Raw genomic sequence first — 114,351 nt, forward strand, 5'->3', positions numbered from 1 at the left:
AGTAGCTGCGCGAGAGAGATGCGCAGCTCGAGCTATGCGATGTATCGATAGTAGGGGAGCGGTGAGAGCGACGCGGTGAGAGAGGCGCTCACGCGTCCTGCCGCGCCTGCACATAGCTACACCACTCGCGACGGCTCATAGCAGGCATCCTTCCATATAAAAAACATATCTTAGTTGAATCCGTTTCCACCAGTGCTAAGCTATGTGCACCAATGAGTATGATTGGTGGATATCAAACGCATCCGTAGCAACGTAGCATAGCACATCTCTGGTGGAAAAGCAGCCTTATACTCATCCACCGCTGTCCGTCCGTCTGTCGGTACGAACGTACGTACGTAACGGTACTACGTAGGGTTGAAATTTTTACAGAATGTGTATTTCTATTGCCGCTATAACAAATATAATAGTAAAAATTACTTCCCACGCGCCATTTTAACTTTATGTGTCAAACAATTTCATGTCAAAAGTACGATTTTAGTCCTTATTTTAAAGGCGAAGCATCAATCATTATTATAATCGCAATTGTTGTTATTGGCTATGGTATTCTTCTTGCAACAATGATTGTAGCCAATAGTGAGCGAACGTCAACCAATCAGTGGTGATTGCGCTCGTGACATTGTATAGTGCGTTTAATCGGATAGTACCTATGGCGTTATGTTGGCTCCCCTGTCTGTCCAAGTCATTGGCACCATATTTGCATAAGACGCAGATTTTGTTTATTTTCATTTGATTTTCCTGAATGAATGAAATGAAAATCAAATGAAGATAAACAAAATCTGAGTCTTCTCATGCCAATATGGTGCCAATGACTTGGACAGACAGGGGAGCCAACATAACGCCATAGGTACTATCCGATGAAACGCACTATAGCTGTCATTCTATCGCAGTCGAGCTGCCGTACTTTTGATATGACAGTTGACTTATGGAGTTAAAATGGCGGGGGAAAATTTCAAAATGGCCGACATGAAAAATTAAAAAAAAAGGTGTCATTAATTATTAAATTAATTAAAAAAAAAATTAACAAAAAAAAGTACAATGATACGGAACCTATCGTGTGCGAGTTCGTCATTGTTGAAAGTTGATCGAACTTGTACCGTTTTTTACAGAAATCACGAACAGACTTAATTTTAGCACCGTCTTAGGCCGTTTTGAGGGCTCCGTACCTCAAAAGGATCCCTAGGATGACTTGTTTATCCATCTGTCTGTCAAAAAAGCTGTTGGGTACTTCCCGTTGACATATAATCATGATTGGTAGTTAGGTCCTATAGCACACTTGAATTTGTGGGTACGTCAAAAAAAAAGATGGCGCAGTCCGTCATTAACTTGCAGTTCTACATAAAAGTGTTAGGTATATCTTGTACAAAGGTACGGAATCCTTCGTGTGCTAGTCCGACTCGCACTTGGTCGGTTTTTTAATATACTTTTATATCCAAGTAACAAATCACTTAGTAAAATACCCGTTACTATATGCTAAGACCTTTCAACAAATTATTTATCAATCATTAATAATAATCATAATCAGCATTAATAAACAAGTAAAAATCAATATAATCATCAAGTTCAAACAAAACAAACTACAAAATACAGTAAAGTGCCACGTAAAAATACCTCTGTTCGACAATGAAGATGCGCACGGGCATAGTGCATACATTTCTTTTTTTTTTTAGTTTAATTTTTATCCCCTTCAGGAAAGGCAAAGGTCGTAGACCATGCAGCCTGGTAAGTCGTAGATTTATTATTCTTATATTGTTATGAAATGTGAAGGCAAAGCTTGTTCGGTAGTTTTCTTTTTTTTTTTAAAGAATACTAGCCATACTAATCATGACTAATACTCCCCTTTCCCCTCCAATTAAGCGTAAAGCTTGTCCCAGGAGTGGGTACGACAATAGTGCAACTTGTGGGGTTTGAACCGCCGACCTTTCGGAATTCAGTCCGCCCCTCAACCGTTGAGCTATCGAGGCTCTAATTTTAAGAACTCACTCGCCATTTTTCAAATTTCAAAAGTACGATTTTAGTTCTTGATCTAAGGCTGAAATCTATAGAGCGCACTTTGACTTTGCTAAAACTTAAGATTGTTAAAACGAGACAGCATTATACCGCTGGCATAAATCTGTCTCTTTTTAACTGAAACTTAAGTCTAAGCAAAGTGCGCTCATTGATTTGAACCTGAGACATGACATGACAGTTGACACACAGCTATAATGGCGAGCAAGATCTCAAAATGTATGCACTACACATGGTTGCAGTATTCTTTCCTACAGCTAGCGAAGTGAAAGATTGACTGACGAACCAATGCGCGGCGGCACAGACCATTGACACAACCCCGTCACTGTACATGCGAACTGAATAAATTACCTACTACTACCGGAACACTGGCCTATCCGCACACGATTCGTGTGTTGATAACGGTAGGGCTGAGGTCTGAGCCAATCGAGCGGGACATAATAGTGTGCACTAATTGTTGACCTTTATCAGACATAAGTCTACATGGTCAACCAGAATTTACATAATTATATTGCGTTCAAACTTAAAATAGGAATGACCTTTCGCCATATTATTGTCTTATTTTCGATTCGATTATCAAAATAATACTTTAATCCAATATTCTTTACAAGTTATTCTGAACCTCAGACAAAGAATTATGTAAACTTGTCAGACGCGTATACCCGAAAGGGAGTATGGATGTCCGAGTTCTTAACACAGGATTTTCCAACAGATTTAGTGGTACTAAGACAGTCAAACAAAACAACAACAATCTTGTGTGACATTAAAATGGCATGTCAGGATGTCTGCTTATGTGACAGCGGGTGTGACAATGTCACTAGAGTGACATGTCAAAGTCAGAGGTGTGTTTACGTGATGACATGTGCAACAATTACACTACAGAGGTATTTCAAGGTGTTTACGTGACGGCAAATGTGACAAATGACATTAGAGCGGCATGTGGACGTCCTTCTCCAATTCCGCTGGTTCTTCTTCTTCTTCCTCGTCAAATTCTTCGTCGTCGTCCACGTTAGCTTCCTGGAAAATAAAATTTCTTATTACTATTCTTTAGCGTTTTTTTTGTTTTTTTTTTTCTCTCGTCTGGCTTTACAAAGATTAGCCAATGTCAAGTTTGTAGTTATTTGTAACAAGTTAGTTAAACTATACAAGTATGGACCCCGTCTGTGCCGGCGCTCGCCGACATACGCACGGCACCCCCTTAGAGCGCTTTCCAGTCAGTTTTAACAAAAAAAAAAACATTCCAAAAAGTCAGAGCACGCCCGCCAGCCAACACCAACACAGACGAAGTCTCTTATTTTTTGTTAACACAGGTTTTATTTTTAAACTAGATGATGCCCGCAACTTCGCCCGCGTGGATTGGTTAGATCCCCTGCAGTATCAGGATTGAGGAGTTGGAATCCAATTTTTTTATGGAACAAGTAACAATATCGCAAAGTTCCCTTAACGATTATAAAAAAATTACGCAAATCGGTTCAGAAATCTCGGAGAGGTAGAAAATCACAACTCCATTTTTCAAAGTCGGTTTTAAAAAGTAGCCTATGTTACTTCTTGGTTAAGCCTGTACTTGTCTGTGAGTCTCGTCAAAATAGATTTAGCCATTCCGAAGATTAGCCCGTTCAAACAGACAGGCACTTCGATTTTATTTATCAGTATAGATTAAACGATAGCCAGCCTAGTTGTGCCCCCCCCCCCCCCCCCCCCACCCCTCAATGATTTGACTAGTAGTCATCATCCCTATTCTAATAAAGGACGAATGTCAAGGTAACGATAGTCGATATCGAGAAAACCATAGTCGCTGTCGACTGTCGAGAACGTAGAAACAATTACCTGATACTGCTGGTACTCGGAGATGAGGTCAGCCATGTTGCTCGCAGCTTCCGTGAACTCCATCTCGTCCATGCCTTCTCCTGTGTACCAGTGGAGGAAAGCCTGGGGACACAATTATATAATCTGAGCTGAGTGATTGATTCTGTGGTCTTACGGTTATAAACCTTTAGGGGCAAAATATCATAGTGTTTTAGCACTTAACACACATAGTGCGCCCTTGTACAGAACCATTCCATATACTATAAAACTAAATAGTATTTCTGAAGACATGTTCATGCATCTTCTTGAACCAGTGTTTTCTGTACAGACTTTTAGTTGTTCTTATGGACACGTTGGTGTACGCTCATCTGTCTCCTAAACATGGAAGTGAATAGTTCAGAGATGTGTTTGAGTAACTCCAGAATATTACTGATGAAAGTGACGAATACATTGTGTCTGTGTGTATGTTAGTGTGTGTGTGTGTGTGTGTGTGTGTGTGTGTGTGTGTGAGAGAGAGAGAGAGAGAGAGTGTATGGGTGTATTTATGTGTGTATGTTTATAAATGTATGTATGTGTGTTTGTGTGTGTATGGTTGTATATGTGTGGCTGTTAGTGAGTGCGTGGGTGTGTACGTGCATACGTGGGTCTGTATATTCGTGCGCGTATGTGCGTGCGGTCGTGTGTGTGGATGTCGTGTGTTATGTGTGGATATCATGTTTGTGTGTGTGTTTGTGAGCGCTCACCCGTCTCCTAAACATGGCAGTGAACTGTTCAGAGATGCGTTTGAATATCTCCTGTATGGCGGTGGTGTTGCCGATGAAGGTGGCGGACATCTTGAGTCCGCGTGGAGGGACGTCGCACACCGCCACTTTGAGGTTATTCGGGATCCATTCTACGAAGTAACTGTGGACAAGAAAATGTATAATTATTGTGATCAATAAACATCGGAATATATGCACTATCAAAATACTAAGTATTTATAATTAGTTTGTCTGGTGGGATATATGTATCTTCTTCTTCTTCTTCTCTCTGGGCTGGTTTCCGCACTTAAACGTTTCCGTCTGTTGTGCGTGCGTTGCCCCTCCCCGCCGAAGTCTTCACTCCAGCCATCCAAGCTCGCTCCAGAAGCCAAGTAGACCGCCCAGGTTGCCGAGGGCTTCATGAAGTGAGGTTGGGGATCCCAGATGGCGTTCTCGATGTTCTGCCACGCTTGCACACTCCAGGAGCACGTGCGTCGGTGTTTCATCGACCTCCATGCAGGCCCTGCACAGAGGACTGTCGGTAACACCTATAACGAAAAGGTGTTTGTTTAGTGGGCTATGCCCTGTTATGAGTCCCACCACCTTCCTAAGTTTACCTTTGTCCAGGCGGAGTAGTTTGTTAGTTTGTCGTATATCTATGTTAGGGAAAGCCTCTTTGGCTTGCCTGCAGTCAGTTGCGTTTGCCCATAGATGAGAATGCTCTTTAAGTGTTAGTTCGTGTAACCAAGTTTTATACTCACTGAAGGGTATGGGTACCATAGGCTCTGGCCCTGTCACCTTCAGCGTCGTAGCCTTGCGTGCTAATGCGTCCGCTGCCTCGTTTCCCTGGTCCCCATCATGTCCTTTGACCCACCGTAGGGTGATGTCATTCGACATGGCGAGTGTTTCCAGAGCCTTGTGGCAGTCTTGTATGAGTTCAGAGGTTGTCGAAAATCTAGCCAAGGCTTTAAGAACAGCTTGGCTATCCGAGTTAATGTTTATCTTAAAATTTGTTACCTGTCGGTTTGCCATTGCTATGGCTGCAGTTGTAATGCCTACACACTCTGCTTGGAAGACAGAGTTGTCCTTACCGAGTGCGTGACTTATTCTCATGTTTAGTTCTTGGCAGTAGGCCCCTGCTCCTGTGCCAGTTTTTGTTTTGGATCCGTCGGTGTACACTTCTATTGCATCTTGTGTTGGCTTCGGATCTATGTTTATCTCTGGATTTATTCTATATGGTTTGTCCAGTATGTATTTTTTCCTGGTTCTATCGCATTTCCACTCCAGGCGTGGTTCTTTTGTTATGCTTTGCACTAGAATTTTAGTGTGCCTTGTGTTCTGTTCTTTCCACAGACCTGAGGTTTTCAGTCTCAAGGCTGCGAGCGTTGCTTCTTCTCTGACTTGTAAGTACAGGGGCGGGATCCCCAGTATAATTTCAAGTGCTGTTGTAGGTGTGGTACTCATGCAGCCTGTAATGGCGAGGCATGCTTGTCGTTGGAATTTCTGTAATTCATGCTGGGCGGTCGTAAGAAGAGTTCTCGGCCACCATATCAAGGCAGCATATGTTAGTGAGCTTCTTACTACCGTTAGGTATAACCATTTCATTATCTTTGGTTTGAGCCCCCATTTTTTCCCCAGCATGCGTTTGCATTGGTTTAGTATCGTAAGCGATTTATTAATTTTATCTTCTGTATGCCTTTTCCAGCTGAGCTTGCTGTCAAGAGTCACACCAAGGTACTTTACCTCAGTGGATAGTCTAAGGCTTGTGTTGAACAAAGTTGGTGGTTTGGTTAGCTCTATTTTCCTTTTGTTTGTGAACAGAATCATCTCTGTTTTCTTTGGATTTACAGTAAGTTCATTTTCATTGCACCATCTTTCGATTAAGCGCAATGCCCGTTGCATGACTTCATATAGTGTATTCTCTAGTTTGCCACTGATTAAGATGGTGAGATCATCAGCATAACCAATGGTGTAAAAACCGCTTGTATTTAGTTTGTTTATCAAGTCGTCAACTACAAGGTTCCACAAGATTGGTGATAGGACACCTCCTTGAGGGCAGCCTCTCGCTACTATACCTTTTGTGACTCCATTGATGTCTAGTTGTATGATTCTTAGTTCTAATAATGCTGTTCTAAAAAATATGTATATGTATACGAGATATTGCCCGCGACTCCGTCCGCGTGGATTTAGATTTTTTTTAAATCCAGTGGGAACTCTTTGCGAGTCTCTATGAGTACCTCTGTACCTTTCATATAAATCGGTTAAACGGATAGACCCTGAAGATTATCCCGTACGAACTCTTTGATTTTCCGGGTTAAAAAGTCTATATCTGTCCCCGGGATGTAAGCTAACTCTGTGCGGATGAGACGTTAAAACGTAGCAGACAGACCGACACACTTTCGCATTTATAATCTAATCGCGAAGCTCGCCCAACTTCATAACATACTTACAGTATACACGTATAGAAACAATATTTTTTTTACTTTGTAGTGGTTTTAGAAGTCGGTTTTTAATTTTTTAGGGTTCCGTACCTCAAAAAGAAAGACGGAACCCTTATAGGACTTTGTTGTCTGTGTCTGTTTGTCCGTCCGTCGTGTCTGTCAAGAAAACCTATAGCATACTTCCCGTTGGCCTAGAATTACGAAATTTGGCAAGTAGGTAGGTCTTATAGCACAAGTAAAGGAATAAATCTAAAAACCGTGAAATTGTGGTTACATCACTAAAAAAAATGTGACCATGAACAAATAATTAGTATTTTCAAAGTAAGATAACTATACCAAGTGGGGTATCATACGAAAGGGCTTTGTCTGTACATTCTAAAACAGATTTTTATTTATTTTTAAGCATAATAGATTTTGATTTATCGTACAAAATGTTGGAAAAAATACCCGAGTACGGAACCCTCGGTGCGCGAGTCTGACTCGCATTTGGCCGGTTTTTTTTTTTGAAAGTCTTAGGGTTTTTACCTGGAGTTCTTATTCTGTATAGCCAGTACTTGGTCGTCCACTTCTCTCATGGACATGCGGCCTCGGAAGATGGTGGCCACGGTCAGGTACCTGCCGTGGCGAGGGTCGCAAGCCGTCATCATGTTACCAGGGTTGAACATCTGTGGGAAACAAAGAGATGTAAATCCATACTCCACACTAATACTAATATACTATATACTAATTATACTCATTTATACTTGTCGGCGGTACCGACTTTTAGCTGTCAACACTTTGCTAACTGAGCATTACGTCATCTCCCCACTGTCGTCGTTGGACTATAAAATCAGACACGCTGTGCGTAGCGAGGCATTATTCGTCCGGTTGTTGCCGAGGACACTTCTCAGTAGGAATAGTCTGTCGTACTGTAGGTTTTAGAGTAGTGGTTACCTAAAGTGGTACTGTTGGTTAAACGAGTTGTTATTGTGGTGGTTAGGTTAGATGGTTGGTTTGGGACCGGTGTAAGGGGTGGAGGAGCCGGTCTAGGTAGGTTAGGTTAGGTTTACCTAGTTACGCTGGTAGTTGTGACATGCAGTAAACGGAAGTATTGTCCTTAACACGTCTGAAGATCGTCTAGTGATCGAAGCAGACCCTAAGGATCTCCGCCCGCCTTCATCAATTCTTAAACACTCCTCGGCTCGATCCGACATACTAATATAATATATTATAAATGCCTGTATAAATGTATGTCTGTCTGTCTGTCTGCTACGTTTTCACGGCTCAACCGCTGTCATAGGCTACTTTTATCCCGGAAAATCAAACAGTTCCCACGGAATCTTTAAAAACCCAAACCACGCGGACGAAGTCGGGGGCATCAGCTAGTAATTTATATAAAGCTAATGTTAATGAAACAACTTGAGCGACCGACATAGCTCAAACGATTAGCAAGCTAAAGTGGCAATGGGCAGGTCATGTCTGTCGCAGAAACGACGGCCGATGGGGCAGACGTGTTCTGGAGTGGACACCGCGTACCGGTAAGCGCAGTGTGGGACGACCTCCTGCCCGCTGGACCGATGACCTGAAGAAGGTGGCGGGGAGCGGGTGGATGAGGAAGGCGGAGGACAGTGTTTGGTGGCGCGCTCTTGGAAAGGCCTATGTCCAGCAGTAGACGCATACAGGCTGATGGAATGGAACAATCTGAAATTTCGTGCACACTAAACCCTAAAATCAGAAAATATCTACAAAAGACTTACTTGACTCATCAGCTCAGACACGTTCTGTGGACGGTAGTTGAAGGAGTTCCTTGCAGTGAGCGGCGCAAACCCTGATAATTATAAAATTAATTATATCACCATCATAATTAGGTGTGTATAAACAATATTTATTTAATTATTTATCCATATTAATATTATAAATATGGTAGTGGGTAGACAGACAGACAGACACATTGACAGGCGTGAAAAGTCACGGCCCAACAGTTTAACAGATTCTGACAAAATTTGGTATAGGGTTAGCTTATATCCCGGGGACGGACATAGGCTACTTTTTATCCCGGAAAATCAATAAGTCCCCACGGGATTCCCAAAAACCCATCCGCTTAACCGTTTTGTATGAAATTTGGTACCAAGGTAGCTTGCGTCCCTGTTACTGACATACGCATTTTAGGAAAATCAAACAGTTCCCACGGGATCTTTAAAAACCTGAATCCACGCGGACGAAGTCGTGGGCATCCTCTAGTACTTAATATAATAAATGCGAAAGTCTGTCTGTCTGTCTGCTACCTTTTCACGGCCCAACAGTTTAACCAATTCTGACGAATTTTGGTACAGGGTTAGCTTATATCCCGGGGACGGACATAGGCTACTTTTTATGTCGGAAAACCAAACAGTTCCCACGGGATCTTTTAAAACCTGAATCCACGCGGACGAAGTCGCGGGCATCCTCTAGTTACTTATAAAATTTACATCTCGCCAAACTGCATAGCAGTTTGTTGGCGAGTTACCGCTCATAAAAGACTTTGCGACGGTGTACAATTATGGCCAGCGGTGGACATATTAAGAGGGCTCTCTCCGTCACTCGTTTCATACAATCGTAGTTCCAATTTCATTTGAATATTAAGCAACTAAAGTCCATGAAATTTTGCAGACATATTCTAGAAACTAATATCTATGTCTGTGGTTTTCCAGATTTCTGTTAAAATATACGGTTTCAAAGTTACGCGGCCTTAAACATTTTCATACAAATCTTTGAGCCCCTGTTATTTTAAAACTAGGTAAATATTTTTAGAAAAATCTAAAACACCACAGACCTCCGTCACTCGTTTCATACAATCGTAGTTCCAATTTCATTTGAATATTAAGCAACCGAAGTCCATGAAATTTTGCAGACATATTCTAGAAACTAATATCTGTGTCTGTGGTGTTTTAGATTTTTCTAAAAATATTTACCTAGTTTTAAAATAACAGGGGCTCAAAGATTTGTATGAAAATGTTTAAGGCCGCGTAACTTTGAAACCGAATATTTTAACGGAAATCTGGAAAACCACAGACATAGATATTAGTTTCTAGAATATGTCTGCAAAATTTCATGGACTTTGGTTGCTTAATATTCAAATGAAATTGGAACTACGATTGTATGAAACGAGTGACGGAGAGAGCCCTGTTAAGATGAGGAAGAAGACTAACCTGGCATGAAGAAGTGGAGCCGTGGGAAGGGCACCATGTTGACAGCAAGCTTGCGCAGGTCCGCGTTCAGTTGTCCCGGGAAACGGAAACATGTGGTCACACCGGACATCGTATGCTGCAAAAATGAAAAAAACTCTTAGGCTGAGTTCTATACAGGATGTTTGGTAATCACACTAATATTATAAAGGACAAAGTTTGTATGTGTGTGTGTGTGTGTGTGTGTGTGTGTGTGTGTGTGTGTGTGTGTGTATGTGTGTGTGTGTGTGTGTGTGTGTGTGTATGTTTGTTACTCCTTCACGCAAAAACTACTGGACGGATTGGGCTGAAGAATGGAGATAGATTATACCCTGGATTAGCACATAGGCTACTTTTTATCCCGGAAAATCAAAGAGTTCCCACGGGAATTTTAAAAAACCTACATCCACGCGAACGAAGTCGCGGGCATCAGCTAGTTAGTATATAATGACGACACGTACCCATGCTACTTTGATCTGATAAACACAATGCTGAAGTACAATGACGAAATAAAATTATAAAAAATTTCATACAAAATTAAAAAAAAAAATATGTCAACGTTTTCATGACCCTAACGTGCCCTAACTCACTGAGATCCTTGGCCATGGCCAACGATCTCAGTGAGTTAGGGCACACGTTAGGGCCATGAAAACTTGGACATAAAAAAAATTAAAATTTTATACTACGTGTTGTCATTATATACTAATTACCAAACACCCTGTATAACGCACTTTGACTTTATTCAGACTTAAGACACTGTTAAAACGAGACAGCGTTATACCGCTGGCATAAATCTGTCTCGTTTTAACTGTAACTAAAGTCTAAGCAACGTCAAAGGCAAAGGTTTTATAATGGGGAGTTCCGTGAGGAGTTGTTTGACCTCATTCCACCCTCCTTTTTCTACAAACACACCGCACGCCACCGCAAGCAATTTCACCCTTACCAACCGAGTGCCTGGTGCACTTCGACCGCCCATTCCAACCACATGCAAAATTTGGAATCAACTCCCTTCTACGGTGTTTCCGTAGATTATAAGTTACAACATGGGGTTATTCAAGGGACGGACCAACAAATTCCTGAAAGGTCGGAAATGCAGAGGCGGTTCTTCTGATACTGCAAATATTCATAGGTGGCGGTAATCACTTAACATCAGGTGATCCGCCCTCTCGTTTTATATTAAAAAAGAATCTTACCGATATCAAATGGTTCAGATCCCCGTAGCTAGGGCTGCTCAAGCGGAGCGTTCTGAAGCAGATGTTGTACAACGCTTCGTTGTCGATACAGAAGGACATGTCGGTGTTCTCCACCAGTTGGTGCACCGAGAGCGTCGCGTTGTAGGGCTCCAAGACCACTTCGCTAACCTGCAACAACAAAATGCCGGTGTGTGAACTTTTCGTTGGAGACAGTTGTGGTTTGTGTGACCTATTGTTTAGCTATTTTTTTTTTAAAGAATATTAGCCATTTTAATTATGACTAACATTCCCCTCCAACTAAGCGTAAAGCTTGTGCTAGGAGTAGGAACGACAATAGTGCAACGGGTGGGGTTTGAACCGCGGACCTTCCGGATTTCGGTCCGCTCCTATAACTGTTGAGCTATTGAGCTTTAAGAGGGGTCTCTCCGTCACTCGCACCATACAAACGTAGTTCGTCTCTCATTGGAATACTAACCAATCATACTCAATGGAATTTTGTAGAAACGTTCCGGGAACTAATATCTATGCCTGTGGTTTTCCAGATTTCCGTTAAAATATTCGGTTTCAAAGTTACACGGTCTTAAAAATTCACATACAAATCTTTGAGCCCCTGTAATTTTAAAATTACATACTTTTAGAAAAATCTAAAACACCACAGGCACAGATATTAGTTTCTAGAATATGTATACAATTGTATGGAGTAAGTGACGGAGAGAGCCCTGTTAATACTGTGTGTCTCCATTAAAAATTAAAATAAAAGAATTAATCTGTCTGCCCGTTTAGGGTTCGCTACCTCAAAAAGAAAAACGGAACCCTTATAGATCACTTCGTTGTCTGTCTGTCTGTCCGTTCGTCGTGTCTGTCAAGAAAACCTAAAGGGTACTTCCCGTTGACCTAGAATCATGAAAGGTAGGTAGGTCTAATAGGACAAGTAACTAAAGGAATAATTCCGAAAACTGTGACACCGTGAATTTGCGGTCACATCATTAAAAAAAAAATGTGTTTCAATTTTCAAAGTAAAATAACTATACCAAGTGGGATATCACATAAAAGGGCATCATAGGCATAAAAATAACTAAAAAAATTTTTACTTATTTTTATGCATAATAGTTTTTGATTTATCGTGCAAAATATTGGAGAAATTACCCGAGTACCCGGAACCCTCGGTGCGCGAATTTGACTAGCACTTGGCCGGTTTTTTCTTTTGAGGTACATACAGAACCCTAAAAAAGATTTCTGCGCAGGTACAACGGCGTAACTAATAAACCTACCTTAGGCGAAGGCACGACACTAAAAGTGCACATGATTCTATCAGGGAACTCCTCTCTGATCTTGCTGAGGAGTAGCGTCCCCAGACCGGAGCCAGTACCTCCTCCCAGGGAGTGAGTCAGTTGGAACCCTGGAATGAGACAATTTATATCACCATCATCCCCAAGCTCACTTCATGAAGCCCTCGGCAACCTGGGCGGTCTACTCGGCTTCTGGAGCGAGCTTGGATGGCTGGAGTGAAGACTTCGGCGGGGAGGTACGATGCACGCACAACAGACGGAAACGTTTACGTGCGGAAACCAGCCCAGAGAGAAGAAAGAAGAAGAAAGAAAGATCACCATCATCATCGTCGACCGATTGACATCTATTGATGGACATATATCTTGTAAGAAAGTTATTTATTACGAGAAAGTTGGTGATAACAGGCCAACTAGACACTGTAACTTAGAAAGATATATTAGCCATGTTATATGACTAATTGACTAATATTCCCCTTTCCTCTCCAACTAAGCGTCAGGCTTGTGCTAGGAGTAGGTACGACAATAGTGCAACGGGCGGGGTTTGAACCGTCGACCTTTCGGTTTTCAGTCCACTCCTTTACCGGTTGAGTTATTGAGGCTCTGATATTAATAGTTATTATTGTATTTTATTCTATATTTTTAAGAAAAATTATTGTGACATTTTTTTATAAAATACAATTTGAATTATTGGATTGACGTTTAATGTATATTATCAAGAATAAATGACTATGACTATGACTATGACTATGACTATGACTAACAGGCTTGCGACTCCCACGCTCCGCCTCAGGAAGGTCCAAAAGTCATTTGTGGGAATGAGTGTAATAATAATAATAAAATTCCACAGTCAATTTTAGGCTTGCCTTTACAAAAGTTTAAAAATCTTTTTTTTTTAATTCATTAAAAGTATGCTCCTGAAAAAAGCATATTATACAATCAAAGATTATGTAAATGATTAAAAAGCATGGATTTGACTCGCTCCAGCAATGCGCGGGGCTGCAATTGTTTGTAAGTATCGCATAGTATGGCATATTATTATTGTAAATTGAACACTTGAAAAGAGCAACCACCGAGTTTCTTGCTGGTTCTTCTCAGTAGGAACGGCATTCCGAATAAGATTATGACTGATTATGACCATTCAAAAGCACTTGTAAAAGTTTATTTGAATAAAAATCTATTCTATTCTATCCCGAATTGAATGATTAAAAATTGGATGGTTTACCTTGGAGACAGTCGCATCCTTCCGATTCCTTCCGGATGACATCTTGAACTGAGTCCACCAGCTCCGCGCCTTCAGTGTAGTGGCCTTTAGCCCAGTTGTTGCCTGAGGGTCATAGGAAATTATTACACACTGAGTTTTGTTAGGGTTCTTGTACAGATCAGATAGGGTTCAAAAGGAAAAAACGGAACCCTTATAGGATCACTTTGCTGTCTGTCTATCTGTTAGCTTAATTTGCTATAATCTGCTAAACCAGGCAAAAGTATATGGTGCAACATGCAGCCTTTTTTTTTTTCTCTCGTCTGGCTTTACAAAGATTAGCCAATGTCAAGTTTATAGTTAATTTGTAACAAGTTAGTTAAACTATACAAGTATGGACCCCGTCTGTGCCGGCGCCCGCCGATATACGCACGGCACCCACTTAGAGCGCTTTCCAGTTTTAACAAAAAAAAAAAACACTCCAAAAAGGCAGAGCACGCCCGCCATTTAACACCAACACAGACGAAGTCCATGCAGCCTTTGCAATGTTTGCAAAGTCTTTGCGCAATTGGGCATTGTAAGGTCTACATCTTCTGAGGATGCTCCAGTGTAAGGGCGAAACGTGAAAAGAAGACATACCCACCCCATACTATAGCAAGAGAAAGAAGACTAACTGACCCATACTATAGAAAGAGAAAGAAGACATACCGGACCCTTACTGTAGAAAGAGAAAGAAGACTAACTGACCCATACTGTAGAAAGAGAAAGAAGACATACCCGACCAATCCTGTAGAAAGAGAAAGAAGACATACCCGACCCTTACTGTAGAAAGATAAAGAACACATACCCGACCCATACTATAGAAAGAGAAACAAGACATACCCAACCCATACTATAGAAAGAGAAAGAAGACATACCGGACCCTTACTGTAGAAAGAGAAAGAAGACATACCCGACCCTTACTGTAGAAAGAGAAAGAAGACTAACTGACCCATACTATTGAAAGAGAAAGAAGACGTACCCCACCCATACTGTAGAAAGAGAAAGAAGACATACCGGCTCCACTCTGGCCAAACACAAAGTTGTCTGGTCTGAACAGTTGTCCATAAGGCCCCGCTCGTACTGAGTCCATGGTCCCAGGCTCCAAGTCCACCAGAACTGCTCGGGGCACATATCGCTCTGTAAAGAAACATCCCACTTGTAATCATCATCAATGGAATCATATGCATTTGCATGTTTGCATATGTCAATGTATAAAATGCTCTATTTTCATAGCATTATAGCATACTAGCCGATGCCCGCGACTTCGCCCGCGTGGATTTAGGTTTTTGAAATCCCGTGGGAACTCTTTGATTTTCCGGGATAAAAAGTAGCCTATGTGCTAATCCAGGATATTATCTATCTCCATTCCAAATTTCAGCCAAATCCGTCCAGTAGTTTTTGCGTGAAGGAGTAACAAACATACACACACACACATACACGCAAACTTTCGTCTTTATATTATTAGTATATATAGTGTGATATTAGTGTGATTTTACTATGAATAACAATATTTTAGTACTTTTTAGGGTTCCGTACCTAAAAAGGAAAAACTAACCCTTATAAGATCACTTTGTTGTCTGTCTGTCTGTCTGTCCGTCTGTCGTGTCTGCCAAGAAAACTTATAGGGTACTTCCCGTTGACCTAGAATCATGAAATTTGCAGATAGATTATCTTATATTCGAATTCAAATACAAAATATTTCTATTCAATTAGACTTTTACAAGTTCTTTTGAATCGTCAAAAGCATCTACCACTGGTTCGGAATGCCTTTCCTACCGAGAAGAACCAGCAAGAAACTCGGCGGTTGCTGTTTTCAAAGATTTGATGTACAATATATAACACTAGCGACCCGCTCCGGCTTCGCACGGGTGGACATTTATGTTTTCTATTTTCCGGGATAAAATATAGCCTATACGGATTCGGAAGAATCCCTCTAAGTAATGGTAAAAGAAATTTTGAAATCGGTCCAGTAGTTTTTGAGCCTATTCAATACAAACATACAAAAATAAAAAAATACAAAGGTTTCCTCTTTATAATATTAGTATAGACAAGTAAATCTCTCCACTATATGGAAGCTGTGATAGCCTAGTGGTTAGAACGTCCGCCTCCTAACCTGAGGTCGGGGGTTCGATCCCGGGCACGCACCACTAACTTTTCAGTTATGTGCGTTTTAAGCAATTAAATATCACTTGCTTTAGCGGTGAAGGAAAACATCGTGAGGAAACCTGCATGCCTGAGAGTTCTCCACGTACTCAAAGGTGTGTGAAGTCTGCCAATCCGCATTGGGCCGGCGTGGCAGACTATGGCCTAAACCCTTCTCATTCTGAGAGGAGACCCGTACTCAGTAGTGGGGCGGCAATGGGTTGATCAGATATATGGAAATGTGGGTTACCTCCAGCGGCCTCATTGTAGTAGACGTTGAGTCTCTCTCTTTGCAACTCACTGACGCCCTTGTAATGGCCGGTCGGGTCTATGCCATGCTCATCTGATATCACCTCCCAGAACTGAAACAAAAATATGACTTATGATGCCCGCAGCTTCGCCCGCGTGGATTGGTCAGATCCCCTGCAGCATCAGGATTAAGGAGTTGGAAACCAGTTTTATGGAACAATGTCGCAAAGTTCCCTTAACGATTAAAAAAAATAATACGCAAATCTAATAATCAAAAATACCCGGATACGGAACCCTCGGTGCGCGAGTCCGACTCACACTTGGCCGTTTTTTTTAGAATAAATCATGTAGGATAGGATTAAATATTAGCATTAGGAAATTAGTAATATCGTTTTTTTAGTATGTAGTGTATATTGTACTAGAGGATGCCCGCGACTTCGTCCGCGTGGATGTAGGTTTTTGAAGATCCCGTGATCCCGTGGGAACTGTTTAGTTTTCCGGGATAAAAGTCGTCTATGTCAATAACATGGACGCAAGCTACCTCGGTACCAAATCATACAAATCGGTTGAGCGGATGGGTCCTTAGGAATTCCGTGGGAACTCTTTGATTTTCCGGGATAAAAAGTCTATGTCCATCCCCAGGATATAAGCTAACTGTACCAAAATTCATCAGAATCGGTTAAACTGTTGGGCCGTGAAAAGGTAGCAGACAGACAGACAGACAGACAGACAGATAGACAGACAGACAGACAGACACACTTTTGCATTTATAATATTAAGTATGGATAAGTAGTATAAGATCAGAGAAGACTATTTATTTATATTATATTGTATCACACTTCACACTAATATTATAAAAGCGAAAGTTCGTGTGTACGTGTGTATGTATGTGTGTGTGTATGTTTGTTACTGCTTCACGCAAAAACTACTAGACGGATTTGGCTGAAATTTGGAATGGAGGTTGTAACGTGTACCTTAGCGGTCCCGTTACATCCTTTATTTAGATCGCATATTTTTTATTAACATAACCTGAAATCTGTTTGTAGACCTTTTTATATGTCATATGTCAGTGTCCCAAACTCCACCATGACGTTTCTAAGGCGTGACGTTTGGGAATGTAATTCAACGATCTGTCAAACCTTCTTTCATATTGGAAAAAAACTAGTAACATTTTTGACAGCTCGTTTACCGAATGAAGTTGGCATCTTTCGGTGGCCATTTTGAAGGTTCACTTTTTCTCCTTACATAGACACGCAAACATTTGCTCGTCAATTATTAATTTTTAAAAACGTGAAAGTTAAACTAAATAAGTATAATACATATTTATGGGCCAGAGGGCTATAGAGTGGTAGGACACGGCGCTTTTAGCGCCGTTGATCCTAGATCGTTGATCCTAGATCTCCGTTGATCCTAGATCGTTGATCCTAGATCGTTGATCCTAGATTGTTATCATTTAACGCCTCATTTGAGCATTTATCATGAGGATTTTCCCGTAAATTTCATTTTGGATCGTACATGTTACGTTTTATATCGGATTCCATCCCGGAATTGGTGTGATGGAATGCAGTTTTCGGCCTGTGGAATTAGTTAGATATTCGACATGTGCCTAGCTTATTCTCTATTTTAACAAATTTTGTGATAATTTGGACTTTATTTTTTTTATAACCTAGTGTGTGGCCATGTGGCCCAGGTACTATAAGTTTGTTTATTTTTGATAATTATATATAAGACATATAAAATTAAGACAAGAACAAAGGGGCGATACCTATTATAAATTGTCATATTTTTTTTTCCTCTTTAATAAATAAAATTTGTATAAAACTTTAGAAATTTAATAAATTAATTTTTAATAATAAATTTTAAATTCTTTGATTTTTATTCACCAATATTTATTTCTTGAGGACATTTGGCGTCCCGGAAAAGAGAGCACGGCTAGGTGGACCGAATCTCTGACTTGCGATTAAAAGTCCAGGCCTCGGCAAGTCTATCTGTGGAGATTTCTATCCAGCTGGCTGGCGCCCGAAGGTTTTCCCTATATCCATTTTATATATATATATTTTGTCAGCTGGAAGTAAAAGTAAGGAATTAATTCTATTGTTTTGTTTTTTTTTTAAATAAATTTTATTTTAAATTTTTCACCTATTGGGTGGTGAAAAATTTTCTTTGTTACAATTGGCGCCCGAACAGGGACTGATTTTTATTTGGGAACCTAGTTGTGTTGATTCTCATAGTATTGGTGAATAAATATTTTAATTGTTCTCGTTCTTGTCTTAATTTGTATTTTTTGTAATATTTTAAGGTGTATTGTATTCTTGTAACTTATTTTTTTTTTATTGTATGCCTAGATACTAAGATGTTTGTCTTAGCATAGCTAATTTAAGTGTGCTCGCCTAGTTAATAAGCGTAGTTTATTTTGAGGTTTTTTATACTACTATTATTTATGTGTTACTAGTGAAAATGCTACTTACCTAAAAAGGCCATTTCTTTGTAAGAAACGGAGCCAAAAACTTGATAGGTGTCGCTGTGGCCAGTTTTCTCTTGAAAATGATAGGTGCACGACGATTGAAAATCTATTTTATTTAATTTATCAATTTTTTTTTAGGCTTTTTCCAAATTTTGTTAGAAGAATCTTCTAGAGAATAGACAGCGTTTGTAGTCCCAGGTCGTGGTCTATTTGTATTCGTTAGGATGTTATTTGGTATGACAAATGCACCGTCGAATTACACAGACTTTCTGATCGTTTGTTTGGACCAGATTTTGATAACGAAGTCCTGTTACCTAGATGATATTATTATTTTAATTTTAAAAGATTTTAAATTCATTCAGCATTTTAGATAAATAAATATCAAAGATTAAAAGATTCTAGACTTGCAAATAACTTAAATAAATTTGAATTTTGCTAAAGAATATAATATTCCAAAAATATTTCATAATATACTCCTCAGAATAACCCAGTTGAACGTTTTAATAACACTATTGAGACTTGTCTAGCATGCTATGTTGAGAACGATCATAGAACGTGGTATAGGTATTTACCCCATGTTCAGGCAGCTATTAATGGCACTATTAATTTAGTTACAGGATACACACCTAATTTTCTTATGTTTGGTAGGGAAGTTTTCCTTGATGGATCCTTACATAAATTTTATTCTATCTCTGACCCTTCAAAGTTAACTATTGGTAGTCGTTCAGATTATTCGGACGCACTTCTTACTTTGAGTAATGTTTTTGATAAAACTGTTAGTAATCTGGCCAAGTCATATAGACGAAATGCCAAATACTACAATGAAGGAAGAAAAAGCATTTCTTATTGTGTTGGAGACACAGTTTGGAGGCGCAACTTTGTGCAATCCAATGCTGCTTCTTTCTTTTCCGCAAAATTAGCCCCTAAATTTGTTAAATGTAAAATAATAAAGAAAATTTCAGATAATGTATATTTATTAAAAGATTTGGAAAAAAATAGTACAGGTAGATACCATATAAAAGATATTCTTAAAATTTGACAAAATTAAAACTTAAAATTAATTTTAACAGGAAAAGAATCTAGCAGAAGCTAACACAATAAGGACTCATTATTATTTTGTGTAGGATTTTTTTTGGCTCCTTTGTCAGTCCTACCGATTTGTAGGTTGCGGCTATGCAGTTGCTCCGCATTACCTCTCTTTTTGTATATATTGTATATTTTTGATTTTATAGTTCTGTTTATAAGAGATCTTTTGGTAGCGGTTATGCAGTTGCTTCGTTTTACCAGGCTCTTGAAGAACTCATTTTTGGTTGCGGTTTTGCCTTTGTTTGCACCGTATTACCTAATTTTGTTGTAAATATGTATAGTTTTCTTTTAAGGGATTACGGTTTAGCACATGCCCCGTATTATCCTCCTGCTTGTTCTGCTATAGTCAGTCAGGTAGTTTTGTAAATATGTACAGATCTTTTGTGGGATCATGGTTGGCACATGCTCCATGTTATCCTCCTGCTTGTGTCTGTTTTATCGGGCAAGTAGATGTATATATTTTTTTTTCTATGTGGGTCTTTAGTACTCATCCTTGGCCTTGTCTCACACATGTGGACATGTTCGCTAGGTCCTTGCTTTAGGCAGGACGATGTTTTAGGTGTTGCTCTTTTGTAGCGCATCTTTATTTTGGATGGTTCGACAATGCGCGGCGAGGGTGCCTGAGTGCTTTGTTCGGTTGCATACCATTCCGAAAACCCCTTAGCTAGGTTAGTTCGTCAATACGCGGCGAGGGTGCCTCAGTGGATTGATCAGTTGCATACTAACTCTAGACTCTTTTTATTTTGGCTTATGTTGTGTTAGGTTGGTTTGCCATTTCACGGCGTTGATGCTTAGTGTCTTGGTCAGTAGTATACCAATCCTAATCACACACTCTTTAGAAAGTTTTCTTCCCTTCTTAGCTAGTTTGGTTTGCCATTTCACAGCGTTGATGCTAGTGTCTTGGACAGTAGTATACCAATACTATGCAATTCTAGTTTAGGAATTTTGTTTTAATGGATTGCTTCTCAATCTGTATTTATTAATGATTATTTGGTTGTTTTGGCTTACATAAATTTAGATATTTAACTTTCCTTTTGTTTGGTAGTTCCCTTTGTTTTGTCTTATAGAATTGTTTAGGGTAAAGAAAAAAAAAAGGTTTTTTTTTCTTTTCTCTAGAAAGGGGAAATTGTAACGTGTACCTTAGCGGTCCCGTTACATCCTTTATTTAGATCGCATATTTTTTATTAACATAACCTGAAATCTGTTTGTAGACCTTTTTATATGTCATATGTCAGTGTCCCAAACTCCACCATGACGTTTCTAAGGCGTGACGTTTGGGAATGTAATTCAACGATCTGTCAAACCTTCTTTCATATTGGAAAAAAACTAGTAACATTTTTGACAGCTCGTTTACCGAATGAAGTTGGCATCTTTCGGTGGCCATTTTGAAGGTTCACTTTTTCTCCTTACATAGACACGCAAACATTTGCTCGTCAATTATTAATTTTTAAAAACGTGAAAGTTAAACTAAATAAGTATAATACATATTTATGGGCCAGAGGGCTATAGAGTGGTAGGACACGGCGCTTTTAGCGCCGTTGATCCTAGATCGATGATCCTAGATCGTTGATCCTAGATTGTTATCATTTAACGCCTCATTTGAGCATTTATCATGAGGATTTTCCCGTAAATTTCATTTTGGATCGTACATGTTACGTTTTATATCGGATTCCATCCCGGAATTGGTGTGATGGAATGCAGTTTTCGGCCTGTGGAATTAGTTAGATATTCGACATGTGCCTAGCTTATTCTCTATTTTAACAAATTTTGTGATAATTTGGACTTTATTTTTTTTATAACCTAGTGTGTGGCCATGTGGCCCAGGTACTATAAGTTTGTTTATTTTTGATAATTATATATAAGACATATAAAATTAAGACAAGAACAAAGGGGCGATACCTATTATAAATTGTCATATTTTTTTTTCCTCTTTAATAAATAAAATTTGTATAAAACTTTAGAAATTTAATAAATTAATTTTTAATAATAAATTTTAAATTCTTTGATTTTTATTCACCAATATTTATTTCTTGAGGACATTTGGCGTCCCGGAAAAGAGAGCACGGCTAGGTGGACCGAATCTCTGACTTGCGATTAAAAGTCCAGGCCTCGGCAAGTCTATCTGTGGAGATTTCTATCCAGCTGGCTGGCGCCCGAAGGTTTTCCCTATATCCATTTTATATATATATATTTTGTCAGCTGGAAGTAAAAGTAAGGAATTAATTCTATTGTTTTGTTTTTTTTTTAAATAAATTTTATTTTAAATTTTTCACCTATTGGGTGGTGAAAAATTTTCTTTGTTACAAGGTAGATATTATTCTGGATTAGCACATAGGCTACTTTTTATCCCGGAAAATCAAAGAGTTCGCACGGGCTTTCGGAAAACCTAAATCCACGCGGACGAAATCGCGGGTATCAGCTAGTACACCTAAAAGTTTACAAAACCACACAAATATACCTATTGAAATACTACAAGGAAAAAACTTATAAATCACCTACCTAAGGTAATAATTCAGCTATTAGCGTGGGAGGATGTGTATGAGATCATAGGCCTAACTGAATTAGTAGTTAGTAGTGTTACTTATTTAGGATATGATGCCAACTTCCTGCCTACACAGTTTATGGCTTATTAGCTTTATTTTTTATGTATGTATGTATGTATGTATGTATGTATGTATGTATGTATGTATGTATATACATACATACATACAAACACAAATGGCAGGTTACAAAAAAGAAAACTTAAAATGTAAGTATAACGAGTGTAAATTAAAATTTTATACCCCCCCCCCCCCCCATAAGTGAAGGTTACAGTAACTAGAAAAGAGCTGATAACTTTCAAACCGATTTTCTTCGATTATAGCTAAAAACACCTTTCAAGCCACCTTTCAAACAAAAAAACTAAATTAAAATCAGGTCATTAGTTTAGGAGCTACAATGCCACAGACAGACACACAGATACACGGATGCACACGTCAAACTTATAACACCCCTCTTTTTGGGTCGGGGTTAAAAAGGTGGTACTATCGCTAAATACCGATCTCTTCAAGACACCCCAAAACAAACATATAGACAGTGAGAGGTGGTGTATATATGTATCTTCTTTTCACTTTACAGCTTTATTGGTTTGGTGGGAGGCTTCGGCCGTGGCTAGTTACGACCCTTCCGCCAAAGTTGTGCCGCCAAGCGATTTAGCGTTTCGGTACAATGCCGTGTAAAAACCAAAAGGGTATGGGTTGTATAAAAAAAACTGCCATATCCCTTCCAGATTAGCCCGCTTCCATCTTAGACTGCATCATCACTTACCACCAGGTGAGATTGCAAGATTGAAAGATGTAGGGCTTGGTTGGCAGTTCCCATGGCAACCAATTGTGGTTAACAATGGTGGTTACTAGATGGGTGATCAATATCAAAAATCTGAAAAGGGCCTTTGCATACAATCTATTGTGATTTGTGAAACAAAAATCGACTAGGTGAAGCTGAATGAAGGGACGACGAAGCCAGTCTTCTGGCATAACCTATTTGAACAAAACAGTCAGTTAGTCGTGTAGAAAAGTAACAAATAACTTGCAGGAGAATCAGAATATTTATTTTTGTGACTAGAGGTACGTACCTACTTTTGTCTTACTTTTTAACCCCTGACCCAAAAAGAGGGATGTTATAAGTTTGACGTATGTATCTGTGTATCTGTCTGTGGCATCGTAGCTCCTAAACTAATGAACAGATTTTAATTTAGTTTTTTTTTGTTTGAAAGGTGGATCAATCGAGTGTTCTTAGCTATAATCCAAGAAAATCAGTTCAGCCGTTTGAAAGTTATCAGCTCTATTCTAGTTACTGTAACCTTCACTTGTCAGGGGGTGCTATAAATTTTTAATTTACACTTGTGTCACATTACGACTCACTTTAAGTGTTAGGACATAGATACCACAGTCCAGTAATGTGTTTGCGCCCTAAAATTGAAAGCTTAACTAATTGAATAATGTAATAACTTTAAAATAGGTATTGTACAATAAAATCATAAAACCGATATATGATAATAAATTAATCATTATGCATTGGCAAATTGTTTATCTTATCCAATTTCCGATAATTTATTGATTACAAGCGAAATTACATAAAACTTCTGAAACCCAACCTACCATATAAAAAAAATTCACCCCACAAACCTAGATGGCATCACATGTATGTTATAACGCGGTAAAACGTATTTTTTTTTTCGAAATTTAAAATTCCGTTATCAAGCTGTACATACTATAAATGGGTCTTTTTTGAATATTTTTCAATAAAACCGAATTAATTAAAATTTAAATGAATAATAAGTTAATAATAAACTATTTTGAGGTTATTAGAACACTCCAATTTCTCTTTTGTTTTTCTTAATTTCTTATTGGAAAAAGTTTTGAATGTAATCCTGAATTAAAACCTAGATTCACCTATTTACCTGTTTTATAAATTAGTAGCACTAAGGTAATTAATAAATTAGAAGTTTAACCTTGGAAAAATACAATTCTTAACCTTACTTGTGAATTAAAATAAAAAATAAAAAAATAAGTATACAAATATGGTAAATTTGATCCTCCTGATGTAATTATTGATATTTTATAGTAAATACATAGAAAAAGTTGTTATTTTATAACCTCACCTTGGTACCAATTTGGTTGCCGCACTGTCCTGCTTGTACGTGGACTATTTCACGCATTTTGAACAATAAATAACAATCCAACGTATCAAAACACTAAAAAACTACAATTTCCAACTTCCAAAACCAAAAATGCACTAGATAATTTGTAAAATTAACTTAACTTCACATTTTTATCGAAACTTTATCGTACTACCAAGTAGCCACTGATAAAACGACGATAATATTACCAAATTCAGAAGAGCACTTATTGGCGTAGAAAGTGTTCTTCCAAGAAGGTCATTTTAAATTGGCTGCGAAGAATTACACGTCCATTTTAATAAGACCCCTCAACCTATACAAATATAATGTTAAAGCGATTCTTATATATGGTGTCTTATTTATTGACAATATTCAATGTAATTAATTCTAGGTGTGGTTATATTTTAACTGTATACAATTTTGAGTTCTATTGGTTTGAAATACGATTTATTGTGGTATATTTGCTTCGGTACTTCGATGGTGTCACAGACCGATGGTGTCATATTTCCAATTATTTGCTCTAATGGGCCGGTCAAGAGTGGGAGTTGAGATTCTTATTGGAATTTGGATGGCTAGGATAGTTTTATAATTCTCATTCTTAATTTCAACTAAATGTTTATTTACTAGGTACGTCTGTCGAAATTATTTTTGGTCCTGGTGGGTCCAAAAAGAAAAACGCAATAATTCTAGCTAGTCTGGCTAACGAAAGTATACTGGAAAAGCGCGGCAAATTCAAAACATTAAAAATAACGTATGACAAGGTATGGCAGCCCCAAAACCCAAAATTAGTACCTACCTCTAAGTCGTAAAGCGTTGGTTTGCTTGAAACCCATTCTGTCTTTCTTTCTAAAGTGTATTACAGGTATTTATTACCTACTCACTAGAAGAATAGGTAGATTAATTATACCTATCTCATAGAATGCTCATGGGGTGAACTGGGGTGAACGGCAATGTGCGACGGCCTTTAGTTCGTTATTACCTATATGTTATTGGTCTGTGGCTATTACATAACCATAGACAAAGAGTATGTAATCATGGTACCTAATCACCATAGAAATCTATGATCGAAGTCACAGACCACGAATTGTAATCACTACCATAGAAAATTTGTTGACTTCGTCTGTGTTGGTGTTAGCTGACGGGCGTGCTCTGTCTTTTTGGAGTGTTTTTTTTTGTTAAAACTGACTGAAAAGCGCTCTAAGGAGGTGCCGTGCGTATGTCAGCGAGCGCCGGCACAGACGGGGTCCACACTTGTATAGTTTAACTAACTTGTTACAAATATAACTACAAACTTGACATTGGCTTATCTTTGTAAAGCCAGACGAGAGAAGAAAAAAAAAACAAATAACTACAAACTTGACATTGGCTAATCTATAAAGCCAGACGAGAGAGCAAAAAAAATAATTGTTACAGTATTGGTAGCATTGAATTTCTGTCATAATTTCTCAAATGTCAAAATTAATACAGGTCAAAAAAAGTCATCGAAAGTTCACAATATTTAAAAATTTAAAATTTTAATGTATGTTGTAACAGCGATTTATCTAAAAGAAATGATAATACGAGACCTGTTCTATACCTGAAAACGTTCAAACCAGTGAAATCGCTCGGAAAACGGTATTAAATATCCATTAGATATATAGAAACATTTCAAGGAGCTAAAGAACAATAAAATGGACTTTTGTTATACAGTGTGCAAGAAATCAAGAATAAGCCAATAAACCATAATTCTGACTAAATGAGACATCAGAATAAGTCAAGAAACCACAATTCTAGCTGTATAAACTAGAAAAATACGATTAACTACAGTTATCATGCCATAATACTCCAAATGCACCATAATTCTGATTACCAATGAACCAGAATGGCCTAAATAACAATAATTCTCACTTCAAATACTCCAAAATGAGATATATAAGCGTAATTTTCATGCTATCAATATGTGCCACAGCATATTTAGGAGATTACATGGTTTTTAAATCCAAATACTCATCGAATCAAGTCTTTCGAGCATTTGCGGACACATCAGTCCATGGTGCCATAGGATTTTGGTCGGCCCTCCTGTTTTTCAGCTGTGGGATCAATGTTACCACTCAAGCATGGCTGTATAATGTTTTGTTCTGCTCTGCGATGTCTTCTCTGATTGAAGTTGACCACTTTATTGTGGCTAAATCATTTAATCTGAAGGTAAATATCCTTTTTAAGGTACTTTGTTGGTCATTCAATCCCAACTCAATGGAGCAATGGATATGTATGATTTTTAGGGGTTAAATCCCCACCAAAAAAAAATAAGGAAAAAAAAAGATTTTTAGGGTTCCATACCTCAATAGGTAAAACGGAACCCTTATAGGATCACTTTGTTGTCTGTCTGTCTGTCTGTCTGTCTGTCCGTCCGTCCGTCTGTCAAGAAACCTCTAGGGTACTTCCCGTTGACTTAGACATCATTTAAACAAAACACCATCATTTAAAAAAATAATATGTTTCAATCTTCAAAGTAAGATAATATATCAAGTGGGGTATCATATGAAAGGGCTTCACTTGTACATTCTAAAACAGATTTTTATTTATTTTTAAGCATAAGTCTTTGATTTATCTTGCAAAATGTCGGAAAAAATACCCGAGTACGGAACCCTAGGTGCGCGAGTTTAACTGGCACTTGGCAGGTTTTTATTTGTTACTAGCTAATGCCCGCGACTTCGTTCGCGTGGATGTAGGTTTTTTAAAAATCCCGTGGGAACTCTTTGATTTTCCGGGATAAAAAGTAGCCTATGTGCTAATCCAGGGTATAATCTATCTCCATTCTAAATTTCAGCCCAATCCATCCAGTAGTTTTTGCGTGAAGGAGTAACAAACATACACACACACACATACATACAAACTTTCGCCTTTATAATATTAGTGTGAAAAATAAATTTTCCATGGTTACAGGATATAGCCAACGTCAATCGAAGAGGAGTCTTTCATAACACATCATTTTGTGTTATTGTGACGGCTATACTAATTATATTGACTCATATAGCCCGCAAGATTAATGTACATCTCTTTACATATATGTTACTGCTAGCATTCACTAGCCATCATATACGCGATGGGAATAGACGGGGTATTTGGCTGTATTCATCTACACACACACAACCTTTAGGAAAGTGTCTATATATGTTTCTTATATGTCTTTTACCCTGTGTATTTGCGTACAGTTTTCACTATACCAAACCTGTGCTTCACCAAAAAGTTGTACAATATGGTATTGTGTGATAATAGGTATCTATTACTAATCTATACTAATAAATAAAATTGGAGTGTCTGTCTGTAATTTCGAAATAACTACCTGATATTAAGGTCATATGGTTATTTGAACGATACTATAACTGAATCACACGTTTTTTAAAATTTTTGTCTGTCTGTCTGTTTGAAAAGGCTAATCTTGGGAACGGCTGAACCGATTTTGACGGGATTTTCACAGACAAGTAGAAAATTGACCAGGGCGTAACATAGGCTACTTTTTTAACCGACTTTCAAAAAGGGAGTTGTGTTTTTCTACCTATGTACACCGAAATCTCCGAGATTTCTGAACCGATTTGCGTCATTTCTTTTTTAATCGATAGAGGAACTTTGCGACATTGTTTCATAAAAAATTTGGAGTCCAACTCCTCAATCCTGATGCTGCAGGGGATCTGACCAATCCACACGGGCGAAGCTGCGGACATCATCTAGTGAAAAATATTGGACTGTTTTTTTACTGGGTGTATGGCTGTGATGTTTTTGGAGAAATTATATTATTACTGTACTCTTTCATTCAGCTTTTGACTGCAATCTCACCTGGTGGTAAGTGATGATGCAGTCTAAGATGGAATCGGGCTAACCTGGAAGGGGTATGGCAGTTTTTATTAAACCCATACCCATTGGGTTTCTACACGGCATCATACCAGAACGCTCAATCGCTTGGCGGCACGGCTTTGCCGGTAGGGTGGTGACTAGCCACGGTCGAAGCCCATCAGACCAGACCAGACCAAAAATTTAACAGTTATAAGATTCCAAACCTCTGCCAGGAATCGAACCTGGGACCTCCCACTAATAATGCCACAGTGCTTACCACTGTACCAGGAAGGTCATCCTCTATGATATGATGTCGGGTCTATGCCTCAGATTTATAGAGCGCACTTTGACTTTGCTCAGACTTAAGACACTGTTAAAACGAGACAGCGTTGTACCGCTGGCATAAATCTGTCTCGTTTCAATCGAAACATAAGTCTAAGCAAAATCAAAGTGCGCTCTATAGATTTCAACCTATGAGTTAGGATGATTCTTGACTATGTACTGAAGAATGTGTACTGTGCGGCAATACGTATCCATAACAGGGCTCTCTCCGTCACTCTTTTCATACAATCGTAGTTCCAATTTCATTTGGATACTAAGCAACCAAAGTCCATGAAATTTTGCAGACATATTCTGGAAACTAATATCTGTGTCTGTGGTGTTTTAGATTTTTCTAAAAATATGTAATTTTAAAATTACAGGGGCTCAAAGATTTGTATGAAATTTTTTAAGACCGCGTAACTTTGAAACCGAATATTTTAACAGAAATCTGGAAAACCACAGACATAGATATTAGTTTCTAGAATATGTCTGCAAAATTTCATGGACTTTGGATGCTTAATATTCAAATGAAATTGGAACTACGATTGTATGAAACGAGTGACGGAGAGAGCCCTCTTAACCATCTACCGTCACACAGTTATGCAATGAGCCTTACTTCTTTTTTTTTTTTAATTTTTTTTTTTTAGATGTTATTTATTTAAATTTTTATCAAACAAAGGTTATTATGATGTTGATGAATTTTTGAATGACAAATTTTAAATAGTGAATGCAATAATTAATAATAATTTGACATGTTTGTTACATTAAATAAATTCAATAAATTTTGCACGCCATGCTAGGCAGAATATGCGATTCCACATAATATTTAAGATCAATGTACTCGTATATTATACCATATTCTAGTAAGTACCATATTCAAATAAACACTTCTTATTCTTATGTTTTCATAGATTCTTTTCCAAATACAACAACATATTTTTATGTAATTTACTGCATTTTATTTGTGCTTTATTTTTCATATACTTAACACAATTAAATAACTAATACAAATACATACGTACTTAGAATAAAAATATTTTTTAAATCTACAACTATAAATTAATATACAGGTAATTTACAAGGTACATATTTACAAAGAGTGGAGACCGCGTTTAAGCAAACGTAGTGTGGGACGCCCTCCAGCACGATGGACCGACGATATAAAGCGGCTGGCGGGAAGTGGCTCGATGAGGAAGGCTGAGGACCGGGTGTGGTGGCGCTCTATAGGGAAGGCCTATGTCCAACAGTGGACGTCCACAGGCTGATGATGATGATGATATTTACAAATAATATAAGCACAGACACACCACCCAAGTGGTCTCAACTCAAAACTACTTTTTGGGGTTAGCCACTTTTTACCAAAAAAGTATTTTCGACAATAATTTAAAAACTTGCTTAACATACTGTTGGAAGCAATGATCTTACAATAATAAAAGGTTGGAAGTACCTTTTTTTTAATCCATTTCAAGTTAGTCCATAACTGTGATCACTGATCACACATGGTGGTAAGTGATGAAGTGTTGTGCCTAAATAAATAAATAAATAAATAAAGCCTTTATTTCCAATCATTTGTTCATTAAATACAATAATTCATATTTTTCAGTAAACACAATTATTATTTTAATTATTTGTTACAATTCATAGTATGACTTAATTACTAATTGTTAAAATAAAGTAGGCAAATAATTTTAATTAATTTTTCTATAAACTATTATTATTTTATATTTTATTATAATGTCAATTCAAAAGATCAAAGATGTTGTGCCTACGAAAAAAAAACCGGCCAAGTGCGAGTCGGACTCGCACACGAAGAGTTCCGTAACATAGTGAACCATAATAGACAGAATTGATATTTTCACAGAATGTGTATTTCTACCGCTGTTATAACAAAAAGTAGGTAATAAAAATTTCAAAATGGGCGTCATAACAAATTAAGGTGTGATAATTTCTTGTATAATGGTATGGAACCTTTTGTGTGCAAGTCAGACTCACACTCTACCCAGCTTCTTTAAGACAGATAAAAAAAAGTTAGACTAGAAAATGGTAATCTATTGCCTAAAACCCTTCTCACTCTTTAGTGAGTCGGCTGTGGATTTTTTTTTTTGACTAGTGATGGGTCCTCATGTGAATAGTCAAACTACATTTATGTTTAAACTTAGCAGGACATAGCTCGCAACAAATATTCTTCTCGTCCGAGTGGGACTTCATATGTGTATTCAACGCAGTCTTCTGTATAAACTTAGCGTGACACAGCTCACAGGAAAAAGGCTTCTCCCCTGAGTGGGTGCGCATATGACTGTTCAACGTACTGTTGTGTGTGAATTTAAATTTCAAAATGGCTGCCATAAAAAATTAAAGTATGATAATTTCTTGTACAATGGTATGGAATCCTTCGTGTGCAAGTCTGACTCACACTACCCGGTTTTATTAAGTCAATTTAAAAAAAATTGACTGGAAAATGGTAGTCTATGGCCAAAAACTCTGAGAGGAGACCCATGCTCTGTAGTGAGTCTGCTATGGATTGAGAAAAAAGTTGACTAGTGATGGGTCCTCATGTGAATAGTCAAACTACATTTATGTTTGAACTTAGCAGGACATAGCTCGCAACAAATGTTCTTCTCGTCCGAGTGGGACTTCATATGTGTATTCAACGCAGTCTTCTGTATGAACTTAGCGTGACACAGCTCACAGGAAAAAGGCTTCTCCCCTGAGTGGGTGCGCATATGACTGTTCAGCGTACTGTTGTGTGTGAATTTAGACGGACATAGACTGCAAGAGTAGAGTTTTTCACCAGTGTGAATTCTCATATGCCGAGTCAAACTATTCCTCTGTTTAAACGTAGCCTCGCACAGATAACAAATGTACGTCTTTTCATCTGTGTGACACTTTATGTGTGTTGACAGATTGCTTTTCCTTGAGAATTTGACATGGCATATGTGGCAGGAAAACGGTTTTTCACCAGTGTGCGCGACTTTGTGGGTAGTTAGATAATACTTTTTGGCGAATTTAGCGTCGCACTGGTCACAGGCGAACGGTTTCTCTCCAGTGTGTGTCCGCATGTGGGCGACCAAAGCGTATTTGTATTTACAGTCTTTGTCGCAAATTTCGCAAATGTGCGGTTCCTTTTTCTTTTTCTTAACGTATCTACCGCATTGGGTCCGCAAACATTCTTTCAGCGATGTTGAGTCTGAAAGGCAAAGTATTTGTTTATTTTTCAACTAGATGATGTCTGCAGCTTCGCCCGCGTGGATTGGTCAGATCCCCTGCAGCATCAGGATTGAGGAGTTGGAATCTTTTTTTTGAACAATGTCGTAAAGTTCCCTTTACGATTAAAAAAAAATTACGCAAATCGGTTCATAAACCTCGGAGATATCAGTGGACATAGGTAGAAAAACACAAATCCTCCATTTTTCTAAGTCAGTTAAAAACCAAATGGGGTATCATATGAAAGGGCTTTACCTGTACATTCTAAAACAGATTTTTATTTATTTTTATGCATAATAGTTTTTGATATCGTGCAAAATGTCGGAAAAAATACCCGAGTACGGAACCCTCAGTGCGCGAGTCTGACTCGCACTTGGTAGGTTTTTTTATGATATAACCACAATTTCACGGTTTTCGGATTTTTTCCTTTACTTGTGCTGTAAGACCTACCTACCTGCCAAATTTCATGATTCTAGGTCAACGGGAAGTACCTACCCTATGTTATCATAGACAGACAGAAAACGAAGTGATCCTTCTTCTTCTCTCTGGGCTGGTTTCCGCACTTAAACGTTTCCATCTGTTGTGCGTGTGAAGTGATCCTATATAAGGGTTCCTTTATTCCTTTTGAGGTACGGAACCAGTGACGGATTAACCCTTAATCAAATTAAGCAATTGCCTAGGGCATCACGTCTGAGGGGCCACCAGAAGAAGCACAAAAAATTCGTCCTTAGGGCATCACGTCTCACTCTCACGTCACCAAAAACTACACCAAAAAAAGTTTCAAGGACTAATTTGAAGATTCGCGCGTTTTAAGTTGACATAGAGTCCGATCTAGAGTCATAACCCCACTCCCGCTTGCTCACTCGCTGCCCGCTTGTGCATTCAATAATTCGAATGCCCCCGAAAGCCGCAAGGCGCATTTCAATAAATAAATAAATTATGCTTTGGTTTTTATTGTTGTCGCACCTAACTACTCCACTTCTAAAGTACATTACATCTCATCATCTTATTTTACAAAAACTAATGTTTTTAGGCGGTAAAGGTTTAAAGACCGATTCTAGTTGACATACGGATAGGGGGGCCCACAGGCATGGATTGCTTAGGGCACCAAGTAGTCTTAATCCGTCACTGTACGGAACCCCAAAAAGCACTCGGCTATAATTTGAAAAAACAAGATAAAGTTGAAAACTAAAACCCGACTGCGATCGTCTTAATAAACGCTGAAATATTAGAGTGAAATTGCTTTTCTGTCGCTTGGTATATTTTACTGTTGTACTTATTTATATTCATGAGCTCAGAATTTCGATTTCCCACTCGATACAATAGCGAAAAAAATTTGGAGACCTACTTTTTTTGACTTAACATCCGTTGGGTCAATTTTTTTCGTATACAATATAGCCCATGTCACCCAGACCTTTACAACGAATCAATTGACATCTCATTCATCAAAATCGACCCAGTACTTAAGACACTACGGTGGAACATACAGAATCTGGATACAAACATACATACATACATAGACTGCTAAAATCATAACCCTTCGTTTTGGCTTTGTCGCAGTCGGGTAAAAACTTACCATGTGAAGAACAGTCTGCAGAAACACTTTCTTTATCCTTCGATTCATTCTGCAACAGGCAATACAGCCACATGAGTAAATTTTTTTTACTAGATGACGCCCGCGACTTCGTCCGCGTGGACTTAGATTGTTTTAAATCCCGTGGGAACTATTTAATTTTCCGGGACGCAAGCTACCTGTGTCAAATCCATCCATACTATTTTATAAATGAGAAAGTGTGTCTGTCTGTCTGTCTACTACGTTTTCACGGCCCAACAGTGTAACCGACTCTGACGAAAGGTACAGGGTTAGCTTATATCCCGGGGACGGACATAGGCTACTTTTTATCATGGAAAATCAAAGAGTTCCGCGGGATTCCTAAAGTCCCATCCACTTAACCGATTTCTATGAAAGGTACCGAAGTAGCTTGCGTCCCTGTAATCGAAATAGGCAACTTTTTATCCCGGAAAATCAAACAGTTCCCACGGTATCTATAATAATATAGCGCAGACGAAGTCGCGGGCATCCTCTAGTTTCGTATAAATCGGTTAAACGTATGGACTTTTAAGAATCGCATGGGAACTCTTTACTTTTCTGGGATAAAAAGTAGCTTATGTCTGTCCCCGGGATGTAAGCCGATTTGGACGATTCAACGAGGGGAAGTGTGTGAGGTTTCATGAGATTTTATACGCAGAATTCTAAAATTCGTTTCGTTCGACTCGTGCGGGTCAGGTAAGTGTGCGTTCACCTTTAGAATCACTTGCTTTATTTTTCCTTCTTTTTTTCTCTCTTGTCTGGCTTTAGAAAGATTAGCCAATGTCAAGTTTGTAGATATTTTACAAGTTAGGGAAACTATATAAGTATGGACTTCGTCTGTGCCGGCGCTCGCCGAGACACGCGCGGCGCCCCTTAGGGCGCTTCCCAGTCAGTCCCACCACCAAAAACACCAGTGAAACACAAAACCCGGCCACTTTTCACAAAAAAAAAAAAAACACTCCAAAAAGGCACAACACACGCGCCAGCAAACGCCAACACAGACGAAGTCCATCACTTGCTTTAACCGTGAAGGAAAACATAATGAGGAAACCTGCATGCCTGAGAGCGCTCCATGTACTCAAAGGTGTGTGAAGTCTGCCAATCCGCATTGGGCCAGCGTGGCAGACTATGGCCTAAACCCTTCTCACTCTGAGAAGAGACCCGTACTCAGTAGTGGCCCGGCAATGGGTTGATTATATCAATTATGTACGGATCCCTAAAAGAGCGAGGCCTGACTCGCACTTGACCGGTTTTTAGGGTTCCTTACCTCAAAAGAAAAAACGGAACCCTTATAGGATCACTTCATTGTCTTTCTGTCTGTCTGTCCGTCGTGTCTGTCAAGAAACCTAGAGGGTACTTCCCGTTGACCTAGACTCATAAAATTTGGCAGGTAGGTAGGTCTTATAGCACAAGTACAGGAATAAATCTGTAAACCGCAAATTTGTGATTACATCATTAAAAAAAAAAATTAAAACATGTTTCAATGTTCAAAGTAAGATAACTATACCAAGTGGGGTATCATATGGAAGAGCTTTACCTGGACATTCTAAAACAGTTTTATTTTTATTTTTATGTATAAAGGTTTTGATTCAATCAATACAACCTCAATAGCTCAACGGTTATAGGAGAAGACTGAATTCCGAAAGGTCAGCGGTTCAAACCCCAGCCGTTGCACTATTGTCGTACCCACTCCTAGCTCAAGCTTTACGCTTCGTTGGAGGGGAAAGGGGAATGTTAGTCATGATGAAAAATGGGTAATATTCTTTTTAAAAAAAAGAAAGAAGAAAGAAGATTTATCGTGCAAAATGTTAGGAAAAATACCCAAGCACTGAACCCTCAGTGCGCAAGTCTGACTTGCACTTGGCCAGTTTTTTAATATACATACTGCAGACAATCACAGCCAAACAAAATCACAGACAAAAAAGCCAGGCAATCATACTCACTTTAGGCTCTGTGACAATATGTCCGGTAGACATATTTTTGTCTATGTCGTGCCCATCATCAGATACTCCTAATTGTCTTTGTAATAGAACAATATTATTAAAGGGTGATTCTGTTTTAATTAGTACTGAATTATTGATTTCTTTCTGTTCGTTCAAATCTTCCAAGTGTTGAATTGAGGTGGAAGGTTTTTGCTCTGGTATAATGAAGTCATTACTATAATCACAGTCCTTTTCAAAGTTTACCTCTAGGTCTTCTGTTATTTCCTCTTTAGGCACTATGAGGTCTTCTATTTCCTCCTTAGGTACTATAAGATCTTCTATGACTTCTTTTTTAGGTACTAGGTTTCCTATTGTTTCCATTTCCATGTCAGGCACTAACAAGTTGTTTATTTTTGCCTCCTTAGGTACTCCAGGATCTTTTATAACTTCTTTCTTAGGTACTAGGAGGTTTTCTGTTATTTCCTCTTTAGGTACTATAAGATCTTCTATGATTTCTTTTTTAAGTACTAGGTTTCCTATTATTTCCATTTCCATGTTAGGCACTAACAAATTGTCTATTTTTTCTTCCTTAGGTACTCCAGGATCTTTTATAACTTCTTTCTTAGGTACTAGGAGGTTATCTGTTATTTCCTCTTTAGGTACTAAAAGGTCTTCTACTTTTTCCTCCTTAGGTACTATGACAGCTTCTGTAATTTCTATTTCCATGTTAGGTTCTAATAGATCCTCTATTATTTCCTCCTAAGGTTTTGTAAAGCCATTAGGAAGTAGCTTCTCAGATATATTTTTTCCATCTTGAAGTGTTTTGTTCAATTTATTACACCCGAGTATTACTCGTGTACTAGTAATGTGTCTAAAATTAGTCGATACTACAGGTAATTTCTTAACCTGGACTCTTTCAAGTAAAGATTTTTATATAAACCTGTGAGGATGATACTGCCATTGTCGCAATTGAAAATGCCATAAGCCTACTTTGTCCTATTAGTTTAAAAAATGCATCGATGAAAAAATGCGAAAAACCAAATGAAATTTGAATTTCGCGGGCAGGCCCGTCTCATGCCCCTTAAGTGGTAACAACAGTTTATAGTACCTATCAAGTATATACCGTTCACATTAGCTAGGTAGTTCGGGGTATTACTGATAAATTATAACATTTCAGGAACGAGACGCCTTTTCGGACTTTGTTTTTATGCTTTTAGGTATTTGATCTTTCGATAATTATAATTTTTATACGTTCAGCGTTTGCAATCACTAATGCTTCTCAATCCATAAAGATAAAAACGCACAAGACTGCAGGCCACTGCAGGCACACTACAGGCAGTCAAGATTTTATGCAATGTATGCAAAGCATTATCAGAAAAATCTTGGAAAATCGAGAAAAACATAATACGATAGGCAAAGAGTATGTAATCCAAGATGTAATCACTACCACAGATAACTTTTTTTTTTTTTTTTTTTTTTCTTCTCGTCTGGCTTTACATAGATTAGCCAATGTCAGGTTTGTATTTATAATTACAAGTTAGGGAAACTATATATTATGTATAAAATAATGAAAAATCGGGATTTGGAATTGGAAAGGAAAAGGATTTTTTAAAAATAATTACATAATATACATATATCTAAACATATACATAAATAATAATATAATATAAGTAACTATACATTAACTATATCTTGATATCATTATGTTCTATGAACAAAGATAAAACTTTGTAAACATTAAATGAATTTGTGTATAACAAACATAATATAGATGTAGGAAATGGAATGTGCAATGATTCGAGATTAGCAAGAAAGTCAGTTCGATCATATAGAGTGCATGCAAAGAAAACATGGTTCAAATCCCCATACTCCCCACAGGAACAGTGAGGATCGGGAACAATTTTCATCCTGTGTAAATGCGCCGGGGTACATACATGACCCAGGCGCATTCTACACAGAATAGAAGTAACAGTTTTTGAGAAAACTAACTGGCTGAACCATGGTTTCCTCGGAATGGACGTCTGAATTTTTCTATAATGTTTACCCACTGAACCATCGTTACTCCATACCCCATCCCACGCTTCATACAAATATACTTTGGATAAATTTATCAAATCAGAACAATAATTGGTGAATGGAACAGTATCTCCAACACGTATCGCCTCATTCGCCAATTGGTCAGCTCTTTCATTTCCGGGAATGCCCACATGGCTTGGAACCCAAGCCAACACAACATCACAATTTTTCTGTGAACACTTATATAAAAGATCTCTAATGCCAAAAACAATTGAAGACTGCTTATGGGATTTGAATGGAAATCTATTGATAGCTTCTAGAGCACTGCAGGAATCAGAGAATATGACTGTTTTTGGTATCTTTAAAATTAAAACATATTCTAAAGCTTTAAGTAAACCATAACATTCACCCGTGTAAACGGAAGCTTCAGGTGGAAGTTTAACTTGTTGTATACCCTTATATTGTGAATGATAGATCCCAATGCCAACGCAACTCTTATCCTCATGTTTAGATGCATCCGTGAACACATAATGCCAGTCAGGCCATTTATCATTGAGAATGTTTATAAATTCCTGTTTTGAGTTAGGGTTATTTTTTAATTTGGATCCTATGTCGAATTTAATTTCCGGGACAGTAATAAGACCCTTGTAGTTGTGTTGGTATAGAGGAAGAATAATACTTCGATGAGTGGGAGCTCCCAAACTTTCATATTTTCTAAGACTGTTTACAAGACATGGAGAATCTCTATTAGTCCAGTAGTTACCGGTATCAACCTGATAAGCAAGTTGACGTATCTTTAAAAACAAAGGATGAGAACTTAGCTGTAATGTACGGAAAAAGTATTTATCACAAAGGAACTGTCTCCTTAGATATAAGGGCGGATCACAACATTCTACCTGAAGACATTTTATTGGAGTTGATTTCATCGCACCCGTAACCAACCTCAAAGCCTTTGCCTGGATTATATCCAGCTTTTTAACTGCAGTTTTATTACCAGGATGTAATAGGAATGTTCCATAGTCTAAAACACTTCTTATTAAAGCATTGTATAGCAGTCTCATTGTAAAAGGATGAGCACCCCACCATACTCCTGTAAGACACCTTAAAATATTCAAATTTTTCTCGCATCTTAATAAAACATATTCCCAATGTGGAATTCCAGTAAGTTTAGAGTCCAATATTACACCTAGAAATTTCGCCTGATCTTTAACTGCTAGCGGAATTCCATTGTAATTAATATGAGGAGATGGTAGATTTCGCTTCCGAGAAAATACTACAACAGAGCTTTTAGATGGTGACAAATCTAGACCATTATTATGTAACCAACATTTTAAGGCATTTAACGCTAAGTTTAACAACTCACTAACATTATCTAAGGATGGCCCAGCAACATACAAAAGCAAATCATCTGCATATTGAAGCACATTTGCATATCTATTTACAGAAATGTCCAAATCGTAAGTATAAATGTTATATAAAATAGGGCTCAAAACAGAACCTTGTGGCAAACCCTTCCACACAGTTCTATAAATAAATTCATCTTCGACCGAATCTAGCGAATACTTTATATATCTTTCGTACAACATATTTACAATAAAATTAATTAATAAGTTAGGAATATTCAGGGCAAGCAATTTATGTTTTAGAATTGAAATATTTACATTATCGTAGGCGGCTTTTATGTCCAGGAAGGCAGCAACCAATGACTCATTTTTAGAGAAGCTTAGTCTTATGTCTGTGGTAAAAATGCTTAAGCTGTCAATAGTACATTTACCTTTCCTAAAACCAAACTGGTTTCTCGATAATAATGTATTATGTTCTAAAAACCATTCCAGCCTGATTTTAATAAGGTGTTCAGCAGTTTTAGCTAATACTGACGATAATGCTATTGGTCTATACGATGTTGGATCTGAACTCGGTTTATTCGGCTTCCGTAATAAGATCAAAGTTTGGGACCGCCAGGATTCAGGGACGATACCCGCCATCATAACGTTGTTGATCAAAGAAAGGTAGTACCTGAGACCAATGTCGTCAAGATTCGATAAGAAGGAATAAGGAATTCCGTCTTCACCTGGTGCAGAGTCTTTAGTCGTTGAAAGTACGCCTTTCAATTCGTTAAGTGTAAATGGCGAATTTAAATCTACATTACAATTATTAGACAATATGGGGGTTAAGGCCATGGGACATTCAGGTACATAAGGAGGACCCAAACGATCCATGACTTGCTCTGCTAGAACTGGAGATATTTTATTCTGTTGGGAATCTTTAAATGCAGATCTAAACCTTCTTATATTTTGCCAAACAATTGATGGTGAAACATTAGGACTTAAGGATTTACAAAACCTGTGCCACCCTTCATATTTTTTTACCCGAAGTAGCTCCTTAGTAGTATTAGCAATTTCTAAGTAACGCTCAAAATTGTCATCAGTCATATTTTGGCAAAATTGCTTCTCTGCTTCTTTTCTTTGCTTAACTGCATTAGTGCATTCTACATCCCACCATGGTGGTGATGGAATAAATTCCATACCACACCTTTTTACAGGAAAAGTTTCATTTGCAGCTTCAATTAATATTGTAGATAATGCTTGTGAGCATTCTAATATGTTAGAGTGACTAATTTCTGGTAAATTATTGATTTTCTTTTCTACAGCTACACTATACAGACTCCATTTAGCGTCTATCAGTTTATGTTTTATGCGTGGCTGTCTTACATGTTTTGGAGGTTTTTCAAAAGGGAAAGTAATGATTAAAGGGTAGTGATCACTACCACCAGTAGATTCAGCGGGAGACCAGATGAGAGATGAAGCAAGATCAGGAGTGCAAATGGACAAATCAGGAGCACTAGGTGTCCGTGCCAACCGAGTGGGAGACCCAGTATTCAAAATGCACAGATTATGGGAGCTTATTAAATCTAACAACTTTTCTCCATAGAAGGTTGATGTGGCACAACCCCATAATTCGTGATGAGAGTTAAAATCCCCTAAACATAAAAATGGTTTCGGTAAAAAATTAAAAATTTCACTAATTTCATTAAATATATCATTATTAGGACGAGAGAAATATACAGATACATAACATATACTATTTACAATAACTGCAATAACAGACAAGTTATCGCTATGTACAGGAAGAGTGATAGGTGTGAATGTCAGAGTATTTTTGATGAGTATAGCCACTCCACCATACCCATCAGGTCTGTCTTCCCTGAGACAAACATACCCCGGCATTTTGAATAAAAATTCCTTTCTCAACCATGTCTCTTGGAGACAGATGAGAAAAGGATCATGTTTATTTATGAGATGTATTAAGTCTTGTTTTCTACTGTTGAGACTCAAGCAATTCCACTGAATCACTCTGGCTCTGTGATCCATTATTATTAGATATTTGATATAAGGCTTCAATTACTGTGGCAACGTGGGACGGTGTAACTATATTCGATTGTGATAATAATTGAATCAATATTTTAATAATGTCTGCCATTTTCATGTTATTTTCAGTACTATTGTTATTAAAATTAAACTTCTGTTTAGGTAAAACAGGATCTCTTATTATTTCTGAGTGGGCAAAGTGGTCATAGCCTTTGCTAAGCTTTGAGGGTAATCTTGGCTTTGCGAAGACTGTTTTTTTATATGAATGAGGCACTGAGTTTGAAGTGGATGGAATGTTGGATTTTTGAGGACCATGTATATCCTGTGGTGGAGAGGATGATACAGGTGTTGAAAACAAAGCTTCAGCATATGACATGTTTGAAACTGGTGGATGCATTTTAATTGCTTCCATATAAGAAATACAACTTTTGCTCATGGTTTCTTTAATTGCTCTTTGTCTGTTATGTTCTAAACATTTTTTATTTATAGCTTGATGCGCTCCCTTGCATAAGCAACACCGGTAATCCTCCTCTTCCACCTGACAAGTATCACCAGAGTGCCCTTGGGTACATTTATAACACTTTGGCACTGACCTGCACTGATTTTTCACGTGGCCAAAACGGCAGCATCGGTAGCACTGCACAGTCGGATAAATATACAATTCAACAGGTAAAGCCGTGTAACACATGTATACCCGGGTAGGTAAAATTTGGCCATCAAAGGTTATTATTACTGTCCCAGTACTAATGAATTGGTTTGTATCATTTACAACGATTTTTCTTTTGATCCGCCTTATTTTAATGATTGGACCACAACCAAGTGGAACACTCATGTTAAGTAATACCTCTTCTTCGGACCAGTCATTAGGTACACCTTTTACTACACCCATGCGTGTGACATTAAAAGTAGGTATAAATGCCCTATATTTTGCGGATTCAAGAATTTTGTTTGTCAAGAAATTATTGGCATCCAAGTAGGAAGAAAAAGCCATACTAATGCGATTCCTTCCTACCCGTTTCAAGCTTCCGTTCACAACACCATTGAATTTATTATGTTTTAAAAAGCGACCAAAAGTTATAGGATGCAGAGTAGTTGAGCTATCACTATTTTCGCATTCTTTTTGTATATGCACTACATATGGGGCACTATCGGATTGTTGGTAATAAGTACGGCCAATTGGCACTCGAGTTGGTAGTGAGGAGGTTCCATTATTATCGGTGGGGTTTGTAGATTCAGTAGGATATGTCGGATTTGGGTTAGCCTTGTTATTATTACTATTATTATTAATTTCAAACTTGCAATCGCAACTGTACTGTTCTTTTCCATCTCTAGTTTTTGTTTTCCTTTTTCGTTTATTACATGTTAAACAAATGCGTGAGAATATTTTCCTTTTAAGAGTTTTGTCGACATTGGACACGACAGATACATCAGTGTCCATTGACGACTCAACCGCTGCTATTAGTATATCCATTTTTGATGTATTATCCAATGATCCCGAAGGATTTGACCCCCCTGGATCGGGGGGCCGGATGTCCATAACGTTGAAATTTAAACTATACTAAATTTTAAAACTTACCTATATATACAGCTATCTACTATGAAAATGTCACTAAAACTACAATATTTACACTATAAAACAACACCAATCCCTTTCCAAATTGTATTAAAAAATTAAAGGAAGAAAATTTCACGTCCGCTTATGTACGCAGTTTCCCGCCCTTTTAGGCTCTCCCACAGATAACTATTAGATCACGTTATGGTACGGTTATAGTTGCCAGACGAGAAAAAAAAAAAAGGTTAGTCGATAATCACGTTTTTTATAAAATTTTACGGCCCTGGATCACTCGATATAACCAATACCTACCTACAAACCACGCAGTGATTACATACCTACTCTTTGTTACAAACCACAGAATAAAAATATACCTTCGGTCATAGATAGGTACCTACCTACTAAGTCTGTGAAATATACCTACATTAGGAAGGCGAAGCTTCATACCATTACATTACCATCTTCATACAGAGAGTTATGGAAAATGCCAGGTTAGTAACCACAGAACAATAAGTCCGAGTCAGACTCGCGCATCGAGGGTTCCGATATTTTGCACCATAAGTCGATAACTGTTATTATTGGTCTGTGCTGTTATGCATAAAAATCTGTTTTAGAATGTTCAGGTAGAACCCTTAATTTTTTTTGTTTTGAATTGAAACCACAAATTCACGATTTTCGAATTTTTTCCTTTACTTGTGCTATAAGACTTATCTAGGTACGTCTGCCAAATTTTATGATTCTAGGCCGACGGAAAGAACCTTACGGGTTTCCTAGGATAGGTAGGAACCCTAAAATTCACGTCGATCCGTTTTTCCATTGCGGCGTAATTGAAGGACAAACCAAAATAATTTCGTATTTATAATGTGGGTAGTGAAAAAACGGTTAACGCTTGGTTAAAGAAACTTATCTACTATGAAATTGAGGACTTGATCGCCGAAGTTAAATCATAGCAAGTTGTTTTTTTTTTTTTGTGTGTTTTCTGTTTACACATCCCTCGTACCTACTATAATTTACATCATACATACAAATAATATCACACACACACACACACACACACACTTGCACACTTCTGCTTTACATTACTATTCTACCTAATTATTATTTTTAAAATCCAAATTTGTATAGTTTAAGTTCTAATCGATGGATCCGAGGGAAGGCTGCGGTGCCCGAAACACAGGTTTCCCTAGTACGGGTGTCAAAGCACTCCATCTGGCAATTGAACATCAATATGTTGAAATAATGTACCTACATTTTGTTGAAATAATGTAACTACATTTTATTAAATAAGTAAATTACTCTAATTTATTTATTTTTCCCATTTTATCCTATTTTTAAACAACAAATAATAAAATAACAAAAACAACAGAAAAAATAACAGAAATACAGAAAAAATAACAGAAACAACAGAAAAAATAACAGAAACACAGAAAAAATAAATAAGTAAATTTATTATTATTATTATTATTACTGTACGTATATATTTTAGTTCAACATCCTTAGCCAGCGTAAACAGTTCCAGCTGGCATACACCTACCACGCGGAAGCTGCGCTGGCGCAGTTCTGTGTCCATCACAATACGCGCAGATATAAGGGTGAGTGCTCATGTGAAGTTGTAGGCCACTTTGAGATAAGCAGCTAAAATCGCATAGCTTACAATGATAGCTTTTCTCACTAGTGTGACGCATCATGTGGTATTTTAGTGTACATGGTTGTGAGCATTCAAAGCCACAGTATTTACGGAAATAAGTCATACTGGCAGTATAAGTTCCCTTGTCTTTTCGTTTACTTGATTGTGTCACTTGATAGTCACAATATTGACAACGACATGGTTTCTTTGCAGTGTGAATCCTCGTGTGTATTTTTAGTTTACCTTTTGTACGAAATTTATGGTCACAATGCTCACAGTGGTAACGTTTCTCTCCAGTGTGAATCCTCATGTGCTTTTTTAGATTACCTTTATGAACACATTTATAATCACAAACCTCACAATGGTAAGGTTTTTCTCCAGTGTGAATCCTCATGTGAACTGTTAGGCCACCACTTCTAAGACATTTATAGTCACAATGCTTACAATGGTAGGGTTTCTCTCCAGTGTGAGTCATCATGTGTAATTTTAGGCGACCTGAATTTGAACATTTATAATCACAATATTTACAGGAATAAGATTGTTCACCAGTGTGAGTCCTCATGTGCAACAGTAATGGAGTTTTTTTTGGCTTTGTACTGCTGTGTTTTGTACGTAAATGTTTTATCAAATGAACTTTATAGTTAGTAGTGTATTCACAATGGCAGCATTCAAATCTTTTTTCAAGAAGCAAATCTTCAAATTCTTGTGACTCGTGTTCGGTTTTTTTGTCATCGACTGGTCGGTGGTTGTCCAAACTTTCCTCAGCTTGAGAAGGTTCCCACTGAAAATAAAAATCTGGTCAAGGTCATTCTGTCGGTGTATGAAACATTGAGCTAGAGCAAACGCCGGACAGACAGACAGACAGACAGATAGACCACAGAGTGACACTAATAGGGTTCTCATTTTACCCTTTGAAAATGGAACTCTAAAAATAGACATCACTAGATACTAGATCATGCCCGTGACTACGTCCACCTGGGTTTTAATTTTTCAACATCCTGAAATTTAAAAAAGTTTAAATCAGTTCTTTTGGAACAGTAACTTATGGGTAACAAAAAAAAATTTTAGGGCTCCATACCTCAAAAGGAAAAACGGAACCCTTATAGGATCATTATGTTGTCTGTCTGTCTGTCGTATCTATCAAGAAACCCTATAGGGTACTTTCCATTGACCTAGAATCATAAAATTTGGCAGGTAAGTAGGTCTTCTAGCAAAAGTAAAAGAAAAAATCTGAAAACCATGAATTTATGGTCACGTCACAAAAAATAAATTAAAGTGTGTCCATCAAAGACTACAGTCCATGAACAAATAAGAATCAGTCATTTCAAAAACCGCAAGTAAAGATTTTCTCAAACATACTTTTTCTGCTGTGAATGCTTTATTCAAAGGTAGAGGTATATCATGGGTAACAACCATGTAAGTTCCTAGGATATTGAGTTCAATCTATACATATAATAAAATTGTAGAAAAGTAGTGTCTGTACAATGGAAATATATAAAAAAAAAGTAGCAGGGGTTGTTATTATATCGATGCCGAACCCGAAATTGTAATTAATTTTTTTTTTGTCTGTTTGTCTGTGTGTTTGTGCACGCTAATATCAGAAACGGCTTATTCGATTTAGATACGGTTTTCACTAATATATTGTAGTAAGCTTCACTTAGCATTTAGTGTTTATTTCATGTTAATCGGTTCATAAATAAAAAAGTTATGTCAATTTAAAGAATCACGGCGCCTCGCGCCTGAGCGTCCGTGGCTATATAAAGCGCGAAAAGTCACTATTCCACGCGAACGAAGTCGCGGGCACAGCTAGTTAATACTATATTCAGTTTAAAAAGTCCTTTGAAATTCGTTTACTTTTGAATGAAACAGTTTTTATTGATTCCTGTAAAATCCAATGTGGTTTTTGAAATGACCAATTCTCCGTCATTCATTCGATAAGTTCGATTTGTATTTTTTACTAGCTGTGCCCGCGACTTCGTTCGCGTGGAATAGTGACTTTTCGCGCTTTATATAGCCACGGACGCTCAGGCGCGAGGCGCCGTGATTCTTTAAATTGACATAACTTTTTTATTTATGAACCGATTGACATGAAATAAACACTAAATCCTAAGTGAAGCTTACTACAATATATTAGTGAAAACCGTATCTAAATCGAATAAGCCGTTTCTGAGATTAGCGTGCACAAACACACAGACAAACAGACAAAAAAAAAATTAATTACAATTTCGGGTTCGGCATCGATATAATAACAACCCCTGCTACTTTTTTTTATATATTTCCATTGTACAGACACCACTTTTCTACAATTTTATTATATGTATAGATTTTGACCTAACATTGTGTTAATAATATATATTATGTGTACAAAATCGCTTTTTAGGGTTCGTATCGCAAAAGGAAACACGGAACCCTTATAGGATCACTTTGTTGTCTGTCTGTCCATCCGTTGTCTGTCAAGAAAACCTATAGGGTACTTCCCGTTGACCTAGAATCATGAAATTTGGCAGGTAGGTAGGTCTTATAGCACAATGATGAGAGAGTGTGACTCATACTTGGCCATTTTTTTATACATTCATACATCCGGATTTTTGATTATCCGAATACTACATTTAGTTCTGTTAATCGAGTCTGTACATCTCATCATCATAGACTATACATATCATAGACTTATAGTGTCATAGACTTTTAAAATCATGGCAAATGAACAAGTGTAAATTAAAAATTTATAACACCCCCCACAAGTTAAGGTCGCAGTAACTAGAAAAGAACTGATAACTTTCAAACAGCTGAACCGATTTTCTTGGATTATAGCTAAGAACACTCTTGATCAAGCCACCTTTCAAACAAAAACAAACTAAATTAAAATCGGTTCATTCGTTTAGGAGCTACGATGCCACAGACAGATACACACGTCAAACTTATAACACTCCTCTTTTTGGATTGGGGGTTAAAAGTCGGGTGAAAAGGTAAATTACTTTAACATGTGTCCTCATATAACATAATGTTAAGGCATCCGTGTTACAAAATGTCGTTTTTGTATCTTCAGATGACTTAAATAATTTTTGCAACTCAGTGATATCTTTACTTAATATCCTTTCTGTTTTAATTGGTTTTACTATGTTGATCATTGGTTGGTCGGAATCTGCAGTGACTAAGTGCTGATGTGTGTTGGATAATTCGTCTTTGGGTACAATAAAGTTCTTGTCATAGACAAGAGAGACCTCGGGCCACTCTGGGTCATCTAACATTTCCTCCTTAAGTTCTATGAGAAAGCCTGTGTCACACATAGATGCAGTGGCTTGTTGCTCCATCTTGAAATGTTTTTATCAACTTATTGCACTAGGCACTAGTCACACTGGCTTGTGGTAGTCTGCAAGAGCAAAAAATAGGTACATATTAATAGAGGTAAAACACTTATATTTACTTTAACGTGGATGCGACGGGTCTGCCCGCGAAATTCAAATTTAATTTAGTATTCCGCAATTTGTAAACTAATACGACAAAGTAGGCTTATGGCACTTTAATTGCGCCAATGGCAGTATCATCCTCACAGGTTTATATAAAAGTCTTTACTTGAAAGGGTCCAGTTTAAGAAATTAGCTATAGTATCGACTAATTTGTGAGTAACTCATGTCAAACTCATTATTTTAGCTAATTTCTTAAACTAAACACTTTCAAGTAAAGATTTTTATATAATCCTGTGAAGATGATACTGCCATTGTCAGAATTATAATGCCATAAGTCTACTTTGAAGTATTAATTTACAAATTGCGAAAGACCAAATCAAATTTGAATTTCACGGGCAGACCAGTCTCATGCCCCCTAATATACTTTTGACTGTTTGCTTATTTAATTACATAATCTATACTATTCTATACTTTCTATACTAATAAATAAAATTGGAGTGTCTGTCTGTAATTTCGAAATAACTACCTTATATTAAGCTCATATGGTTATTTGAACGATACCATAACTGAATCACACGTTTTTAAAATTTTTGTGTCTGTCTGTCTGTCTGTTTGAAAAGGCTAATCTTGGGAACGGCTGAACCGATTTTGACGGGATTTTCACAGACAAGTAGAGAATTGACCAGGGAGTAACATAGGCTACTTTTTTAACCAACTTTCAAAAAGAAAGTTGTGTTTTTCTACCTATGTACACCGAAATGTCCGAGATTTCTGAACCGATTTGCGTCATTTCTTTTTTAATCGATAGAGGAACTTTGCGACATTGTTTCATAAAAAATTTGGAGCCCAACTCCTCAATCCTGATGCTGCAGGGGATCACACCATCAATACTGATGGGATTAAGAAACTGTAGGTTTAGCAAGAAACAGTTAAAATTATTTTGCTATAATCCGCCAACAGAAAAAATCTGTATGGTCAAACATGCAGTTACAAGCTAAGCACCGCTTACCTCCCCAACCAAGCAATAAAGCCAAGTTCCCAAGCAAGCACTGCCACCACCAGTCACATGCACCACCACACAAGACTTTTCCACTACTCTCGACGTACGTTTCGCCCCGACACCAGAGCATCCTCAGGAGATTTTGACTTTACAATGCTGTATTGTCAACTGTAGGTTATAAATTCGGGACGGGCTATTACGGATAGGCTACTTTTGTCCTGGGAAATCAAAAGTTCCCACGGGATTTCAGACCCTAATTCCACGCGGGCGAAGCTGCGGGCATCAGCTAGTTACAAATAAAGCACAATGACTACTCGCCACTCTACGCGTCACCAGAGAGCTGGTGTTGTGGTCTCAGCCTACGAGGTGCTACGACCAGAGGGCAGAGGTACCTACGCACTACGCACTACCCGTACCATAAACTAATATGTATACCCGTACCTACCTACCGTGCAGCACTCACGTCTGACGTCATTAATTACCTGCAGACAGGCTCTTTTTTTTTTTTTTTTTTTTTTCTTATACAGCAGGGGAAATCCTCATGGACACCCACTGGGTAGTGCCGGACTCTTACCGGCTAAAACCCCTGCTGTCTCCTTGTTGGCTGACAGGCTACCTTTTGGTCAGGAAAATCAATTTTCCACTGGATTGCTAAAAGTCACAGACAATCTTTTCAGTACAGGGATAGTTTGAATCTCAGAAACGGGATTTTCCGGGATAAAAAGTACCGAGCCTAGCAAGAAAGCTTGTAGTAGTTCCTATGGGATTTTTAAAAACCGAAACTTACGCATACGAACTACGAAATTACTGGCATCAATCATTGCTAAATAACAATTCAGTAAAGAGACACTGGTCGTCGGTCGAACCTTAGATCACTTATGTTAAACTTGATTCGCTTTATATCCTTTTTTGTACCTAACTACTACATATTATAGGTATTGCATTTGCAAAGCATGCAAAGGTTATGTTACTTATTACTTGGATTCGATCTTTTATTCTTAGGGCTTGTTCAAAGACCAATATATATACTGTTTTTTTTTTCTCTCTCATCTGGCTTTGCAAAGATTAGCCAATGTCAAGTTTGGTGTTAGCTGGCGGGCGTGCTCTGCCTTTTGGAGTATTTTTTTTTTGTTAAAGCTGACTGGAAAACGCTCTAAGGGGGTGCGGTGCGTATGTCAGCGAGCGCCGGCACAGACGGGGTCCATACTTGTATAGTTTTCCTAACTGTAAATAACTACAAACTTGACATTGGCTAATCAGTGTAAAGCCAGACGAGAAAAAAAAAAAAGGTTAGTAAGTGTAAGGTATATAATCTATGGTGTAAGGTCTGTGGTGACAAGCACAGACTACGAATAAGTGACAACTGACAGGCCACTGAGAAATGTGTCAACTGTCAAGTCAATTTTTAAGCACAGCACCAGGGCCGGCTATCCTACGGTATTTCAAATATGCTTAGGTACATTGCAAGTACATGTCTTCTATCTCACATAATTAGTATGGGTAGACATTAAGCTTCTCGCTTCACTACCACAGCTATATTTTACGCACACGTTTGAAATTTTTTATTACTATATGTATTATAGTTATATGGAATGGTCGCATGAGGAGTGTGACCAGCTAAGGGTTTTACCCTAAAGGTGGAAGAAAAACGAGCTTAGATTTTTATAGAAAAAAGTATAATATTTTATTGGATTTAACTTTAAATTTCATGTTGCCAAAATTAAAGGTTTTTAAGAATCATAGAGCAAATTTAAGTAAAATAATATATTTAGGTTTGAAATTACAGTGATATAACATGATAACCATTTTTTGAATAAAGTAATATAAAACAGAGTAGCAGTAACATACAAAATATAAAAATGTTCAATGTCGTTCATTGGATTTCTCATTTCAATAGGTACGATTAAAAATCTGAATTTGGGGGAAATAAAATCAAATGTCGACAACACTGTTGATAAAACAAAAATCAATAAAAATGGCGTAACGTAGAAATCAATAAAATACGAAAACTTTTTAGCCAATTTAAATCACTGTTTCATATGTTTTTCTTAGAAATTCATCGTCTTTTTTTCTTAAATTGAGTATACTTGTTTTGTATACACTCGTATAAAGAATCAGTGAGCGCTAATAACCATAACCGCGATTGAGAAATGTATTTCTTGGTTTGGACTTGCATTTTGCGTTTTCACGAAGATCAAAGGAAAGGTGGCCCACATCTAGCGAATGCCGAAGATGCACCAAACATCTTCTGGGGGTTCTGGGGACTTCTGGGGGTGTTCTTACTGTGAAGGCGATAAGGGCATGTAAAACAACCTCCAAGTGCAAGCTGCTGGAAAAACTACCTCAGGAGAGTGGCTGGACGAGAACGACTGGATGGAAAAGGCTAAAGGGACTCTCATACATGCATGCAGTATGATAACTATATAAGACTGCAATTACGGAGGTGGAAAGCATAGTTTTGTCATCACAGAGTAAGTATTACTAGATGATGCCCGCGACTTTGTTCGCGTGACTTAGATTTTTTAAATCCCATGGGAACTCTTTCATTTTCTGGGATGAAAATTAGTATCCTATGTCTCCTCCAGGATGCAAGCTATTTCAGTGCCAAATAGATGATGCCTGTGACTTCATCCACGTGGAATTAGATTTTTAAGAACTCTTTCATTTCATGGAACAAGAAATAGCCTGCATCCATCTCCGAGATGCAAGCTATCACCACAAAATTTCGTCAAAATTGGTTAAATGGATAGGCTGTGAAAAGTTACAGTTACACTTTCACGTTCATAATATTGGTATGGATTAATTTCAGATGAATTTCTTCATTAAACATGCCAAATCCAAATATATCCATTATACCAAATAAACAGGGATATTCTCACTGATGAGTGGCTAAAAATGTTCATTATGTTGTTCATTGTGAAGTGTGAACTCTTTAATACACTTCAAAGCTTCCTATAAAATAAACACTTTGATACTCATGACTTTGTTTCGGTTTTTCAAAATTCCTATCTATGAGATGGATACTCTTTAATTTTCTAGGATAAAAAGCATGGCTCTTAAAATGCCTATCTGTGTCTCCAGATGCAAGCTGTTTCCCTGTGGGATTTCTCCAAATCTGGTTCTTTTGTTGAGCTAAAAAAGAAAATTTACTCTATTTATGAATGATAATATAATTTACCATTTACTTTATGTTTCTGCCTTAACTTTCCAGAATAAGGAGTTGGTCATCTGAATTGGTGTTTACACTGGGAACACAGTGAAATCCTGCACCTGAGGTGCTGTGTGAGAAGCTACAAAACTGAAAAAGAAACATGTTGGAACTATACCAGGCATTCCTGAACAAATTGAGGCAAGTAAAACAGTGGTTTATTAAATATCATACCATATATCTATACATATAAAAATCACTGACTGACTGACTGACTTACCAATGCACAGCTCAAACTACTTGACGGATGGGGCTGAATTTTGGTATGCAAATAGTCATTACGGTAGACGTAGCTAAGAAGGGATTTTTGAAAATTCAACCCATAAGGGGTTTGAAATTTGTATAGTCCACACGGAAGGTGGAGAACCGTGTTTGGTGGCCCACTCTTGGAAAGGCCTATGCCCAGCAGTGAACGCATACAGGCTGATGGAATTGAATGTCATAGACTAAGGATTAAATACACAAACTTGGCTGATTTCTGTTTTTATACAATGTGCAGACTATATTCATACACCTCATATTAAGAATCTGTACTACTTATTTTACATTCACTATACAAGCTTACACCCGTCATTTTGTCTGTAGAAAAACAATAATGGCTTTATTTAGACTTTATTTAATTTTCCAGTATATGTATATAGTATGGTATCCATCTTCAGGATGCAAGCTATCTTTCTGGTAAACATCTAAATTGGTTTTATTGTTAAGCTATGAAAAAGTGACATGCACAGGTAGCTAATTACAATTTTAGTAAAGATCTCTAACTTTTTGAAAATAAAATATAGCCTATGTCACTCATGAATTGCTCAGCTTTCTACTGGTCTAAGAATTTAAAAAATCGGTTCAGCAGTTTCAGATGTCAGATGCACATGAAGATCTTTTTTATTAACCCCCGACCCAAAAAGAGGGGTGTTATAAGTTTGACGTGTGTATCTGTGTATCTGTGTATCTGTCTGTGGCATCGTAGCGCCTAAACGAATGAACCGAATTTAGTTTTTTTTTGTTTGAAAGGTGGCTTGATCGAGAGTGTTCTTAGCTATAATCTAAAAAAATTGGTTCAGCCGTTTAAGAGTTATCAGCTCTTTTCTAGTTTTCTTGTAGAAAAGAAGGTTACATAACCGTTAGGTTCATAATATTATGTCAATTGACAAATGTCAAGCTGTCAAGATGGATGTTGCCTTGATACATAATTATTTATTTGAAAATGATGTTTTGGAAAACTCTGATACTTTGGATCGTCGGGGGTGTTATAAATTTTTAATTTACACTTGTTTATTTGTTTTTTATAGCAATTCCATAAATACTTTCCTTAAATCTAACATCCATACTAATATTATAATTGCGAAAGTGTGTCTGTCTGTCTGTCTATCTGTCTGTCTGTCTGTCTGTCTGTCTGCTACTTTTTCACGGCCCAACAGTTTAACCGATTCTGACGAAATTTGGTATAGGGTTAGCTTATATCCCGGGGACGGACACAGGCTACTTTTTATCCCGGAAAATCAAAGAGTTCCCACGGGATTCTTAAAAACCTATCCGCTGTACGATTTGTATGAAATTTGGTACTAAGGTAGCTTGCGTCCCTGTAATTGACATAGGCAACTTTTTATCCCGGAAAATCAACCAGTTCCCACGGGATCTTTAAAAACCTAAATCCACGCGGACGAAGTCGCGGGCATCCTCTAGTTTGGAACAAAATACTATGATTGTACATGGTAGTATTATAGATACCCAACTTCCGAATGGAATGGTTGCTTCAATGATTGGTTCCATGATATGGAAAAATGTGTCAAATTTCGCGGAGAATACTTCGAAAAGCAATAAATACATGTTTTAAATAGTAATGTTGTGTCACTTCCTTGATTTCCGAAATTTTCAGTGCCGCCCTCGTAATAGCACTTTTTCTAAAAAAAAGTTTACCAGTCTCCTTCGCAGTGACAATGATGGGTTGAATGTTTATTATTATATTATGAATGGCAAAAAAGTATATCATAATATGTGTGATGTTCCACATCTACTAAAATGTCATTTAAACAATTTCAGAAAAAGGACCTAATCATCGCTAATCGCCGTGCTATTTGCGTGTCAGATCATTGAAAAAATATATGCGGTAGGTGGGATTGGTGGCACTGTAAGGAATACTCGACTAACAGATAGACATTTGAAACCAAATTCTGTCGATAATATGAAGGCAAGTAAAGACATCTTACCATACCAAACTGAAGTTTTACAAACATTTTATGAAGAAACAGGTGGAGCACCCAAAAGTATTTAGCATTGCAACGACTCGTATCAATTTTTAGGGTTCCGTACGTGAAGGGTGCCAATGAGACTCTATTACTAAGCCTCCGCTGTCCGTCCACCTGTCCGTCCGTTTGTCTGTATGTCTGTTTTTCAGCGTGCTAAATAGTGTTATATCTTGTGCGATGGTATGGAACCTTTTGTGTGCGAGTCCAACTCACACTTGACCGATTTTTATTTTGGCTTATTACACATTGCCCCTCCAAGTAGGACAAAGTAGATTGTATAACATTTTAAAGTTCAATTTGTCCCACTAATTATTGGTTTGACCAATTGGTGCATAAAATAGCGGCACCAGTGGCACTATTTTTAAGACCCAGCCCAAAAATTTCTTGAATTATGTCCTTGATATAAGAATAAAGTAAAGGATGCATTTATTTTAATTCATTTAGGTCCTCTATTTTTAGGGTTCCATATCTTCAAAGAAAAAAGGAATCCTTATACTTCGTTTTCTGTCTGTCTATCTGTGTCTCTATCAAGACAAGGGAATCAAAGCTCTTGAGATACTTCCCGTATATAATCCATGACATTTGGTAGCTAGCAATGTCCTAATAGCACAATAATTAATAAAGGGAAAAATCCGAAATCATGAATTTGTGGTTACATCACATATCTAATCAAAGTCAAAGATTATCATGAAATGTTGTGATTTATGTCTCATAATTTTATAACTAACAATTTGCTCGAATTTGTGTAATTCATTGATAATTCATTTTACCTTTCAGGTCAAGCTTGCTGTAAGAGTCTTTAGCAGAGAGGTGGCCCTCACTGTGTCAATGCGGATGAAGACATACATGGACATTTTAACGATTGTACGATACCTGTAAACATCGATGATGGCATTTTCATTACAGAGATAATTTTATTTATAAATAATTTATTCGATAGCTTAAACGGTTGTGGTCATTCTAAAAGTGGTTTTAAGAACGCATTGTCCGGAAAATTGCAACCATTTAGCGTTTTGGAATGATGACGAATTTAGTTAGTCAGGCTTTAGGTATAAAAAATCCGGTCAAGTGCGAGTCGGACTCACCCACGAAGGTTTCCATATCATTATACAAGATATTTTAACCAGTGTGCATTGTGGCACAGTTGCCACAATGCAAGTTAATGGCAACAGCGCCATCTATATCTGATTTAGTAAACTTAATTTTTTTGTGAATTTGTAAACTGATCATGATTTTTATCCACATAAATAGATTTTGAAAATTTTTGTTTCATACATTTTACTAGAATATATTTTGGTTAATGTAGTTTAATGGAAAAGATTTACATTTGTCGAGGGTTTCATACCTCAAAAGGAAAACAGGAACCTATAAAGGATCACTTCGTTGTCTGTCTGTCTGCCCCCCGTGTCTGCCATTTTGGGGGAATCAAAATAGGAATCATGACATTTGGCTGGTGGCAATGTCTTATAGCACAATTGAACGAAAAAATTTGAAAACCGTGAACTTATGGTTACATCACAAAAAAATTAAAGATTTGTGTTCCCAATCAAATAATTAGTTTAACTAAATCACATTCGTCATTAATTTGCACATTTTTATTACACTGGTTTGAGATTTCTTGTACGATCGTGCGGAACCCTTCTGTGCGAATCCGACTCTCACTTGAATGGTATTTTTAGAATCAAGTACAATTATTATTGTTGAAAACATGACTACATCTATACTATCTATACTAATAAATAAAATTGGAGTGTCTGTCTGTAATTTCGAAATAACTACCACATATTAAGGTCATATGGTTATTTGAACGATACCATAACTGAATCACACGTTTTTAAAATTTTTTCTGTCTGTCTGTCTGTTTGAAAAGGCTAATCTTCGGAACGGCTGAACCGATTTTAACGGGATTTTCACATACAAGTAGAGAATTGACCAGGGTGTAACATAGGCTACTTTTTTAACCGACTTTCAAGAAGAGAGTTGTGTTTTTTACCTATGTACACCAAAATCTCCGAGATTTCTGAACCGATTTGCGTCATTTCTTTTTTAATCGATAGAGGAACTGCAACATTATTTCATAAAAAATTTGGATTCCAACTCCAATCCTGATGCTGCAAGGGATCTGACCAATCCACGCGGGCGAAGCTGCGGGCATCAGCTAGTAACTGAATAATAATGACATACTTTTGTGTCATAAGACACAAAAGTATGTCATAAGTATGAGATAAGTCATGTTGTTATGCAAAATTCTTGTTGCATTATCTGGTTTTGTATTGTATTTCCTGACAATGTAAATTTTATTACTTAAATCGGTTGATACTTGACCTCAGTAACTTTAAATGAATGATATCTTTATAAAGACTACGATAATTTGGCATTTGCGTCTTGTATAATTCGTCCAAGACGTTCGATTGTGTTAAACATAAAACGCTGGTCAGAAAACTACAATTATTACACTTATAGCAATTCATTTTATGATATTTAATTGTTATACAGTTTATAATAATCTCTCAAAACAACGTTTTGGAGATGTATCTTGAAATGTAAAGTTTTTATTTTCTAAAAGATAATGATAAAAAAAATAGTATGAATAAATTGCTCTGACTAGTTTTAAGTGTGATTGTGAGATGGTAACAACAAAAAATACCCAGCTGAGTTTGTTGTGGTGCATTGGAACCCTACGAAGGTTTAGTTTAGGTACTTTAAGGGCCGGCGCACATATGGCGGAGCGCAGCGCAGAGCATTTTTCACAGTCAAAGTATTATCGACTTTGTCCTCATTGAAATAATATCTAAATTTAATTGTGCATCCGTGCGGATACTTGCGCAGTCCCGCGCGTGCTCGCGCATTCTATGGTAGAAATTCGCGTAATGTGTCACGCGAATAGAAAACTTCGCGGGCATGCTCTGCGCTGAACTCCGCCGCACTCCGCCATGTGTGCGCCGGCCCTTAAGGGCATGAGACGGGTCTGCCCGCGAAATTCAAATTTAATTTGATTTTTCGCAATTTGTAAACTAATACAACAACCTAGGCTTATGGCATTTTAATTGCTCCAATGGCAGTAGCATTCTCACAGGTTTACATAAAAACCTTTACTTGAAAGGGTTCAGTTTAAGAAATTAGCTCTAGTATGGTCGACTAATTTGTGAGTTATAGTGGATACTAGAGCTAATTTCTTAAACTGGACCCTTTCAAGTGAAGATTTTTAAATAAATAGGTGGGGATGATACTGTTATTGTCGCAAATAGAATGCCATAAGCCTACGTTGTCGTATTAGTTTACAAATTGCGAAAAACCAAATTAAATTTGAATTTCGCGGGCAGACCCGTCGCATCCACCTTAATTTTTAAGCGTGCTAATATTTATCACCATCACGTCATTGAACCAAAAATAGTTAATAAGATTTTGAAATCGTTAATAAATTATTTAAATTATTTTGTTTTATTTTTGTTGACCAAAAAAAGTTGAATAAATCGGTTATTTGCCGAAAATCGGTAAATGAAAACCGAAAAACCGATATTTTTACGATAAAGTGCGACACTATATTTAATTTACGATTCATTACGATTTTCGAGGCCATCCCTAAAATTACTAGGCTGTCATGACGTCATCGTGACGTTTTGCCGCAACCGTTTACATCTATATTATATTGTGGGAAAGAGACGTGTAATGTATAGTGTTAAATTGCCATAAGAGGGTGAAATAGAAAGACCATGATACAAAGAAAGTTTATTATAGATAGATATTGATTTTTTCTATATATATAATCCGATATTATCGGTATGTATAGTACTCGCTACTAATCATAAACAGATCTATGGAACTTCGTCGTCTATCTCCGGATTCGTGGTCTGTGCACAGCACAGGCCAGGCCAGCAGAGCAGGCCAGCTTTAAAGGAGAAAGCGATCAAATATTTCGACTCTCCAGAAGGTTTATACATTCTAGTTATTTAAGGAAATAAGAAAATACTTTAAAATATCAAAAAACCAAAGGAACAAGTCATTTCTCAAAAATCTATCTAATGTGTCATGAATCATGATCTAATCAAACAATAAACACATCAAAATGGCAGAACATCCCAAGGAGTTACTTCATGCTGGTCTCTTAAAGCCTAAGCAGGAAATAGAAGACTCAGTACCCAATGAGGAAGTAACAGAAGACTTAGTACCCAAGGAGGAAATAACGAAAGACATTTTAGTACCCAAGCAAGAAGTGACAGAAAACCTTATAGTACCTAAGCAAGAAATAACACTAGACCTTATAATACCGAAGCAAGAAATAGTAGAACTAGAAGTAACATTTGAGAGAGACTATGTAGAAGATAATGACTACAGTGGACCTGAAATAGATATGGCTACATCTAGTCTACAGTTGGAACAATCGAATGAACAAAAGGAAGTTGATATTTTTATTCCAATTAAAACAGAACTGCCTTTTAGTGATATTGCTCGGTTACAAAGACAACAGGATCAAGAGTACCATATAACAGGCAAAAATGTGTCTTCAGGGCATACCGCCAAAGGGGTTAAAGTGAGTTTATTTTAATTTTATTCTCATACTAGCTGACGCCCGCGACTTCGTCCGCGTGGATTTAGGTTTTTCGAAATTCCGTGGGAACTCTTTGGTTTTCCGGGATAAAAAGTAGCCTTTGTGCTAATCTAGGATATTATCTAACTTCATTCTACAGCCAAATCTGTCCAGTAGTTTTTGCGTGAAGGAGTAACAAACATACACATATATACACATACAAACTTTCGCCTTTATAATATTAGTGTGAAACAAATGCAGCTGTGTGGTATGATTCAGATGAAATATATGTATGTATATGTGTCCCAGTTAAATGGCATAAACCAGGAGATGTTACAACAACTCAATTAGACCATTTCTCTAAACAAATGTAGTGATATCATAGAATACTGACATACATAGTTTAGTGACTAGTGAAACACTTGATTATAAGGTTACTAGCTGATACCCGCGACTTCGTTCGCGTGGATGTAGGTTTTTAAAAATTCCCGTGCGAACTCTTTGATTTTCCGGGATAAAAAATAGCCTATCTGCTAATCCAGGGTATACTCTATCTCCATTCTAAATTTCAGCCCAATCCGTCTAGTAGTTTTTGCGTGAAGGAGTAACAAACATACACACACACACACACACACATACAAACTTTCTCCTTTATAATATTAGTGTGATGTGATATTCCCCAATAGAACCTAAGCGTCCAACCAAACCACAAACAAAAGCAAACTTTAAATTTTGACACCCTTTTTTTTACCTGACTGTGGCAAAGCTAAAAGGAAGGGTTATTAAATAAATAAAAATAAATAAATAAAATCGTTTTATTGCAGGTCAGGGACCCATATAAGCAGTACAAATGCAAAATCATACTTCATACTTCATACCATACTTCATACTAATATTATAAAAGCGAAAGTTTGTATGTGTGTGTGTGTGTGTATGTTTGTTACTCCTTCACGCAAAATTACTGGACGGATTTGGCTGAAATTCAGAATGGAGATAGATAATATCCTGGATTAGGCGGATTAAAATCGGTTCAGTGGTTGGGCCGTGACAACGTAGCAGACAGACAGATAGACAGACAGACAGACAGAAAGACAGACAGACAGACACACTTTCGCATTTATAATATTAGTATGGATTATACTAGATGATGGCCGCGGCTTCGCCAGCGTGGATTGGTCAGATCCCCAGCAGCATCAGGATTAAGGAGTTGGAATCCAAATTTTTTACGGGACAGTGTCGCAAAGCTTCCTTAGGGCTTAAGCCCTAATTCGCACGAGCATTAAAAAAGCGTTGCGTTGACGATACAAAGTGCGCGTTAAAAAAGCGATGCCGTATGACAGATACTTGGGAATGCATTTGTTCTATTTGAACGCTTTTTTGACGGACGTTAAAAAAGCTCTCGTGCGAATGAGGCCTAACGATTAAAAAAAAATAGGCAAATCGGCTCAGAAATCTCGGAGATATCAGTGTACATAGGTAAAAAAACAAAACACCATTTTCAAAGTCGGTTAAAAAGTAGCCTATGTTACTCCTTGGTTAATCCTCTACTTGTCTGTGAAAGTCACATCAAAATAGGTTTAGCCATTGCGAAGATTAGCCGTTCAAACAGACATGATACTTCAATTTTATTTAATAGTAGTAATATGGACATCGCACTTCGCACTAATACTATAAAGGAGAAAGTTTGTATGTGTGTGTGTGTGTGTGTATGTTTGTTACTCTTTCACGCAAAAACTACTGGACGGATTGGGCTGAAATTTAGAATGGAGATAGATTATACCCTGGATTAGCACATAGGCTACTTTTTATCCCGGAAAATCAAAGAGTTCCCACGGGAATTTTAAAAAACTTACATCCACGCGAACAAAGTCGCGGGTAACAGCTAGTAGAGTATAGATTGCATATAATAGTGTAACAGCTGTGTTGTGTTCCAGAAATGGTGTAAAGCTGGAGCCAGGGCTGATGATGACTGCTCTTCACATGGTAAGTGGTGAGTGTAGGTATTGCCAACTGAACATAGCCATGTGCCATGGGTATATACTTTGTGGGGTCCCGTACCCAAATGGTGCCAATGGGACACTATTACTAAGCCCCTGCTGTCCGTCTGTCTGTCTGTCAGTGGCCTATATTCTCGTGAACCGTAATAGGTAGAGAGACGAAATTTTCACAGAATATATGTTTCTATAGCCACTACAACAACAAGTAACAAAAATTTCAAAATAACTGCCATAAAAATTAAAAAAAAAGTGTTACTTCTCATACAAGTCAAAATCGGTCAAGTGTGAGTCAGATACGAAGGGTACGGAACCCTTTGTATCTGATTCGCACTTGACCGATTTTTAGGGTTCCGTACCTCAAAAGAATTGACCCCTTATAGGATCACTTTGTTGTCTATGTGTCTGTTCGTCTGTCAGTCGTGGCTGCCAAGAAATTTCATACGGTACTTCTTGTTGCCCTAGAACCATAGAATTTGGCAGGTAGGTAGGTCTTATAGCACAAGTAAAGAAAAAAAATTAGAAAACCGTGAAATTCTGGTTACATCACAAAAACAAATACATATAGATGGTGCAGTCCGTCATTAACTTGCATGTTCTATATACAGTGGACCCCTGGTAATCCGGTCCCTGTCTAATCCGGCCTTCCCCCTGTAATCCGACATGTCTATTATTATTGAATTTACTAAATTTGACATACATAGTGAAGTATGATTTGTACTTCAGAGTATGTATGACATATAGAATCTTATCATTGGATCTATAATGATTTGTCAGATTACAAGGTACTCTTTTGTAAAAAAAATCCGGACTATAGGGGGTCTTAGGCAGTACTCTATAATCCGGCAAATTCGATAGTTCGACACTGCCCTGCAAAACGTTTGTGGAATTACCGGGGGTCCATTGTAAGTGTTTGGTAGATCTTTTACGATGGTACGGAACCCTTCGTGTCCGAGGCTGACTCGCATTTGACCTGTTTTAATCATTATGATACGCCAGGGAGGTCGTCAAATCAAAAAATATTTTCTTTTTTAGATTCCCATATACCAAAGGAATATAGCCAGACCCAAACAAGTGGAGCTGCCAAAACTAAGGAAACATACACATGCCACATTTGCCAGAAACAATGTAAATACAAAAGTGCATTCGAGTCACACATGAGGATTCACACCGGTGAAAAACCCTTCTCGTGTGAACAATGCGACGCCAAGTTTGCAAAAAAGTTTGACTTAGCTTCTCACATCATGTGTCACACTGGCGAAAGACCATATTCCTGTGACACATGTCACGCTAAATTCGCGAGAAAATATCATCTAACCACTCACGTCATGTCTCACACGGGTGAGAAACCGTTTTTCTGTGACCTATGTCACTCTACGTTTAAACGACAAACTATTTTGAACAGGCACATGAGATCTCATACTCGTGAAAATCTTTTCACCTGTGAAATATGTCACGCCAAGTTCACTGAAAAAAGCACTTTGAACAATCACGTAAGAACTCACACGGGTGAAAAACCTTTCTCTTGTGAAATATGTCACACTAGATTCACACAGCGAAGCACTTTAATTAGCCACGTACGGACTCACACCGGAGAAAAGCCTTATTCCTGTGATTTGTGTCACGCTAAGTTCACACAAAAATGTCATTTGAATAATCATGTGATGAGGAACCACACTAGTGAAAAAACTTACCCTTGCAGCTTTTGTGAAAGGAAATTTACTAGGAAGTGTTATTTGAACAGTCATTTAAGGTCTCACACTGGAGAGAAACCGTATACATGTGAGCTGTGTCAGGAAAAGTTTACAATGAAATGTCATTTAGATAACCATACCTTGAGGAAACACACTGGTGAAAAAACTTGATCCAGTGACATAATTATTATTTATTTATTTATATTTATTAACTAGCTGTGCCCGCGACTTCGTTCGCGTGGAATCAGCGCGCTTTATATAGCCACGGATGCTCAGGCGCGAGGCGTGTAGTATATATAGTCCTATATGTTATTGGTCTGTGGTGTAGTACGTACTCTGTACGTTAAAAATGTTCGCCGTGATTCTTTTAATTGACATAACTTTTTTATTTATGAACCGATTGACATGAAATAAACACTAAATGTTAAGTGAAGCTTTTTTTTTTTTCTTTAAATCTGGCTTTACTCTGATTAGCCAATGTCAAGTTTGTGATATTTTCAAGTTATTGAATTTATACAAGTATGGACTCCGTCTGCGCCGGCGCCCGCCGACATACGCGCGGCGCCCCTTTAGAGCGCTTCCCAGTCAGTTCCACCACCAAAAAACACCAACTAACACAAAAACCAGCCACTCTTAACAAAAAAAAACACTCCAAACAAGCACAGCACGCGCGCCAGCAAGCGCCATCGCAGACGAAGTCCTAAGTGAAGCTTACTACAATATATTAGTGAAAACCGTATCTAAATCGAATAAGCCGTTTCTGATATTAGCGTGCACAAACACACAGACAAACAGACAAAAAAAATTAATTACAATTTTTCCCATTTACAAAAACAAGGGTGATGTACAAGACTGTAACAGCTACCGAGGAATAAAGCTCATGTCACATAGTATGAAGATTTGGGAAAAAGTGATAGAAAGAAGAATGAGAGAGGAGACTGAGGTTACCCAAAACCAGTTCGGGTTTATGCCAGGTCGAGGTACCACAGATGCAATATTCGCACTCCGTCAACTCTGCGAGAAATACAAGAATGCACATAGAAACCTGCACATGGTATTTATCGACCTTGAAAAGGCATATGACAGAGTTCCTCGCGAAGTTTTGTGGTGGGCTATGAAAGTGAAGAGATTGCCTGAGAAGTATGTGAGGCTTGTGAAAGCGATGTATAGACGAGCGAGTACAAGGGTCAGAACAGAAGCTGGCGTTACGGACAAGTTCAATGTGGAAGTAGGCTTGCATCAGGGATCGGCTTTAAGTCCTTATTTGTTTGTCCTGGTAATGGATGCTCTGACGTCAAACATACAGGAACAAGCGCCCTGGTGCATGCTGTTTGCCGACGACATTGTGCTTGTCGGAGAAGATGCGGCCGACGTCCAGAGCAGACTGCGTAGATGGCAAGAGAAATTGGAGAGTGTTGGCCTGAGGATCAGCCGAACGAAGACAGAACATCTGTTCTGTGACTTCGGTGGCCCCTCCAGTTTCTCTGATATCTGTTTGGATGGCGTAACTCTACCTGTCTGCTCCAATTTCCGGTACCTCGGTTCGCTCTTCCAAAGTGACGGTAGCATTGATCGAGACGTGAACAATAGAATGAATGCGGGATGGATGAAATGGCGACAGGTCTCAAGTGTTATATGCGACCCGAAAATGCCCCTTAAACTTAAGGGGAAAATTTACAAAACTGTCGTTAGACCTGTCACATTGTATGGTTCAGAATGTTGGGCGGTAAAAGGAAAGGATGAAAGACGATTACATGCGACCGAAATGCGAATGTTGAGATGGATGTGTGGTGTGACAAGAATGGACATGATAAGGAATGAATATATAAGGGGAAGTTTAAAAGTAGCACCAGTGGTAGACAAATTGAGGAGTAATAGGCTGGCATGGTATGGGCATGTAATGCGGAGGGAAGAGAGTCATATCACTAGAAGAATGTTAAATATGCATGTGGATGGAGAAAAGAGAAGAGGACGACCAAAGAAAAGGTGGATGGATTGCGTGAAAGAGGATATGCGTATAAAAGGGGTAGATGATAAGTTGATGGACGACAGAAGAGAGTGGAAGAGGAAGACATGTTGTGCCGACCCCACGTAGCATGGGATAAGGGCTGGAAGAAGAAGAAGGTTCGGCACCGATATAATAACAACCCCTGCTACTTTTTTTTATATATTTCCATTGTACAGACACCACTTCTACAATTTTATTATAATGTGTAGATGCACCTATTAGAGTGTATGTTTTTGTATACCTACTTACTGCACTCTCCCTCTTACAGTTCTATAAGTTCATAAGTGTGGGTTGCCTAGTTTACAAATTGCGAAAAACCAAATTAAAATTGAATTTCGCGGGCAGGCCGGGCTCATGACCCTTAAGCAATAAAGTATTTAAATAAAATAAATAAATTATTGTAATCTAATGTGGAAGATGTATATAAGTAATTTTTTATTTTACTTAATTTGTCATGATAAAATATACATTTAAATAATTACAATTATGTTTTATTACCTACAGATTCCTTAGTCATACTAACCTGCTGGGCGATTCAGAACACTTCGATAACATAACGAATCGATTCGATTCGGTATCGATCTCGAATCGAACAAATTTTATCGTGCAATTCAGAACGTTCGACAAAAGGATTCGATTCGATTTCGATTACGATACCGTTTTCGATAAGAAACATTGCGATTACTTGTGCATTTATAAAGTATGTTATGTTACCAAAATTTTACTTGTTTTTAAATTCAAGTTAAACATTAAAAAATAACTTTTATTCATCTTGAAGGTAATTTAAGTCATTACTTAAAATGATAGCTTATTAAATTATTGATTTCGAGAGAAAAACATCGAAATGTACTAGTGAAGTTTTATTAAAGCTATCCTCGTAAATCCAACACAAATGTCAAACATCAATTACGTCTGTCAATCAATGGCAAGTTTGGTTTTTTTTATTAACTGGTTTTACGGCTCTGGGTTCTAGCTTTTTTAAGCTCGGTGTTGTGATTTTTGTCCGCTGGTTTTAGGGTTTTGTACCCGAAGGGCACCAACGGGACCCTATTACAAAGACTCCGCTGTCCGTCTGTCTGTCAGCGGGCTGTATCTCGTGAAGAGTAATAGGTAGAGAGTTGAAATTTTCACAAAATGTGTATTTCTTGCCGCTATAACAACAAATAATATTAAATTTCAAATTTTCAAAACTGTTGTTTCTTGTACGATGGTACGAAACTAGGTGAACAAAAAGATATCGAATGCCCTATAGCTTTCCATAAGTAAACATCAAAAATTATCGGACGTTCGACAAATATTATTCGGTTAGGTTGTTGTGAATAGCGTTTGATAGTTGTAATCGAACGATATCTACGTCTGTTCGATTCGGTTTCGGTTTCGACAATTTCACTGTCGATTCGGTTATTCTGAATTGAAAATACATTTTATCGAACGACAACTTGCCGAATCGATCGACAATTATGTTATCGAAGGGTTCTGAATCGGCCTGAACTAGATGAGCTTTTTAAATAATTAAAAATATACTGTTACCTAAAAAAGTGATTTTCTTATCAAATCAAATAAACACTTATAACTAGTAATGCTTTTACCATTTCTTTTGTGGAACGCATTATTATGGAAGAATGCTTTGACATTATTTTACTTGTGATTAATTTTGTATCAATATTATCATAATTAATTAATTTATCTAAAAATAACGTTTACGTAATAGCTATTCTAAAGTTACCCGTCGCCATAGTAAAGATCAGCTCTAGCTAGTGTTTACCACAGAGTATACGCTATATGTTAAAAGGGTTAGAACTCAGAGCCGTACAACCAGTTAATTAATGATAACGTAGTGATTACATACTCTTTGTAATTAAAAAAAAAAAAAACAGAAAAAACCAGCAGCCAGCAGTTGTGAAAACAAGGTGAAAAATGCGAAAAATGGGAAATATTTAACAAAATTTGATAGAAAGATATGAAATCGAAGAAAAGTCTAATTGTGATTATTGCATTAGTGAAATATTTACAGAACAGCCACGTTCGAGTTCGCCGTTGGTCTGAATCGTTGCATTGATTTATTGTGGAATGCAACTGCACCTTACGATTTAGCGTCTTGCACGCTTCATGCATTTTTCTTTCGGCGTTTCACAAATCACATCGGTCTATACATGCATGCTCTGCAAAGAGGGCTGACTCATGTTCGTTATAAATTGTGTATTTGTTTGATTAACGGGAGTATATAATAGAACTCGTGTCATGAGTTGAACGAAAAAAAAAAATCATTTCAAGTCAAGATGGATGAACAACCCAGCAACTCTATACTTTATACTGGCGTCATAGTTCCCAAGGAAGAAAAATTAGAAAGCCTTATTGAACCTAAGAAGGAAATAACGGAAGAATTTTTAATACCTAAGGAGGAAATAATAGAACATGAACCAAACAAGGAAATATTAGGGCCTTTAATACCGAAGGAGGAAACAGCCCCTGTAATACCGAAAAAAGAAACAGAAGTTCTTATAGTTCCGAAGGAGGAAATAATACAAGTGGAGATAACCTTTGAAAATGACAATACTGACTATATTATACCCGAAGAACCATCCACATCTAAGCAACATGTAGAAAATTTGAATAAACAAAATGAAGCCAATTATCTGTTCACAGACGAAACGGAACCACCCTTTATTGATTTTACTATACGCAGACGACTTAGCAATCACGGGCAAATTATATCGGACACCGCTGCCTGTTCAACATATGGTAAGTGTGAAATGTAGTGAACATAAGGGGTCTCCAAGCTTTAGCCTAAGATTGTTCCACTATGCTTGAGTCAAATTGGATAAAAAATGTTTACTAATAAAGCCAAAGCATGTCTGTCTTTCATCTTCGAAATTCTTTTACCCTACTTAGGCCAATCCTACCTTACGGCTCCGAATGGTGGGTTCTAATTAAAAAGGTCAAAACTAGTCTCCACATTTTCGAAAAGAAGGTTTTAAGAGGGATATTCGGTATTCTGGATAATAGTTTTGGTGCATTTGTTACAATCACGAACTGTATGAACTTTTTAAGTCAGAACTGTCAAGAATGCGATGGGCAGGACATGTGCAACACATGGATGGCAACCTATAATATGGGTACCTTCAAGTCAAGAGTGAATAGGCAACTTCTAGGCAAGCATGCTGCATCTTAGGCTGCATCATCACTTGCTAGCAGGTCTGATTGCAGCCAAGCCCTAGTCGATATAATTAAAAAAAAAAAAAAAAGCCTAGAAAAAGTTGTTGGATAGCCAACCAGAGGAAGACCTAGAGGTCGGTGGGTTGATAGAGTGGAGAAGGCCATGATGGTTCTGGGGGTTTGGAGCTGGAAGGAAGCTGCATCTAACCGGCCCCAATGGTGGAGTTTGCTTGACCAAGCCAAGGCTCACACAGGGCTGTAGTGCTTTGATGATGATGATGATAATAGGTGGCCACTGCTGTACCATCCCGGGAAACTATTTCTATAATTACACTTGTAAAACCTGTATCAGCAAATAAATAAGTTGAATTGAATTGAAAGAAGTTATACTATCCTGTATATTACTCTCTCTATTACTCAGTGTGCGGTAACCATATTGTGACACCAACCAATCACAAACATGTTTTCAACAATTGTAAATTAAAAATTTATAACACCCCCGACAAGTGAAGGTCACAGTAACTAGAAAAGAGCTGATAATTTTCAAACGGCTGAACCGATTTTCTTGGATTATAGCTAAGAACACTCTTGATCAAGCCACCTTTCAAACAAAAAATAACTAAATTAAAATCGGTTCATTAGTTTAGGAGCTACGATGCCACAGACAGACAGACAGATACACAGTTACACATGTCAAACTTATGACACCCCTAGGTTGGGGGTTAAAACATTTGAAATACAATTAGAAAAAGTTCTGCTTGTGATTGATTGGTTGCTCAAAATGGTTAGCGTCCACTGAGATTTTTGTCTCTATCATTTGTATGGGATTATGTTAGAGAGAGAGAGAGAGAGAGAGAGAGAGAGAGAGAGAGAGAGAGAGAGAGAGAGAGAGAGAGCTATATAAACTTCCTTCCACAGAATATAGGCAACAATCTTTGACTTTGTTAAATAAAAAATAAAAGTGTATAAGTTAAATATTCTTTATCCAATTTGACCCAGGTGTAGTTCAAAGGGCAAAGATCTATATAACATTTCATAGGGTAGGGTTCCGTACCTCAAAAAAATTATGGTGCTTCCCGTTGACCTATAATCATGAAAGAACATTGGTCACTTTGGACTATGAAAAATCAGAAATTGTTAACCAGATGAGATTATTACCAAAATGTAGTTTTGTTATTGTAACTATTGGATATCATTAGTTTTTTTTAAAAGCTAGGTGAATCATAATAATCGATTTTCAAAGAAATGTTTCGCATATAAATTACCTATTTATCATTTTTTTTTTGATTTCGTATCTATTTAATCTTATTATTATATTTACTGCTAAGATGGCAGAAAGTTATTTCATATATTTAAAAGTGTTCTAAAGCTTCTCAATTCAAAATTAATAATGTAAAAACATTTATATTCAATTACTTAATTCTCTGTGCTGTTAAAAATATATTGAATGCTTTTATTACTTATATACATATAGACAAATAAAACGACATATATTCCATCCAGTTACATTTTATTCGATTTTAATAGTCCAAGCATACTAAGAAAGTGGCCTTTGTTCTTTGGCTGGTGAGGAGATCGTATAGCCCAAGTATAGGAACAAATCCAAAAACCGTCAATTTGTGTTTACATAACAAAAAAAGTAAATGTGTTCACAAAGAATTAATTAGTTTACTAAATCACATATATAGATGGCGCTGTACGTCATTAACTTGCAGTATTAAAAGTATTATAATTATCTTGTATGATGTTACGGAACCCTTTGTGTGCCAGTTAAAGCCATGTCTAAGGCTAAAATTTATAAAGTGCACTTTGACTTTGCTCTGACTTAAGATTGAGTTAAAACGAGACAGATTTATGTGAGAGATATAGCACTGTCTCGTTTTAACTCTGTCTTAAGTCTAAGCAAAGGCAGAGCGCGCTCTATAGATCTCACCCTAAGTGAATCGCCTTAAACAGTACTGTCCATTTCAACGATTTCTATTAACCCTAGTCTTGAAATAGAAAAATTTGAATTATCGTCTAGTATTTAAATAATCTGTCTGTCTGTTACCTTTTATACCGAGAGTGTGTCCTGCAGATATAGACACTTAGGATTCTTTTTATCCTGAGTAATGAGAAAGTGCCCATGGGATTATTAAAACCTAAACACATGTGTAGTGTCCCAGTCATGGACATCATGGATAGTCATGGAAAACACAGGCTTGTTTGTGATTGGTTGGTCACTCACAATGGTTAACTCCCTCTGACTTTTTGTCCTTGTCATTTGTATGGGATTACGTAACAGAGAGAGCTCTATACTGACTTCCCTCCGTGGATAGAGTATAGTGGCAGTTGATAGATAGAGGTCATTCCGTTCCCTTTCTTATTTTGAACACATACTGGATACTGGTGGATACTATATAAGTGTGCAGGTGATTATTTCCTCAATATAATTTTTTGGGTTCTGCACCTCAAAAGGTAAAAAAAAAGGAATCCTTATAGGATCACTTCTGTGGCTGCCAAGAGCCTTTTTCTCAGGAACTTTAGAATTACATGGGCTCAAGGATTTTTAGTGAATTTTTAAGACCGCGTAACTTTGAAACCGAATATTTTAACAGAAATCTGGAAAACCACAGGCATAGATATTAGTTTCTAGAACATGTCTGCAAAATTTTATGGACTTTGGTTGCTTGATATTCAAATTAAATTGGAACTACGTTTGTATGAAGCGAGTGACGGAGAGACCCCTCTTAAGGGGCATGAGACGCGAATTTAAAATTTAATTTGGTTTTTCGCAATTTGTAAACTAATACAACAAAGTAGGCTTATAGCATTCTAATTCCGCCAACGGCAGTATCATCTTCATAGGATTACATAAAAATCTTTACTTGAAAGTGTTCAGTTTAAGAAATTTGTCAAAATAATGAGTTTGACGTGAGTTACTCACAAATTAGTCGATACTCTGACCTCTGACAAGGAAACCTATAGGGTACTTCCCATTGACCTAGAATAATGAGATATGTAGGTACACAAGTAAAGGAAAAAATTCGAATAATAAGGAATAATAAGGTTGGACTTCGTCTGTGTTGGTGTTAGCTGGCAGGCGTGCTCTGCCTTTTTGGAGTGATTTTTTTTATTAAAACTGACTGGAAAGCGCTCTAAAGGGGGTGTCGTGCGTGTGTCGGCGAGCGCCGGCACAGACGGGGTCCATACTTGTATAGTTTCCCTAACTTGTTACAAATAACTACAAACTTTTGACATTGGCTAATCAGTGTAAAGCCAGACGAGAGAAGAAAAAAATAAAAGGTCTGTATTTCATTGGTGTACATTTGATTTTAATCGGCGTTGAGTTGCGTTTTCTCCGCGAACAAATTTTGCCGATACGATCTATAAAAGTTGTACTTTCTGATGTTTAAAAAAAAAAAAATTAAGTAGTTGTATTACTTTAGATTAGTGCATCACACTTCACACTAATATTATAAAGGAGAAAGTTTGTATGTGTGTGTGTGTGTGTGTGTGTGTGTGTGTGTGTGTGTGTGTGTGTGTGTGTGTGTGTGTGTGTGTGTGTGTGTGTGTGTGTGTGTGTGTGTGTGTGTGTGTGTGTGTGTGTGTGTGTGTGTGTGTGTGTGTGTGTGTGTGTATGTTTGTTACTCCTTCACGCAAAAACTACTGGACGGATTGGGCTGAAATTTAGAATGGAGATAGATCATACCCTGGATTAGCACATAGGCTACTTTTTATCCCGGAGAATCAAAGAGTTCCCACGGGAATTTTAAAAAACCTACATCCATGCGAACGAAGTCGCGGGTATCAGCTAGTGTTAGATTATTTTCATACATAAGTGCACCTGTAATGGACTACCATACTGCAATGAATTTGTATACGTACATGTTATAGTCATAATTTTATGGAAGTTGTTGGTGTAGATAAATAGAAAAGAAACAAGATAAAGTTGAAAACTAAAACCCGACTGCGATCGTCTTAATAGACGCTGAAATATTACAGTAAAATTGTTTTTCTGCCGCTTGGCATATTTTAATGTTGGTGTACATTTATATTCTGAGCTCAGAATTTTCTCCTCTTTCATTTGATGCCCCACTCGATACAATAGCAAAAAATATTTTTGGAGACCTCCACTTTATTTGATGTCACATCCGTTAGGTTAACTTTTTTCGTATACAACATAGCCTATGTCACCCGGACCTTTAGAAACAAATCAATTGAAACCTCATTCATCAAAATCGGCCCAGTACTTTAGGCACTACGGTGGAACACATAGAATCTCGATACAAATATACATAGACTGCTAAAACATAACCCTTCCTTTTGGCTTTGCCGCAGTCGGGTAAAAAAAGTGGTAGTACTGTATTAGTGTATCCGCTTGATTTCAGTCATACTTAATCATACTTGAGTCATTTTGTAAAAAAAAATTACGTTTCAGGCTCCCCTTCGCCAACGCTATGGCAGACCCAATGCAGTAAAGCTGCAAAGAAAAAGGAACTCCTCTCTTGCGAAATTTGCGAGAAAAAATGTAAATACAAAAGTGCTTTAGACTCCCACATGCGGACGCACACTGGCGAAAAGCCTTTTTCTTGCAACCAATGCCCGGCTAAATTTTCACAAAAAAATCATTTAACTACACACACAAGGTCTCACACTGGAGAGAAGCCTTTCGCCTGCGAAATATGCCAGGCTAAATTTGCCAAAAAACATCATTTAACTCCACATATGAGGTCTCACACTGGTGAGAAACCTTTTATATGCGACCACTGTCAGGCTAAGTTTTCCAGAAAAAGTACCTTAGGTAATCATATCATGACTCACACTGGAATGAAACCCTATTCTTGCGTCCGTTGTCGAAAGAAGTTCACACAAAAGTGTCATTTAGATTGTCATATGCGGACTCACACTGGTGAAAGACCTTATTGCTGTCAAATGTGTCCTGCTAAATTTTCGAGAAAAGACCTTTTGACTTTTCATGTTAGAACTCACACAAAAAGTGAAGTAAGTAAAAAATAAGTCTTCTTAAAAATAGTTGTTTCTTCGAGATATAGATTATTTATTATTATTATTTTGCCTTGGCGAAGATTTAGAGATAATGGAGTTAGAGTTAAAGACGTTCCCCTGTATTTTCATTTCGTATAGTTACTGTTAATGTAAATGTTAAGATAATCCTTGAAGTGTAAGTAAAAACCTCTGTCATAAAAATCTATACTAATAAATAAATTATAAATATTTTTAAAGGCCCATCTATTAAACTGACTTTGACGAAATTAGGTATAGCGATAGTTTGCATCCCATCCCGGGAAATCGAAGAAATCGGATTTTTAGGGTTCCGTACCTCAAAAAGAAAAAAGTAACCCTTATAGGATCATTTCGTTGCCTGTCCGTTTGTCGTGTACGTCAAGAAAACCTATAGGGTACTTCCCGTTGACCTAGAATCGGGCAGGTAGGTAGGTCTTACAGCCAAAGTAAAGGAAAAAATCTGAAAACCGTGAATTTGTGGTTATTTGAGAAAAAAACTATTAAAATTTGCAGTTGTTAATCTTTGGAGATTGGCCGCCGCGCCGTGGCCGAAATTCGGTTGGCAGGACATTATTATTATCATCACAAGTTTTTGAACAATGATTAATGAGAACATAATCGCCTGCACACACTAATCGTTTCCACTCTTTATAGACCAGCACATGGCCGCCATCACACCTGATGGTAAGTGAGCGATTTTGTTAAATTAGAAATTTTCAACTTTCAGGCCCACCTCCGCCTAAGAAACGTAGGCAGGCTCGACGCGATAGATCTGCTACGAAACAAAAACTTCATTCTTGCCACGTCTGCGGAAAACAATATCAATACAAAAGTGCTTTAGATAGACACATGAGGGTGCACACTGGCGAAAAACCATTTTCCTGCGACCTATGCCCTGCTAAGTTCGCCCAAAAAAACCACGTAGTCTCCCATTTAATCTCTCACACTGGTGAAAAACCGTTCATTTGCCAAACATGTCAGGCTAAATTTGCAACAAAACAGCATTTAATCATTCACACGAGAAATCACACTGGTGAGAAACCCTTCATTTGCGACCAGTGTCAGGCGAAATTTTCACGAAAAACCAATTTGGTCACGCACATGAAGACACACACTGGTGAGAAACTTCAGTCATGTGAGATATGTCAGGCTAAATTCACACAACAAAAAACCCTGACTGCTCATATGAGGATACACATACGTGAGAAACCTTATGATCAGGATAATACACAAAAATGTACTTTAAATACTAACATGAGATATCACACTGGTGAAAATTCTTGTTCTTGCGATCAATGTCAGGCGCAATTTGCTCAAAAATGTTCTCTTAATGCTCTTATGAGGACTCACACTAGCGATTATTCTTGCGAATTTTGTCAAAAGAGTTTCACACAAAAATGTGATTTAGATATTCATACCAAGACTCACACTGGTGAAAAACCGTACAGCTGTGAAATATGCGAGGCCAAATTTTCGAGGAGAGACAAATTTTTCACTCATATGAGGGTACACACTGGTGAAAAACCTTTTGCGTGTAAAATATGTGACGCTAAATTCTGTAGAAAAGACCATTTCACTACTCACATGAAAATTCACAGTGGAGTGAAACCTTTTGCATGCAACACATGTGAAGCAAAATTTTCAAGAAAAGACCATTTCACAACGCATATGAGAACTCATACTGGTGAGAAACCGTTCACTTGTGAAATATGTAATTCAAAATTTTCGAGAAAAGACTATTTCTCCACTCACATGAGGATTCACACTGGTGAAAAGCCATTTTCGTGTGATATTTGTGAAGCTAAATTTTCAAGGAAAGCTTATTTCCACAGTCATATGCGAACTCACAATGGACAAAGACGTTATTCGTGTGAAATGTGTCCGGCTAAATTTTCTAGAAAAGACCTATTAACTTGTCATAATATGAGGACTCACACTGATAAAAAACCTTAATCTTGGAATTGCGTCGTCGCATAATTGAGAGATCCTTCCAAAACATGCGCGAGGACACCCATCAGCCTGTATGCGTCCTCAGCTGGACGTAGGCCTTCCCAAGAGCGCGCCACCAAAACCGGTCCTCCGCCTTTCCACCCGCTCCTCGCCATCTTCAGGTCATCGGTCTAGCGGGCTGGAGGTCGTCCCACACTGCGCTTACCGGTACGCGGTCTCCACTCAGGAACACGTCTGCCCCCATCTGCCGTACTACGACAGACATGACCTGCCCATTGCCACTTCAGCTTGCTAATTCTTTGAGCTATGTCGGTCGCTTTTGTTCTTCTGCGGTTTTGGCTACCTGCCAAATTTCATGATTCTAGATCAACGGGAAGTACCCTATAGGTTTTGATCCCCCAAATTGACAGACACGACAGATAGACGACGAAGCGATCCTATAAGGGTTCCTTTTTCCTTTTGAGGTACGGAACCCTTAAAATTAGCATTAAGGTATTTCTAATGGGATAAGCATTAACTAAAACTCATAGACTCAAGAGAGTTTCAGGATGTCAAGCGGAATCATGTAAAACTAGTCTTTGGTTCAAATAAAGAATTTAAAAAACAAGCTGTGTTTTTATGCGTCAGCAACACAGGCGCCACAGACATTGAGTAATTTTGAAAAAAAAAAAAAAATCAACTTTCAGGCTCGGCAGTGCCAGAGACAGATAGGCAGATCCAGCGCGGTAGCTGCTGTGGAACAAAATCTCCGTTGCCATTTTTGCCAAAGACAATATAAACGAAAAGCTCCATTTTTAAAACACAGAGCTGCACGCTGGTGTAAAACTTTTTGCTTGTGAAATATGTCCGGCTAAATATAAAGTAATGAATTCCTTAAAAAGTCATATAAAAGATATTCACGATGCCAAAAAACGTGTTCGTTGTGCTGCGTGCCAGGCTAGGAAGAAATAGGCAACTTGGAAAGTCATATTAGGATTCACACTAGTGAAAACCCTATGAAAAAACCGGCCAAGTGCGAGTCAGACTCGCGCACTGAGGGTTCCGTACACGGGTAATTTTCCGACATTTTGCACGATAAATCAAAAACCATCATGTATAAAATAAATAAAAATCTGTTTTAGAATATACAGGTAAAGCCCTTTCATATGATAAACAAATGACCCCCTTACTAGATCTCATTCAAACCAATTTTCGGTGGAAGTTTACGTGGTAGTGTACATCATATATTTTTTTTAGTTTTATCATTCTCTTATTTTAGAAGTTACGGGGGGGGGGGGGGGGTACTCTCTTTACCATTTTGGAAGTGTCTCTCGCGCAAACTATTCAGTTTAGAAAAAAATCATATTAGAAACCTCAATATAATTTTTGGAGGTATCTATGGATAGGCCATAGATACCCCAAACGTATGAGTTTGATGAAAAAAAATATTTTGAGTTTCAGTTCTATATATGGGACCCCCAAAATTTATTGTTTTTTTTTTTCTATTTTTGTGTGAAAATCTTAATGCAGTTCACAGAATACATCTACTTACTAAGATTCAGCAGTATAGTTCTTTAATCTTATAGTTTCGGAAAAAAGTGACTGTGACATACGAACGGACAAACAGACATGACGAAAGGGTTCCGGTTTTTGCCGTTTGGCTACGGAACCCTAAAAAGATGCTTTAAATAAACATAGGAGAACTCACAACGGTGAAAGACCGGTGACACATTTCAGAATAAATTTATTGACAGACAAGTTGGAAGAAATATGATTCTTATGATGTATAATAATTTTTAACCCCCGACCCAAAAAGAGGGGTGTTATAAGTTTGACGTGTGTATCTGTGTATCTGTCTGTGGCATCGTAGCTCCTAAACTACTGAACCGATTTTAATTTAGTTTTTTTTGTTTGAAAGGTGGCTTGATCGAGAGTGTTCTTAGCTTTAATCCAAGAAAATCGGTTCAGCGCGATTGAAAGTTATGAGCTCTTTTCTAGTCACTGTAACCTTCACTTGTCGGGGGTGTTATAAATTTTTAATTTACACTTTGTTATAATTATATTTGAAGATGTCTAAATAATTTACAGTGCGACAAGGATCTTGTGGCGCGTGACCGAAATCGGAACTAACGCCGCCATCTTGTGAAGTATCACGCTGTCCTCTTGTACCCATATGGTGTTGCTGAGTAAAAAATGTGAATTTCTCTGTTTATTTTTTTAATATTGGAACCATACCATATAGATAGATAACTTTACGATATATCCTGATAAAAAATACAGCATACATGTGTCTGCATTCTATAGCTATATTTACAAAGTGATCCTATAAGTGTTCCGTTTTTCCTTTTGAGGTACGGAACCTTAAAAAAAACGTTTATTCTCTATTTTCTTCGTGACGTAACCACAAATTCATGGTTTTCGGATTTTTCCCTTTATTTGTGCTATTAGACATATCTACCTGCCAAATTTTATGATTCTACTCATCAACTCATAGGAAATCAACTGAAAGTACCCTATAGGTTTTGATCTACCCGAATTGACAGTCAGACAACGAAGAGATCCTAACTATAAGAGTCCCTTTTTCCGTTTGAGGTACGGAACCCTAAAAATGATCATTTAGCTATTTCTAATGGGGTAAGCAGTGGTTATATACCTCTTTATCATGCAGGCCACGGAAAGTGATCAATTTTGTACAAAAATAAATTTTCAACTTTCAGGCTCCCCGCCAGAGACAGATAGGCAGATTCCAGCTGCTGTGGAACAAAATCTCCGTTGCCATTTTTGCCATAGACAATATAAACGCAAAGCTGCTTTTTTAAAACACATAGAGTTTCACAAACTTTTTTCTTGTGGCCAGTGCCCCACTAAATTTAAAATAAAAAGTTCATTCAACTCTCATGTAAGGGAACACATGGACAAACTTTTTTACTGCAATCTATGCCCGGCTAAATTTACACTAATAGGTAACTTAAAACGTCACATTACAATTGCTCACACTGGTGTAAATCCTTTTTCGTGTTTTAAATGTCCAGCTAAATTTCCATATAAATCTCATTTAGAGGCTCACAAAAGGATACACACTAGCGCAAAACCGTTTCCTTGTGATCTATGCCCGGCTAAATTTAGAACTAATAGTGCCTTAAATAAACATATTACGAAAACTCACAGCGGCGAAAGGCTTGTGACACATTTCAGGATAAATTTACTGACAGACGAGTTGGAGGAAGTATAATCCTTACCCTTCAGGCCCAAAATGTTGAATTCCTAAAATGTTGAATTCTCATAATGTTGAATTTGCAAAGTGTTGAATCCCAAAATGTTGGCCGTTTTATCTATTAATTACGTTTAAGCATATGTGAATTAAAAGCTTACTTTTAAAATTCAACAATTTGGGATTCCACATTTTGGGAATTGAAATTTAACACTTTGCGAATCCAACATTTTGCAAATTCAACATGATAAGAATTCAACATTTTGAGCCTGAAGGATAATTTTTATGATAGTATTTTACTTAAACTTCAAGGTTTAAGGTTTCAAATAATTTTTGAATACATATCGAATATTGTGGAACGCGCAAGATTCGAAAGCGCTTTTGAGCACTAGGCTACGGTTATCAAATGGCTTAAGTCCACATTTTTTGCCACCTTGTTTATTTTTTGAAAACCAATAACAAGTTTTTGGATATCAATAATAGTTTCATTAACTGTATTTAAACAAAAAATACTGAAAAAAAAGATTTATAAATTTGTAATCTGTAACCGAAACAAACGAATTTTTTTTTGGGGTTTCACGGGTTATTGTCTCGGAAAATAAATATTTTATACACCTAAAATATAATGTTCACAATTATTATCTATGGAACCTTAAAAGAGTGAGGGCTGACTCGCACTTGATCGGTTTTTCAATATCGATAGTTTTTCATATATTGAGAAAATAATCGCCTGAGCACACTAATCGTTTCCACTCTGCACTTATAGACCAACGCTTGGCTGCAGTCGCACCTGATGGTAAGTGACTGCAGTGGCGTGAACAGGGTTGAAGCCAGGGTAGGTATTAGGTAGCTATTTATTTACTTGCAGATCAAATGAAAAAACCTGGCCAAGTGCGAGTTGGACTCGCACACTAAGAGTTCCGTACTGTCGTTCAAGTTATACACCTTTATATAGAAATCTGCAAGTTAATAATAGTCTGCGCCATCTACATGTGATTCAGTGAATTAAATTTTTCGTGAACACGTTTTAATTTTTTTGTGTGATGTAACCACAAATTCACGGTTTTCGGATTTTTTCCTTTACTTGTGCTATAAAACCTACCTACCTGCCAAATTTCATGATTCTAGGTCTACGGGAAGTACTCTACGTTTTCTTTAAGTGATCTTATAAGGGTCCCGTTTTTCCTCTTGAGGTACGGAACATTAAGAATGGACATTGGTCTATTTCTAATAGGGTAAGCAGTGCTTTTATGTCTCTATAACATGCGAGCCACGGAAAGTGAGCAATTTTGTAAAAAAAAGAAATTTTCAACTTTCAGGCTCTCTCCCAGTGACAGGTAGGCAGAGCCACCGCGGTAGAGCTGCTAAGCAACAAAGTCTTCACACTTGCCATGTTTGCGCAAAACAATGGAAGTACAAAAGTGCTCTAGCCACGCACATGAGGACTCACACTGGTGAAAAACCATATTCCTGTGAACTATGCCAGGCTAGATTTGTACAGAAATATCACTTGATCAACCACATGAAAACCCACAGTGGCCTGAAACCTTACATTTGCGACATATGCCAAGCCAACTTCGCATCCAAACATCACCTTATTCCTCACATACGAACGCACACAGGTGACAAACCTTTTCCTTGCGACCTTTGCCAAGCTAAATTCACAAGAAAAAGCACTTTAGTTACCCACGTGAGAACCCACACAGGTGAAAAACCGTTTGCCTGTGAGCTATGCCCGGCTAAGTTTACCCAAACAAGCACCTTAGCTTCACATATGAAGATTCACATTCGCGACAATTCTCTAACTTTTAATCCACGTCTAGCTAAATTCGCAAAAAAAAATACTTCAATAAACACTGGTAAAAAACATTTCTCCTGTGGTCTGTGTGAGGCGAAATTTGTGCAAAAGTGTTCCTTAACCACTCACATGAGAACTCACACGGGTGAAAAACCGTTCGCCTGTGAAATTTGTCAGGCGAGGTTCTCCCAAAAATGCACTTTGAATAAGCATAAGAGAATTCACACTGGTGAAAAACCTTATCCTTGCGAGCTTTGTCATAGAAAATTCGCACAAAAGTGTAATTTGAAAATGCATATGAGGACTCACACTGGTGAAAAACCATATTTTTGTGCGATGTGCGACGCTAAATTTACAAGAAAAGAACATGTGATTACACATATGAGGACTCACGCTGGTGAGAAAGCTTAGTTTTGGTAATTTAAACGCATATGGAGGACTCACACGGGTGAAAAACCATATTTATGTGCGACGCTAAAATTACAAGAAAAGAACATGTAATTACACATATGAGGACTCACGCTGGTGAGAAAGCTTAGTTTTGGTAATTTAAACGCATATGAGGACTCACACTTGTGAAAAACCATATTTTTGTGCGATGTGCGACGCTAAAACAAGAAAAGAACATGTAATATGAGAACTCACGCTGGTGAGAAAGCTTAGTTTTGTGACTATAATTCGGTCGCGCTAAGTTTGCACTTCCCCGCTCACATCTCCGCTGTCGTCTTGTCGCGTCAGTACGGTTCGCATGCCGTACCTAAACGTCAGTGTGACGTAATTGACGTGAGGTTTTTTTTTTCTTTAAATCTGGCTTTACTCTGATTAGCCAATGTCAAGTTTGTAGATATTTTCAAGTTATTGAATTTATACAAGTATGGACTCCGTCTGCGCCGGCGCCCGCCGACACACGCGCGGTGCCTCCCTAGAGCGCTTCCCAGTCAGTTCCACCACCAAAAAACACCAACTAACACAAAAACCAGTCACTCTTAACAAAAAAAAACACTCCAGACAAGCACAGCACGCGCGCCAGCAAACGCCATCACAGACGAAGTCCTGACGTGAGGTGCAAACTTAGCTTGAAATTATTGTGGTCTAACCCCCCGTCCACACACTGCCCGTGTGGCATGGGAAGCAGCGAGGAACGGAAGCAGAGACGTAGTGTGGCCGCGTTACTCGCGTGTTCCTCGTTCACGCCCATCGCTCCCTATTTTGCCGGTAAGTATGCAATAGCGCGCACGCTGCCACAGTTTCCACGTCCATCGCGTTGCAAAGACAAGCGACCTTGTGCGGCGTCGCGTCGTCGCGATTAATTGCGCGAGTTGAGCAGTGTGTGGACGTACAGTTAAGAGCCGTGGATGGATAATACTTTATTTTTGACTAGCTGATGCCCGCAGCTTCGCCCGCGTGGATTGGTCAGATCCCCTGCAGCATCAGGATTGAGGAGTTGGACTCCAAATTTTTTATGAAACAATGTCGCAAAGTTCCTCTATCGATTAAAAAAGAAATGACGCAAATCGGTTCAGAAATCTCGGAGATTTCGGTGTACATAGGTTGAAAAACACAACTCCCTTTTTGAAAGTCGGTTAAAAAAGTAGCCTATGTTACTCCCTGGTCAATTCTCTACTTGTCTGTGAAAATCCCGTCAAAATCGGTTCAGCCGTTCCCAAGATTAGCCTTTTCAAACAGACAGACAGACGGACAAAAATTTTAAAAACGTGTGATTCAGTTATAGTATCGTTCAAATAACCTTATGACCTTAATATGCGGTAGTTATTTCGAAATTACAGACAGACACTCCAATTTTATTTATTAGTATAGATTAAAAATAAAGTCAAATGATATCGGTGGCTATAATCTATCCATTCAGTGTTGAATGCTGAATTAGCCAATCACTCCGGTAGTATAACCGATTTATACATACATATATGCAAAAAATTGGCCGAAAAAAGTGAAAATTTTGAACTATGAAACCTCTGTTTTGTTTTGATTTTCAAATTAATTGTAGTAAGTATCTAAAATTATAATTTGTAAATTAAAACCATTTAAGGTACATGAGACGGGTCTGCCCGCGAAATTCAAATTTAATTTGGTTTTTCGCAATTTGTAAACTAATACGACAACGTAGGCTTATGGTTATTTTATTTTCGACAATGGCAGTATCATCCTCAAGGGTTTATATAAAAATCTTTACTTGAAAAGGTCCAGTTAAGAAATAAATTAAAGTATCGACTATTCTCACAAATTACTCGATACTATAGCTAATTTCTTAAACTGAACCCTTTCAAGTAAAGATTTTTATATAAACCTGTGAGGATGATTCTGCCATTGTCGCAATTAAAATGCCATAAGCCTACGTAGTTGTATTAGTTTACAAATTGCGAAAAACGAAATTAAATTTCAATTTCGCGGGCAGACAATGCTCAATGATAAATAAAGGTGGATTTAGAAAGGTGAATTCGGCCATGTGCAAAATGCCTTATGATTGATTAGTTTGTAAGTACAGTGTACTATTTTGTAACATATTAAAGATGATTTCTTTGTAAATAAAGTATTAATTATTGTTTTACTATATTTGTTTTATTTTCTACTAAGTATACCCCATCTTGAATAGAGTATATAGGTTACCCATCCTAACCATGGACTTAAGAGGGGTCTCTCCGTCACCCGCTCCATACAAACGTAGTTCCAATTTCATTTGAATATTAAGCAACCTAAGTCCATGAAATGCAGACATATTCTAGAAACTAATATCTGTGCCTGTGGTGTTTTAGATTTTTCTAAAAATATGTAGTTTTAAAATTACAGGGGTTCAAAGATTTATTATGTGAATTTTTAAGACCGCGTAACTTTGAAACCGAATATTTCTTTACCTTATTAGAACAGAAATCTGGAAAACCATAGGCATAGATATTAGTTTCTAGAATATGTCTGCAAAATTTCATGGACTTTGGGCTACGATTGTATGGAGTAAGTGATGAAGAGAGCCCTGTTAACGTGGAAGCGACGGGTCTGCCCGCGAAATTCAAATTTAATTTGGTTTTTCGCAATTTGTAAACTAATACGACAAAGTAGGCTTATGGCACTTTAATTGCGCCAATGGCAGTATCATCCTCACAGGTTTATATAAAAATCTTTACTTGAAAGGGTTCAGTTTAAGAAATTAATTCTAGTATCAACTATTCTCACAAATTAGTTGATACTAGAATTAATTTCTTAAACTGGACCCTTTCAAGTAAAGATTTTTATATAAACCTGTGAGGATGATACTGCCATTGGCGCAATTAAAATACCATAAGCCTACGTTGTGTTATAAGTTTACAAATTGCGAAAAACCAAATTAAATTTGAATTTCGCGGGCAGGCCCGTCTAGTGCACCTTAAGAACACTGCCTTATAACCGTGAACCAAGCTCTAAGGCCTCCGTTGATGCTACGCCAGGTCCTCTCCTCAAGCCTCTCATTCAAGACCAAGCTTCGGATCTTCAAGGCATGTCTCACGGTTGACGTATGCGGTCCTTGCCTGGTACGTACGCATTGCTCACCGTGCCGGGGCTCCGCCTACAGGTCCAAGAGAATAAGTGCTTGCGCCTAATCGTAGCAGCTTTTATTTTATATTTTTACTAGCCGATGCCCGCGTCTTCGCCCGCGTGGATTTAGGTTTTTCGAAATCCCGTGGGAACTCTTTGATTTTCGGGACAAAAAGTAGCCTATGTGCTAATCCTGGATATTATCTATATCCATTCTAAATTTCAGCCAAATCCCTCCAGTCGTTTTTGCGTGAAATAGTAACGAACATACACACACATACACACAAACTTTCGCCTTTATAATATTAGTATGATTCAGATACATGAGCCCTTGACTGCAATCTCACCAGATGGTAAGTGATGATGCAGTCTAAGATGGAAGCGGGCTAACCTGGAAGGGGTATGGCACTTAGCTCCAAGGTATGGGAGCATCAAATACTTACGTTACAGCAAACTTAGTTACGTCCGTCGTTCCTTTGAACACGTCTGCCTGTCAATTAGAGCCTCAATAGCTCAACGGTTGAGGAGCGGACTGAATTCCGAACGGTCGGCGGTTCAAACCCCACCCGATGCACTATTGTCGTACCCACTCCTAACACAGCTTTGAGCTTAGTTGGAGGGGAAAGGGGAATATTAGTCATGATTAATCTTTTTATTAAAAAAAAATTATCATCCATCCTGTTTAAACGCGAAAGTTTGTAAGTATATAACTATAGAGCCTCAATAGCTCAACCGATCAAGGAGCGGACTGAAAACCGAAAGGTTGACGGTTCAAACCTCCGCCCGTTGCACTATTGTCGTACCTACTCCTAGCACAAGCCTGACGCTTAGTTGGAGAGGAAAGGCGAATATTAGTCATTTAAAATGGCTAATATTCTTTATAAAAAAAATAAAAAAAAATGGATGTTTGTTACTCTTTCACGCAAAAACTACTGGACGGATTTAGCTGAAATTAGGATTGTGATAGATTATAACCTGGATTAACACATAAGCTACTTTTTATCCCGGAAAATCAGTTCTCACGGGATTTTTAAAAACCTACATACTTACATATCAGCTAGTAGGTACTAATATAAAAGCGAAAGTGTCTGTCTGCCTGTTAGCTTTTCACGGCCCAACCGTTTGACCGATTTTGATGAAATTTGGTACAGCGTTAGCTTACATCCTGGGAAAGGACATATATGCTACTTTTTATCCAGGAAAGTCAAAGAGTTCCCACGGGAACTCTTTGACTCTTTCACGGGAAGATGTTTTACCGATTTATATCGGCACAGAGGTAGCTTGCATCCCGGAAACTGAGAAAAACAACTTTCGATCCCGGAAAATCAGAATTATTACGGGATTTTAAATAAACTATAACTTGAACAGGGATCAACTGGGGAAACAGGAAAATAAAAGCATGAGAATTCCAGAGAAAACACTTTATCCCACCAAAAACATTTCATGTAAAAAGGTATGTAAAAAGGTAGCCAAGACTCACAAGTTCATAATGTTTTCACTGTTAAAAAGTTATGAGATCTCTAATAGAGCCAAGCCCCTAGCTGAGCTTAGATTTGTGCTGGCCATGGGACCTATCCCAAGATTAAAGTAATATAGCTCTCAAATGTTCTTGACTGTATCACATTTATAACAATCAATAACAAATCACTCTACTTACAAGCTCTGATTCTACAAACCCTACATCTTGGTAAAAAAAAGACGGCTTGGACACACACCCTTCCGTCAGGGGAAACGGAGAGGTTATGTGGAGCTTGCACCCACTAAAGCCTGTGTTTGTTCCTCAACGGACTGGCGGTTGCGCGGGTATCACTAAGGTAGTATTCACCGCACTCCCGCCAGGTCTTGACCCGCCGCCAAGCGGACGGGTCCCGTCGCTAGGCTGGTACCAGCTGCTATCAGCTCCGTCTCAGAAGCGCACCCGGAACACGGCGCGCTACCTCCTGACACAAGTCATGTTTTAAAACAAGTGTAAATTAAAAATTTATAACACCCCCGACAAGTGAAGGTTACAGTAACTAGAAAAGACCGAAAAGACCTGATAACTTTCTAACGGCTGAACTGATTTTCTTGGACTATTCCGCGCCTACTATCTAAAGTATCTGAGTTTTCCAAAACATCATTTTCAAATAAATAATTATGTATTTAGGCAACATCCATCTTGACAGCTTGACATTTGTCAATTGACATAATATTATGAACCTAACGGAAATCTAACCTTCTTTTCTACAAGAAAACTAGAAAAGAGCTGATAACTCTTAAACGGCTGAACCAATTTTTTTGGATTATAGCTAAGAACACTTTCGATCAAGCCACCTTTCAAACAAAAAAAAGTAAATTAAAATCGGTTCATTTGTTTAGGCGCTACGATGCCACAGACAGATACACAGATACACAGACACACAGATACACACGTCAAACTTATAACACCCCTCTTTTTGGGTCGGGGGTTAATAAAGCCCTGTTGTCAAGTTTGAAAATAACTCATCATAAGTCATGTTTGAGAATAAAACCCTGACATAAGTCATGTTCGAGAATAACACACTGATATTAGTCACAAGATCAAGTTTTTTCACCGCTGTGACACTTCAAAGTGTGTTTATTCAAATGATATTTCTCTACAAATTTAGCGTTACATATATAACAGGAATGTGGCTTTTCACCAGTGTGAGACCGCATTACATGGGTGGTCAAATCATATTTCTTTCCAAATTTAGCCTCACACTGATCACAGGAAAACGGTCTTTCACCAGTGTGTGTCCTCAAATGACTGTTCAAATTACCTTTTTGAGTAAATTTCGCGTCGCAGATGTCGCAAGAATAAGGTTTTTCACCAGTGTGAGATCTCATGTGCCTGGTTAGAATATTCCTTCGTTTAAACGTTGCTTGACATCGGCCACAAGTAAACGGTTTTTCACTAGTGTGAGTCTTTATGTGGCTGTGTAAAGAACTTTTTTGTCTGAATTTAGCTTGACACACATCACAGGCATACGGTTTTTCACCAGTGTGTGTCCTTCTATGATTATTCAAAGTGCTCCTTTGAGTAAATTTAGTCTGGCATATTTCACAGGTGTAAAGGTTTTCACGAGTGTGTATCCTAGTGTGACTGATTAAAGTGCTTTGTTGGGTGAATTTTGCGTGACATATTTCACAGGAATATGGTTTTTCACCAGTGTGAGTCCTTGTGTGATTGTTCAAAGTGCTTTTTTCTGTGAATTTCGCTTGACATATGTCACAGGTGTAAAAACTATCGCGGGTGTGGGATTTCATGTGCCTAGTTAACGTGTTTTTGTGTTTGAATGATGCAGGACATTGATTGCAAATAAACGGTTTCTCTCCAGTGTGAGTCTTCATGTGTAGATCCAAAAAGCTTTTGTATTTAAATTGTTTTTCGCAAATATGACAAGTGTGTGGCCCCTTTTTCTTAGCAGCTCCACCTCTTTGGGGTCTACATTTCTTTGCCAATGGAGAATCTGAAAGAAAAAAAAAATTAAATTTTTCATAAACTCACTAAAGTTAGGTGCTTATCTAATAATCTTTGGGGTTCCGTTCCCGAAGCATGCCAAAGGGCCTTTATTACTATGCCTCCACTGTCCGGCCGTCTGTCTGTCTATCTGTCAAAGATTAAGTATCTCAAGAACCATATTAGGTTAGAGTTGAAATTATCAATATTATCGGCGCCATGTCAATAAAAAAAAACCAGCCAAGTGCTAGTCAGACTCGCGCACTGAGGTTTCCATACTCGGGTATTTTTCCAACATTTTGCACGATAAATCAATAACTATTATACATAAAAATAAGCAAATGGACCCACTGTTCACAATACAACACAATATAGTTATAAAAAAAATTATTGATACTTTTTTAAGATTTTTTTTTTCTTACCATAAAGCTCCATTATATAATGGTAGCTTTATTCTTCTACGATCTAGCCTATGGGCTAATAAGTAATTTTATTCTAGCTTAAACTTCTACTTATGAATTTTTTTAAGATTGACTAATAATATATTAATAGGACATAATTAGTTAGGAATTTCCATAACATTTTTTAATTTTTATTTTTATATATGTGACATTTTATTTATATGTAATTACTTTGCAGCGCCCTGACGGGGCTTCATGTTGTGATATTAGAATTGTTTTTTTTTTTCTATTATCATGTAAAACATGAATGCAAATAAATCTATACTAGAATAAATAAAATTGGAGTGTCTGTCTGTAATTTCGAAATAACTATCGCATATTAAGGTCGTATGGTTATTTGAACGGTACTATAACTGATTCACACGTTTTTAAAATTTTTGTCTGTCTGTCTGTCTGTTTGTTTGAAAAAGCTAATCTTCGGAACGGCTGAACCGATTTTGACGGGATTTTCATGGACAAGTAGAGAATTGACCAGGCAGTAACATAGGCTGCTTTTTTAACCGACTTTCAAAAAGGAAGTTGTGTTTTTCTACCTATGTACACCGAAATCTTCGAGATTTCTGAACCGATTTGCGTCATTTCTTTTTTAATCGATAGAAGAACTTTGCGACATTGTTTCATAAAAAATTTGGATTCCAACTCCTCAATCCTGATGCTGCAGGGGATCTGACCAATCCACGCGGGCGAAGCTGCGGGCATCAGCTAGTAAAGAATACAATCAGCACTCACTGTGTGTTGAAGAGCCTGCAGCACTGCAGGGCTCAGCGCTACACCCCCTCTGCAACACATAATACAATTGTTACACCATCACAACTATTGTACACTAGCTGACGCCCGCGACTTCGTCCGCGTGGATTTAGGTTTTTTGACATCCCGTGGGAACTCTTTGGTTTTCCAGGATAAAAAGTAGCCTATGTGCTAATCCAGGATATTATCTATCTCCGTTCCGAATTTCAGCCAAATCCGTCTAGTAGTTTTTGCGTGAAGGAGTAACAAACATACACACACACACACACAAACTTTCACCTTTATAATATTAGTGTGATAGTGTGATACAGAAGTTTAAAAAATTAATTAAAAGTGTGCTCCTGGCAAAAGCTTATTGTACAATCGAAGATTATCTAAATAAAAAAAAGCATGGATTGGACTCGCTCCAGCAATGCGCGGGGCTGCAATTGCTTGTATAGTATGGCATATTATTGTAAATTGAACAACTGAAAAGAGCAACCGCCGAGTTTCTTGCTGGTTCTTCTCGGTAGGAACGGCATTTCGAACCAGTGTTAAATTATTTTGACAGTTCAAAAGTTTTTTTGAATAAAAATATATTCTGTTTAATTATATTTAAAGTCCATTACATAACAATCGATTGCGATTGTTAAGCAACGTTGATCCAAGTCGGTGACTGGATGGGTGACCAACTTTGGAGGTCTGAATGGTACCTCGGAGAGCAAATTAAACCATTGGTCCCGGTTATTATCAGATGTTAGTGATAATATCCGGGACCAACCATTGCCGGCTCAGTACTGAGCCTTCTCTCTGAATGAGAAGGTAGTCCACCATGCTGGCCATGTGCAGATTAGCAGAATTCATACACCCTTGAGAACATTATGGAGAACTCTGAGGTATGCAAGTTATGGAACGTTCTGGCATAAGTTTTCCCTTCCACCTATAATATGGGTACCTTCAAGTCAAGAGTGAATAGGCAACTTCTAGGCAAGCGCGCTCCATCTTAGACTGCATCATCACATTCTAGCAGGTCTGGTTGCTGTCAAGCGCTAGTCTATATAATTAAAAAAAAAAAAGAAAAAAAAGTTGAATATTAGATATGGATTAGAGAATTTGTAGTTGACATATTAGATTATTGACTTAACAAATTTATTTTTATTGTGTAATTTAATTAGTGTAATTGGACTGAAATGTCTGTTCTATTTAATTAAATAAATAAATAAATGGAGAATCTCAAAATTTACTCACTTTAATCTCTATGGAGGTAAGTCCTGTACACATATTTTGGTCTGTTATATTGTGTCCATCATCAGACACTTGTAGTTCTTTTTGTAGTTGCGCAATATCGTTGAAAGGCTCTGTTTTATAAGGCACTACCATATTCACTTCATTTTGTTCATTCAATTGTACCAAATGTGAACAAGATGGCTCGTCTTTAGGTAGAATATAGTCATTGCTGTCTTTATCAAAGGTTATTTCTAACTCCTCTCCTATTTCCTGCTTAGGTACTATGACATCTACTATTTCTTCCTTAAGCACTATTTCTTTCTTAAATACTAAAAAATCTTCTATAACTTCTTCCTTGGGTACTATGATTTCTACTTCCTGCTTGGGTTTTAAGAGACCAGTATGAAGTAAATACTCCTTGGGATTATCTGCCATCTTGAAGTGTTTCGCTCAAACCCACTGTGCTAGACACAAGTTTTACTAGCTTTAAAGGAAATTCTGGTTGGTCAAATAAATATACAGAAAATGAGATAAGGTTTTATGTAGTTTAATGGTGGAATATTGCTCAAATGCAAGTTGCAACTATGCAGTATTAAACACTGACCAAGCAAATGCAAATTCACTAAATTATAAAGGAAGTTTATTATTCATACATACATACGTAGCAAAATAAAAACCAGACTAGAAAAAAAATTCAATTCAATTCCCGGACATGAAAAAAATCTTTTGAGATTTTCTTCGTTATTTGTTTCGCATATATTTTTTTAACCCATTTTTAACTTTTAATTTGTAAAAAAAACGATTTTGACAGTTTAGACATTATTTTTCTCAGACGCAGACCATGCGCAGACCAAAGAGCATGTTTTTTTTTTTAATTTATTTTACGGCCCTCCAAAGAGTTTTTAATCACTAACAGAGCAAACAGAGCCACAGAATAAAATATACTCAGGGGAGAATAGAGTATGTCAATTTTTTCTAACTGGGTTTACGACTCTGGATTCTAGCCTTTTTTGATCTAGTTAATGTACTATCACTACTTAGCATCTCATAAATGTACCAATACATAATTGATACCAACCACCAGTGGATGATGGTTTGGTTCGTTTGGTTGATGTATCCACCTTGGATTTGGATGAACTAAATTGGATTTTAGTCTATGGTCTACACGGTAGTGTGGGGTTGGACAATTTGTTAACTTGGTGACTACATTTCGAAACATGGCATCTAATCTTTTATTTCAAAAAAATCGGCAATGCGTTTTCAGTTATAAGTTTAAGTGAGGAAGAAAATCAAAGAGAAGGCACCATCAAGCACCATCGCGGTCGACGGGATGCAAGTGGCGCAGCCGAACGGCCAACAGCCCGCCTAGGGTAATAATATTCTGTGGCCAACAGGCGTCCACATGATCGTATATAACTCAACTCAATGACATCTATTTGCCCTTGGTAGCAAATACTTGGCAGCTTGGTAGGGTTGCACTAACTTGGCAGCTTGGTATGGATGCACTCACGACCAAGATGGTTAAAGGTCGATCAGTAGACCAACAAACGTCTTGTAGGTTCTCAAGACTAGTATATTAGTTATCTGTGGTACATACAGAGCATTGAATATACGGGATACCCGGGATACCTACTTTGGACTTCGTCTATGATGGCGTTTGCTGGCGCGCGTGCTGTGCTTGTTTGGAGTGTTTTTTTTGTTAAGAGTGGCTGGTTTTTGTGTTAGTTGGTGCTTTTTGGTGGTGGAACTGACTGGGAAGCGCTCTAGGTAGGCGCCGCGCGTGTGTCGGCGGGCGCCGGCGCAGACGGAATCCATACTTGTATAAATTCAATAACTTGAAAATATCTACACACACTTGACATTGGCTAATCAGTGTAAAGCCAGATTTAAAGAAAAAAAAAAAGATACCTACTTGTAGGGTTCAAGGGTTTTTTTTTTGAGAATGAGTCAATGAACCAGTTCCTACTAGCATTTTCCTACTAACAATTTGTAGAATACATATCCTACGTTACTTATAACGCTGAAAACCAATAGGCCTAGTAAACAGAATTTTTGTATATCAAAATTATCAAAATAACATCGGAAATAACGTCCATCATATTGGGGGAAAAGCAATAAAAAACCAGAAAAATCGATGAACAAAAACATAACACGAACATAAGTTATGTTCATATTAGGTTTTTGTTCATGGTACTGGTAAAACATTGTAGTTAGTATTTGAAGTCGCCGCCATACCAAAAAGGATTTAAGTAATAAAACCGACCAAGTGCGAGTCAGACTCGCATACCGAGGGTCCCGCACCTACTCGGGCAATCTTCCGACATTTGCACGATAAATCAAAAACCATAATGCATAAAAATAAATAAAAATCTGTGTAAAGCTCTTTCATATGATACCCCCCACTAACCACTTGGTATAGTTATCTTACTTTACCTATTTGATCATGCACACATTTAATAATTTTTTTGTGATGTAACCACAAATTCACGGTTTTCGGATTTTTTCCTTTACTTGTGCTATTTTTTTTTTATTCACTATAGGTAAGCGCTTGACCACAATCACACCTGATGGAAAGTGATGATGTGGTCTAAGATGGGACGCGTTTACCTAGAAGGTGCCTATTCAGTCTTGTTTTAAAGATACCCGGATTGTAATTGGTAGGAAACACAGATCGCGGAAGAGTAGGTATTCCAAACCTTAGCCATGCGTATGAGGAATGAAGACGCAAAACGTTTCGTGCGTGTAGATGGAATGTCAACGACATAAAGATGGAAACTCGCCCGACGTCTTGCGGTTCGGTGGTAAAATGGTGAAGGGGGTTATAAGACCTACCTAACTGCCAAATTTCATGATTCTAAGTCCACGGGACGTACCCTATAGGTTTTCTTGACAGACAGCAAAGGAATCCTGTGTGCCGACACGCGTGGCGTAGTACAGCATAGTACAATGTTGCAGGACAGCGCAGTTGAGGCAGACACAGGCCGCGCCGCTGCTAAGTGAGACAGACTCCTTCTAGTTAGTACAAAGAATTAGATGTCAGACTATGCCACTTCGGCAACATTTCGCAGTGAGCAGTATTATTATGAGTTACTCATGTCAAACTCATTATTGTGACTAACTTCTTAAACTGAATACTTTCATGTAATTTTTTTTATGTAACCCTGTGAAGATGATACTGCCATTAGCGGAAATAGAATGCCATAAGCCTACTTTGTCGTATTAATTTACAAATTGCGAAAAACCAAATTAAATTTGAATTTCGCGGACAGACCCGTGTCATGCACCTCAAGTTACACAAAATCTCTAGTAAACATATAAAACGATGACTTTATTCAGTCAGTTCAGCTGAAAATAATAAGGGGAGAAATTAAAAATGGACACTTTTAGAAGAGTTTGATGATTCATAAGCTTTATTTAAGGCAGACTGTTGGGACAAGTTTCATTCATTCTATAGTAGGTACTTGACATCATGGGACAAAATGAGACAATTTCATCCTAATTTGATCCATAGCAGTACATTTCACTTCACATTTGCTTTTCTTTGATGTCATAATAATGTTATTCGAATTATTGTCATGGTTCCATCAGGATTTTTTAGGGTTTAAACATAGATTGGAACTGGATGACAATGCAACATTATTTAACTTTGATGTGTCTCTGTTTGCTATTTTGTTTATTACAAATTTCGAAATCAATTGTAAACTCACTTAATCGCCAGTGTGCGTCCTCATGTGATACTTAAGAGCACCTGAAGTGGCACATTTATAGTCACAATGCTTACAGTTATAAGGTTTCTCTGCACTGTGAGTTCTTATGTGTCTTTTTTGATCACTTGTGGTCGAACATTTATAGTCACAATGGTAACAATCAAAAGGTTTCTCTCCCATGTGAGTCCTCATGTGAACCTCAAGAGCACTTATGGTCAAACATTTATAGTCACAATGCTTACAGTTATGAGGTTTCTCTCCAGTGTGAGTTTTCATGTGGTTTTTTAGGGTACCTGACTGTGAACATTTATACTCACAATGCTTACAATTATAAGGTTTCTCTCCTGTGTGAGTCATCATGTGAACCTTAAGAGAACTTATGGTCGAACATTTATAGTCACAATGCTTACAGTTATGAGGTTTCTCTCCAGTGTGAATCTTCATGTGATACTTAAGAGTACCTGGGGTGGCATATTTATAGTCACAATGCTTACAGTTATAAGGTTTCTCTCCCGTGTGAGTCCTCATGTGAACCTTAAGACCACTTGTGGTTGAACACTTATAGTCACAATGCTTACAATTATAAGGTTTCTCTCCAGTGTGAGTTCTTATGTGAACCTTAAGAGCGTATGTGGTTGAACATTTATAGTCACAATGCTTACAGTTATGAGGTTTCTCTCCCGTGTGAGTTCTCATGTGAACCTTAAGAGCACTTGTGGTTGAAGACTTATAGTCACAATGCTTACAGTTATGAGGTTTCTCTCCAGTGTGAGTTCTTATGTGGATTTTCAGATCACATGACCGTGAAAATTTATTGTCACAATGCTTACAGTTATGAGGTTTCTCTCCAGTGTGAGTCCTCATGTGAACCTTAAGAGCACTTATGGTCGTACATTTATAGTCACAATGCTTACAGTCATGAGGTTTCTCTCCAGTGTGAGTTTTCATGTGTTTTTTTAGGGTACCTAACTGTGAACTTTTGTAGTCACAATGCTTACAATTATAAGGTTTCTCTCCTGTGTGAGTCCTCATGTGATAATTAAGCGCACCCTTGGTCGAACATTTATAGTCACAATGCTTACAGTTATGAGGTTTCTCTCCAGTGTGAGTCCTCAGGTGAACCTTAAGAGCACTTATGGTCGAACATTTATAGTCACAATGCTTACAGTTATGAGGTTTCTCACCAGTGTGAATTTTCATGTGGTTTTTTAGGGTACCTGACTGTGAACTTTTGTAGTCACAATGATTACATTTATGAGGTTTCTCTCCCGTGTGAGTCCTCATATGCAACACTAATGAATATTTTGTGGCACATTTATATTTGCAAACTTTGCATGAATGTGGTTTTGTACTACTGTGTCTTGTATGTAAATGTTTTATCAAGTGAACTTTATAGTTAGTAGTGTACTGACAATGGTTACATTCAAATCGGTTTTTGAGACGCAAATCTAGATTCATTTTGGTGGTTTTTGAACAGTTAGGACTCATCCCAGTATCTTGTGAAGTGTGGTTGTTAGAGGAAGTAACTGTTTGCTTGTCATTGACTGGATGGCTGCTGTCCAAACTTGCTATCACTTGAGAAGGCTCCTGCTGAAAATAAAATATACACAATGTTACTCATTGTCATCATCATCATTGTCAACCGATAAACATCCACTGCTGGGCATAGGTCTCTTGTAGGGACTTCTAGCTCCAGTCTTGTGCCTCCTGACTTCCGACTCTGGCAATGCTCACTTCTTGATGTAACATCAAAAACTACCAACAATACATGTTTTGATTTTTTGTTCAACAGTTTATGATATGTTGATTTTAAATAGATAATTGATAAACTATGTAATACTAAATGATGCCCGCGACTCCGTCCGCGTGGATTTAGGTTTTTAAAAATCTAGTGGGAACTCTTTGCTTTTCCGGGATAAAAAGTCGCTGAAGTCATTTTCCGTGGCGTAAGCTACCTCTGTGCCAAATTTCATATAAATCGGTTAAACGGATAGACCCTTAAGAATCCTATAGGAACTCTTTGATTTTCCGGGATGAAAAGTAGCCTATGTCCGTCCCCGGGATGTAAGCTACAGAGTTAGCTTACATCGCGGGGATGGTCCAAATTTCGTCAGAATCGGCTTAACTGTTGGGCCGTCAAAAGGTAGCAGATAGACAGACAGACATACTTTCGCATTTATAATATTAGTATGGATTCTTTAGGGCTTTGGAAGTCAGTTCACTTTATGTCAAACTGAGTGTGGTTAGTGTTATCATATGAACATCATGAGCCACCCATCGCCGGCTCACTACAGAGCACAGGTCTACTCTCAGAGTGAAAAGAGTTTTTGCCATAGTCTACCACACAGATTGGCAGACTTCACACACCATTCAGGACATTACGAAGAACTCACAGGTATGCAGGTTTCCTCACTATATAGAACTTCACCATTAAATCAAGTGATATTTCACTATTTAAAATGCACATAGAAAAGATCTGAAAAGTTAGAACTGCATGCCTGGGATCGAACCCCCGACCTCCAATTAGGAGATTGTCCTAAACACTAGGGCTAGGCTATCACAGCATTGTCATTTCGAATTTATATTTCTAAGTGGTTACTCAGAGTGTTAAGGTTCTTGTATTTTACCCATTGTCAATTAATAAGTTGAATTGCACATAACTCCGAAAGCTTAGAGACTTGGGTCCTATTTTATAAAACCTAACAGAATCTAAAAAATATAGTAAGACACACAAGAAGGGTCCAGTATCATTGTACAAGAATGAATATCACTTTAAATTTTCATTGTGGTCAGTTTGACAGACAGACAGCAGAGGGTCCCACTGGTACTTTTTGGGTACAAAACCCTAAAAATGATGTAATATGTCTGATATTCATGACAATTTTTAAGTTTTATTATTTTAAAAAGCTTATGATTCCTTACTATAAAATATTATAACTGGGATGGAACAAAAACTTCCAGCATGGGAGGCCAGTCTTCAACCATTAGGCTATTACTGCTCATAAACAAAAGAAAAGACAACTCACTTTAACTTGTATCCTCATATCTAGTGAATTTACATTGGGGTCGCAAAACGTTGTTTTTGTATCTCCCGATGATTTAAGTACTTTTTGTAACTCAGCAATTTCTTTACTCAATACTGTTTCTATTTTAATGGGCTTTAACATGCTGAAGATTTGAAGGTCTGAATCTGCAGGGTCAGAGTGTAGACTAGTGTTGGATAACTCGTCTTTGGGTACAATCAAGTCCTGGACATCATCAAGAATAATCTCTGGGTCATCCAACATTTCCTCCTTAGGTTCAATGAGGTAGTCTGCATCACATTTAGATGCAGTGGCTTGTTGCTCCATCTTGAAGTGTTTTGATTAACTTATTGCACTAAAAACAAGTTGCTTTTGATTGTGGTAGTTCTGTAAGATCAAATAAAACGCTTATGTAGTGACTAATTGACTCCCTGGGCTTAGTTGACAGGTAGGGTTCCCTTCCTTAGATAAATATCGAAGTAAATCTTTTGAATGGCAGAGGGACAATAATAATTGTAATACAAATTGCTGCTGTTGCACAGAGGTTATAGGTACTTACCGAGCTTACCACAAGAATGTTTTTACTTGTGTTAATAAATTATATGCGTCTAGATTTTAAACATCTTAATCGAATGTGACTTACGTTAAAATTATATTAACACGAGTCTATTTATGTATTCTGTGATCACCAACTTATAACTTGCAAAATAAATACCAATTTTTTATACCCAAAATTCAATATCATTGGATTGGATTTACTGGAATGACTGGAATGCTGGAATTTTACAAGGATTTTTGAGTTTTGATTTGACACAAAGAGAAGTACATACTCTTTGGTCAGTGGAATGCATGTTGCATTGTTCCAGAGCCGTAAAATAAATTAAAAAAAATATATGTTGCACAGTGCAGATAGGTACATAGTCTTTGGATGCTTGGATTTTTTTTTAATTTTTTTTCGGCCCTGGATCGCCGGATCAACCTTATCAACGAAGTATGGACCAGAAGTCAGTAGGTACCTACCTGCAAGCCTGTATTAAGGCTGCTCAATTTTGTTGTAATATATAATCACCTAATCTATATCCATGTATATAATACGTGGGTACATACGTACGTATAAACATATACTTTTTGTTGCTTTTTAACCCCCGCCCAAAAAGAGGGGTGTTATAAGTTTGACGTGTGTATCTGTGTATCTGTCTGTGGCATCGTAGCTCCTAAACTAATGAACCGATTTTAATTTAGTTTGTTTTTGTTTGAAAGGTGGCTTGATCGAGAGTGTTCTTAGCTATAATCCAAAAAAATCGGTTCAGCCGTTTGAAAGTTATCAGCTCTTTTCTAGTTACTGTAAACTTCACTTGTCGGGGGTGTTATAAATTTTTAATTTACACTTGTTGTACAATAATACGTAACATTCAACATTGATGAAAAATTACATCCAGATTCAAGATATACTGTGTTCATCACAAATGTAATGATTTGCTTTGATTTGAGTTTTGTCTTGAGATTTTGTTTTGAGTCTGTGAATAACCACTAGACCAATCACAATACGCAGTATCACACCAAGACAAATAGACAGTTGAAAAGAGCAACCGCCGAGTTTCTTGCTGGTTCTTCTCTGTAGGAACGGCATTCCGAACCAGTGGTAAATTATTATTTGGACGATTCAAAAGCCAAAAAAAAATATTAAAACTCTACTTGAATAAAAATGTATTCTATTCTAGATCCGAGTTTTTATTTTACACAACTTCGATGGACCAATAAAAATACTAGGTATAAAAGGCAAGGAAGGTAGGCAAGAAATAAGAAAATATAATGCATGCATTGAATGAAGTTGATTAAAAGTTAATCTTTTTTGGTGTGCATGAAAGATAATATTATTATAAGGTATGAAAAGAGGCAAGCAGTTAACTAGGAAAAACGTCATTTAGCTAATTTTAAGATGAGGCATGAAAAGGCAATTCAACTTAAGGTATGAAACATAATTCATACAAGTTCGACGTACCAAAGAAAAAACAAGACATGAAAAAAGCAAGAAAGTAATGTATAGTGAGGTAATAAATGTATATGCGGGGAAGCTGATAAAAGACATTTTTTTGTTAGGTATGGAAAATGCAAGAAAGTGTGAGGTATGAAAAGAGTCAAGAAATTCGAAAAATGTAAATAATCTAGCTCATATAAAGCTATGGTATGAAAAAGCAAGATATGTGGGGAAATATAAATTAACTAATTTTAAGATGAGGTATGAAAAGACAAGAAAATTCTAGGTATGAAACGAGGCAAGAAATAAAACGCCGTTTAAAAAAGTAGAAAAGAAAGTGTTTATTGCTCCCCGGGCCACACTACGGCCTCGATCCAGTCCAAGTAGCTGGAGACGCGAGTGTAGACCGCTGGCTTGCCGGAGCGTGCGCAGGCGCGCCCGAATGACGTCACTCCGATCACGTGGAAGATGCACTTGTTGGCACGTGAAGCGACCTGCAGCGGCGACCCGGAGTCACCCTGGACAGAAAAAGATATTTTAACACTAGCTGATGCCCGCGACTTCGTTCGCGTGGATACAAGTTTTTTAAAAATCCCGTGGAACTCTTTGATTTTTCGGGATAAAAAGTATCCTATGTGCTAATCCAGGGTAAAATCTATCTCCATTCTTAATTTCAGTCAACTCCGCACAGTAGTTTTTGCGTGAAGGAGTAACAAACATACACACACACATTCATACACACAAACTTTCGCCTTGATAATATTAGGCGTGATTTTTATGTGCAACACTGCAAGTTATTGAAAACAGCGCCATCTATATGTGATTTAGTAAATTAATTTTTTCGTAACCACAAATTCTCTGTTTTCGGATTTATTCCTTTACTTGTGTTATAAGACCCACCTGCCTGTCACCACCAAATTTCGGTCATCGGGAAATACCCTATAGGTTTTCTTGTCTCTCTCCGGTCGTGTCAAATTGCCGTTTGCACTATACGAATGAATGCCCATACGTTGCACACTATGTGCATTATATGGACACGCTTGGGCACTACAATTTGAACACTTAGGACTAGTTCCTAAATATTGTAGTCAATATCCGAGGAGGGCGTCTTGTCTCCCGCGTTACCTGGCAGGGGGGAGGGGGTCAGGGAGGGGGGGGGGGGGGGGGTTTTGGTTTACAGGGGCGTCTTTCTCCTGCATTACCTGGCAGGTGTCCTGTCCCCCGCGCAGTTCACCAGCACACATCTGCTCGTCGCTGAAGCCGCCCCAGTGCCGGTAGAAGGTATCCCGTAGGGTCTCATTGCAGAAGTCGTTTTCCAGTAGACTCAGTGACACCTTCTTCAGCTCGTCCGAGGTCTTAGTTGGTTGCTCTGGTGGAGGAACAATCTATTTAATGCTTTATCACACAACTAGCGATCACCCTCTTTTGGAAATTTCATTAAAAATTAGTTTTCATCCTTATTTCGTCAACATTCCATCTACACGCACGAAACGTTTTGCGTCATCATTCCTCATACGTATGGATAAGGTTTTTTTCATAAGATTATTAGCTATGCTAATCATGACTAATATTTCCCTTTCCCCTCCAACTAAGTGCAAAGCTCTGTTAAGAGTGGGTACGACAATAGTGCAACGGGTGGGGTTTGAACCGCCGACCTTTCGGAATTCAGTCTACTTCTCAACCGTTGAGCTATTGAGGCTCTTCGTTTGGAATAATCTTCCGCGATCTGAGGCAGTGTTTCTTGCCAATTACAATCCGGATATCTTTAAAATATATAAACGCTAGAGGTCAACGAACGTTGTGCAGATGGGTACCGCGGGATCAATGCCGCATCGTAGGTCAATTTCCACAGAGCTATGTCATTGTAGGAGATGTTGAACTTACTTGGATCGACGACCCCCCATCCTGTGGCTATGGCCTTGGTATACCCTGGGAAGTCGGGCTTCGTCCACAGACATGCCGGTCGTATGTCTGTCTCGAAGTCTACGTCTGCATTCAACTCTAACAGGGCGATGTCGTTGTACTTGCTCGGAGAGTTGTAGTTCGGGTGTTTATGAATAGTTTTGATTGGTACCTATGGACAGATATTTGTTCAATATTTATTTGAGTGTTATCCATTATAAAGTCGCAGGTATATTGTCAAAGCCGTGATATTACAATCTCACTAATGATATTATAATTAAACGGCAGATTGTCAACTGACTTTATTCAGAGATTGATGAGTGTGATCTCTCCGGTCGCGTCAAATTGCCCTCTCATTGCATTATAAGAGTGAGTGTCCTTGTGCTTCACACTATATGCATTACATTGCTAGAATATTATACTCACGTCGATGGGGCTGGCATTGTCTCGCACGCTGGATTTAATGTTCTGGTCTCCGAGCCTTACAATCTTAGGTGAGGGGTCTTTAAGCAGCTTGTTGGGGGTCCGGGTGCAGTGCCCCACAGTCAGAACGAAGCCTGATCTGATGAGACTGATCACTCTCCAGCTGTGTTAAATTGCCGTCTCATTGCATTATGAGAGTGAGTGTCCTTGTGCTTCACACTATGTGCATTATATTGCTAGAACATTATACTCACGTCGATGGGGCTGGCGTTGTCTCGCACGCTGGGGTTGAGGTTCTGGTCTCCGAGCCTTACAATCTTAGGTGAGGGGTCTTTAAGCAGCTTGTTGGGGGTCCGGGTACAGTGCCCCGCAGTCAGGACGAAGCGTGAGCTGATGAGACTGCCACCGCAATGGAACACGTAGTTGTCTGTCACATCTACCCAGCCGATGGCAGCCTGGGGATAGGTGGAATAAAGATGAATAAATAAAGAGAATTTATGGTTTATTTATTTATTTGAAACTAGAGGATGCCCGCGACTTTGTCCGCGTGGATTGAGTTTTTAATAGATCCCGTGGGAACTGCTTGATTTCCGAGATAAAATGCCTAACTATGTCAATTACAGGAACGCAAGGTACCTCAGTACTAAATTTCATATAAATCGGTTAGGAAGATGAGTTTTTAGGAATCACGTGGGAACTCTTTAATTTTCCGGGATAAAAAGTAGCCTGTGTCCGTACGGCCCCGGGATATAAGCTAACCCTGTACTAAATTTCGTCAGAATCGGTTAAACTGTTGGGCCGTGAAAAGGTAGGCAGACAGACACTTTCGCATTTATAATATTAGTATGGATTGATATCAACATAAGAGTTTTTTTTTTATAAAATATTTGTTTATTTTCAGCGAATCCGTCCAGTAGTTTGAGCTGTGCGTTGATTGGTCAATCAGTCAGCTTTTCCGTTTATGGTTAAGTATACTAGCTGATGCCCGCAGCTTCGTCCGCGCGGATTTAAGTTTTTAAAAATTCAACACGCGCTTAGTATTGTTAGCTTTATCATTGATCATAAATTAATATTTGAAGCTGATTTGACTAAAATATAGAAAATGTAAAGTCTTCATTTGACTCAAATTTAAATGTAGAAAATATAAGTCTTGATTTGAATAAATTCAGTAGAAACATTTTTTACAAGTCATGATACTAAAATCGTAACGTGTATAAATAAGAATTTTGGCGGTATTGACCACCAGTTTTTGAGCGTCAGTGTTGAAGCGTTTTGTAATGCCGGCGCACGGCCAAAAATCTATGAACTTCCTAATAAAGTGAATAGGTAATCAAATTCTAAACAAGTAAACGAAATAAATCACCACAAATAACTAATATAGTGTTTGGGAGAAATAAACGCTACTAAATGGAATATGTCTATCATTTCATCGAGGAACCTGCCTACGATTTAACAGTATGCTTCTATGAAATACTGGCATGTGACGTCACAATGATTTGACTTACTTTTGTAGTTTGATCATAGATATGTAGTTTGGTCGATATAATTTAAAATGTTTATTAAACTTAAAACTAACAAAGGATGTGGATTTACGTATTTAAGAAGAATCTCTATTTAATAATGACTGAGAGTCAATTTATTTTCGACATTTATTTATTTAGCCGATGCCCGCGGCTTCGCCCGCGTGGATTTAGGTTTTTCAAAATCCCGTGGAAACGCTTTGATTTTCCGGGATAAAAGTAGCGTATGTGCTAATACAGGATATTATCTATCTCCATTCCAAATTTCAGCCAAATCCGTCTGGTAGTTTTTGCGTGGAGGAGTAACAAACATACACACACACACACACACACACACACACACACACACAGACAAACTTTCGGCTTTATAATATTAGTGTGATATTTATTAGGACACCAGAAAATTATTATGCCTATCAATACATTCTTAAATCTATATATACATACTCACACATTATTAGATACATAACTTATTAATTAGGTGTCACAACTTGTGCCAAAAGAAATAAAAATATTAATTACTAAACAATAAAAAGTTTACATTGTACAAAATTTATGTCTAAAATGCCTTAACAGGGCTCTCTCCGTCACTTATTCCATACAATTATAGTTCCAATTTCATTTGAATATTAAGCAACCTAAGTCCATGAAATTTTCCAGACATATTCTAGAAACTAATATCTATGTCTGTGGTTTTCCAGATTTCTGTTAAAATATTCGGTTTCAAAGTTACGCGGTCTTAAAAATTCACATACCCTTTCAGGCCCTGTAATTTTAAAACTACATACATATTTTTAGAAAAATCTAAAACGCCACAGACACAGATATTAGTTTCTAGAATATGTCTGCAAAATTTCATGGACTTTGGTTGCTTAATATTCAAATGAAATTGGAACTACGTTTGTATGAAGCGAGTGACGGAGAGACCCCTCGATAAAATAAAAATACTAATTAACAATCGACAGATACTGTATTTGGAATTTTGATAACCACTCACCATATGAGGGAACTCGCCCTGGTTAGCGTTCTCCCCGCCCACGATCAGCTCGACACCGTTGTAGTCACACTTTGGCGCGGAAATGGTCATCTTTTCGGGTTCCGCATCCAGTGTGATGAAACCCACTGTTTGGGTCACGTGGCGACCATACTCCTCGCATTCTGTAGAATGATAATCTCTCATCACCATTGCCGGCTCACTACAGAGCACGGGTCAAACTCTTTATTTTGACTAATATTATAAAGGCGAAAGTTTGTATGTGTGTGTGTGTGTGTGTGTGTGTGTGTGTGTGTGTGTGTGTATGTTTGTTACTCCTTCACGCTAAAACTACTAGACGGATTGGGCTGAAATTTAGAATGGAGATAGATTATACTCTGGATTAGCACATAGGCTACTTTTTATCCCGGAAAATCAAAGAGTTCCCACGGGATTTTTAAAAAACTACATGCACGCGAACGAAGTCGCGGGCATCAGCTAGTTTTGACTAATTTCTTGCACTGAACACTTTTTTTCTCTCGTCTGGCTTTACACTGATTAGCCAATGTCAAGTTTGTACTTAGTTATTTACAAGTTAGGGAAACTATATGTATAAGTATGGACTTCGTCTGTGCCGGCGCCCGCCGACATACACGCGGCGCCCCTTTAGAGCGCTTCCCAGTCAGTTCCACCACCAATAAACACCAGCAGAACACAAAAACCGGCCACTTCTAACAAAAAAAAACACTCCAAAAAGTCCAACTGAACACTTTCAAGTAAAGATTTTTATATAAACCTGTGGAGATGATACTGCCATTGGCGCTATTAGAATGCCATAAGCCTACTTTGTCGTATTAGTTTACAAACTGCGAAAAACCAAACTAAATTTGAATTTCGCGGGCAGACCCGTTTAGTGCACCTTAACAGTCGATTATCTAGTATCTTTATAGTTCTTTTTAACTCCCGACCCAAAAAGAGGGGTGTTAGAAGTTTGACGTGTGTATCTGTGTATTTGTCTGTGGCATCGTAGTTCCTAAACTAATGAACCAATTTTAATTTAGTTTTTTTTGTTTGAAAGGTGGCTTGATCGAGAGTGTTCTTAGCTATAATCCAAGAAAATCGGTTCAGCCGTTTGAAAGTTGGCAGCTCTTTCCTAGTTATTACGGTAACCTTCACTTGTCGGGGGTGTTATAAATTTTTAATTTACATTTGTTGTCTAGTTACTTACTTTTCTCGCTAAGTCTGATGTTGTTATTGGTCGGTGTACCAAAACTACCCCACACAGGCCGAGTGGGGCGCCTGAAATTATTTAATAGCAATTAATATTTATTGAGAACACTTATCTCTATCCACGGAGAGAAGTTTGTATAGGCTCTCTCTGTTACGTAATCCCATACAAATGACAAAGACAAAAATTCACGGTTTTCGAATTTTTTCCTTTACTTGACGAATTCGAACCGCTAGGATATGGAACGCCCTTCCGGCGTCAGTTTTCCCTTCCACCTATAATATGGGTATTTTCAAGTCAAGAGTGAATAGGCAACTTCTAGGCAAGCGCGCTCCATCTTAGGCTGCATCATCACTTGCTAGCAGGTCTGTTTGCTGTCAAGCGCTAGTCTATATAATTTAAAAAAAAAACTGCCACATCCTGCCAAATTTCATGGTTCTAGGTGAACGGGAAGTACCTTATAGGTTTTCTTGACAGACACGACAGATGGAGAGACGGACAGACAGACAGACAGACAACGAAGTGATCCTATAAGGGTTCCTTTTTCCCTTTTGACGTACGGAACCCTAAAAAAACTTACTGATAGACGGGAGTGTCAAAAATGTTGCTGTTATCAGTACAGCAAACCAAGATGGTGTCCGAATCGTACGAGCATATAGTTGGACGGATGCCGTTGTTTCTGAAACAAATTAAAGTCAAATTATTAACTGAAAAATAAAATACTACCTAAAAGAAAAATAAAACCGACTTCAAAACCACAAACACTAAAAAGTAAAAAATAACTTTTGTTTAGCTACACTTGTAATGTGCCTAGGTATGAAGTCCGGCGAGCTTCACTCTTGGATGCTCGCTCGAAGTCTCGTTTTGAAGTCGGTTTTATTTTTCTTTTGAAATTTTTTATTTCACAATTTTTAGTGGCCCCACTGTACTATAATATGCTATGCCCAGTTAAAACCCTACTGTTTACTAAGCTATTACAGTGATCGCGAGCAATTTGCTCTTATCCATTGAGGAGTTCTGTTCTCCATCTCCGAAAATGTTCATCTGATCTTCACCAAATTTATATGGGACCCTTTCAAAAATTGTGAAATAAAAAAAAATCTAAAAAGAAAAATAAAACCAACTTCAAAAACCACAAGCACTAAAAAGTAAAAAATATTTTTTGTTTCTACACGTGTAATGTATAAAGTCGAGCGAGCATAATAAAAGAAACTAGAAATCCAAGTGTGAAGCTTTATTTTTTAACCCCCGACCCAAAAAGAGGGGTGTTATAAGTTTGACGTGTGTATCTGTGTATCTGTCTGTGGCATCGTAGCGCCTAAACGAATGAACCGATTTTAATTTAGTTTTTTTTTTGTTTGAAAGGTGGCTTGATCGAGAGTGTTCTTAGCTATCATCCAAGAAAATCGGTTCAGCCGTTTGAAAGTTATCAGCTTTTTTCTAGTTACTGTAACCTTCACTTGTCGGGGGTGTTATAAATTTTTAATTTACAATTGTCTTTTGAAAATTTCTTATCATATTAGTTTACAAATTGCGAAAAACCAAATTAAATTTGAATTTCGCGGGCAGACCCGTGCCCTGCACCTTACCAGGGCTCTCTCCGTCACTTGCTCCATAGTATTCATTTGAATATTAAGCAACCAAAGTCCATGAAATTTTGCAGACATATTCTAGAAACTAATATCTGTGTCTGTGGTGTTTTAGATTTTTCTAAAAATATGTAGTTTTAAAATTACAGGGGCTCAAAGATTTGTAAGTGAAGACCGCGTAACTTTGAAACCGAATATATTAACAGAAATCTGGAAAACCACAGACATAGATATTAGTTTCTAGAATATGTCTGCAAAATTTCATGGACTTTGGTTGCTTGATATTCAAATGAAATTGGAACTACGTTTGTATGGAGCGAGTGACGGAGAGAGCCCTCTTAACCCTGTAGCTACTCACTGGTAATCACTTCTCGCCGATTGACACTTGGAAGCTGGAGTACATTCTCCCACTGTGTTTGTGTTTTTCAACACACACCGGTCTCCTTCTAAAACATAAGAAAAAAATCGGTCAAGTGCGAGTCGGACTCGCACACGAAGGGTTCCGCACCGTCATACAAGAAATAAGTAACACATTTTAGGGTTCCGTACCTCAAAAGGAAAAATAAACCCTTATACAGACCCTTAGTGATCCTACTTTGTTGTCTGTCTGTCTGTCTGTCTGTCAAGAAAACCTATATATAAAAGGCAGGTAGGTAGGCAAAGAGTTCCCGCGGGATTTTGAAAAACGTAAATCCACGCGGACGAAGTCGCGGGCATCAGCTAGTTGATAATAAGGAAATAACGCATTTAAACACCAATAATAATTTAATTAGTCAAACTCCTAAGGTCTGTGGTCTACCACATAAGTCTAGATAATATTATTAAAACCCGCTATCAACTATTGTTTAAACAATTAAATTAACAATACAAAAGTAACTGCTTTGATGCTTCATTGCCTATTTTTAGAGTTCCGTACCTCAAAAGGAAAAAAGGAACCCGTATAGGATCGCATTGTTGTCTGTCTGTCCGTCTGTTTGTCAAGAAAACTTCCCGTTGACCTAGAATGATGAAATTTGGCAGGTAGGTAGGTCTTATAGCAGTTATAGCACATGTAAAGGAATCCGTAAACCGTGAATTTGTGGTTACATCACAAAACAAGTGTAAATTAAAAATTTATAACACCCCCGACAAGTGAAGGTTACAGTAACTAGAAAAAAGCTGATAACTTTCAAACGGCTGAACCGATTTTCTTGGATGATAGCTAAGAACACTCTCGGTCAAGCCACCTTTCAAACAAAAAAAGCTCTTCTGTACTTACGGAACCCTCAGTGCGCGAGTTTGACTCGCACATGGCCGGTTTTTTCCTTTTATTCGTGTGTAAGACGGGTCTCTCCGTCACTCGCTCCATACAAACGTAGTTCCAATTTCATTTGAATATTAAGCAACCGAAGCCCATGAAATTTTGCAGACACATTCTAGAAACTAATATCTATGCCTGTGGTTTTCCAGATTTCTGTTAAAATATTCAGTTTCAAAGTTAAGCGGTCTTAAAAATTCACATACAAATCTTTGAGCTCCTGTAATTTTGAAACTAGATATTTTTAGAAAAATCTAAAACGCCACAGGCGTTATTAATATATATATAACCAATAATATTGGTTTCTAGAATGTCTGCCAAACATAGACTTTGGTTGCTTAATATTCAAATGAAATTGGAACTACGATTGTATGGAGTAAGTGACGGAGAGAGCCCTGTTAATGACTACTACTACTACTTGCTACCTGCCAAATCTCACGATTCTAGGTCAACGGGAGGTCCCTACTCCTAAGTGATCCTATAAGGACTCCTTTATTTTTCTACGGAACCCTAAAAATAAAACTAAGTATACTTATTGAAGAATGCTCAAGTGGGTACTTACGGTTTAACGAACTACCATCTTGAACTCTTATGAGGAAAATGGCGAACAGTAGAAATAACATTTTTTGATCTTGTACCTATCTAGTACCTGTAATAAAAGAATCTATATTTTTTAATAAATACAATTGAAGTGTCTGTCTGTTCGAACGGGCTAATCTTCGGAATGGCTAAACCTATTTTGACGGGACTTTCACAGACAAGCAGAGGATTAACCAAGGAGCAACATAGGCTACTTTTTAACCGACTTTAAAAATGGAGGAGTTGTGTTTTTCTACTGAAGCACTGATATCTCCGAGATTTCTGAACCGATTTGCGTAAATTTTTTTTGATCGATAGAGGTACTTTAGACATTGTTCCATAAAAAATTTGGATTCCAACTCCTCAATCCTGATGCTGCAGGGGATCTGACCAATCCACGCGAGCGAAGCTGCGGGCATCATCTAGTCTATACTAAACTATTATATATCTGCGAAAGTGTGTCTGTCTGCTAGCTTTTCAAGGTCCAACAGTTTGACCGATTTTGATGATATTTGGTACAGAGTTAGCTTACATCCCGGGGACGGACATAGGCTTCATTTATCCCTAAAAATCTAAGAGTTCCCACAGGATTCCTAAAAACCCATACGCATAAATGATTTGTATGAAAGGAACCGAGGCAGCCTATCTCCGTCCCCGGGATATAAGCTAACCATGTACCAAATTTCGTCAGAATCGGTTAAACTGTTGGGCCGTGAAAAGGTAGCAGACAGACAGACACACACTTTCGCATTTATAATATTAGCATGGATTATTAGGATATTGTTAGCCATGACTAATTGACCTGGCAGCGGGTGTTTGTCCAAGCGTTTGTCTTAGGTTGAAACCTATACAGCGCACTTTGACTTTGCTTAGACTTAAGTTTCAGTTAAAGCGAGACAGATTTATGCCAGCGGTATAACGCTGTCTCGTTTTAACAGTGTCCTAAGTCAAATAGATAGATATATAGATTTTAGCCTTAGACCTAGACGCAACCATGGGGAAGGTGAAGATGATAATTAGACTTCGTCTGTGTTGGTGTTAGCTGGCGGCCGTGCTCTGCCTTTTTGGAGTGTTTTTTTTTGTTAAAACTGACTGGAAAGCGCTCTAAGGGGGTGCCGTGCGTGTGTCGGCGAGCGCCGGCACAGACGGGTCCATACTTGTATAGTTTAACTAACTTGTTACAAATAACTACAAACTTGACATTGGCTAATCTTTATAAAGCCAGACGAGAGAGAGAAAAAAAAACAGATGATAATTGAAAACAATATGGAGTGCTCTCATGCCTCACGATATTTTCCTTCACCGATAAAAATATGTATTTGCATTTTTGCATTGATAAAAATATTTGGTTTGAGCCAAGGTCTGTGTTACCTCATCTATACATATAATAAAATTGTAGAAAAGTGGTGTCTGTACAATGGAAATATATAAAAAAAGTAGCAGGGGTTGTTATTATATCGATGCCGAACCCGTAATTGTAATTTTTTTTTGTCTGTTTGTCTGTGTGTTTGTGCACGCTAATATCAGAAATGGCTTATTCGATTTAGATACGGTTTTCACTAATATATTGTAGTAAGCTTCACTTAACATTTAGTGTTTATTTCATGTCAATCGGTTCATAAATAAAAAAGTTATGTCAATTTAAAGAATCACGCAGCCCGAAAAGTCACTATTCCACGCGAACGAAGTCGCGGGCACAGCTAGTTTGATAATAATAATATACAATGATATATTATGTACATAATAATATGTTATGTGACCGTTAGAATCCATATATCTATAGTAGGTACCTACTTACATAAGATACAACAGAACAAAGACTTGTTCTCATTCAAAATTCAAAATTCAAATTATTTTTATTCAATTAAACTTTTACAAGTGCTTTTGAATCGTCAAAATATAATCTACCACTGGTTCGGAATACTGTTCCTACCGAGAAGAACCAGCAAGAAACTCGGCGGTTGCTCTATTCAAATGTACAATTTACAATAATATGCCATTGACTGACTGACTAATTTATAAACGCACAGCACTAATAAAAAAAGTTTTCTTTCTTTAAGTTTTCTTCTACTGCACCAATGCTGGAAATAGAAACTTGAAATTTTTACAGAAAGTTCCTTTTATAGTGGAGGGCTCTCTCCGTCAATTGCTCCATACAAACGTAGTTCCATTTTCATTTGAATACTAAGCAACCAAAGTACTTACTTTAAATTTTGCAGACATATTCTAGAAACTAATATCTATGTCTGTGGTTTTCCAGATTTCTGTTAAAATATTCAGTTTCAAAGTTACGCGGTCTTAAAAATTCACATACAAATCTTTGAGCCCTGTAAATTTAAAACTAGATATTTTTAGAAAAATCTAAAACACCACAGACACAGATATTAGTTTCTAGAATATGTCTGCAAAATTTCATGGACTTTGGTTGCTTAATATTCAAATGAAATTAATTGGGGCTACGATTGTATGGAGTAAGTGACGGAGAGAGCCCTATAAGCTGTTAAGTTCTGACTGACTGACCGCACAGCACTACACCAATGCTGGAAATAGAAACTTGAAATTTTTACAGAAAGTTCCTTTTATAACGTAGCCTTCATTAGGAAAGTATTTTTGGAAATTTCACCCCTAAGGGGGTTAAATAGGGGATGAAAGTTTGCATTGTTTTAGTTCGGTTTTAGACTTATTTTATTTTTTGGTTTTAATCTAGGTTTAAGCTTTTTTTTATAGTCATTATTATTGTTAAAATAAACTTTACTTAAATTCGTATTATTATTTATACATAGTTTTATTATTATTTATTAGTTATAGTTTTTTTTAAAATAAATAGACTTCGAAAAGTCATATAAAGCATGTTAAAAATACCACCTTACCTCAAAATCCGAACTAAGGTTTGAAGTTCACTAAAAATTTAAAAAAAAAACTTCAAAACTACACTAAAAAATTGTTAATAATAATTATTTTAATAATATTTTATTGCCAATTCACGTCCATATTGAGTCGTTCGCGGTATAGGAATCGCAATATAGGACCTACCGCTTACTAGGGGTGGACCATTTCACAGGTGTCACATTTCACCATGTGAAAAATCACGTGAAAAGCCTTTTCATATATTATTATAACACTTGCTATGCTATTTAAAGTAGCCTGTGAAAAATCACAGATCCAAGGACTAGATGCGTCGATGCCACGTGAATTTAGCTTTTTTATAACGTTTTTTTTTTAAGTACTCTCTTCGATTTTCTGGGAAAAGTAGCCTATGTCCTTTCTCGGGATGTAAGCTATTTCTGAACGAAATTTCAACAAAATCACTTGAACAGATGGGTCGTGAAAACCTAGCAAACATACACACTTTCGTATTTATGACTTCGTTCGCGTGGATTTGGGTTTCTTAAAAATCCCCTGGGAACTCTTTGATTTTTCGGCAGAAAAAGTAGCCTATGTGCTATTCCAGAGTATAATCTATCTCCATTCTAAATTTCAGCCCAATCCGTCCAGTAGTTTTTGCGTGAAGGAGTAACAAACATACACACACACACACACACACACACACACACACACACACACACACACACACACACACACACACACACACACACACACACATACACACACACACACACATACACACAAACTTTCGCCTTTATAATATTAGTGTGATAGTGTGAAGTGTGATATTTGAAAAAATATGGATTAACAGGGCTCTCTCCGTCACTCGTTTCCACTCGTTTCATACAATCGTAGTTCCAATTTCATTTGAATATTAAGCAACCAAAGTCCATGAAATTTTGCAGACATATTCTAGAAACTAATATCTGTGTCTGTGGTGTTTTAGATTATTCTAAAAATATGCAGTTTTAAAATTACAGGGGCTCAAAGATTTGTATGTAAATTTTAAAGACCGCGTAACTTTGAAACCGAATATTTTAACAGAAATCTGGAAAACCACAGACATAGATATTAGTTTCTAGAATATGTCTGCAAAATTTCATGAACTTTGGTTGCTTAATATTCAAATGAAATTGGAACTACGATTGTATGAAACGAGTGACGGAGAGAGCCCTCTTAACGCGCTATATTACACACCGCGAAAGTGTGTCTGTCTGTCTGCTACCCTTTCACGGCCCAACAGTTTAACCGATTCTGACGAAATTTGGTTCAGAGTTAGCTTATATCCCGGGGACGGACATAGGCTACTTTTTATCCCGGAAAATAAAGGAGTTCCCACGGGATTCCTAAAGACCCATCCGCTTGACCGACTTGTATGACATTTGGTACCGAGGTAGCTTGCGTCCATGTAATTGACATAGGCTTTTTATCAACTTTTGGCAACTTTTTATCCCGGAAAATCAAACAGTTCCCACGAGATCTTTGAAAACCTAATTCCACGCGGACGAAGTCGCGGGCGTCCTCTAGTATTTCATAATTTGTATATTTAAAACCATTCATTGGGCTTCAAAATGAGAATGATTCAAAATTAGCAATCAACACCCATCCCTAGAGATCTACCTATGTTATCCGGTTTTGAGTTTATTATGTTTTTTCCTTGTTACATCGTTGTTAACATGAATAACTTGGTGGATTCTGTAGAGCAGGCTTTTGTATAAGGCTAGTTTATGCCCGCGTCTCCGTTCGCGTGGATTACAAATATTTCAAACCCCTATTTTACTCCCTAGGGGTATATTTCCAAAAATCCTTTCCTATCTAATGTCTACGTCATATTAAAAACTATGATCCATCCATAGGTAGGTACTTAATATTATAAATGCGAAAGTGTGTCTGTCTGTCTGTCTGCTGGCTTTTCACGTCCCAACAGTTCAACCAATTTTTGGTACAGAGTTAGCTTACATCCCGGGGAAGGACATAGGCTACTTTTTATCCCGGAAAATCAAAGAGTTCCCACGGGATTCTTAAAGACCCATCCGTTTAACCGATTTATCTATATGAAATTTGGTATAGAGGTAGCCTGCCTCTCGGGAACTGAAAAAGGCCGCTTTTTTTCTTGGAAAATCAAAGAGTTCCCACGGGATTTAAAAAAAAATCCACGCAGACGAAGTCGCGGGCATCATTCTAGTAAAAAATAATTATTCTTTTAACAAAAACTTATTGTGTTAAAAAAATTGAATTTAATTAATCGTACGGGCATTTGTACCATTTTTAACCCCCGACCCAAAAAGAGGGGTGTTATAAGTTTGACGTGTGTATCTGTGTATCTGTGTATCTGTGTATCTGTGTATCTGTGTATCTGTCTGTGGCCTCGTAGCGCCTAAACGAATGAACCGATTTTAATTTAGTTTTTTTTGTTTGAAAGGTGGCTTGATCGAGAGTGTTCTTAGCTATAATCCAAGAAAATCGGTTCAGCCGTTTGGAAGTTATCAGCTCTTTTCTGGTTTTCTTATTACTTTTATCCCAGGACCACCAGAGGTTACGTATTTTCTGACACAGGAAATATGTACGATTGAGTAGTGTTAGTAAGTACTAAGAAAGCATGCCTAGCCTACGTGCTAGCTTGCTTAGACGGCCAATTTTCAGGTATCTGATAATCAAGGTACATAAAACCATTACTTACCTCACGTAAATTGTCCAAACTGATTTTTACGTATATTTTAGGCAATATCCTTAAAAATATGTCGCCAATACTCCCAGACACTTCCCGCGTCGGCCGTATTGCTTTGCAGACGCTTTAAAGCTCCCAAAATAAGTAATTACTTAACTGCACGTAAATTCTGATGCTCCATTTTTATATATGTCCACCAGACAACTATTTTAAAACCTTTTACAAGAAGACAGACCGATCCAGAGGGCCAATCATCCCCTAAATTCAATTTTATTGCCTCTGTGGGTTTGAGCGCGAGGGCATCATTATCTACGCGCATGAGACTGAGTAAGACATGTATTAGGATATATTGACTTCTCTCTCACTCTCTTATAGTTTACTTATGTCAATTAATTATTAATATTAAAAAAAAACAGCTAAAAATTAAAAAAATTGGAGAATTTACGTGAGGTAAGTAATGTATTTATGTACCTTGATTACCTGATACCTGAAAATTGGCCGTCTAAGCAAGCTAGCAGGTCTGTAGGCATGCGTTCTTAGTACATACTAACACTACTCAATCGTCCACATTTCGTTCGTCAGAAAATACGTGACGGCTGGTGGCCCTGGGATCTTTCACTATTGTAACAGAGGTTCATAATATTATGTCAATTAGCAAATGTCAAGCTGTCAAGATGGACGTTGCTTAGATACATAATTATTTATTTGAAAATAATGTTTTGGAAAACTCCGATACTTTGGATCGTAGGCGCGGAGTTTCTAATTTATAAAATATTATAATCACAGTTAAACGAGAAAACATCAATTCAATTATAATATCCAACAGTCAACCAAAGGCCACGAACAATCAACCCAAACCCAAACCATAGTCAAACTATTTTTAGGGTTCAGTAGGTATCTGTAGGAAAAAAAAGACGTAGCCTCGACTGTTGTAGTCGCGTAGGTGTGCATGGCACCATTAAATATCATAAATATAGGCGATGACCCTCCGCGCGGCTGAGGTTCCCGCATCGTAGTCGCTTTGTCGCGCAGGTTTGGATGATGCATTAGGCGCACCTTCTTTATATTTTATCTGCTTGAACTCAGCTTATTTACTTTGACAAAATACGTTTAAAATTCATCATTATCAGGATCAACCCATCGCCGGCTCACTACTGAGCACAAGTCTCCTCTCAGAATGAGAAGCTACCACACTGGCCAAGCACGTATTGGCACACCTCACGCAGCTTTGAGGGAGCATTATGGCCAACTCTTAAGCATGCAGGTTTCCTGACGGTGTTTTCCTTCACAACTTCGCTGTCTGTCTGTGTGTCATCTTTCAAGAGAATCAAAACTTATAAATTGGGTACTTCCCGTTTACGTAGAATCATGAAAGGCAGGTAGCAATATCTTATAGCCCAAGTACTCTACTCCTGTGGCCCAAGTAAACAGAAAAATCCGACAACTGAATTGTCATTACATTAAAAAAACTTGTACGGAACTCTTCATGTGTGAGGCAGATTCGCACTTGACCGGTTTTTGAAAGTTATGTCAAATAAAAATTTTACATGCAATAACAAACAAAATGAAATACAAGCCAATTTATTCCTTATTTCATCGGGTGAAAGTCGATTTCAATTTAATCGTAGGTATATCTTGAAAAGCGAACTATTATACGACTACGTAAAATGGGTACATTTTTAAAGCAACGACATGTTAGAAACAGATATTTCGTTTTGGTCATGTTAAACTATGTGAGTCATTCAGATAATTCTTGATTTAGTGATGTTCGGTCAAAAATATTTCATGGAACGTATAATTAACATAACATTGATGTTACTTTTGAAGATATATTAGCTGCCTTATTGGATTTATATTATTATAGAAATTGGGTTTTAGAATGGCACAAATAAACGGTAATTTATGAATAAAAGTTTAAAAAGCGTGAAATAAAAATTAAATTAAAAATTTAAAAAACCCCCGACACATAAACCTCTAAAAAGTAAAAAAATAATAGGTAAGTATGTATGGGCCCTTTAAGAATAGTATAAATAGTAAAGTTTTTATCCAAGCGTTCGTTGCGTCGGGGGACCGCTAAAGACTATTC

The 114,351-nt window shown here is 37.7% G+C and overlaps 12 protein-coding genes and 2 long non-coding RNA genes across 21 annotated transcripts; 6 read left to right on the forward strand and 8 right to left on the reverse strand.

Annotated features, from left to right (window-relative positions):
- Nucleotides 1–1,423: 1,423 nt before the first annotated feature.
- LOC123879695 (tubulin beta chain-like) lies at nucleotides 1,424–24,813 on the reverse strand. Its single transcript, XM_045927579.1, has 13 exons — nucleotides 24,479–24,813; nucleotides 16,288–16,399; nucleotides 14,910–15,032; nucleotides 13,878–13,979; nucleotides 12,638–12,765; nucleotides 11,367–11,534; nucleotides 10,159–10,273; nucleotides 8,728–8,798; nucleotides 7,517–7,656; nucleotides 4,554–4,713; nucleotides 3,832–3,933; nucleotides 2,193–3,021; nucleotides 1,424–1,653 (listed from the first exon to the last, which is right to left on the reverse strand). The coding sequence occupies exons 1-12, from the start codon at nucleotides 24,533–24,535 to the stop codon at nucleotides 2,932–2,934; spliced, it is 1,368 nt and encodes a 455-aa protein (XP_045783535.1). The 5' UTR covers nucleotides 24,536–24,813; the 3' UTR covers nucleotides 1,424–1,653; nucleotides 2,193–2,931.
- On the forward strand, nucleotides 3,498–27,816 carry LOC123879716 (transmembrane protein 267). 2 transcript variants are annotated; one of them, XM_045927613.1, is made up of 3 exons: nucleotides 3,498–3,605; nucleotides 26,369–26,680; nucleotides 27,422–27,816. In XM_045927613.1, the coding sequence occupies exons 2-3, from the start codon at nucleotides 26,399–26,401 to the stop codon at nucleotides 27,746–27,748; spliced, it is 609 nt and encodes a 202-aa protein (XP_045783569.1). In that variant the 5' UTR covers nucleotides 3,498–3,605; nucleotides 26,369–26,398; the 3' UTR covers nucleotides 27,749–27,816. The 2 variants fall into 2 exon arrangements, with proteins under 2 accessions (XP_045783569.1, XP_045783568.1); XM_045927612.1 differs by lacking the exon at nucleotides 3,498–3,605 and having other exon boundaries at nucleotides 25,954–26,680.
- LOC123879692 (zinc finger protein 37A-like) lies at nucleotides 6,972–48,255 on the reverse strand. Its single transcript, XM_045927571.1, has 7 exons — nucleotides 48,245–48,255; nucleotides 43,362–43,365; nucleotides 35,369–36,198; nucleotides 33,411–33,459; nucleotides 31,165–31,817; nucleotides 13,806–13,815; nucleotides 6,972–7,084 (listed from the first exon to the last, which is right to left on the reverse strand). The coding sequence occupies exons 3-5, from the start codon at nucleotides 36,071–36,073 to the stop codon at nucleotides 31,168–31,170; spliced, it is 1,404 nt and encodes a 467-aa protein (XP_045783527.1). The 5' UTR covers nucleotides 36,074–36,198; nucleotides 43,362–43,365; nucleotides 48,245–48,255; the 3' UTR covers nucleotides 6,972–7,084; nucleotides 13,806–13,815; nucleotides 31,165–31,167.
- Nucleotides 29,462–30,285, forward strand: LOC123879736. The gene is made up of 2 exons (XR_006799060.1): nucleotides 29,462–30,035; nucleotides 30,067–30,285. It is a non-coding gene; the product is annotated as an uncharacterized LOC123879736 (long non-coding RNA).
- On the reverse strand, nucleotides 36,854–40,520 carry LOC123879731. The gene has a single exon (XM_045927634.1). The coding sequence runs from the start codon at nucleotides 38,947–38,949 to the stop codon at nucleotides 37,033–37,035; it is 1,917 nt and encodes a 638-aa protein (XP_045783590.1). The 5' UTR covers nucleotides 38,950–40,520; the 3' UTR covers nucleotides 36,854–37,032.
- LOC123879698 (zinc finger protein 271-like) lies at nucleotides 43,717–49,338 on the reverse strand. 3 transcript variants are annotated; one of them, XM_045927584.1, is made up of 3 exons: nucleotides 49,184–49,338; nucleotides 46,886–47,280; nucleotides 43,717–44,691 (listed from the first exon to the last, which is right to left on the reverse strand). In XM_045927584.1, the coding sequence occupies exons 2-3, from the start codon at nucleotides 47,219–47,221 to the stop codon at nucleotides 43,780–43,782; spliced, it is 1,248 nt and encodes a 415-aa protein (XP_045783540.1). In that variant the 5' UTR covers nucleotides 47,222–47,280; nucleotides 49,184–49,338; the 3' UTR covers nucleotides 43,717–43,779. The 3 variants fall into 3 exon arrangements, with proteins under 3 accessions (XP_045783540.1, XP_045783539.1, XP_045783541.1); XM_045927583.1 differs by having other exon boundaries at nucleotides 49,105–49,338; XM_045927585.1 differs by lacking the exon at nucleotides 49,184–49,338 and adding an exon at nucleotides 48,327–48,365.
- A 398-nt stretch (nucleotides 49,339–49,736) lies between these two features.
- On the forward strand, nucleotides 49,737–51,666 carry LOC123879732. Its single transcript, XR_006799056.1, has 2 exons — nucleotides 49,737–50,788; nucleotides 51,529–51,666. It is a non-coding gene; the product is annotated as an uncharacterized LOC123879732 (long non-coding RNA).
- A 5,963-nt stretch (nucleotides 51,667–57,629) lies between these two features.
- LOC123879696 (gastrula zinc finger protein XlCGF57.1-like) lies at nucleotides 57,630–62,269 on the forward strand. 2 transcript variants are annotated; one of them, XM_045927581.1, is made up of 4 exons: nucleotides 57,630–57,655; nucleotides 57,759–58,302; nucleotides 60,234–60,282; nucleotides 61,329–62,269. In XM_045927581.1, exons 2-4 carry the CDS (start codon nucleotides 57,838–57,840, stop codon nucleotides 62,156–62,158), a joined length of 1,344 nt encoding a protein of 447 aa, XP_045783537.1. In that variant the 5' UTR covers nucleotides 57,630–57,655; nucleotides 57,759–57,837; the 3' UTR covers nucleotides 62,159–62,269. The 2 variants fall into 2 exon arrangements, with proteins under 2 accessions (XP_045783537.1, XP_045783536.1); XM_045927580.1 differs by lacking the exon at nucleotides 57,630–57,655 and having other exon boundaries at nucleotides 57,662–58,302.
- Nucleotides 62,270–65,870: 3,601 nt separating this feature from the next.
- On the forward strand, nucleotides 65,871–74,431 carry LOC123879682 (gastrula zinc finger protein XlCGF57.1-like). Of its 2 annotated transcripts, XM_045927554.1 has the most exons (3): nucleotides 65,871–66,737; nucleotides 71,572–71,661; nucleotides 72,883–74,431. In XM_045927554.1, the coding sequence occupies exons 1-3, from the start codon at nucleotides 66,275–66,277 to the stop codon at nucleotides 74,106–74,108; spliced, it is 1,779 nt and encodes a 592-aa protein (XP_045783510.1). In that variant the 5' UTR covers nucleotides 65,871–66,274; the 3' UTR covers nucleotides 74,109–74,431. The 2 variants fall into 2 exon arrangements, with proteins under 2 accessions (XP_045783510.1, XP_045783511.1); XM_045927555.1 differs by lacking the exon at nucleotides 71,572–71,661.
- A 1,751-nt stretch (nucleotides 74,432–76,182) lies between these two features.
- On the forward strand, nucleotides 76,183–79,594 carry LOC123879703 (gastrula zinc finger protein XlCGF8.2DB-like). 2 transcript variants are annotated; one of them, XM_045927595.1, is made up of 3 exons: nucleotides 76,183–76,279; nucleotides 76,802–77,047; nucleotides 78,615–79,594. In XM_045927595.1, exons 1-3 carry the CDS (start codon nucleotides 76,258–76,260, stop codon nucleotides 79,502–79,504), a joined length of 1,158 nt encoding a protein of 385 aa, XP_045783551.1. In that variant the 5' UTR covers nucleotides 76,183–76,257; the 3' UTR covers nucleotides 79,505–79,594. The 2 variants fall into 2 exon arrangements, with proteins under 2 accessions (XP_045783551.1, XP_045783550.1); XM_045927594.1 differs by lacking the exon at nucleotides 76,183–76,279 and having other exon boundaries at nucleotides 76,570–77,047.
- Nucleotides 79,595–85,165: 5,571 nt separating this feature from the next.
- Nucleotides 85,166–89,322, reverse strand: LOC123879694 (gastrula zinc finger protein XlCGF57.1-like). Its single transcript, XM_045927577.1, has 3 exons — nucleotides 88,514–89,322; nucleotides 87,269–87,317; nucleotides 85,166–86,088 (listed from the first exon to the last, which is right to left on the reverse strand). The coding sequence occupies exons 1-3, from the start codon at nucleotides 88,925–88,927 to the stop codon at nucleotides 85,178–85,180; spliced, it is 1,374 nt and encodes a 457-aa protein (XP_045783533.1). The 5' UTR covers nucleotides 88,928–89,322; the 3' UTR covers nucleotides 85,166–85,177.
- Nucleotides 89,323–91,760: 2,438 nt separating this feature from the next.
- On the reverse strand, nucleotides 91,761–92,694 carry LOC123879725 (protein krueppel-like). Its single transcript, XM_045927629.1, has 2 exons — nucleotides 92,325–92,694; nucleotides 91,761–92,240 (listed from the first exon to the last, which is right to left on the reverse strand). The coding sequence occupies exons 1-2, from the start codon at nucleotides 92,641–92,643 to the stop codon at nucleotides 92,200–92,202; spliced, it is 360 nt and encodes a 119-aa protein (XP_045783585.1). The 5' UTR covers nucleotides 92,644–92,694; the 3' UTR covers nucleotides 91,761–92,199.
- A 29-nt stretch (nucleotides 92,695–92,723) lies between these two features.
- LOC123879294 (zinc finger protein OZF-like) lies at nucleotides 92,724–95,549 on the reverse strand. The gene is made up of 3 exons (XM_045926938.1): nucleotides 95,226–95,549; nucleotides 92,862–93,789; nucleotides 92,724–92,743 (listed from the first exon to the last, which is right to left on the reverse strand). The coding sequence occupies exons 1-3, from the start codon at nucleotides 95,547–95,549 to the stop codon at nucleotides 92,724–92,726; spliced, it is 1,272 nt and encodes a 423-aa protein (XP_045782894.1).
- A 1,967-nt stretch (nucleotides 95,550–97,516) lies between these two features.
- Nucleotides 97,517–109,735, reverse strand: LOC123879701 (venom protease-like). 2 transcript variants are annotated; one of them, XM_045927587.1, is made up of 10 exons: nucleotides 109,582–109,735; nucleotides 106,695–106,781; nucleotides 105,194–105,281; nucleotides 103,827–103,925; nucleotides 103,247–103,317; nucleotides 102,043–102,203; nucleotides 99,780–99,980; nucleotides 99,085–99,274; nucleotides 98,403–98,569; nucleotides 97,517–97,718 (listed from the first exon to the last, which is right to left on the reverse strand). In XM_045927587.1, the coding sequence occupies exons 2-10, from the start codon at nucleotides 106,753–106,755 to the stop codon at nucleotides 97,542–97,544; spliced, it is 1,215 nt and encodes a 404-aa protein (XP_045783543.1). In that variant the 5' UTR covers nucleotides 106,756–106,781; nucleotides 109,582–109,735; the 3' UTR covers nucleotides 97,517–97,541. The 2 variants fall into 2 exon arrangements, with proteins under 2 accessions (XP_045783543.1, XP_045783544.1); XM_045927588.1 differs by lacking the exon at nucleotides 109,582–109,735 and adding an exon at nucleotides 108,510–108,530.
- Between the last annotated feature and the right edge of the window lie 4,616 nt (nucleotides 109,736–114,351).

The sequence above is a fragment of the Maniola jurtina genome, chromosome 28 (assembly GCF_905333055.1).
Source record: "Maniola jurtina chromosome 28, ilManJurt1.1, whole genome shotgun sequence".
In the NCBI taxonomy this organism is placed as follows: Eukaryota; Metazoa; Arthropoda; class Insecta; order Lepidoptera; family Nymphalidae; genus Maniola; species Maniola jurtina.

Coding starts and splice junctions, on each gene's coding strand:
- LOC123879716 (XM_045927612.1), top strand. CDS start 26,348: ATGAACCAGAATGGCCTAAATAACAATAATTCTCACTTCAAATACTCC. Junction 26,681..27,421: donor CTAAATCATTTAATCTGAAG/GTAAATATCCTT, acceptor CCATGGTTACAG/GATATAGCCAACGTCAATCG.
- LOC123879731 (XM_045927634.1), bottom strand. CDS start 38,949: ATGTTGTACGAAAGATATATAAAGTATTCGCTAGATTCGGTCGAAGAT.
- LOC123879682 (XM_045927554.1), top strand. CDS start 66,275: ATGGATGAACAACCCAGCAACTCTATACTTTATACTGGCGTCATAGTT. Junction 66,738..71,571: donor CGCTGCCTGTTCAACATATG/GTAAGTGTGAAA, acceptor ATTACGTTTCAG/GCTCCCCTTCGCCAACGCTA. Junction 71,662..72,882: donor CGAAATTTGCGAGAAAAAAT/GTAAATACAAAA, acceptor TTCAACTTTCAG/GCCCACCTCCGCCTAAGAAA.
- LOC123879725 (XM_045927629.1), bottom strand. CDS start 92,643: ATGAAGATTCACACTGGAGAGAAACCTCATAACTGTAAGCATTGTGAC. Junction 92,241..92,324: donor CTATAAATGTTCGACCACAA/GTGATCAAAAAA, acceptor GTGCCACTTCAG/GTGCTCTTAAGTATCACATG.
- LOC123879701 (XM_045927587.1), bottom strand. CDS start 106,755: ATGTTATTTCTACTGTTCGCCATTTTCCTCATAAGAGTTCAAGATGGT. Junction 102,204..103,246: donor CATCAGACTTAGCGAGAAAA/GTAAGTAACTAG, acceptor ATCATTCTACAG/AATGCGAGGAGTATGGTCGC. Junction 99,275..99,779: donor ACAACGCCAGCCCCATCGAC/GTGAGTATAATG, acceptor ATCTGTCCATAG/GTACCAATCAAAACTATTCA.
- LOC123879692 (XM_045927571.1), bottom strand. CDS start 36,073: ATGGAAATAGAAATTACAGAAGCTGTCATAGTACCTAAGGAGGAAAAA. Junction 33,460..35,368: donor ATATTGTCACAGAGCCTAAA/GTGAGTATGATT, acceptor TGCCTGTTGCAG/AATGAATCGAAGGATAAAGA. Junction 31,818..33,410: donor TGCAGACTGTTCTTCACATG/GTAAGTTTTTAC, acceptor TTTGCCTTTCAG/ACTCAACATCGCTGAAAGAA.
- LOC123879695 (XM_045927579.1), bottom strand. CDS start 24,535: ATGCGTGAAATAGTCCACGTACAAGCAGGACAGTGCGGCAACCAAATT. Junction 16,400..24,478: donor GCAACCAAATTGGTACCAAG/GTGAGGTTATAA, acceptor TTTTTGTTTCAG/TTCTGGGAGGTGATATCAGA. Junction 4,714..7,516: donor ATACAGAATAAGAACTCCAG/GTAAAAACCCTA, acceptor TCTTGTCCACAG/TTACTTCGTAGAATGGATCC.
- LOC123879698 (XM_045927584.1), bottom strand. CDS start 47,221: ATGGAGCAACAAGCCACTGCATCTATGTGTGACACAGGCTTTCTCATA. Junction 44,692..46,885: donor ATATGAGGACACATGTTAAA/GTAATTTACCTT, acceptor TTTTATTTTCAG/TGGGAACCTTCTCAAGCTGA.
- LOC123879696 (XM_045927581.1), top strand. CDS start 57,838: ATGGCAGAACATCCCAAGGAGTTACTTCATGCTGGTCTCTTAAAGCCT. Junction 58,303..60,233: donor ATACCGCCAAAGGGGTTAAA/GTGAGTTTATTT, acceptor GTTGTGTTCCAG/AAATGGTGTAAAGCTGGAGC. Junction 60,283..61,328: donor TGATGACTGCTCTTCACATG/GTAAGTGGTGAG, acceptor TTTCTTTTTTAG/ATTCCCATATACCAAAGGAA.
- LOC123879703 (XM_045927594.1), top strand. CDS start 76,747: ATGCAGGCCACGGAAAGTGATCAATTTTGTACAAAAATAAATTTTCAA. Junction 77,048..78,614: donor GGCTAAATTTACACTAATAG/GTAACTTAAAAC, acceptor TTCAACTTTCAG/GCTCTCTCCCAGTGACAGGT.
- LOC123879694 (XM_045927577.1), bottom strand. CDS start 88,927: ATGGCAGATAATCCCAAGGAGTATTTACTTCATACTGGTCTCTTAAAA. Junction 87,318..88,513: donor TTACCTCCATAGAGATTAAA/GTGAGTAAATTT, acceptor TATGTGTTGCAG/AGGGGGTGTAGCGCTGAGCC. Junction 86,089..87,268: donor TGCAGGCTCTTCAACACACA/GTGAGTGCTGAT, acceptor TTTTTCTTTCAG/ATTCTCCATTGGCAAAGAAA.
- LOC123879294 (XM_045926938.1), bottom strand. CDS start 95,549: ATGGAGCAACAAGCCACTGCATCTAAATGTGATGCAGACTACCTCATT. Junction 93,790..95,225: donor ATATGAGGATACAAGTTAAA/GTGAGTTGTCTT, acceptor TTTTATTTTCAG/CAGGAGCCTTCTCAAGTGAT. Junction 92,744..92,861: donor GGGAGAGAAACCTCATAACT/GTAAGCATTGTG, acceptor TTCAACCACAAG/TGGTCTTAAGGTTCACATGA.